This window comes from Juglans regia, chromosome 5 (assembly GCF_001411555.2).
Source record: "Juglans regia cultivar Chandler chromosome 5, Walnut 2.0, whole genome shotgun sequence".
NCBI lineage: Eukaryota > Viridiplantae > Streptophyta > Magnoliopsida > Fagales > Juglandaceae > Juglans > Juglans regia.
The window spans coordinates 1,979,105-2,099,329 of NC_049905.1; the positions used below are offsets into that span (position 1 = coordinate 1,979,105).

At 35.9% G+C, this 120,225-nt stretch overlaps 15 protein-coding genes and 1 long non-coding RNA gene across 26 annotated transcripts in view; 9 read left to right on the top strand and 7 right to left on the bottom strand.

Moving 5' to 3' along the window:
* LOC108990098 (serine/threonine-protein kinase D6PK-like) overlaps positions 1–3,683 on the top strand; it is a 5,307-nt gene extending 1,624 nt beyond the window's left edge. The window contains exons 2-3 of one of the 2 annotated variants that reach the window (XM_018963951.2): positions 1–1,225; positions 2,593–3,683. The exon at positions 1–1,225 is cut by the window's left edge and continues 268 nt beyond it. In XM_018963951.2, coding sequence (XP_018819496.1) covers positions 1–1,225; positions 2,593–3,472 — 2,105 coding nt within the window. In that variant the 3' untranslated portion in view covers positions 3,473–3,683. The remainder of the gene's footprint in view (positions 1,226–2,592) is intronic. The other variant, XM_018963958.2, reaches the window with a different exon arrangement.
* Positions 3,684–6,585: 2,902 nt separating this feature from the next.
* On the bottom strand, positions 6,586–11,987 carry LOC108990108 (nitrate regulatory gene2 protein). Its single transcript, XM_018963972.2, has 4 exons — positions 10,537–11,987; positions 10,155–10,339; positions 8,820–9,043; positions 6,586–7,626 (listed from the first exon to the last, which is right to left on the bottom strand). Exons 1-4 carry the CDS (start codon positions 11,705–11,707, stop codon positions 6,840–6,842), a joined length of 2,367 nt encoding a protein of 788 aa, XP_018819517.1. The 5' UTR covers positions 11,708–11,987; the 3' UTR covers positions 6,586–6,839.
* Positions 11,988–18,647: 6,660 nt separating this feature from the next.
* On the bottom strand, positions 18,648–23,555 carry LOC108990115. Of its 3 annotated transcripts, XR_004801502.1 has the most exons (6): positions 23,425–23,555; positions 22,722–22,838; positions 22,455–22,615; positions 22,124–22,205; positions 21,881–21,989; positions 18,648–20,230 (listed from the first exon to the last, which is right to left on the bottom strand). It is a non-coding gene; the product is annotated as an uncharacterized LOC108990115 (long non-coding RNA). The 3 variants fall into 3 exon arrangements; XR_004801500.1 differs by lacking the exon at positions 21,881–21,989; XR_004801501.1 differs by lacking the exon at positions 18,648–20,230 and having other exon boundaries at positions 21,611–21,989.
* A 4,054-nt stretch (positions 23,556–27,609) lies between these two features.
* On the top strand, positions 27,610–34,374 carry LOC108990134 (COP9 signalosome complex subunit 7-like). Of its 3 annotated transcripts, none has more exons than XM_018964011.2 (9): positions 27,610–28,052; positions 28,936–29,011; positions 30,476–30,564; positions 31,430–31,519; positions 32,299–32,343; positions 32,445–32,515; positions 32,669–32,807; positions 33,473–33,561; positions 33,966–34,353. In XM_018964011.2, the coding sequence occupies exons 1-9, from the start codon at positions 27,894–27,896 to the stop codon at positions 33,985–33,987; spliced, it is 780 nt and encodes a 259-aa protein (XP_018819556.1). In that variant the 5' UTR covers positions 27,610–27,893; the 3' UTR covers positions 33,988–34,353. The 3 variants fall into 3 exon arrangements, with proteins under 3 accessions (XP_018819556.1, XP_018819563.1, XP_018819568.1); XM_018964018.2 differs by having other exon boundaries at positions 27,633–28,052; positions 33,453–33,561; positions 33,966–34,374; XM_018964023.2 differs by having other exon boundaries at positions 27,633–28,052; positions 33,456–33,561; positions 33,966–34,077.
* Positions 34,375–36,654: 2,280 nt separating this feature from the next.
* LOC108987508 (ethylene-responsive transcription factor 13-like) lies at positions 36,655–37,776 on the bottom strand. Its single transcript, XM_018960433.2, has one exon. It carries the CDS (start codon positions 37,577–37,579, stop codon positions 36,818–36,820), a length of 762 nt encoding a protein of 253 aa, XP_018815978.1. The 5' UTR covers positions 37,580–37,776; the 3' UTR covers positions 36,655–36,817.
* Positions 37,777–45,020: 7,244 nt separating this feature from the next.
* Positions 45,021–51,691, top strand: LOC108990161 (ranBP2-type zinc finger protein At1g67325-like). Of its 2 annotated transcripts, none has more exons than XM_018964038.2 (7): positions 45,021–45,231; positions 45,407–45,455; positions 46,560–46,672; positions 48,252–48,450; positions 49,564–49,677; positions 50,139–50,251; positions 51,281–51,691. In XM_018964038.2, exons 1-7 carry the CDS (start codon positions 45,217–45,219, stop codon positions 51,416–51,418), a joined length of 741 nt encoding a protein of 246 aa, XP_018819583.1. In that variant the 5' UTR covers positions 45,021–45,216; the 3' UTR covers positions 51,419–51,691. The 2 variants fall into 2 exon arrangements, with proteins under 2 accessions (XP_018819583.1, XP_018819593.1); XM_018964048.2 differs by having other exon boundaries at positions 45,024–45,231; positions 51,284–51,691.
* Positions 51,692–55,329: 3,638 nt separating this feature from the next.
* On the top strand, positions 55,330–62,997 carry LOC108987764 (ATPase 11, plasma membrane-type-like). 2 transcript variants are annotated; one of them, XM_035690281.1, is made up of 21 exons: positions 55,330–55,383; positions 55,847–55,966; positions 56,082–56,180; positions 56,434–56,598; positions 56,738–56,872; positions 56,997–57,176; positions 57,326–57,532; positions 57,653–57,772; positions 58,209–58,328; positions 58,820–58,942; positions 59,032–59,136; positions 59,228–59,372; positions 59,863–60,027; positions 60,109–60,347; positions 60,455–60,487; positions 60,587–60,668; positions 60,808–60,968; positions 61,116–61,286; positions 62,118–62,300; positions 62,510–62,688; positions 62,901–62,997. In XM_035690281.1, the coding sequence occupies exons 1-21, from the start codon at positions 55,330–55,332 to the stop codon at positions 62,995–62,997; spliced, it is 2,883 nt and encodes a 960-aa protein (XP_035546174.1). The 2 variants fall into 2 exon arrangements, with proteins under 2 accessions (XP_035546174.1, XP_018816318.2); XM_018960773.2 differs by having other exon boundaries at positions 56,461–56,598.
* A 1,071-nt stretch (positions 62,998–64,068) lies between these two features.
* Positions 64,069–65,299, top strand: LOC108987772. Its single transcript, XM_018960784.2, has 4 exons — positions 64,069–64,135; positions 64,478–64,595; positions 64,777–64,837; positions 64,912–65,299. Exons 1-4 carry the CDS (start codon positions 64,084–64,086, stop codon positions 65,194–65,196), a joined length of 516 nt encoding a protein of 171 aa, XP_018816329.1. The 5' UTR covers positions 64,069–64,083; the 3' UTR covers positions 65,197–65,299.
* A 658-nt stretch (positions 65,300–65,957) lies between these two features.
* Positions 65,958–82,115, bottom strand: LOC108990172 (protein ARABIDILLO 1-like). Its single transcript, XM_018964058.2, has 13 exons — positions 81,608–82,115; positions 79,936–81,456; positions 79,545–79,703; positions 79,382–79,462; positions 79,109–79,240; positions 76,788–76,915; positions 76,063–76,150; positions 70,095–70,189; positions 68,447–68,510; positions 68,159–68,334; positions 67,236–67,457; positions 66,632–66,716; positions 65,958–66,514 (listed from the first exon to the last, which is right to left on the bottom strand). Exons 2-13 carry the CDS (start codon positions 81,277–81,279, stop codon positions 66,338–66,340), a joined length of 2,751 nt encoding a protein of 916 aa, XP_018819603.1. The 5' UTR covers positions 81,280–81,456; positions 81,608–82,115; the 3' UTR covers positions 65,958–66,337.
* A 6,764-nt stretch (positions 82,116–88,879) lies between these two features.
* LOC108990190 (cationic amino acid transporter 9, chloroplastic) lies at positions 88,880–94,018 on the top strand. The gene is made up of 8 exons (XM_018964080.2): positions 88,880–89,204; positions 90,144–90,550; positions 90,639–90,815; positions 90,957–91,181; positions 91,272–91,448; positions 91,788–92,015; positions 93,437–93,526; positions 93,643–94,018. The coding sequence occupies exons 1-8, from the start codon at positions 88,943–88,945 to the stop codon at positions 93,781–93,783; spliced, it is 1,707 nt and encodes a 568-aa protein (XP_018819625.1). The 5' UTR covers positions 88,880–88,942; the 3' UTR covers positions 93,784–94,018.
* Positions 94,019–94,112: 94 nt separating this feature from the next.
* On the bottom strand, positions 94,113–97,554 carry LOC108990198 (peptidyl-prolyl cis-trans isomerase FKBP20-2, chloroplastic). Its single transcript, XM_018964089.2, has 7 exons — positions 97,379–97,554; positions 96,636–96,732; positions 96,306–96,520; positions 95,935–96,044; positions 95,715–95,823; positions 95,496–95,572; positions 94,113–94,941 (listed from the first exon to the last, which is right to left on the bottom strand). Exons 1-7 carry the CDS (start codon positions 97,428–97,430, stop codon positions 94,822–94,824), a joined length of 780 nt encoding a protein of 259 aa, XP_018819634.1. The 5' UTR covers positions 97,431–97,554; the 3' UTR covers positions 94,113–94,821.
* A 359-nt stretch (positions 97,555–97,913) lies between these two features.
* LOC108990182 (L-type lectin-domain containing receptor kinase IX.1-like) lies at positions 97,914–100,268 on the bottom strand. Its single transcript, XM_018964068.2, has one exon. It carries the CDS (start codon positions 100,176–100,178, stop codon positions 98,157–98,159), a length of 2,022 nt encoding a protein of 673 aa, XP_018819613.1. The 5' UTR covers positions 100,179–100,268; the 3' UTR covers positions 97,914–98,156.
* A 1,009-nt stretch (positions 100,269–101,277) lies between these two features.
* On the top strand, positions 101,278–105,150 carry LOC118348509. The gene is made up of 2 exons (XM_035690365.1): positions 101,278–103,646; positions 103,847–105,150. The coding sequence occupies exon 1, from the start codon at positions 101,637–101,639 to the stop codon at positions 103,215–103,217; it is 1,581 nt and encodes a 526-aa protein (XP_035546258.1). The 5' UTR covers positions 101,278–101,636; the 3' UTR covers positions 103,218–103,646; positions 103,847–105,150.
* Positions 103,574–107,468, top strand: LOC118348501. Its single transcript, XM_035690336.1, has 4 exons — positions 103,574–105,125; positions 105,204–107,179; positions 107,284–107,356; positions 107,440–107,468. Exons 1-4 carry the CDS (start codon positions 103,574–103,576, stop codon positions 107,466–107,468), a joined length of 3,630 nt encoding a protein of 1,209 aa, XP_035546229.1.
* A 1,745-nt stretch (positions 107,469–109,213) lies between these two features.
* LOC108990234 (homeobox-leucine zipper protein ATHB-4-like) lies at positions 109,214–111,975 on the bottom strand. Its single transcript, XM_018964128.2, has 4 exons — positions 111,574–111,975; positions 110,861–111,168; positions 110,628–110,707; positions 109,214–109,919 (listed from the first exon to the last, which is right to left on the bottom strand). Exons 1-4 carry the CDS (start codon positions 111,773–111,775, stop codon positions 109,619–109,621), a joined length of 891 nt encoding a protein of 296 aa, XP_018819673.1. The 5' UTR covers positions 111,776–111,975; the 3' UTR covers positions 109,214–109,618.
* A 2,323-nt stretch (positions 111,976–114,298) lies between these two features.
* On the top strand, positions 114,299–119,403 carry LOC108990208 (putative uncharacterized protein DDB_G0270496). Of its 4 annotated transcripts, none has more exons than XM_035690211.1 (15): positions 114,299–114,365; positions 114,462–114,693; positions 114,920–115,120; positions 115,226–115,350; positions 115,598–115,670; positions 115,842–115,916; positions 116,007–116,117; positions 116,282–116,324; positions 116,722–116,818; positions 117,396–117,498; positions 117,582–117,677; positions 117,830–117,862; positions 118,436–118,535; positions 118,965–119,049; positions 119,155–119,403. In XM_035690211.1, the coding sequence occupies exons 3-15, from the start codon at positions 115,031–115,033 to the stop codon at positions 119,279–119,281; spliced, it is 1,158 nt and encodes a 385-aa protein (XP_035546104.1). In that variant the 5' UTR covers positions 114,299–114,365; positions 114,462–114,693; positions 114,920–115,030; the 3' UTR covers positions 119,282–119,403. The 4 variants fall into 4 exon arrangements, with proteins under 4 accessions (XP_035546104.1, XP_018819654.1, XP_018819646.1 ...); XM_018964109.2 differs by having other exon boundaries at positions 115,021–115,120; XM_018964101.2 differs by having other exon boundaries at positions 114,340–114,693.
* Positions 119,404–120,225: the final 822 nt, after the last annotated feature.

The window sequence follows — 120,225 nt, forward strand, 5'->3', positions numbered from 1 at the left end:
ATGTACGTATGGTTTCTGTGAAAGACGTGGGTCAGATGCCAAATGTGCGTATGGTTTTGGTAAGGGAAGATGTGGGCAGATCTGATGCAAGAGACTATCAAGATTTAGACTTGCATGCACCAGTAAGAACATGGAAAGGAAAAACATATTTGGCTGAACATGAAGAACTTACGCCTGACGCCATTACGATTAAGGCCAGTGAGAATTCGTTTGAGGAAGGTGGTCCAAGCTCATTTTCTGGTGCTAGTCATCCCCCTGAACCTGTTGATACGGATCTAATGAGAACAGTTTACGTACCAATAGGTCAAAACAAGCATGACGCTGGATGCTTAATGAAGAGCATGTCTATGAAGGGTCCTTTTCTAGAAGACCTTTCAATCCAGGTTCCACCCAAGAAACCAAGCCCATCCGTTCTTTCATCTACTGAAAGTTTGGTTGAAGAACCGAATGACATGGGTGCATTGCCTTCACCATTTTCAGTTCCTCGTCCATCACAAAATACAGGAAACTCTCTCCTTCCTTTTGAGTCAGAGGAGAAGGAATGTGTTTGGGATGCTTCTTTGCCTCCAAGCGGCAATGTAAGCCCGCATAGACGTATTGATAGTACTGGTGTTGTGACGGCTATGAGCGTTGTCAATAGCTGTGCCAGTACATATCGGAGTGATGCAATCACCAGCGATGGAGTGCTTATTGTGGAGAGGAACTGTGAGAGTACAAAAGGGAGTGTTAGAGGGGATTTGCTTGTAAGTGCAAAAACTAGTGTTAGTCGAGCAAGTGATAGCAGTGGCCTTAGTGATGATAGCAATTGGAGCAACATTACTGGGAGTGCTAATAAACCTCACAAAGGAGATGATCCTAGGTGGAAGGCTATTCTTGCCATCCGGGCTAGGGACGGAATTTTGGGCATGAGTCATTTTAAATTGTTTAAGCGACTTGGTTGTGGTGATATTGGCAGTGTGTATCTTTCAGAGCTGAGTGGAACTCGCTGTTATTTTGCAATGAAAGTAATGGACAAGGCATCCCTTGCGAGTAGGAAGAAACTGACTAGGGCTCAAGCAGAAAGGGAGATTTTACAGCTGCTGGACCATCCATTTCTTCCAACTTTATATACACATTTTGAGACTGACAGATTCTCCTGTTTAGTCATGGAATACTGTCCTGGGGGTGATCTGCACACTTTGAGGCAACGGCAACCGGGGAAACATTTCTCCGAGTATGCTGCACGGTATGTCTTATAATGCAGACACTTTTTCCCATCGATCTGTTTAGCATTTATTTCTTATTTGTTGTTGCCATGGGGCCTGCCTTCTCATATTTATTTCTTTATGCAGTGTCATATTACTCTATTTTGGTTTAGCTTTCCTTTATTTTCAGGGAAAAAAAGTTTTAAGGTTGCATAATTTATGCTTTGCTTCATTTGAAGTTTGCATCTGAGGAGGTTATCTGTCTTGCTCACTTTTCATGCTTTTTCGTATCAAGAGGTATCTCTGTTATTTGTCATGCCTTTATATGTCATGCATAAGTGGGTGGGCTATTAGCCAGTGGAAAATCTTGCTCAACAAAGCGGTATCTCTGTTAGACGGTGGAAGCATACTTATTGCTACTTCAGTCCATTGTGTTTCACTGGAAGGTTAATTCTTTCATGTCAACGTGTCCGATTATTGTGTGTAACTTGTTCAGTAAATTGTCTCTCATCCTAATGAAGTTTCACTTTAAGGAAATGAAATACAAGAATCGTCATGTAAATTATGCTAGTAGGTTTGAGTTTACTTACCATGTATAATCATTATGTTTTCCCTCCTTTCTGAGTTCTGAAACTTGTACGGAGTGTGGGTACATTTCTGCTGCAATCTAATACTTGCCATGGCCAAATGGCAGCTTAATTTTGTTTGGTGGTAATCAGTTCTGTACCATACTCCTATTCCAGGAGGATGGGTTGTGTACCATGACTGCACTTGAGAAACTAGTTTGATCCTCTTCAACTGAAAACATAAGATGTGAAAGTTTTGAATGGCACAAAACAGGCAAGGGGCTGAACAAAAATAAATTGATGAGGCTCATCATGGTTGGTTAGTCATCTTGGATTGGAGGCCTTTATGCAATGATTATCTTCTCCATTTAATTGCGTCTTCTTTTAGAATGGTCCTAGAATTGAAGTATATGTAGCATAGCCCTAAATAAAACAAAATGGTAAAAAAGGATTTGACTGGCCCTAAGTATCCAGTATATATGTTTTTGTAAAGTTAATATTTATCGGTCCTATGCTTCCGTTTGGCGGGATGAAAGTTTTGTGAAAATTATCTTTTTCCTTATACAGGCATTGATGTTGTTGCTGCCATTATGATATTTATAGGATGCTCTGTTGTACTTGATTAATTTTGTTGTAATGCTATTAGAAAAATGCTGGATGATTATTATCAAATGTTGAAAATACTAACCGCACTATCATCGAGGGGTGCTCATTTGAGCTTCTGTTAGTTGTAACACAATAGTGGTGTTCTTATTATGCCTGACCTAAGCATGTGCATTTCAGTTACACAAGTATTTTCCAGTTGACAGAAGTATCAACATTTTCTTTCTTGGCATTTGCAGATTTTATGCTGCTGAGGTTCTCTTGGCCCTCGAGTATCTTCACATGCTTGGAGTTGTCTATAGGGACTTAAAACCTGAAAATGTGCTGGTTCGTGATGATGGCCATATAATGCTTTCAGACTTTGACCTTTCCCTAAGATGTGCCGTCTCACCAACCCTGATAAAAACTTCATTTGATTCTGACCCTTCAAAACGGACTGCTGGCAGTGCATTCTGTGTCCAGCCTGCCTGTGTTGAGCCTTCTTCAGTATGCATACAGCCTTCCTGTTTTATTCCACGAATCTTCCCTCAAAAAAGCAAGAAGAAGACCAGAAGACCTCGAGCTGAGCCTGGGTTGCCAGCCAGAACACTTCCAGAGCTTGTTGCTGAGCCTACTGCAGCACGATCTATGTCTTTCGTTGGAACCCATGAATACCTAGCCCCAGAAATTATCAAGGCAGAAGGCCATGGCAGTGCAGTTGATTGGTGGACATTTGGCATTTTCTTGCATGAATTATTGTATGGTAAAACCCCATTCAAAGGATCAGGAAACCGTGCCACACTGTTTAATGTGGTAGGGCAGCAGCTCAAATTCCCAGACTCACCATCAACCAGTTATGCAAGCCGGGATCTCATCCGGGGCTTGCTGGTTAAGGAGCCACAGCACCGGCTTGGGGTGAAGAGGGGTGCGACTGAGATCAAGCAGCACCCCTTCTTTGAAGGTGTTAATTGGGCTCTGATACGATGTAGCACACCGCCAGAAGTGCCAAGACCAGTGGAAACCGAACTTCCTGAGAAGTTCGGAGCTGTAGATAGAGTTGGGGTTGGTGGCAGCAGTAAAAGGATGGTAGGCACAGACATGAAATCTGGGGGTAAGTATCTGGACTTCGAGTTCTTCTAGTTTTAAAATACAGGATTGACACTGTTGTATTAGTATCATCAGTTAATCCAAAATGAAGTGTTGGAATAAAGGTTTACACGCAGAGTTGAGAGTTTGAAACTGCTGCCATTGACTATGCCAAAATGAGGAAAATGTGAGCAAGTTAATGCCAGTTAGTACAAATACTGCTTATACAAATAATGATTATGAGTACTTCCATTACCTTGCTAAACAACTAATATAATGACTTGTAAACCAAAAAAAAAAAAAAACAACTAATATCAAGACTAATTAGGAAAAAAAAAATTAATACCAACCCCTACGATATACTTTGCAGGAGACCATAGATAGGCAATGGACCCAGAGCAAATTTACTCATCACAATAAAGATATATGTATATGTTCTTGACAGTGAAATTAGAGGCTCATGGGCATGCAGGGAGTGAGAGAAAGAATCCACGTTGTATTGATATAAAGTTTATTTCTCTGATTTTATTTTTTAAAAGGTAGAATAGGGTTCTGCATTAATAGAAACAACGAAGCAGCCCTGACATAGAATTATAAGGATGAGGCATCAGACATAAGCGCCATAAATCGGGCACCCAAACTGGCCAGCTATTGCTCTTGAAACCTCGTGAGTCGTGACCTCAAAATCACGATATAGGCCCCCAGCCCTGCCTTTTCTTTGTTCCCAAGCAAGGAACCTAGACTATTTTTTTTTTCCTAAGAATAAACTTGTGCACAAGCACTTGGCTTAATGGATTACATTAAGCAACCACGTCTGATTTATGAATGTGTGAGGGGTGTTATCCCTTGGGCTAGACCAGGAGAAGGGCCCTGGTCAGAACCCAAATGTGAGGTCTGGGCCGACTTGAGCACACTAAAAGGGCCTGGGCCCTGGCCCAGATATGAGGTATGGGCTAGGCCGAGCATACTTCAAAGGCCCAACTAAAGAATATGGGTGGATAGGAAACCATGACAAACATATGGTGGGGAAGATAGTTTGACACCCCATTGGCCGGTGGATAGGGACACTCACCGACTCTAAATATCGGTGTCCAGACATGACAAGAGGGTAGGAATATCTGAGTGAGACCATGCCGCATTAATGAAATATAAGAAACTTAGAGAAGAAGGTATGCCGCATTCAATGCGTCTAGGGGCTCGGTACGCTTAACATGAGGCCCTGTGTCAGGAGCAGTCACTATTAGAGCTGAATGTCTTGTAGCACGACAAGCAGGCAACATGAGTATCCAATCTCATTCAGTGCGATACCCCACTACCATGAAGTATAGACCGTTGGGTATAAATAGGCATCACTTGCAATCAATAAAAAGGTCAAATTCAACATACTTTCTTACTACAACTTTTATTAAGATATTCTCTTTCCCTCATCAACACCAAAACTAACTTGAGCGTTGGAGGTACCACAGACCCTGAGCTCACCATTCATCATTTCTGCAGAACCAGTCGCATAACATCAATAACATGGAGTTATCCAGACCGCGAAACACGACATCAACATAATGAGTTTTGTATACCAACTTCTACATTTTAATGACCAAATGCTAAAATATAGAGCAACTTAGAAACCATAGAGTGCAAGATGGAAAACATATCCAAATGAAAAATGATATTTGCAGTCCTAACGTGTGTAAATCTCGTGCATTATTTTTAAAAAAGTAGATAAATTTGTGAGATTTACATAAAAAGAAATCATTTTTTTAATGATAGATTCTTTTTTTATTTATATATAAAAAAAAAAAAAAAAAAGAGGGAGACCAACAAACCCGAGATGATAACCCTTTAATTGATACTCCAAATAAAAAAGCTGTTAGCTTGAACAGAGGCCCACAAATATTGAGTTTTCTTTTGCTTTCTTTTCATCATTTCAGTCGGTCCCCTATTACACAAATGTTTACATGCATGCGGAACCTGCACCTAATTATGTGTAGTCTTTTCAGCCTTGTTACAACAATTTACTCATCATGAAACCATCTATTCTTTCTTCAACATAAAATGGTTTCTGAAAGCTACTACCTTTCAGTGATGACAGTGACAGTCAGGCCAAACCATAGCATCAATAGATGAGATAAAAATCTGTAAATAATAATAAAATGGTATGTTAATACAAGTGAAATGGTTTGAGTTGCCTAAAAAAAAAAAAATAGTTTGAGTTAATATGTTTTATGGAGTTTTGGAAAATGAGAGAAAATTTTGAATAAAAAAAATTATAAAGTTCAAATATTGTTAGAATATAGTTTTTTAATATTATTTTTATTTTTAAATTTGAAAATATTAAATTATTTTTTATTTTATTTAAAAATTTGAAAAAATTATATTGATTATGTAATGATACCTAAGGATCTAGTGCATTCGGCCAGAAGATCATTGGCCACCTCATGCTCAGTTGACTAGTAAGCTTATCATGACCAATCCAAAGAGATAAAGGCCCAAGTAGTTGCTACTCTAGTCATAACCTTGTCATAACTATATCAGAAGCTAAGGGCTATGAGATAGAGGCCCAAAGTGATAAAGGCCTAAGTAAGCTTAGGAACACGAGATATTTGAAATATCTCAAATTATATAAATAATAATAAAATAGTTTAAATTAAGATGTTTTATTAGATTTTGAAAAAATTAAAAATTAATTTTTAATAATTTTTATTAAAGTTTATAAAGTTGTATTTTAAAGTTTGAAAAAGTTGTATCCGTTTTTGTGTTTTATTTTGAAGTTTGTATAAGTGGTAATGATTAAATGAAAAAATTGAGTATTTGAAATTGAAAAATATTTTATATTTAAGAGATTTTTAGAAAAGAAGTTAGAGAAGTTTTGATAAGTTTTTAAGAATTTTTCATCTCATTTCATTATTACCAAAACGGAAATACTTTAGTGTGCTTTTTCACAATCCGACACATCACGTCCCAAAGTACTACCATATCTAATGCTTTCCAAGTAGACAAAAACCAACTACATACCTCTAAATTAATTCCGATTCGAGAAAATAGTTCCTATAATCTCAAATTGGAAACTCACGTTCTAATGGTATGAGGTTTGATTGGCATAACTTCCAGCTTTCAAAATGGAGGTCTGTAGTTCGAAATCCATACAATATTTGCTGTATATGAGAGAGAGAGAGAGAAGGCGTATATTTATTCATTTGCAGTATTTGTCAAATCCTGACATAACTAACAATCCCAGCAATTTCCTATACAGAGAAATTCTCATTTCCAGGAAAACGAGATTCCTCCCTCATATTTACAAAGTCAAAAGAACCCCCAAAACTAATAACAGTTACAATAACAAGAGACTGCCAACCTAAACTACCAGAGCCCCTTGTAGAATCCAAATTACCTCAGAAACCCAAGCAGCATAATTGTATGTAACCTATTTGATTGCATAGGAACGGGTGCATACAGAGTGGAGTGCCTCTGTGAATAAGGCAGAAAAACTGGTTAATGCCTGAAAAACGCCTGGCAAGCCCGTCTGAAGATTGTTTAGTGTCATCGCTCTCGTCACCTCTACCGCCTTGGAATGCCTCACCATCTCTTCTTCCACCCGTCTTTTGCTGGCTGCAAGCTCGGATTTCTTCTCGGCAAGTGGGTCTCGGGCATCCAATACTTGCCCATTGTCAGGCCCAGGATCAGGAACACCAATACCTACCATGGAGTATGAATGGTAGAACTTCTTTTCTATGTTTCTAAGAGATGATGCCTTTTTCTCAAGCTCCTTTGATGCAGTTTCAGTACGTTTTTTTATCTTGAGCTCTTCAGTTTGTTTTACGGTTATCACATGAACGACGTTGATAAAGCTCTTGATAGCTTCAGAAGCAACTGTGTCCGGAACACGATCAAGGGCAAGTTTCCACTCATCACAGAAGGCATATACATCAGAGGTGTCCCTGTTGCCATTGAAGTTGTCATTGTTGACCGGTAAAAGGGTGAGCTTGAACCAACCATGGAGGGATCGAATAAAGTCCCTTTGAAACCTTATAAGGCTGCAGAAACTGGAGTGCCAGGCAGAGACAGCCGATTCAAGGTCACGAGTTGCCTGACGGTGTAATTCAGAGGTTGAATCACCCTTGGTTGACTGGTTCACGAGGCCCCGGACTTGTTGCACAATGTTGTTCTGAACTTCATGGTACTGGTTCATTGATCTCCACATGTACATGAACCTGCACACAGTATAACACGAGCATCACATTCATTCTTTTCCTTTCGGTGTCCCAACCAGCATGACCTGAGACTCTTCAGTCATTTGCACCAAAGATAGTTCTAAAAGAAATACAAAATTAATAGCCAAACAACATTGCTCCAACCAAAAATTATCTCGCAATCATCATGCTATTTACAGCGGTCCTATGCTTTATCTTAGTGCCACCATCTCAGCCAACTAAACAGTTTGGAGTAATGATGAGAATTTTTTATTATAAGTACTTGAAGATTTTATTTAAAAAACTAAAAGGCATAGCCTAAGTACACAATTAGTATAAGGGGAATGCTTGAACAGAAATGGGAAAGGAGACAAGAAAATCATAGAAACTGAGCCCATTATAATTTATAGAAGCTACCCAAAGGAACAAAGTACTAAAAAAGAAAGTTTCAACCATTAATCAATGTCGACCAACCAGTCCATTCATCTAGAAACAGATAAATGTGTGCCATATGAGATGAAGTCTGACATACCTACTTCCACTCATCAATTACGTTTGGCCCCAAAAGGGCTTACAGCTGAAAGAAAACAAAATTGTTGAAAAGGTGGAGTTGGGGCCACCGTCAAATTTTAAGAGGCAGCCCAGCAATTGAATGGTCCAGTACAATAAAGCAAAAGTAGTCACAGAGGAGATGAAGCAAGTGGCACAGGGGAGCAGTGGTTCATAATGCCTCAACTACCAAGTACCAAAGTCAAGATTCAGACCCTCGATATGGAAGGTGCACTCTCTATCATCATAGACCATGAACAATAGCAAAATGCGAAACTAAGCCATGCTTCCTTGACATTGTCAATGCAAACTTGACATGATTTTAGACTACACTATATAGGTATACAGTGGCCAAAAATTTGTCAGTTTGAGAAACTGAAAAACCGCAGGTTCAATTTTGTATCTCAGATTACACTAAATATTTTGGATTCGATATTTTGAAAGTCCAACACTTTTATTTGGCTAAATTTTACACTCAGAAACCCAATTGCGCCACATAATCCATATTTAGAACTAATTAAACCTTTGTTAACAAAAATACTCTTTTACTTCAGAACTTGAACATCATTCTCAAACAATTTTATGAACAGGCTTAAGAAAAAAAAAAAAGATCAGTCTACGAACAGAAATAAACCCACTAAAACAAACGAAAAGAAAAGACTCACCCGTGACAGAGTTCAACAAGCTGGGGAACAAGATCAGAGTCTCTAAGACCGATGATGGCACTTGAGGTGGTAGAGACAGCCTGAGATGTGACAATAATCAGTGACTGCAGCCTCTTTATTGAAGTCTTGGTCTTGTCTAGCTTGGTTTCAGCCTCCCCTTTGTATTCCTGACTCTGCAGAGCGGACAACTTCTTTTCATGTTCAATTTTCGCGCCTTCTCTAGCCTAAGAATCCACAGATAGAATTGTTGCCTCCATCAGCACTCAATAATTTCGAAAACCACATGTTTTCAATATAAATAGATTGCAACAGAAAAAATAGTCATCCATCCTTCAACTAGCCTCCCCCTTTGAATGCAACATGTAACACCTTGTTCAAATTTTGACCCCCCATGCTCCCAGCTTTTGCTCATTTAGAAACTACTAGCTATTCATTGAGAGTTGCTACATATATAAAGAGATTATACAAAAATAAACTCACAAACTAATATAGCTTCAAGTGATGTATTAGATCTACTTTACATTAAAAGTAACTTTACAATCAGACGCACTGCATCAAACCACGTCAGTTTATGAATTACTTTTGTGTAATCCTTTTGTGGCTAAAGTATTTTTCTAAGTTTTTTGTAGAAGATAAAAATGTAATACACAACAAAGTCTGAGAAATTTTTATTACAAAACCCCATTGTGCAACTTTTTTGTGACTAGACGGTCTTTGGCTAACAAGTGTTTGTCCAAAAATAAAAATAAAACTCATCCATGCAGTCTAGTAGCACCTAAAGTTTATCAGGTGACTCATGAGCAGATTTCGATTCTGTTCATCGTCTTTATACTATTATTCTCTCAATATTTTTTGATGTGATATTAAATGATTAGTAGATAAAATGAAACATAACAAATAGATTCTAATTATTTAATACTATATCATACAATGTATGGGTGAGAGGATGATAGTAAAAAAATGATTAGGGGCAGTATTACCGAGTAAAAAAAAAAATAGGGACATGATGGTGAAGGGCATTACTGTCATTAAGAGCAAAAAGAAAAGGGTGAATAATTTAGAGAATTCCCACCTAATAAGGGTATTATTGTCAATTTACATATCATACTCACGAAAAAGAAAATTAAAAAAAAAATCCCATAAAAAACTACACATTTTTATTTTCTTTAATTTTTTTAATTTTTTTTGTTTAATTTTTTTTAAATTAATTGAATTTTTCCATTTATTATTTATTCACAATACATTTAATAGGAGAAAAAAAGGAAAAAAATAAAAATTATATATGATGTATAATGTGAGAATGATTAGTGAAATTATTTGAAAAAATTTATTTACCTTAACTTCTTCGTACAGCTTCTTCTCCCAAGCCAAGAGCCGCTCTAAAGTGGAACAGAGGCTCTTTGAACCGCCCGGTTCATCGATCGACTCGGCGTCAAGCCGGTACTTAACCGCCAGTGGCGGTTTTGAGGTCCAGGTCGAGCTCAGGTTACTCAACACACCATTTGAATGGTACACTGTCTCTGCAAATTTATTTGTCAAAATCCGTTAATTTTGGAATCTTAATTTCCTGTTTGGGTGCTACTGAGAAAATGCAGGCAAATGATTTTCCTTAATTTGTGATTACTCTCCAATTATCCCAAAATTCGGTCGATGATCCACCAAACAACTACTTCAAAAGAATATGAGTAAGAATTAAATATAAGGGAAAATCTCTCACTCTTGAGCTGCCTGAAGCTCCGATCGAATTGAGCCCTGCCAATCTCGAGCACCACCGAGACCTGCTCGCCGGCCGTGGCGGCCTTTTCGAAATTCTCCTTTATGGCCTCCACAATCTCCTTTAAATCCTTGTGCCTCACCACTATCTTCATGTTGTCCGACGAGATCTCCCCGGTCCGATAGCTTCCTGCCGACGATCCCGCATCCTCCGACTTCGTCTTCGTCGAGTAGTTCCGCGGTGGCTCAGGAGCCGCCACCGATGATGCCCCGCCGAAGTTCGAGCGAGTGCCGATCTCGGATCTCGAATACCCGTCGCCTTCACCCGCCAGTTCTTCTTCTTCCGACGAGCTGGTGGTGCTGTAACGATCTTCCCATTCGCTACATTGCACCTCCTCTCGCTCTCGCATCCGCTCCGCCTCTGTGGCCGTCTCTGTCTCCTCCTCCTCCCTATATTTTTTGTCGAAGAAGTCGTACTCCGATTTCTCTGTTCCTTCTTCTTCGTCGTCGTCGACGTCCAAATGGTGTTGCTGCGGATGGTCGATTCTTCCATTGTGGAACTGGGTACTCCGTTGGTTGAAGAATTCGGAGTCGGGAGGGGAAGGAGGGTAGAAGTTCTCCCAGTTCCAGACAGAGGAGGAAGCTTGGGACGGGGTTCTGGAGTAGGTGGAATTGTCCTGGTAACCGGTGGGGAAGAAATCGCTTCGTGGGGAGGAACTAGAAAAGCTCGACTCGGAGAGGATGTGAGGGAGTCTCGGTTTTGGTTTGGGTTTGGGTTTTGGATTTGTCAACGACGTCGTTCGGCGAGGAGTGGTGGTGGAGTGAGAGAGAGTGTGAGGGGGAAGCTTGGAGCTGGGGATACTGGGAGACAATGGAGGAGGTTGCGGTGGTGGTACTTGATGGAAAGCAGGTGGAGGGGCAGGGGAAGGGACAACTGGAGGGATGGGGTTTGGTGGGTGGAGGAAGACGGCGGGGGTTTGGTCAGAGACGGAGAGGGGTTCACCTTCGGCGAAGGAGTATAGGGCGGAGCCGGTGAGTCGTAGGGAGCGGACGTAGTCGGCGTGGGCTGAGGCCAGGTAGTGTCGAGCGTAAACAGCCTCTTTCATGAGGCGTCGACGCTCCTTGCACCGCCGCACCGTGTCCTCGTTGTCCAGCTTCGACGTCGCGCAACCCATTCTATATATAAATATCTCTCCCTCACTCTCTCTTTCTCGCTATATATATAGTATTAGTATTGACATGTCCAATACAAAAAACGAACTACAGGTCTGAGCGCTGAAAGTGGTGGTATTCAGTTAACGAGTGACGAGAGAGAGCCAGGAAGGAAGGTGTTATGGTTGGACTCTCTGGTCTACTGTGATAGTGGACTAGTGGAGACCTTTTTCTTTTCTTTTTTTGGAGACTTCCATTTTCTTTTTCAGATTTTACTGTGTGTGAACTCACCGAATGCATCATATGGGAACAGTGGGAAATTAGCTGTATTTTATTTTAATTAAGTTGATAAAATATTATTTTTTTAATATTATTATTATTTTAAAATTAAAAAAATTAAATTATTTATTATATTTATATTAAAATTTTAAAAAAATTATAATAATGAATTAAAATAAATTTAATAATCAAACCTCTAGTCTAATCTAATGATGGATTGTTTAATGGGTAAATTTTTATTTATTTTAAAGTTGGAACGAGGGTGATAAGATGCGTTTGATTAGATTAATTTTTTAAAAATTGGGGTTTTATTTATTTGATATATATTTTGGTTTTTCTTGTGCTTTGTTTTGGGTTTGAAGGGTTAGATGATGGAGATGATGATGTTCCTACCAAATTGTGTGCGTGGGCCTATTGATTTGATTATTGAGTAAAGTGCACAATGGAATGTAATTTTGTTTTGGCATCATGTTGGGTTTTTTTTTTTTCATCGGTGTAAGTTGTCAATCCTGATGGCCTAGGAATCAGATCTCAAAGTTGTTTTTGTATATAGTTTATGGGTTGCCTTCTAAAATAGTTTGTTGTATAAATTTTGTGCAAATATTTTAAAAAAAATTGAGATTCAATTATTTTTATATTTAATATTACTCGTTAAATAGTGAAAGAATTGAGTTTTTTTTTTCTTTTTACGTCCGGGTAATGAGATATTTTAAGATATTCTATGAATAATAATAAAAATAAAATAAAATATTAAATAATAATAAAAAATATATAAATAATAATAAATAATAATGAGTTATTATCAGAATACCTAAGAAAGCACTTATCAACAAACTATTTTGGCAAATTAGTGGAGTCAAGAACCAACTTCAAATCAAACCTATATGCAGTATAAAATGGTCATTCTTGAGGTCTTAACACCTTCTGCAATCTTAATATAATGGGTTTTTTATTTTTTTAACATTTTACTTATAAAAAATATTAATATATTTATTTTAGTTCTTTTTCTTAGAGTAAATAAGGATTACAGAATATAAAAAAAAAAAAAAAACACATAATATCAAACCAACCCTGAACGCTCTTTTCATGTCTAATAAATGGTAGCCATTGTAAAAAGGGGAAGCGAAAAGCATAGAAAGGCAAGATGCCCAACAGATATTCCCTCAATAAGTGGATCCTTTTGAGAAAGAAAAAAAAAAAAAAAAAGGAGTGTGGGAGGGAGGGGAAAGGCATAGATTGAAATCGGTGAAAGGGGTATATATTTTATTTTCCTTTTGGCTCCTAGCTTTCCATTCCAAACCTCTCTCTCTCTCTCTCTCTCTGTGGATTTGTGCCGTTAAAATCGACAGGAAACTTAACGGTGTGAAAGGACCTTTGCTGCTCCTGGCTTTTTCGCATTTTCATGTTAGTCTTGAAAGCAGCCATTGTGGGGGTGCCCTCCACCCAGTCCTGTTCTCTTTGGAGAGTATCCGATTCTTTGATAATTTCACAAAATTGATCTATCTATAAGTGAAATTCTTCAACTTTTATATTTTTCTCGAACACTTCTAAGACTCGCATCTCTGTCCATTTGGGATGAGGATTAATTCACGCCAATGACATTTGAACACATTGATCTTGAGTCTCTAATCTCAAAATAAGATTCGGGACTCAAGTTGTTGGGATTAACTGGTTATCAACAGTTAAATTAAAGTGAATTAGCGGAAGTAAATCAAAAGAAAAGTTGACGATTATACAAAGAATACCAAAATTTAAGTAGTTCGGCTCAATATGAGCCTACGTCCATTGATAGAGTTGGTTTTAATGAATTCACTATTAACAAATGTGGAGAGTATAAGAGATCAATTACAAAATTTTCAATCCCAGAGCCCCAATACACCTAATAGACTCTCGTGATTCTCACAAAATGACCTCACTTTCACTTTCTGTGTATTCGGTTGCTCAAAAGTGGTTTACAATGAAATATAACATGTATTATATTGAAACGGCGCGAAGCCATTGAATCTAAACATTCACTTGAGTAGCGTGTTGGTGTCCCACTGACTATTGAGCAACTATCGATCTAACAATCTGTCTGAAGTTTCACTCGAGAGACACCGTTCAAGTGAACAATCTATAGATATATTTTTTCAACAGAAATAAAGTCACCTTTCAACACGACTCGCTCCCTTTATGTAGCAAACGAAAAAACCATCAATACATTCTTGGAGGTGATTGTTCTTCACAAAAAATGACCAATTAAGTAGTTCAAGCGATGTGTTAAACAAAGCATAGCATCAATTCAGCTCGTTCCATGGAAAACCAAAAGAGGGCAGATGCATTATCCTAGTGCGGCTAGCCGTAACACCCCCACCCCACCCCAAACAAAATCCCTTAAACAAAATAATAGAGCAATGCGACAAACATACCTCAGAGGGCACCATGAACAAGTACAATTCACTCTCACAAGGTTTTCCAATACTTGAAGAGGAATATAAAAGTGGCAGAGCCAAACATCGATCTGCCACTCTGAACTCTGAATACAGTAATCAAAAGCTTCGATTCCCTGAAAGCTGCAAGAAATAAGTTATTACTTTTTCCTTAAAATTTGGGTTTTATAAGCATCCAATCCAAGCAGGTTGAGAGATAAACAGTGATGTATGTAACTGAGCGGCGGTAATCCAAAGAAAATGATGGAATGGAACTGTTATTTTCTGAAAAGTTGGCACCACAGTGGGCAATTTTCATGGGTATAGTACTAACAAATCTAGGTTGGTCCATTATTTCACATTAGACTATGAAATCGTCCAATTATTTTGTGATGAACTTTTCATTTGCAGTGGGTCCAATTTACCTCGGGATACATTGGAGGCTGCGCCATTGTTAAAGTTATGGTTTGTTACGTAAATTCAAACTATTTTATCTCATCTCATCTCATCTCATTATTATAATATTTTTAAATTTTTATATAAAATATAAAAATAATTTAATTTTTTTAAATTTTAAAATAAAAATAATATTAAAAAATAAAATTATAATAATATTTTATTAAAATTTTAATAAAATATCTCATATTATCTCATCTTATCTAAATTGTATAACCAAATAAGACATTAATATATCAAGAATCACGGCTAATTTGGCATTAGAAATGGAATTGATTGGTTGAGAATCTTGAGATAATTGTCAATTTGGACTTCTTTTGAAACTTTTTTTTAAACATAATTTAAATATAAAATTTTTAAACTAATCATTATAATTTTTTCAAACTATAAAATAAAAAATAATTCAATTTTTTAAATCTTCAAATAAAAATAATATTATAAAAAATATTCTAAAAATATTTTAATTAAATAATATTTTTTATTCAATTTTTTTTTTAATTTAAAAAATAATTAATTTAAATTATTTTACTACTATTTATAAAATATTTTATTATTATTGATAAAATTTTAATCTCCTCCCACTCTCAAAACGAGACTATCCTTAAAAGTAACAAATGGCTATTTTTTTCCCTTTTCAGGGAAGAGCGCAACCTTTCATGTCAAGAAGGGAAAAAGAAACCATATTCCCGAAGGAAGTACAGAGGTAAAAAACTATAAACTCCCAACCTTTGTGTGCTTATTACCCCAATCTGAACAGTCAATTTTTTCTTACCCTATCCTATGCACTTTCTACACCTACGACAACACACCTAGTGGACTCTGGCTTCGTTTGGATCTCAAAATAATCTCAACTCATCTCAACTCATCATTACAACTTTTTCAAATCTCAATACAAAATATAATAAACAATTCAACTTTTTCAAATTTTAAAATAATAATAATATTAAAAAATAATATTCTAACAATATTTTATCATCTCAACTCAACTCAACTCAACTCACTTCAACATCCAAATACAACTGAGTCTTCTTTACTCAGGATAGTACGATTTTGGTCACTATGCTACCCTATGATTTTGGTCCAATTGGCGTTTAAGGTCTTTTTAAGATTTAAAAATTATTTCATTTTATTTAATTTTTATAATTTTTTTAAATTTTTAAATAAAATAAAATAAATAATTTAATTTTTTTAATTTTAAAATAATAATAATAATAATAATATATATTTTATAAATATTTTATTAATTTTAAAATTTTTATTTCATCTCAACTCGACTTAACTTGGAGTCTCTGTTCAAAGAAAAAAGCTCCAAAAACGGAAATAGCGAGTAAACTGATAAGATGAAAAGTGACTATCAAGTTGCAAAGAAACAACATGTAAGTTATATTTCTACTTCTCCACATGGCCCAGAGTCCAGACCCCACTAAGCCAATAAATTGAGGGTGCTGTGTGGAGCCCACCACGTTTTCTCTGCAAAACAGCTAGCACAGAAGACTTCAAAAAACAGAAGAAAAGAAGCACAAACAGGATATAGCATGGCAAAAAAAATGGATCTCTTTTTCGTTCGTTTGAACGTTTAAACGCAGATCTCTTTTTAAAAAAGTGTTAAATTAAAAAAAATTATAAATGTTATGTATAAAAAAATTTTAAATTTAAATAAATTTAATAATTTAAAAATTAAATATTTGATTAGACTCAATTTAAAATTAGATTAAATTGAATCAAATCTAAATTTGGCCAAACGGGGCCTAAGTCAAACAAAACAAAAACGCATTGACCGTCTTTCTGGAGCAGCTCTAGTGTTCAGACCAACTACCAGTTGAGAGAGATCCTTCTTTACCTGACAAACTCTAACTTGGTGGACTGGCACGTGCCAATCGCAAGTGCTTCATTGAGGGCTTAGATTCATTAAGCACGTTCGCAAGCCCTCACGCCAGCTCCCCCGTGAGGGCCTGGTGGGGCTTAAGCACGTGCTGCTGTTCTTTTGGAAATCCAAAATCTCCAAAAAATCCTGAAATTTAAAAGGAAAATCTGAGAGAAAAAGTGTCGCCACACTCTTATCGCCCAGCGTTTTTTTTTTTTATATATATTTTTAATATATTTAAATATTTTTAAAAAATAAAAAAATATACTAATAAAAATTATTTCTTTAATCATTAAATAAAAAAAAATAACCAGCGATCAAATGAGAGTAAAGTAGCTTTTCTCACCAACGTATACCTTCCGGCATCATACCCTAATGCCCAAAAAGAACAGAAAAGGACAGAGAAAAGCGATAATATATCTTGCCATGTACGAGAAAAACATAATGATCTAGCTACATCACCATCACAAAACAATCAGGACCGTCCTCTAGCAATCAGGGTGTTCACTAAAATCAGAGATCGATCCTTGATTGAACGTTTCTGATAATACATTACATGAAGTAATATGGTTCAAAAACTATCATGGACATTTAATAATAAACTGGACAATTTTTTCCACCAATATTTTTTTTTTATAAAAGTATATATTTATTATAAATTAACAAATATCATATTTCAGAATGCATGACCGTGAGAGCAAATATACATGGAGTTGAAGGAAAATGACATCACTGAAGATGAAAAGCGTTAAGATATAAAATAAATAATAAAATTTATCTATTCTTTTAAATTTTTTAGACATATTTAGTTCATATAATATCAGGGCTGTATAGCTCACAACTCTTATCTGATCCTACTATAGCCTCATCTTCCACTTTCTTGCCATGTGCAGCTCATTTTTTAATTCCAAACCTTACTCTTGTGATCTCTATCAAGCTTGACAGCTCAAATTATCTTATTACGAATTCTCAATTTCTTCTGATTTTTCGTAGCCTTGATCTGATCGACATTGTTGATGGTACCGATCCTTGCCTTCAGAAATATTAACTTGATTCTAAAGGAAATGCCACTACTACTAAGTCCTGATTTTGTTCTCTGGCAAAATATATATTAGTATCTCTTGTATAGTTGTATTGCTTAATTGCTACACTTTCTAATGCAGTTATCTCCTCCGTGCATAATCTAAATACCACCCAATACTAATATCATATCCCGAGCTTATCAATAGTCTCAGGTCTAATAATCTGCGAAAAAAATGAATTGTCGCTACTAAACCCAAGACCCGATGTGTTAGGAGAAGATTATTGAAGTTATCCCACATTAGTTGTGGAAGGGGCTGGTGGTCATTTTATAAGTGTGAGGAAAAACCTCATCTCTTGAGCTAGTTTTTGGAATTGAGAAAGGCACATAACCACCCAACACAATTATTGAGGTTGTCTCACATCGGTTTTGGAAGGGGTTGGTGGTCAGTTTATAAGTATGAGGAAAAACCTTACCTCTTGATCAAGCTTTTAGGGTCGAGAGAGGCACACAACCACCGAACACAATTATTGGGATTGGCCCACATTGGTTATGGAATAGGCTGGTCGTCAGTTTATAAGTGTGAGAAAAAGTCTCACCTCTTGAGCTAACTTTTGAGGTTGAGAAAGGCACATGACCACCCAAGATTGGTACGAGAGTAAAATTCTTGAGTTCGAATTTTGACTCTATACTCTACTATATTTAATTAAATATTCTACGTGTTGAGTTCATTTATTGAGTAAAAGTCTGACTGGCTCACTCGTAAAGAAAAATATTAAAATATAAAATAAATAATAAAATTTATATTTTTTCGTTAATTTAAATTTTAGAATAAGTGATAATTTTATAGAAAGCGAGATTGGAAAAAATGCCCAATCAGGTTTTAGAGTCTGTTAAAGCCGTACGATGCCACTGTTGATTGCGTAAGCAAGACAGTAGTGCTCCTGAGAATCAGAAATTGAAACAAAAATTAATAACAGAAAATAACAAAACTAAGGCCTCGTTTGTAGGCAGCATGGGTCTCTCAGCCAACTGTATTAAAGCATTGTGCAAACCTCCCCACAGCAGTGAGCTAGCGCTCCACAACAACTGAACTGTTGGGTACTAGTACTACCAATTACCAAGCCTATACATCTGGACCACAGGAGAGAGGGAGGACCAATTCTATTTGGCCCAGGCCTACCCACTTCATTCTGTTGCTAAAGACAAAGAAAATTAGGTTGACTTGCCTGATCATATGCCACTCCTCAAATTCATCTTACAAATCCAGCCGTTCAATCCAAATCAACAAACGTCTCAGATGAGCCTCTTTCAAGGAAGTTTTAGAAAGTGTAGAAAAAAGAATACAGAGAAAGAAAGAGGGAAACCTTTACATCCTACTAGAAACAAAAAACTTTAGAACCTCACAAAGAAGATGTGATTCAATTATCTCAAAACCATAGGATATTGGTACAACAATAAAAAATTTTAAGATCAAAGGAATCAGGGTACAGGTAAAATCAGGGAAAAAAAAGTTCCTAACAGCATGAGGCAGAGATTCTCCTTTTCAAAAAGTTCCTAAGGGCAGGAAGCATAGATACTTCTTTCAGCCCTACCTTTCAGAGAGAAAAAGATAAAACATATAATATGAGGTTGTTACATGTGAAAAAAACATATAATACAAGACTCTTGCATGTGTTGATGATCTTCGAATATTGGCACAAAACTGGAACATTGGCATGCACAAATTTCATTGTTAAGAGACACATGACAAAGAATTAACATCAGGTTGGTTAGTTGAAGTAGGATAAGTTGGATTGCAACAACAAAGGAAGATCCGCAGAAGTGAAATTTCTGTAAAACTCTCACTTGCAAAACTCTATCATGTCGAAAACCAGTTACAAAACAAGTAACAGGACAAATACTGAGGTGCAAAGATGGAAAATATAATACTTGGATGTTTACATATGAAGTCTGTATGAGATGTTGGGGGAAAAAAATGAGAAACTGTATGTGAACATATTTTTCATAATATTTTAAGCAACCATATAATACTATGATCATGGATGGCAATCAGAAGAAGCCAGGAGTGCCAAGAAAAAATTGGCAACCTAAAGTCAAAGAAAAGAAATGAGTAGAAAATGTTTTTGCAGTCCAGACAACTATAGCCTGGGTTGAATCTGGATCTAGGTTTATTAAAACGCATTCTTACTAAATTTTTACTGTGTTTTATATGCTTCTGAAAAATTGGGCAGTTCATGTCTACTAGCATTTTTCTATTATCTTCTTCTGTTTTGCTCATGTAATGATCAAAGCTCCATCATTATTTACCAATGGTGAGAACCATCGTGCCATGGAGGTTTATGTTATATTCTCTATTCTGTCTTTGAGGGTTCCTCCACACTATGGGGCTTGATGAAATCAGCTTATCTACATCATACCTGGGATCCATATAAGCCACAGCTATGATATCAACTAATTTTTGTATATCATGCAGATCAATGGGGAGTAGCTTGTAGACTAAGCCCTTCTCCTTTCTCTGCAAAGCAAGATATGAACACTAGTTTTAGCCGAACAATTTAAATGCCCAATTGTACATGTGGCCAACAAACTTTAAAGAGCTTAAGTTACAGATGCATTTGTAGGCGTAACTATAGAAGAAAATCATAAAATAGAATCGGCAATTCATTTCCAACAAGTGCATGATTGATTGAAAAGCCACTGCAGTTCACTGCAGAGCCGCTTGTATCGCACAAAGCCAAGAAGGTGATGACCTTTTAAAAATGGCACAATCTGTGCCTTCCAAAGTAAATAATTATCAATTGTAAGTTTGACTGATAAATTGAGAATGAATGATAGAAGTAGTGACAGTGGGAGGGGAATCGTGAGTTGCCATGGGAAGAAGATGAGAGAAAAACTGGGAGAGAAAAAAAAAAATGGACGTGGGTCCTTCTAACCTGGCTATGATACCATACTGAAGAGAGAAATGATGCAGAGCATCATTTGTTTGTAAAAAGGCCTTAGAGAGAAAGTGACAGTGAATGTAATGACTCTGCATATTTTCAAATCTCTCAATGTACTGCAGATTACAATATATAGGCATTTCAGCCATAACAGAATTCCTACAAATACAATGCCAGCACACACTTTCAGTTACAACAATAAATTTCTAGATGATTCAATTTTGTTCTCTTGAAATATTCTCTCATTCTTCTAGAGTATTCTCTGAAGTCTGTAACCGCACGGCAGGTATTGCTGCTGCCTTAACAGGCACCCATACATAACAAACCAAATGGGAAGTCCAATGGCATACGCAGATTTGGTCAGCTAATATGGGAAAAGTGCAAAATGAGTGAACACAAATCTAGTTTCCAGCAGATCAAACGAACTCATGACCACCGTTTTGGGGTCTTTGGTAGCTAATGTATCACAAAGAGGTAAATTAAATTTCCATCGCTGAATTTCAGTCATATTTATGATTTTGTGAGAGGCTAGAGGCCCAGAAGTCAATCTGTTTCCGGTACAAACTCAGTTTCACAGTCGCAATTAATGAGTGGCAGATGACTTTATTTGATAATATCTTTAGTAATCTTGTGGAAAACTGCTACTCTGAAATTCATTTACAGTAGCTGGCCATAGCTTACTATTGTATTGAAGACTGAAGTTTTAAGTAATCTTTCCATCTTGCTTTAATGTTATAAGACCAAAAACAATATATGGCAATCAAACAAATACTTCCGAAAATAGAATATAGACTTGTTTTCACGTTTTCCTTGTCACTTTTTATATTTATATTTGGGTGTTCTCTGGTATACGTCCTGTTTACATGGCCTATTCCTTTTGCCCTTTTCAATAAAATCTTCCATTACTCATAAAAAAAAAGTATGTACACTGTGCACCATAATTTAGTACAGAAGAGTATATTAGAGGTTAGTTGACTGTCAGATGACCAGAATGGCACAAGCACTCCTAAAGTACAGAGGCCAGTGACAAATTTTCTTCAATAACTATTCTTGCAATAATCAAGATAACTTTTTTGATAAGTAACAATAACGAAGATAATAATAACTATATAGTCCATAGTAACCACATTTTCAGGTAAATATATTGCAATCTACCACGAACATCAGCAAACATTTCTCGTAATTACTCGACTCAATTCCTGAAATCACAATAAACCATATCTTACACTTAATTGACACATTTGCCTCCCCACCCCACCTCTTCTTTTTCTCTTCTTGAAAGGAAAACGATCTATATGGCAATATGTTAAGCACAGATGTTAATGTGCCATTTTCCTGCAATTTTCTCCCCATTTTTACCATGTCATTACCATATGTTATACATAACAATAAAAGAAATGAGCAATTATGAGATTTAAAAACAGTAAAACACATTAAGCGAAAATTCAATCAAGAGTCCACAGGGCTACCTCTTGAGAGTGATGCTGCTCCACTAACTTTGTCTCTCAACTGACTATAACTTTCAATAAGTTTCACCCTTTTACTGGTTACCTAACAATCAAAGATCACAGAACCACTTATCCAAAGAGGACCATGCAACTTTCTTGCATGAAAGTATCACTTGCCTGAAACTAACTTACAGCACAACAATTTACAAAATGTCATTAGATTTCACATCTATTTAAAGCATATAGCAAACAAATCGTAAGAGATAAAACATGTGGGATGCTGGGAATGAATGCAGCCCTTAATTTCATAATGTGCAAAACTTATCATGAGATCACAAAGAAACTCAGGAACCTGCAACTGAAAAAAATGTCGTATCAAAGCCAGCTCCAAGTGACAATATCTGTTTCATTGTGCGAGCTTTTCCATCCGTATTTCTTTCACAATCAAGAAACTGATAGAGAAGCTTCCGGAGAGCAGCCCAACGGGCAAAGTAACCTTAATACATGCAAAACCTAAATAACAAATATTCACTGAATTACTAACAATGGCAAAAGAACGACCATCATGCCAAAATTGTATACTGCATGCTGTTGCAGGCTTGCAGCTAATAAATCATACCACGGTTAATAAACGGAGATCTCCTCACAGGCCTTCTTACAAATAAATGGATGTTGTCATCTTTCATGCACCCTTTTTGACACTTTTAGCAATATGGTTAACCGTTGGTAGTATTCTCTAGAGCAACATCATAGAACAATTCCGATTTATTAAAAATTCTAAAATCATAAAATTCGATATATACTCCAACAACACGCATGTACTATGTAGACACGTACGTATCAAATCGAGATTCGTTAGATCTTCCAGAGTAACCAATTCTTAAATCCTTGCCATTATTTTCAACTAAAATGCTAAGATCTTGTAACACACAACATAATGAGTCAATAGAATCAAAATTCAAAGCCATTTCATAATAGAACAGTGCTCGAGTCTAAAGTCATTGTTACTAATTTCCAGCATATTTCAAGCCCAAGCAAGCTATAAATCAGAATAGTACTAAGTAACACGTGCAACTAATGCGCCGTTTGGTTGGTGAACAATTTAAGAAAGACAAAAAGGAAACATATCAAAATTCTGTTTTCCTCTAGATTTTCCCATTTGTCCTCACGTTTTCTCGGGAAACAATCAGAAAGTGTAGGAAAAAAATCAAATAAACAGTATCACTAGAACAAATACTTTGGAGGTGAACATGAACATGTTCAGAAATAAATGAGAGGAAAAAACGCGATTGTGAGATAATAAGGTGTGAAATGAAGCTTACAATTCGAGAGAACTAGTAGATAGAATAGGGAGGAGAAGATGAAGGTTACAGGCTGTCGCTTCGTTGTTTGTGGCCTGAACTGGTGCTCTGTTGCTGTGGCCAGAATCACTACTGCTTCGCCATTTCTCCGTTTTCTTTATTTTCTCATATATATTATATAGTCCGTTTTCTGTTTTGACTAATCCTATTTATTGTGTATCAATTTTCTATATGAATTGATATTGGGTGATGCTACAGCCCCCGCTGGGGGCTCCCGCTGGGGTGTTGTGTTATTTTACATGTATTTTGTTTAAGTAATTTTTTATATAGATTTTTTATTATTTTAAAATATTTTAAAAAAATAAAATAAATTTAAAACATCATTCAGAAAATATTTTCTTAATGAGAAAGTAAAAAAATATATATTAAAAAATACTTTCTTAATCATGAAGTAAAATAAAAAATTATAAAAAATATTTTTAAAAAAATAAAATAAATTTAGAACATCATTAAAAATACTTCCTTAATTAGAAAGTAAAAAAAAATTCATTAAAATATACTTTCTTAATCACGAAGTAAAATAAAAAAATATTTTTTTATGATTTTTTATTTTACTTCGTGATTAAGAAAGTATTTTTTAATAATATTTTAAATTTTTTTATTTTTTTAAATATTTAAAATTATTAAAAAAATCTATATAAAAAATAATTTAAAAAAAAAACACATAAAAAATACACTAATCTCCAGCGAGAGCTCCAAGCGGGAGATATAGCATTTCCCATTGATATTAAGCCATGCCGAGAAAAAACCACGATGATTAAAATAATAGTAAATAGTATTTTTTTTTTAATTCAACTCGATTAATTTTTTAAACGAGTTTCTGTAGAATATAAAATTATAATTAATTATTAAATAATACAATTCGTATAAAATTTAATTCAACTGATATAAATTTATATAAATTCAAATATTTATTATTTTATATAACATCTAATTTACATACCGCCTCTAAATATAAACTATTAATGTAAACTCATTCAATTATATTTAAAAAAAATTTAAAATTATAATAATATCATTTTTAAAATAATATTTTTTCTCCTTTTATGTTCATTCATTAATGAGACTGCACTCACAGTTCTCCACTCAAAACTACAAATAAAATTTCTCTTGATTTTATGATGAGACTATTTTAAATATGTAAAGTAATAATAGGAAGTCATGTCTTTGATGTCATGCGTGTTTTTTTAATCTTGTGAATATTGTCATATCTAATAGCTATCTAATTATGAATAGTAATTTTTTTTTGTTATTTTTGTTATTTTTTCGTTAAGTCCGTTAAATCCTGTTTTACTAAAAGGTCCTTAAATTTTTTGATAATTTGAAGTGTAGCTCCCTTATAGAATTTAATAAAGGATTACGTTTTATCAAAAAGTCTTTAAGATCTTTGACCATTTGACGTGTAGCTCTCTTGTAGAATTTAATAAAAAATCATGTTTTACCAAAAGACCATTAATAGAATATAATTATTCTTAATATTAATATTAAATATTATTAATTTGATTAGAATATAATTATTATTAATATTTTAATTAGTAGAACTATAAAATGTGATCAAATTAAAAAATTAAAAAAATTAATAATATTTTATTATTATATAGAGAGTAAATAGATAATCAAATATGGGTGCAAACTAATGCTCATACTTTGTTGAAGTTTATATATTTTTTTAATCTTGATTTTTTGTCTTTCTTTAATTTTATATTTTCTTTTTTCAGATAAATAAGTTATTGACATTTTTATTTTTTTTATTTAAATCATTATATCAGGTGCACCCCGGGTGCGTTACCATTCCCTAGTGTGTATATATATATGTATGTACGGTATATTTTTTTTTTTGTGTTAATGTGACGGTATACATAAATATTTACAAAAATTCAAACTTTATTTGTTAAATTTTTTAAATGATGTTACGAGATATAATATAAATATTATATTTTGTTAAAGAAAAGTGTTAGGTCTACATATAAATTTACAAACCAAAATTTTTAAACTGACATAGTTTTATGTGATATATCAAATTTATTTTACAATAAAAATAATTTTACAATCTGATATGTCACGATAAGTTTTGACCATTCACTATTCATTTGAACTTATTCGTTTACATCCCAATTAGATCTAGAGGGAAATTAAAAAAATTTATCGCAATATATTTTTTTAATTATTTTTTGGACTAAGTATTTCTTAAAAGTAAAGCCAATTGGTCCCAATAACTATATAACTATGAACTTAAGCACCTTAAAAAGTTACGGCTTATGCCTTACAATTAACTATTGCTTTGTGTTTGGATGAAAAAATCCACCCCCCCCACTTTCTATATCATATCTTTGACAAAAAGCATAAACAAAGAAGATTGAGAAGTGGCCTAGCTCAAATTACCCAAGAAATGGCCACCAAGACCACCCATTTTGGTGGCCAACATGTGCCGGGTTTTTTCAATCAAAAAAAAAAAAAAAAAAAATACACATAATTTAAGTTATACAATTTTTTTTTTTTAGTAATAATACTCTTCATCTCAATCATTTTTACTCCCATCGTACTTGAAACAATGTCTTCTATCAACTATTTAGCCTCGTTTGAGTTCAAAATTTATCTAAATTCATTTCATCTCATTATTATAATTTTTTTAAATTTTTATATAAAATATAATAAATAATTTAAAATTTTCAAATTTTAAAATAACTTTTCCAAATTCGTACACAAAATATAATAAATAATTTAACTTTTATTCTACTATTCATAAATTATCTCAACTTATTTCTAAATCCAAACGACTCTTGAAACCGTACTAACTTAAAATAGATTATATCACAAAATGCGATCGAAGATGATAATAATTAGAAAAAAAAATATTACTCATATTCTTTAGAATGTTTATTTATTTTTGTGAATTTCTTTTAGTTCTTGACATTTTTTGGATTTAAAATTTAATATTATTATTATTAAAAAAATTATATATACCACAATATTTATTTAAATTTATTTCAAAATTATATGGAAAATGCTATGCATCAGCCTCACACCAGCACACACTTCACATCACTTTTTTTTTTTTTTTTAATTTTTTACACTCAATAGGTTGAGTGTGTGCTGGTGTGGGGCTGATGCAAATATTTTTCCAAATTATATATACCATAATATTCATCCTTTTTTTAATATTTTTTGTTTTGATATTAAATGATTAGTTTCAAAGTGAAATATATTAAATAATTTTTAAGAGTTTTGATACAATCATAGGAGAAGTTCCCGAGATGCGGCAAAAATCTTTGTATTGTTTATTGAGCGGTGCTACTTTGCAGCTCAGAGTGCATCGTTCTATCTTTATGCTAGCTTAATTTTTTTTTATTTTAAAATATTTTTAAAAAATATAAAAATATAAAAATATATCAATATACTAATAATTACTTTCTTAATTATTAAGTAAAAAAATAAAAAATAAATAAAATATATGAGGTGTCAAAACGAGGGGGCAAATAGAGTAGACAAAGTATATATTTTTTTGTTTCATTAGGCCCTATTTGGATACGGAGATAATTTCATTTTATCTTATCTTTTTTTATCATTACAATTTTTATATAAGATATAATAAAAAGTTTAATTTTTTTAAATCTTAAAACAATAATAATATTAAAAAAATATTTTAATAATATTTTATTCAATTTATTTAAAATTACCTTATCTTATTTTATCTTACTCATATTTGTTTCTTTCACCGTCAATAAGTATTAATCTATAAAATTGGATCACTCTCCTTAAAAAAAATTCTTTACTTTAAAAAAAAATTAGTTAATTAAAGGATAATGCTAGAGCTCCCGTTGGGGGCTCCTAGAGCTCTAATGTATTTTATCATGTGTATTTTTTAATTCTTTTTTTATATAGATATTTTTAATGATTTTAAATATTTTTAAAAAATAAAAAAATTTATAATATTATTAAATAATACTTGCTTAATCACGAAGTAAAATATAAAATATTTTTTTATAATTTTTTATTTTACTTCGTGATTAAAGAAGTATTTTTTAATAATTTTTTTTACTTCTTAATTAAAAAAGTATTTTTAATAATGTTATAAATTTATTTTATTTTTTAAAAAATATTAAAAAATATTATAGAAAAACAGCTTCAAAAAAAAAAACATTTAATATATGCCTACAGCCCCAGCGTCGTGATTCGTCCCTCACACTCTCCGAACGCAAACTCTGCGCAGCAGAGTAGTACGGTACACAGTCTGCACAATTAACAGATCCTTCAAACCCAAAATCCTCATCCACCTCACAAACTTCGAACCCTGATAAACCCTAATATCTCGCTCACCTTTCTCACAGACACGCTTTTCATCGCTGTGTGATCTGTGTGATTTCAGTTTTGTAGAATTTAATCTCTCTCTCTCTTTTTTTTTGTTTGCGGGAAACGAAAAGCAAAAAAACATGGACATAGAGGAAAAGCAAGCGGACCTCATAGACCACTTTGTTAAGCAAGCGTCGGCTCTCCAGGGCTCGGCCCTTGGGCCTCTCGTTGCCGAGGCCACCTCGCACCCTTCCCTCTTTGCCTTCTCCGAGATTCTCACCGTTCCCTCGGTACTCCAGGTTCGTGTTCCGCTCTCTGCTCTGTTTGGTTGCCGAGAAAACTATGGAAAGAGATTAATAATCGTTTTTAGTTAATTGATTTTTGAAAAAAAAAAGGTGCTCTTCATTTTTCTTTAATTGATACCGATATTTATTCTTCGTGGATCGATACATAGCAATGACCTGTTATTTGTTGATTTAATCTTCTTTTAGCTTGTATTTTCCTTTTGTTATGATGGAGTTTTTCCCGGGTAGGTTTCCGTGAGAATTGGTGCCGAGGCAAAAACTAGAAAAAAAAGGTTCATTTGATGCCGATTAATGTTTGACTACCTTTTGTTGCGTCACCTTTTTTCCTTTTTCCATTTTTTTTTTAAGACTTTGTTTATGTTAGATCTGGCATTCTCTTTTGATTATTGCTCTCGGGTTCGTTAGCGGTATAATTGATGAACTTATGTGAATTTGATAGCTTTGTTCTTATTTTTATTCGAGGGTTCCAAGTATTGTTGAAGTTATTCCTTTGCTAAAAAAAACAATAAAACAGGGGATTCTGAAATGTTATGATGGTAAATCACATTTCTGCTACATATTTCGTTCTATCTAATGAAACATTGTCAAGAAGTTTGTAAGTAGATAGTGTAGATTAATAATGGTCTTACTGATCTGTTCTCGTTGGATTTTTTTTTGGTAACGTGTTGCATGATGGGATTCTTCCTTTGTTGTTTTTTGGATGTTCCATTTGATTTCATTTCATCACCTTGTGTTGTTGGAAAGGTTTTATTCTTTTTTATTGCTTGTGATTGTAGTTTTCCCTTTTCTTGATATTGTTGGGTCGAGGGCCTTGAGGCATCAGGTTATTCAGTATGAAGTAAATTCATTTCTGGATTTTAACTATAAATGTGTATAGGTTGAAGGAACGACAAATTCTGTATACCTTGACATGCTTCGTTTGTTTGCTCATGGCACCTGGAGTGATTACAAACGTAAGCATATTAAATCTTGCTTGATTTTAGTATTTGCGTTCCTTTTTGTTGCTCCCTAACTGTTGGTTTGACTCATAACAACTTTCATTAAATTATGATAAGATTGTAAGAGTGAGGTAACCTTCTAACGATAACTGTGATAAGTTATTTTTTCTTTCTGTACAAAGAGACAGCATTAAATGACTATCTCTTTAAAAGATGAGTTTACAGAGATGGACAAGTAATATGGGGTGTAGGGGGGCATTAGGCAGGTTTATTGGTACTTGTATTGATGGGGACAGGGTGTTATATGTACATGTAGAATTCATTAGTTGAACATTGTCATTGTGGGTGGGGTCACATGCCGCATACATGGTCTTCTTGAAAGTCATGGTATGTGATAACTTTAGGGAGTGTGTAAGATACAGGGGCATTAAAAGAAAGAAAAAGAGAAGAAAACAAGCTCTCCTTTTTTTTCCCTGTCAGATTTCTTGAAGGAAAGGTGAATAAAGTGCCTCACTTCCTGGTTTTGAGAAGTGGCCTGTAAAATGTTAAAAAAATGTCCTTACTTTTGTTGCTTTTCAGTTTTCTTTTTTATGTTGCAACTATAACAATTTCAGTGAGTTTTTGCCCTTAGTTAACCCCTAGGGGTTGGCTCAAGTGGTAAAGGCCTTGGGTTTGGGGGTATACTCCCCCAGATCTAAGGTTCAAATCCCCTTGGATGCAAACAATTTCTAGGGGCCATCGATTTCCCCTTGAATTACCCCGAGGTGCACTTGCAGGAAACTCCTTGTCGAGGGCTTGTGTGCCCCGTGTGCCCCTGGGATTAGTTGGGTCGCTGTTCCCGGACACTTGGTGCCAATAAAAAGAACTTTTTTGCTCTTAGTTGGGACATTTGGTCTATTGTTTTTTTTTTTTCCTCGGAGTTTCTGGAAAAAAGAGGTCCGAATGTTCATTTTTGGGTCAAATCTATATTTTGCATATCCATATTTTTGAAAATACGTGATAAATGTGAAGATTTATTACTGATGTTAGTCTCCCAATAATTTTATATAATTAATAAATAGCTGATGTAAGAACCCAAGAGGATGATATGTAATCTCAAGAAAGAAAGTTGATATGTTTGATGGTGTGTGCCAGCCCTCGTGATCTATTAGTTTTTGTTCCTACCTTTTTCCCCACATACCAGCCAGATGCTGGCTAGAATGTTTAAACTACAAGATACTGCCTTCCACCTTAAGCTATATGAACTCTCAAAACATTGAGGAGTATGTAAAATGTCTTGTGAAATCATTGGGTCTACAACTGTTTACCTTAACAAAGGGAAACAACATAGTGAATGATATGGCAATAAACTAACGAAAGCTCATTGGACATTATCATGGTAATATTTGTTCTATTAATGTTTTAATAATTTTGTGCCCTTAAGCTTTACCTCTGAGCTGTGCTTCTGCAAGACATAATTTGTTGAAATTTTTGTTGTAGGTATCTCTGGCCATCTTCCGCAATTGGTCCCTGAACAAATCCTCAAACTGAAACAACTTACTGTACTAACACTGGCTGAGACAAACAAGGTATTCATCCTTAACTTCCAAATTCTTTTAATTTATTAAAAATTTATATTTTTGAAAAGCTAATTTACCTGCCTGATTGAGTGATAATGGTTACTGTGCCATGTTTTTTTATTTCCAACAATCTTAGGCCTCGTTTGTTTACATAGATGAGATGTGATGAAAGTTGAAAGTTAAATAAAATATTGTTAGAATATAAATTTTTAATATTATTTTGTTTTGGGATTTGAAAAAGTTGAATTATTTCTTGTATTTTGTGTGGGAGTTTGGGAAAGTTGTAATGATGAGATGAGATAAGATGAAATGAAATGGTTTGTGTAAACAAACGAGACCTTAGTCATCTTAAATATTTCCTGAAACGGAAGTCAACTTGCAACCTAGTTCAGACAGGTTGCTTGGCTAGGATTCCTGTAATATATAGGGATAGTTTTCGATCCAAGGTCCTTTTTGCAAGAAAAATGAATTCTGGTTAAATGCTGGAATGGTATTAAATCAAAGTTAAGGTGAGAGTTTTGAGTTGCAGCACCCTTTCTTATTCCTTTCTTATTAAGTAAGAAATTCATGTCACTTAAGGCTTCATTGCCCTGAATCCTGGGCAGATTTGGCTACGTATTCCCAGATTAGATATTGAGATATTTCTGATTTACTTGTTCTTTTTTATTATTCTGGAATCTTTATTTTCAACCTTCCTCCTGTTTAACTTCTTCCGGATGCATTGCACATGTTTTCTGCGTGCCTCTTGCGTAGGTATATTATGGGGAAGACCCATATAGGTAATAGTAATTCAGATGTTCCCTTCTTGTTGTATTAGGTGTCTTCTTTCTCTCATGCCTTTTCATCTGAGTCTAGGTGTTTATTTCTTTCTCAGGTTCTACCCTACGATCAACTAATGAAGGAGTTAGATGTCACAAATGTACGTGAACTTGAAGATTTCCTGATCAATGAGTGCATGTATGCGGTAGGTATTCTTCCTTCCTATTTCCATGCCACTGTTCCATTATAATGACCTACTATATTGGGACATGATCTTAACTGCTGCGCAAACACGGTCGTTGGTGGGGAAACAGGGTTCTCATTTCTATAGTGGTTTGTATATTCAGTGGGATGATAATCACTACAGTAGTTAGTTAATATCACCAAAATTGCAGTTTATAGTTTGCTCTTTGCACCTAGTGCCTTTCTAAAGCTAGTTTGCTCTTTACATCAATTGTTTTACTAAAATAATTGATAAATCAAATAACAGTACCTTTTGTCATATATATTAACATGATTTTGAATAATTTTTTTTTTAATAAGTAAGCAATTGTATTAATAGAAAAGGCATAGCCCATGTTCAAGGCATAATTCTTTTGAATATGCACAAGGCATAACTTTTTTTTGAAAAGTAATATGCAGAAAGCGTAATAAATTGGTAGGTCCAATTTTTTTTAATGAGTTCACCAATTAAGGAATTTTTACCAAACACAAACTTCTTGTGATCCCATTTCATTTAAATAAATCTTCTTCTTTTGGATGATCCCATCTCACTTGAGTAAACTATAATGCCCCTAATTAGAACTCCAATTCCCACACAGCATTGAGGATATTCTGGTCGTTCAATTCTTGGCATCAATTTCATTCGTAATTTTACAGATGATATCTTAAAGTAGTTCAGACATAATAACTATAACTGGGTAAGATGGAGAGAAGGCATGATGAGAATGTGCTGATTGTTGCATTGATATTTATTGCTATTAGGGCATAGTCAGAGGGAAGCTGGATCAGTTGCGAAGATGCTTTGAGGTTTGAGCTCATTGCCATTGTCTCTCTTTAAGTTGCTATTTTTTTCCTTTTTTGTTTTTTCTTTATTTGTTTTTAAATTTGTTTATATTTGTGTATTGCAGGTTCAATTTGCAGCAGGGAGGGATCTGAGACCTGGCCAACTTGGGAGCATGATACAGACACTGTCAAACTGGTATGTTTCTGGTTCAAACAGCATTTGCCCATCTTTATTATTTACTAAGTTTTTATTTAAGATAATTGTTCTCATATTTGTCAGTATTATGTCTAATATTACTACTAATCATAAAAAGTATTTGGTCTAAAATTTATTTATACACGTTGATAGGTTGGCTACATCGGATAATTTACTCCTGTCAATTCAAGAGAAGATTAAATGGGCTGATAGTATGGGTGAGTTGGACAAGAAGCACCGGAAGGAGGTTGAAGATAGGGTGGAAGAAGTAAAGAAGTCCCTTTCACTCAAGGTCAGTTAAATCTAGTTTCATATTTTGAGTCGTTTTTTTCCATAATTTAACATTACATCTGAATGCTAAAGATAGGATATCCCATGGAATGAAACTGTCTTATTTCTCCATTTAATTCTTTTAGAAATATCATTTAACTTGCCTATCAAAAAAGAATATATTCATTTAACTTACAGCTCTATGCTCATTTAATGTGCAATCGATCTGTGATTAAAACACTGGCCATAAATCACTTGGCCAAGTGGGTTTTTTTTTTTTTAGAGAGAGAGAGAGAGAGAGAGAGTTGATTGGATATTGAAACTGAATTGGAATAAAATCGTAACGTTCCATAATAACTGAGGGATACAATTGTAGTTATGTTATGTTTTTATTTTTGTTTATTTTTAGATCCTCTTCTAAGCCCAAGGGGGCGTCACAAATCAAAACATCAGGGAGTCCCATGGTTTTAGGGTTATGAACGAGGTATAAATTTGCCTTGAAAATATCATTAGGCGATCAAAGTTGGAACCCTCTGGTTTGTACAACTGCCTGTGTTTTATGATATGCTTCTTTTTATCTCCCGTAGCCACAATGTTATTAGATTAGAGTGCCTATTTGATTGTTGGGGATATGTTTGGTCGATGTGTCTTACTTACGTTGTGGCAGAAGTTACACACTGTAAGCAGGCCGACGTTGACTTCCGAGGGCATGAGGAGATCTACTCTGAACCTGGTGGAGTGATGGACTATGAGGAAGACCGAAGTCGTCCAAAGAGGTAATTTAATACATCGTCACTTCGGTGATTCTGCATCAATGAATTCATGGTCAAAGATTTGATATGACGGTGTGTTTTCATTATTATTTCAACTATTGATTTATTTACCGCCAGTCTTGAATCGATTGGTTATGTCAATGTTCTCCTTTTTCCAATTGCTTCCAATGCAATAACTCTTATCGGTAATATGGGCTCCTAAATTAATTGTCATAGTACAGCACTCAAAAGTTACATTTGAACTTCTCAGCTTCCTTGTTTGTTTCAATTTTAATTCAATGTGAAGAAGTATGGCTTAATCAACGAATGGTGAAGCGACTTAATTATAGTTTCATTCTATTTATTAGTTTATAAAATTAATTATACCAAAAAGTCTATACTGTTTGATCAACAACATGAAAACGCAGGAGGCGGCATCCGATACCTTGAACACATGGATAGAGGGAGCTCATGGGATTGTCATTTAGGCAACCCGCCTGATTTATTCAGTTCATGGAATTCCAGCAGGGGATATGATCCCATGTTTGGGAGCAATGCTTATTTGGCGAACTTGTCATTGATGCTTTAAACTTCCTGTTTTTAAATTCACTAGCTTGTATTCCTGAGTTGGCAAGAACTAGATCAGGTTTTGGTGGTGCGGCTCTTTTTCTTTTTTGTTTTTTCCATGTAGTTTGGTAACTTGTGCCATTTGATGCTGTTATTAAATCCATATGTATTGCGTTGAAAATAGCTGGCATATACTATACACTACATTCAGATTCTCTCTGGCTTCCTAGTTTCATGTTTACCTTCTTAGCTACCATTTTTTAACAGTTATCTAGTTTGCAGATCTAATTTGTTGTTTTTCCATCTTAAATCTTTTAACATTGCCAACTCCATTTTGAAATTGATACCCCGTGTTTTTAATATTTATGCTTATCATCCCACATGTGGGTAGTCAAGTGGTAAGGGCGAATTTGTGTGCATGAGCTCCATGTCACAGGTTCAATTTTCCGTTCGAATCAAAATGGCGATTTAAGTGGGAGGTCATAATAATGAGTTTCTGTGCTAGTCTTCCCATAGGTTTAGGTTCTATGAGCGAGTCTTAAGGGTTCTGTCGTGGGCCGTGGCCATATTTGTTTATATTTATGCTTCTAATCTAATCTTACTTAGTTTATATTTGAAAGTCATAATCGTTCTCGCTATTACATCATGAGGGATGATGATATTGATCCAACAGAACCAATTCGACGTCAATAGCATACCTTAAAACAAAGGAAAAAAAATGAGGAAGGTAGAAAAAGCCACGTGGTCCGTGTCTTACCCACTTTTAACGGTGAGTCATCCCATATATAATTATTTTTAATGCGTCATGTTACAATTCTGTTATATATAATTATTTTTGTATATTCATTATGCATTTTGCTAATGCGGCAGAATTTAATATTTATTTTATATTAAAAAATAATATAATTAATTACATCAACAAAATAAAAATATGTAAAAAAATATGCACAAAAGTTATTCTCGTGAACTTTTTTATTTGAAAAAACGATGTAAGAAGCATTCTTTAATTAGTCACGTGTTTTTCATGTCTGGATTATTATGATTATTACCTAGTTAATTTAATAGGATGGTCGAATATTATATAGATGACGGTTTTCAAAGGTACGGCCCCCCACTATGGATTGGTAGTGGCGACTGGCGAGGACGATTTTTGACAATTTTCTCTTTTGAGTCTTGACACGTGTGAAACAATTTATAATACGCGGAAAAGTAGGTGAAATCAAATCATTATTCAAAGGAGTACTTGATTTCCCTCCTCCCACCGTTCTTTCTATATTCCACGTATCACCCACTCATCAATCTTCTCATGACCTTTTTTTTTTAATAATAATTATAGGCAGATTTGAGGGGAGATCAATCTAATCTCATCGTTATTATATATTTTTTAAATTTTTATATAAAATATAAAAAATAATTTAATTTTTTTAAATCTTAAAATATAATATTTTAAACTTTAAAACAAAATATAAAATTCTCATCTCACTTTTCAAATCTACCTGTCAATACTTATTAACCTGGGCTCCTGTGGGATATGCAGATCAGAGTGCTAGCATATATACGTGATGTTTGTGTAGTTGTTTAACACGATAAAACAAGAAAAATTCATGTCATTAGTCATTATTTATTATTTTATATTTTATAAAAAAAATTATATGTATAAAGTGTAGGAATGAATAGTGATTAATATATAGTATTACTTAAAAAAAGAAATGATTGCTTAGGAGAAAAAAAGAAGAAGAAAACATTTTTGTTTAGTCGACAATGATCCCATAATTCTCCTATTTCTTGAAGAAAAGTCGGCAATCCATAATTTTTATAAATGCTTATGTAGTAGTGAAATGGAAAAGATTTTATTATTCTTATTAATAAATTAATTTAAATATGATGAATTCCCTTTTCTTTTAGGTGAAGAAATAAATTCGTTATATCTAAATTTCTTAAGTTTATATGTTGGTTAGTATGTCACCGCAGTACTTAGATCTACACTTTTAATTATAAATTATATAGACTTTAATCTCTAAGAGTTGGCTAAAATGGTAAAGATTTTGGTCTTGATGGTATATTCGTGCCATTGATCTAAGATTTAAATTCTCTTGAATACAAATAATTTATAAGAATTATCGGATTGGAGGAGTTTTTCATTGAATTATCTGAATTGTACTTGCAAGAAACTTATTACTAAATATTAGGTTTGTGCACCCTCAAAATTAGTCAGGATTTTATTCTCAAACACTCAATACTAATAAAAAATAAATCAATTATCCAGAACATGACATTATATATGAATAAATCTTCTTCACATACTACTGTGTGAAGAAGTCCCAGCACACCTAATGTGTTGGGGTGAAAAAAAAAAAAAAATTATGAAGGATGTGCTGCGGCTTCCGCTTGATGCGCAGCACAGCCCATTATATATAGCTGCAAGAGAAGAAGCATTAATCCCTTTAAACAATCTAATCAAATAAGATATTGGCGCATTTAATTTTCCTTAGACATGCACAATTAGAGCTCAAAACATGAAATTGACAACTTTTTTTTTGGGGACAAATTTCAAGTTCTTCTCTTGAAAATTTCGCATTATGAACTGCTCGTTTCTTTTGTTGCTTGAATCGTCTCATACAATGATCAAATTGATTACTTAATGATAATTGACCAATTTCATTTTTTTTTTTTTTACAGATTGAGACAAATGTTGATAATATTGGGGAGCTAATTAAAAAAACGTATTTGAGATGTCACTTTTCAAGTGATCTACAGGCCACAATGCAACCGATCCATCGACCAATGAGCACCAAGTGTCTTTAGGCTCGCATGAAATCTCTATTGCAGCCGCTGAGCCACCACTGCTCTTTCTCCTCTTCGGCTGCGGAGACCCTCTATCCGATGAGGGTGATGACGGCGCCGGCGAGCGGCGTTTGTGAGTCACTCTAATGGGTTGGGCTTCATTCGAGCCTAGCAAGTGGGGGAAGTTGAGCTTAGCCTTGGAGCCGCGCATCTCGAAAGCCGCTCGGTCATAAGCCAGCCCGGCATCCTCCGGTGTTTCGTAAGTTCCGAGCCACACCCTGGTGCCTTTCTTCCTCGGATCCCTTATCTCCGCCGCGTACTTCCCCCACGGCCTCCTCCTTACTCCCCTGTAATGCACGCTCGCCGCCGCCACTGCCACTTCTCTCGTCTCCGGTTGCTCTGATTTCACCGTTGCTTCCTTTGCAAGATCAACCTCATCAGATGAAACCCATCCAAAGTTAACGGCACCGGAAAATGCAGCGTTCCCGGCGTCCTCCACTTTCGACGGGAATGCACCATCCCAATTACTCTGGTCAAGAAAAACACCGGTAAAAGCCGTGCTCCGAGAAACGTCCACCTTGTTAGCATCATAATCTAAACCCATCGCCGCATAAAAACTAATCCCAGTGGTCTCCGAATCGCCGAGGAGATACTGCCGAATGGATTCGAGGACAGCCAAGTCCGACTCCATGATATCCTACCCAGCCCTGTCCGGAACTTACTATATTTGGAAATTAGGTACCTGTTTCTTTAGATCTTAAGTAGTAATTCCTGATCGTGAATGAGATTGTTTGAAGGCGTGTCGGTAACTGTGTGAAATATATAGCTTTACCGGGGGGGTTTCACACTGCAGCACTGCTTGCTTCCATGAAAGTTCTCGCAAGTGGGGTGGCGTGGCGATCGATTTTAGTCGCATGGAAAACACTTGCTCATGTTCTGATTAAATAATTATTTTATTTTATTCATTATTTTATTGGTTAGATTCTTTCTGTTTTTGGAAGTTTGATTATACATAAGCGGATTTTGTGCGACGTAAAAAGTGTTTGACGACAATTAGTACTCCATATCGGCTGTCATTACCACGTGCATGGGTTTACTAATTTATGCCTTCGTTTGTCAAATAAGACGAGATAGAAATTTTTAATTTTTTTTTTTAATTTTTACAAACTTTAAAATAAAACTCAAAAATGAATATAATTTTTTTAAAATTAAAAAAAAAATATTTTATTTGCATAATAATTTTGGCAAGAGGATGCAACATTAATTTTGTTCTTGAAATATATATAACACGAGTCTAAATTAATGTTTGTTTTAGAATTTTTGTAATCATCAAGCTTTCAGGTATTAATTTCTGTTAACAGTAAAGGGTAGCATGCAAATTGCAAATATGTAGGAGAAACCAACAAGAAAATATATAATAAATAAACTGTATTTCCAGAAGCAAAATTTCAAAGTAATCTAAAAAAATAACCACGAAAAAAGCACATTCCGAGTCTCCGACCGCAAAAGGAAGCACGAAAAGAAAGAAAAACTCGGATATTGATTCTAAAATTAAAGCATTTTTTCCTTAAAAGTGGCCCATTATATAATTAAGAATATAATTAAATGGAAAAACAATATAAAACCTCAAATATTATATTGCAAGTTGAGCATTTCGGAGGGTGCGGTGTGCAAGACCGAGTTTATTTTGCTGGAGTGGATTCGAATAGCCCTACTTTAAAGAGGTTTTCGGACATCAAAAAAAAAAAAATATTACTTTCATTATTTAAGATGTAATGACCATTTTGATCGTCTATCTAATTTTTTTATAATTATTTTAATTATAAAATTTAATTTTTTTTAATTTCAAATTAGATTATGTTATATAATTATTTTATTCAAATTAGTTTAAAAATATGATTTACTTTTTATGATAGTGTGAAAATAAATAATTAAAAACAGATGTGCGCTTTAACATGTTTTCTTCAGTTTTTTATTCCCACGTGAAAATCGTTGTGTTTCTTTTAAGACTATTATTTTCTTCGATCGTTCTTTGAGTTTACTCGTTTTTTGTTTTAAATTTCCGATGACATGGATCAACAACAACAACAACTCCCTTAAAGAGTCGACGAACCTTTCCACGTACGAAAGACTGAGTTCACTTTTTTTTCTTCTTTATTTTTTTTAATTGTACCTTTGTTGACGTAGACTGAGCATTATTAACCACTTAAAAAGCTTATATTGTATATATTGTGACGTGGAATGCTAATTTAATTTCCTCCTGAATTTATCATTTTAATTTAAGTTCTATTCATTAACCAAAACTGCAAAGCAACAAAATCTTGTTAGTTATACAAGATTGGTGGGTGGGTCTTTCCCATTGTGGAAAGTTAATAGACATTAAGGAATGCTAATAAGGGGTATGCTACCATATAGAAGCATGAAAGCTGTCCATTGCGCAATATTGTGCGCGTATCGATTTTGAGATCGATGTATTTTCTTTATTTGTCATTCTTTAAAGATTCTTAGCAGATACTTGATGTCTCTAATAATGGAATGTATTGTCCAGTCTGTTGGCTGCTTTGCTTTGGTAATTGCCTGCACAACTTGCTTTGAGTCTCCTTGAACGTAGATCTTGTTCAGGCCTATGTTTTGGGCTTATTGGATTGCAAGTAGCACTGTTGTGGCTTCTCCAATGTTGGGATTGGTGTTGTGCATAAATGTGGTATTTACAAAGACAGGAGCTCTATTTTCAGATTTACATACTGCTGCTGCAACACTGCCATGGTTTTAGACCGTTACATCAAAGGTTAATAGATGAAAGCCTACGGGTAGGAGTGATCTTAAGGACTCTTCCAGTTGGTTTTTTCTTTCCAGGCTTTGATGTGTGCATTGAAAACTTTGGAAATAAACAGGTCAATGGTTGGGATGATTGAGTTGTGAATAACTTGATTTCTTAGGAACCAAAGATTGTCTATGGCTAGGGTGGCGAAGAGTTGGAAAGCTTGAGTTTCATCTTCAAATAGGGTCAACTCTGAAACTGGGTTAAGAATGATCTTGATCCAATTTGAGATTGGTTGAAATGCAAATTGAGCAATATTAATGGGTCATTTTGATTGTCTCCATATGATCCTTGAGAAGAAACAACTTAGAAACAAATGGGTAAGACTTTCCTCTTTAATTTTACATAATGGGCAGTGTATTTGATCATTTTCAACAGGAATAACCCTTTTTAAAAGAGATATGGTGGGAATAACATTGTGTTGAATTTTCCAGAGGAAGAGTTTTAGCCTGTCTTGCATTTTCAGTCTCCAAAGTTTCTTCCAGGTCTTAGCTAAGTGAGGGTGATATGGACCTGCGAGAATGGAATCTCTTGAACTCACAATCAATTTGAAAACTCCCCATGAAAGTCAAAATCGAGGGGTTGGGTTAGTTTGCTGGGTGTTTATCATGGCTGCATATGCTGATTTGACTGAAAAATTTCCAAATCATTCTTTCTTTTTCAAATCATTTGACTATATATTTGCAAATGACCAAGAGAATATCCTGATGATTTTGCTCAACTCAGAATGTCTTTGCTCTTTTTCATATGTTTTTGAAACCCACAAAATCACTATCACTATCACGTATTCAATTATCAAAATACATCACAAACCCACACAAATCACTATCACATAACATATTCACAAACCCACAAAAATTAACACACATCAGTCATCAATCATCAAAACACATGCACAATCGAGTCTCCACAGTAAAAAATTCACAAATACAATCACATCCTTCATCTCCGATTAAACCTCATCATTCCTCTAATCTTCATTCCACAACTCAACAAAAAATAAAAACTGTGAAATCGGATACTGAAAGCAGATTCTTACCTTCGGCGACAGAGATGCAGACGGACGGCGACGACATAGTGGGAACGACGACAACAACAGTTGGAGTCTTGGATGATGACAGAGATGAGTGAGTGAGAGAGAGTCTCAGAGAGAGAGAGAGAGAGAGAGAGAGAGAGAGAGAATGGGCTAAGGGTAAGGGAGAGGGAGTAAGTTGCGGGTTTCTTAACAGATGACCAAATGACGTCGTTTTTTCATAAACAAAACGACATCATTTGGTCATTTGTAATTAAGTAAAAAAAAACCTAATTCATGAAACGACATCGTTTCATGTCTAGGAACATTTTATTATATATAAATACATATATATATATATATATATAATAAAAGCGCGGGTGGGGCGGGGTGTTTGTCATGGAGGAGGTGCCCCCCATCCCCCCCCGCCCCTGCTGTGGGTGCCAGATGAGGGTTGGGCTACCCGCGCCCCACATCTGTCGGACAGGGGGATCTGCCCTGCCCCTGTTGCCCACCTCTAGCAGGCTTTACCTGAAAGGCTCACTAAGAGCACTCTCATTGGATTAGCTAAAAGCTAAATCCATTGAGTATTTAGCTATTAAAGAGTAAAATATGTTCACATTGGATTAGTCAAGTTCCAAATATTTGGAATTTAGCTACAGTGACTTTCAAAAGTTTTTCCAAATTTAAAGGTTACTATACATACATCAAATACATATTTTATTAATTATTTCTCTCTCCCTTTCTTTCTATCACATATTTTATCACAATTAATATATTAATTTGACTTAGTGATATATTAATTTAATAAGAACATGATTAATAATTAACATATAATAAGTAGAATAATAAAATATGATAAAATTAAATAAATTATGAATTAAAAAAATTAAATATTTTTGAAATTATTAATTATTCATTACCATATAATGAATAAATATATAATCTAATGTGGAGATTTAATGTGAATAACTAAAATCAAATTTATCTTATATTATTTTATTATTATATAATGAAAAAATAGCTATTCCAATGTGGAGATTTATGTGAATGTAATAGTCAAAAGTCAAATTTCTCTTATATTCATCAAAACTATCATTTAATTTTAGCTAATCCAATGAGAGTGCTCTAAGAGAGATATTTTTTAATTTTGGGTTAAACTAATGTATGGGCTGTGAACAATTTTGAACTGGGAAATAATTTGCTGGAAAACTTACAGTTTTGAGTTAAAGTTGCCTTTTCCTTCTAGATCTGTGTTTTGGTTCAGGAGCTTAGAGAGATGAATTAAAGGCAAAGACATGTGTTGCGAGTTTGGTTGTGGTGTAGTAGTTCAAGGATGTATTGTGTGAGTTTCAGCTGAGGCCACATGGTTGGACTGATTTGTTGTTTTCTCTAGAAAAGCCTGGATGAGGTGACCGATCGTGTGAGAGACATTTTGGCTGGCTGCTGCAAGGGACTGGAAATGTGCCTCGTTTTTGTGGCTTTCATTTAAGCCTTTTGAATGACTTGCCAGCTGGTCCGGATGTATGCCACGTGTATGGGTTGATCTGCATGGGTGTTTTAAGGTACTGCATGGCTGGATTCCAGGTAGAAGAAGCATAGTACCAAAGTTGAAAAATGCACTGCTACCCCCTTTGAATTGCATGCTTTGTTGAATCTTTGTGATTTGTCCACTTGTTTCTCTCTTCCTTTCTGGTAATAATTTACCTTTTTCTTTGGTCGTTGACTGGTTCTGGAATTGTTTGAGAACAAGTTGGTTGTTTGCTGAGATATTGATGTAGTTTATGGGCTCATTGATTCTGATTGGAGGCATTGAAGTTAGTTTTTTTAGGATTGTGGGTTTGGAAATAATTGGCTCTTTCTTTGGCTTCTCAACTCTATTGGATCTCCTTTGTTCTTGTCCCTCAGCAAGCATCCATTGTCCACATTGTGGTTCAAAATCACGTTTATGAACTTGAGGGCATGACTAAGGGTGTAACGGGTCCGGTCCGGTCCGGTTTTGGATAAAATCTAAGACTAAACCAGTATATACCGATTTTATATTTTTCAAAACCGATTACGCACCGGTTACCCTCCTAAATCGGTACTTCCAGTTTTACCGATTTCCGGTCTGGTCCGGTCTAATTTTTATTTTTTTTTTAAAATGTAAGTTTCACAATTTGTAATTAAAAATTTGTTTATAAAAAAAAAAAACTGATTTAAAAAAAATTGTTTTATACTTTTATCAATATATTAGACTATATAATAATATTAATATTAGACTATATAATAATATTAATATTAGACTATTAGTATAGTTATAAGTTATATATTAGTATTAGTTATAAACTTTTAGTTATTTAGTATTAATATTTTATGTAATAATTTATAAATTACAATAAGAAATTATTTCATATATGAATATATATAATTACATATATTATATATAAAAATTTCACATAAAAATTTATAATTATACATTATATATAAAACTTATATATATTAATATTTAATATATAAAAAATATTTTGTATAAAACTTATATATAAAAATATTATTTTTTATTTTTTTTAATCAACTAGTCCAATCTGATTCAAAAAATCCCGAAATCGAAACCGGAACCAGACCTGAACCGACTGGTTTTTACATTTTAAAAATCGGTTTCGGACCGGACCCATTCAAAACTGGTAAAATCGGTCCGGTCTGGACCGCTTTTCTGGTTTGAGTTTACACCCCTAGGCATGACTAGTGAACATGGCCTAGTCTTCAACATAAGTTACAAAACTTAGAATCTTTCATACTTGAATGTGATTTTTGCAGGATGTCTATTGAGTCTAAGGAGAATGAACCCATCAGGTAGGGGCTTCAAAGTGTCTATTTCAACCCTTATTCTAAGAAACCTTTAAATAGAAACTGCAGTGTGGTCAAATTCCAGCAAATTACCCATTATTCTGCCAATCTTCTCTGCATTATCTCGTGTCATAATTTTCAAAGCAAGTCCTTGTATTTGTGTCCAGAAAGGTGAGTATATGAGATCCACTTCTTATAGACTTTGACCTGGGAGCCACTCTTTAAGGATCATGTGATAACAACCTTTGAAGTTTCTAGGCCTTTGGTTGAAAATTATGTTTTTGTCCTGTGAGGTTTGGAACGTAAAAATGAATGTGTTCTGATTAAGATCTTCTATATCGAGTCCTGTGATGAAACTCCATATAACTTTTATGGTAGTGTGGAAGGTGTATTTATTTAAAGGTTTTGTAGATACCAGCTTGCCAATAAGAACATGGTTAGTTACTATTTCTGCTACTTCCGTTTCTAGTTCAAGGATAAGGTCGTCCTAAGATAAAGTTTCAGTTTGGGAGATGAGGTGGTCTATGTCAGGTTGTGTTTCTTTCATGGTTGAATGTTTGGTGTAGAGAGGTTGGTGTTAACGTGCTTTATGATGTAATAATAATTAGGTCAGGTTTGGATAGTGAGTTAAGATGAGAAGAGATAAAATTTAAAAGTTTGAATAAAATATTGTTAGAATATAAATTTTTAATATAATTTTTATTTTGAGATTTAAAAAAGTTGAATTGTTTATTGTATTTTCTTTAAAAATTTAAAAAAATTGTAATGATTAAATGAGATAAGATGATTTTACTAAACAAACGAGACCTTAATGAAGATGTAGTATTCAATAGGAAACACTAATTATGTGCAGTATTTCCCCATTTTGAAACTTTTCTTGGGTTTTATACTTGAAATATTCTATTCTTAAACCTCATACACCACACACCATCATTTTTATGATTTTTTTAATTTTATTCTCTTATTAAATGTGTGGTATATGGATTATGAGTATAATAATTCAATTATTTTAAGAATAATAAAATAAAAAAACTTAAAAAAAAAATTAAAAAAATAAAAAAAATTTGGTGTGTGGTGTATGGGCTTATGAATAGCAAGACTCTTTATACTTTATGTTTCAATTTGTTTTGTGATAATAAACAAGTTTAGGACATGTGGGCCATGCTATATAACACCTGCAATTATATGATTTTGGGTAGACACGTATGCATAATATTATATATATTGAGTGAGAGTCTTATTTTATCAATATTTATTTTTTTTAATTTAAAATTTAAAATTTAAATTTAATTAATATATCAGCACATATAATTATGTAAATAAAACTTTAAATATAGATAATATTACTTCCTCTTTCAAATCACCTCAATGGGTTACCATGGATAGCAATTTGAAGTGATCCAAATTGACATAAGTTGGGCTCGGTTCTGGGTCGAATTTTCTGGACCCAAGGTCAGGGGGTATATTCGACGGCCATTCCTCGGGGAAAGTTGCATTTTACCCTAAAGAGACTGGTTTTCCCTGAAACCGAACAGAAATTAACGAAGCAAGTACCTCCCTTTTTCGCATAAGAATTAAACAACGGAGAGTTCACAGTCACTGATTTAGCTTGCTGCTTCTCTGCCCACCACTCTCTCCCTGTCAAGATATTTTTCAAATTCCGTCAATGGCTTCTACGAAGGTGGGCAATTTTCTTTATGAGGTTGAGTATATATACGTGTTTGTGGGTATATATGGCTGAATATATTCGGTCAGACCGACCGTTTGAGTGTGTTTTTCATTTTCTTGTTCACTCCATCGCTGTTTCTTACATTTTAATTTATATATTTTTTATCCACCGTGTTTCTCTTGTGTAGGTTGATAATAATCGGGGCCCATTTGGGTCAAAGAGATCTCGTAATGATGGTAAGTTAAACTCAGTGGGGTTTCCGTTTATTTCATGTGGTATAAATTTCAAGTATATATTTATCTGTTAGTTTCGCCATGCCATGATGATTTCAATAATCACATAAGTTAGATGGTTAATAGGGAAATTAGCCTGTATATGACATTTTGATCAGCTGTAGTTTTTGATTTTCTATCTGCCTATGTGGGCAGTATTTGTTGAAATATGGTATAGTATATAAGTTCTGTTGTTAAAAGTCTCTATAAATTTCTCATGTTACTTTTATAAATGTGGTATGTTGAATTCTCTCCTCTCTTATTCTTTTTCCCCGGAAAAATACATTCTATTTGCTTGTAGTGGCAAGCTCGGATTCTCCATCTTTGGGTAGCTCTCTTTCCTGGTTTCGTTCTCAATATTTCACTCTGTAATAAAGAATGCAACCTGTTGGCGAGCTTTTCACTGATGTGAGGTCATTATGTCATTCGCCAGAGTGATGTACCCAAAGTCTTTCACCTATCATCAGGTTTAAAAATAATTGATACGTGTTACTTCACTTTCACTCTGATATAATTGTGTTCCTCAAAAGAAAATCATTTTTGAGGGATGATTTTGAGGATACTTACCAAAGAGAGAGATGATTCTGAGGAAGTAATTATACAATAGCTTGACCACAGGTTCAATTTTGATTTAGATGATGTGTTGATCATGGTTCGACTAAATATATTAGACTGACCTTATCTTTGAGAATAATTAAAGCTTACCAGAAGTAGTATACATGATTCTTCTCATTTTGTAATGAGCTTTGACCAATTATAAGTTCATAACACTAATAGCTTTATTCATATTTCATAGTTATCTTTTCTTCTTTATAGACTCAAAAATCACATTGAGGTTCCTTTTTAAGAAATGGTTCGAGATAAACTTACTGGTTTCAAGTTAGGACCAGTATACTACAGTAAACTCGGCAAATTCATTGGTTATAGCTTCTTTTAAGGGCTACTAGAGATTTTCACGTATCTAACCTCTAACAATTGTCTTTAGTTTATGTAATCTGTTTCTGCCTTTAATTTTATTTTTTGTTACACTTTCAATTTTTTGTAATTATCATACTCAATATGTGTCAGCTTCACGGAGTGATGGAGATTGGACATGTCCTCAGTGTGGAAACGTGAACTTCGGGTTTAGAATTGTTTGCAATCGTGAAAACTGTAGTGCTCCTCGACCGACTATTAATCCAGTAAGTTTCCAGATTCTATATAAATATATTTAAATAAACTTCCTTCTGAAGCAACATATATGCGGAATTGGTTTGTTGGGGCCAAGTGAAGAACCAAAGTCCGGAAATTGTTATGGGTTTGGTAGTGTGGAAATTACAGATTTGAGATTGTCATATGGTGGTTGAAGGTGCTAGGGTTTGTGTTGCTGGCTGTCTAATCTGTAAGTAAAGAACAACAAAGGGACCATAATATTCTTATTCTAGTAGATTAATATGAAAATCCACCATGATACTCAACCGAAGTGATGCTTGGAGATGAGGTAGATATCTAAAACAGTTATGAGATGGATGTGTGTTTGGCAGGGCAACCTCAAAAAAGGAAAGAAGTTTAGCACATTTACAAAAAATGTGCTTTAAGCCCACTTTTTGGCCCCTTTTTGTGTGAGCTTAAAGTGCAGAAAAGTATGATTTTGTAATTTTTTGGAAGAAAATATAAAAATATCGGTTCAAGATGCAGAAGATGATGTCAACAAATATTCTTAAATATTAAGTTGGTATTGAAGATCGTTTACCTACAATGGCAGCATATTGTCTCATGTGATGTATGTGCTTTGAACCAGCTATAATAGTCCAAATAGCTTTTTGTAATCAAGAAGTTTTATTCATAAGATAATAGGCACAGCCCAAATACACATAATATGCAAGATAATAGTCCAATTTGCTTTTTTGATGGGTAATCAAGAAGTTTTATTCATAAGATAATAGGCACATCCCAAATACACAGAATATGCAAGATTAAAGTCCAACTTGCCTTTTTAGATGGATTGATATATGATTGCTCGAGTTAAAATAGGATTAATACTTACAATTCTTGAGCTTTTTTGGTCATGGCGTTTTTGGTATGTATTGATTCAAACCATGTACTTTAGTTTGATTATAGCTATCAAGTATCATAATGTACGTGTTCCTCATATATACTTTCTATGTACTTGGGCTATGCTTTTTGCATTTTTTAATAAAATATTCGATTACTTATTAAAAAAAAAAATTGTCATGTTGCATAATACTCTAATAAATTTGAGTTAAAAGGCTAAATATATTACCCTTTGACTTTTTAAACCTTCTTATTATTGTATTTTATGAACTTTTTGCTATTAGCATCTTTTTTTTTTTTTTAAAAAAAATGTGCACTTTACTTCAATCAGGCTTGCGCCTGTGCTTTGCACTTTGCACCTAGGCTGTAGATGGTGTTTGCGCTTAAGTGCGCCTACCACTTTCATCAACACGAGGCTCTGCATCAATCATTTGCTCTTGTATCTGAGGCTGCTGCCCTTGCCTTCAGAACCACCTTTGGCAAGATCCTTGCACCATCCTTGCCTTCAGTGCAAACAATTAATGTCAAGAACTTGTCCTTTCTGCTATTGTTATAACTGACAAAAATGGGGCCCTTAGTGGCCTACCTTATTTACTAAAATGTTAGTGTTCATCTTATAATCTGAAATTTTACTTTAAGAAACTTTTATATCTGAGAATTTTATTTTGTATTACTTCTATTTTGACATATTACTCTTGCGTGTGTATATATATTTTTTTGGTGCAGCCTGCTCCATTTAGCCCTTATAACACTCCTCCCCCATTTTATTTCGGAGGTGTTGGGGCTCCGCCTTTGCCTTATGGGTTGTCTAGCAGGTATGGATCTCCTGTAACACATTCTGGGATGCGTTACGACTATGGTTTCGCTTCAAGTGCTCATGGACCATATGGTCCTATGCCTGCATTTCCACCTGGAGGTTATGGAGGTACTTTTTCTTTTACAATTTGTAAATTCTTTTTCAAAAATGTCTTTTCAAAATAAAGAAACATTTTGTTGTGCATAGAGACATAACAGTGGTAGAGTGTTTATGCTACCTTTGGAAGCATAAAGAAATGGATGAAAACTTTTAACATAGATGACCTTAATAGCATATAAAAGATTTGACAGTATGGAATGAAATTAATTTGTAAAGAAATAGGTGTATGAAGAATTTTTTTGTTTATGAATGAAACTCCCAAGTTACCAAGGGCATATTTGGCAACATGAAACTTCTAAAACAATTTCACTTTTTTTTTTAATAAAAAAACTCACCTTCAGTCCAAACATCTTGTGCACACCATAACAATGTTTTTCTCGAAAATAATTTTCATCCAATCATTTGCATTGGTTTTTGTGATTTAAAAAAACCAAAAAAAAAAAAAAAACGTTTTTCATAAAAAAGCACTTGCAAAAATTCTCTCGCCAAATATCATTGCAATGGACGGTTATGGGCCTCACCATTTTTTCAAACTTCAATAAAAATGTATCCCTTAAAACTTTCTCAATCCAAACAAATTTTCTATGGGCTCCACCCCTTTCATAAAACCCCACCAAAACCTACATCTAAAAAGTATCTAAGAATTTTAAGAATTTGTTTCATCTTGATTTAAGATTTTTTTTTAATTTTATTATTATATATATTTGTTTATATTTAAAAAAAAAAAACTGTATCTTGTACTCAAGGTTGGGGCTGTAAACGAGTTCGTCTTCTTTTTTCTAGCTTTAGAATGTAACTAGGTATTTCTTTTGTATATTTCCTGTGTACTTGGGCTTCGCCTATTACATTGTGCTTAATAAAATTTTTAACTTATCAAAAAAAAAAAAAAAAAAAAAACTGTATCTAAAATTTTAAGTCATCATGAAGAAATGATGGAAGTGCAAGTTCAATTATGCTGGTACATAAACACGTCTAATGGCTCTTTATACAATAATATTATCAATGGCTCTTTATCCAAACAAATGTTCTGCATTCAATGGCATCCAGTGTAGGTTTGGTGCAAGCATGTCCAACACTCTGTTTTGTCTGTGTGCATAACTGGTTATTATTTTAATGATTCAGGCATGGCTTATGGTTCAGGGCCAGCTGCCCATGGATATGGATTTGGCTTTCAAGGACCTCCATGGTCAGGAGGAGTATTACCTGACAATCCTGCTTCTCGTAAACGTCGTGGAGGTATTTCACCATTCTATCTTTTAATATTGTTTGGGAGATTTTCTCATTCCTATAAACGATCATGATTCTTTTGTTAAACTGGAATGCTTATATGGAACTTTTTTCTGTCAGATTCTAGATTTTAACATTTTTCTTTATGATTTATTGGAAATCATATTCAGAATTCTTAGCTTTCTTTTAGTTTGTGTTAATGTTTCTGGTTTTGCAATAAATCGTAGTGGGTGAGACTTGGTATTTATAGGGCCTATATGATGCTAGATTGCATATTATAATTCCAAGTGGGCCCTGATTTAGTCCTATTTTCTTAAACTTTAGATTTTTCTGAAGCTTGATACCCAGGATTCAATACAGCCCTTTTTGAGTCTCTCTGCAGTGCCACATGCTAATTATTTATGGCAAGCTACATATGTTTGCTACATGCAGTTTATTTTACTTATAAAAAAAATTGTTTGTACATGCAGGGCCAGATGGTTTTCATGAGGGAGATTGGATTTGTCCCAAATGTGAGAATGTTAACTTTGCCTTTAGAACCACTTGCAACATCAAGAAATGTGGGGCTCCCAGACCTTCTCTTGTAAGTGATTTCTCCGAGAACATATTCGTTGTTTGATATTCTGATGGTTGCCAGTGAGATTTATATCATTGCACAAAATTTTTTCATTGCAGTTCTTAATGTTGACTTCCTTTTACTTATTAAAAAGAATGTTAATGGAAAGACTGTCTGGGAAGTTGGCCCTAAACCAACTTAGCTATAGTTTGCATAGGTGGTATAGCACTCTGTTGTCCATGGATTGAAACCATTGAGATCCAACTCACAATTGCCTATCACGAAATTGCCCACCACAGTAGAAACTTTCACCAACCTACCTTTCAAACTAGGACCACCCATCTTTTTCCAAATGTCATAAAATCTGTAGATTCTCTCTCTCTCCCTCCAAGAACTCGCCAAACCATATTTTTTTAATAATGCATACTGTGCAATCTGGAGCAATAGGTGCTTCCTGGGATTGATCCCAGGGCTGGTTGTGCCAACTGTCTGGATATCAGCCTAACAATTGCCACTGCAAAAGGCTGTGATATTGAGAGAGAGAAGGGGTGGGGGGAAGCATGGGGATGGAATTTCCAAGGTTTCTTGCTTGACATTTGGCTGCTGAGAAAATTTGGTATATAAGTGGAAAAAATATTTAAATGAACAAACTAGAAGGGGAGGGTAGAATGGCTGTAATACCAGGACATAGATATGATCTTTTGTGTTAAAATTAGATTGAACGAGTACATTTCTACATCACCCAATACCCCCGATTCAGAATCCTAGTTGGTATAGAATAACCCATACGGTCGGTGAGGAGTGATAGAATAACCCTATCCATAGACTTAAGTGCATGATTTTGTAGCACTTTTTGTCGTTTTGATAAGTTACACTGAGCCAGTAATTTTCATTTGCAAAAGTGATGCCATCTTTGAAGACATTTACAAATTTTGCTTTGATGATATTTTTCAGTTTTAGCGTGCAAGTTTGCATTACATACCATGCACGTGATGGTGTTTTCAGGTTTAATAGCTCATTTCCTTATAGTTAGTTTGTTTGCTCACCATTCCTTAGCAGGGTCCAAACCCCACAAACACCGGTGCCCCTGAAGGCAGTTGGACTTGTGACAAATGCGGCAATCTTAATTATCCCTTTCGAACTGTTTGCAACCGCAAGGATTGTGGAAACGAGAAGCCAGCCTCTGGCAAGTAGAAAATTTCCTTATTGTGCATGGATAGCTTAAATCCCCCAGTCCTGTGTGTATTAGGGAATCATTTGTTAGCATTAGACTCTTAGAGAATGAGAAAAGAACAAACATGTTCATAGAAGATATAATAGAATCATATTCATATGTATATTTATTTTATTTTTTTTACCACTTTTTGTGCTGTTAGCCAGTATAACATCTTGTTACTTTGTTTTTCTGGGGAATTTTAGTGATCAATGTGTGGAAATCTGGACCATCCGTCGTTTGGTTATTGAGTACTACTTGTTTAGGTAGTCAATTGATTAGAGCTTTTGCCTGAGGCGATAATCTGTCAAAACTATTTATACTTTAGAGTTCTTTTCTTCATGACTGTTGATGCATATGAGGCTGATACCAAAAGATTTTGTAGTTTGGCATAAAGTAATGACATTAATAGTTTGGTGATCATATTTTAGAGTGAGTCATAATCTTGAGAGGAATTTCTGAAAACTGAAGTGACGCGAAAGATAATGTAATCTTTACCCTTTGATCTATTAAAAATTAAACTTGAACTCATCTCTCTCTCTCTCTCTCTCTCTCTCTATGTATTTGTTTATTAAAAAGTAAAGAGGCATGCTACGTACAAGCCGGTGTATTAACACCTATTTATAGTGGGAATTATTGCAATTTTAAAAAAGTAAAAATACTAATTATTTCTTAACAAAGCTGATGTGGAAGGTTTTACATCAGACTGTGTAAAAAATGAGGCTTATAAATAGATTTTTTCAAAAGAACAATACTAGTATGCTCTCTTATTTTGTCTCTTTATTTTGATTGTTTATGTATTTAACTTTTTTATTTACTAATTAAGAAAGTGATTATTAGTATATTGATATATATATTTTTTAATTTTTAAAAATATTTAAAGATGTTAAAATGTGAAAAAACTGAAAAATATAAAAAAAAATTGAATTTTGTCTAGACGGCACGGCACGAGCAACTGTGGGCGTTAACCAAAGAGTGCTTACACCTACAATTATTTTGTTAACTCCTTGATAACACACTTTACGATCAATTAATGCAAAAATATTACTACATTAAAAATAAATTTAATTTTATAAAGAGAAATTCTATTTGCAGTCCTGAAGTGGGGACTGTATGTGCAGACACATGCTTAAATGAGAGAAAACATTATTTTAGGAGGGATAATTTTGTAACTTTACAAAATTTTAAAGTTAAAATAGCCTAGGCCTGCACATGCAGTCCCCAAGTGGGGACTGTACCTAGCATTGCTCTTTTATAAAATATATAGAGTTGAAAGAGAGTTGTAGGCTAATAATTTTCCTTTATTAAAATAGTTATTATACATAATATATGTGCTCTGCCGGGTATTGCCTTTTCGCGAGGGACTTGAGTCAACGAGGCCAAATGCATTGGTGGATTCACAAACGGTCTCTGCCGAGACGGCTTGGTACAGCACGATCGTCCCTCTTGGCGTCGTATAGTGCAAAGCAGTGACAGGAGAAACCCGAAATAAATGAGAGATCAATCCCTTCACTATATTCATATCATTTTGTAAAGATCATCAGGTTGAAACTAATGATGAATCGCTTATTATAAATAAAGATGGAAGAAATCCCCAATGGGCCACCGCTTTCACAAAAAAAAAAAAAAAAAGAAAAAAAAAAGAGAAATACTTTAACTATATAGAGGTTATACAAAATAAACATACAAACTCATGTGACTTGATGTGATATATTATATTATAAAATTAATTTTATCGTAAAATAAATTCAACAGAATCATACGAAATTACGTCAATTTATAAGTTTACTCAATGACAACTGAGCATTGGTTTAATTCTTCTGAATGATTCCTGCATTTTTTTTAAGATATTGTACTATAATGGTTTGTAGGTGACGGATCCAATGGTTTGTTATGTAGTTCATTTGAAAGCACGAAATTTTCTAGGTTCAATTCCAGCTCATGTATAGATGATATGCTTCTCCCTGCATGCCTAGAGGTCATTTTATCAAAAGAATAGCAATCCAACAAGCCGGCTGTACGTACTATCCAAGAATGTTTGTGTTTTCGAAAGGTACAACTTCAGAGCCACCACCCATTGCTGCCTGTAGTCTGCATCGATCATGACTAAGCTTCGTCAGATGTCTCCGAAGTGACAATGAACCAGATCCATATGAGACACCCAACAACGCATTAAAAACTCCCCTTTTTGTTTCATTTTTTCATAAAACTACAAAAAAAGTACTTCGATGAGGTAGCCTTTCCCACGTTATAAAGTATCTTCTAATCCTGTGTATTGCAGACCTTCATCTCAATATATTTTCAAGTGAAATTAAGGAATCATATTCATCATTTCACATCACATATTTTATATATTTTAAAATTATTTATTATTTTATTTTATTCTTGTTAAATTAATTGAGTTATTCTACTTATCATCCATACACCAAATACTTGTTATAGAAAAAAAAAAATGAAATAAATATAGTGTGTGGTGTGTGAGGATGATAAGTATAATTATTCTATAATATATAGAGCAAAGATTTAGCCTCTAAAGTATATTTACAAAATCTCTCATTTTTTTTTTCTAAAAAAAAAAAACCAAAATATGTTGTTTTTAAACCCTACCATTTATTATTGGTATATCCTCCCTGAATTAATTCCTTTTATATATATACAAATACATGAAAAAAAATATGGAGATTTGTTTTATTTTATTCCAATTGGAATATTGACCAGATTAATTATTAATTTTGATACCATCATTTGTTATACTTTAGATTATGAAATAGAATTGTCTATAGTATGTATTTTCTTATAACTTGACAACAAAACATATGACAGAGAAATGCTTTATCTACAAAGGAATTTTATAAAACTAAACTCACAAATTAACCTGTTTTGATGTGGTACGTCAAATTATAAAATTACTTTTATTCTAAAGTAAATCTGACATATCATATTAAACTACGTCAATTTATATATTAACTTTTATGAAATCTCTTTATGATTATAACATTTATATATATATACACACACTCTTACATATACATAATTGTAAGTTATGGTACGGACGAAGTACGTTGGGTCCAAAGAGGATATATTCAATGCATGGCGGCAAATTTAACAGCCATTTGTAAAGTCCAACTGTATAAGATGAGTGAGCTTCGGATGCAGACGCTAGCCGGAGATGTTCACAAGCCAATGGCATCGTTTTCAAGCACTGCGGATCTTTTTCATTTCTTCTGTCTTGATTCTCAGTTTTAGACTTTTCCTAGTTGGCACTAATGTCGATTGGTCGTACATGCAAGTACAGCTATATATACTGTTCCTTTAGTCCCATTCTTGGAGTAATCTGTCCAGCTTTTAGCGCCCTAGGCTCGTTGCAGCTTCAAGGACATGAAGGCTTGATGCGTGAGAAAGAGATTTGAAGGCATCTTTTAGTTTGAAGAATTGGGATCGTTACGTTTTATAGGTGCCAAAATTTGCTGTTTTATTTTTTGAATTCGTGTTGCTAATGGGATTTCTGGGTTTATTTGTTGCTACTGAGATTGGTGGATATTGAATACCGGATGTATGGTTAATGTTCTATATCCGAGGCCTCATACTTACAGTTATGCAAGAAGTGCATTTTTGAGGATGTCTGCTTTGACAGAGAGAAAAGAGGACAAGGCAATGGGTTTTGATTTTTCTTTTTCCACATATAAAAACAATAGATTGAATTAAGAAGAGGTGGACTCAAATGACTTAACATTCTAGTCGAAATTAAATAAGAAGTACTAACATCAACCTATTTGTTTTATGGATTAGCAAACTCAATGTAAAGGATTGCATGCGTAATGGACTATCTGATCATGCAGATAATCTGGTGAAGACTTTCTTGGTGGAGGGTTGAAGCTAAAGGAAATCCAAAATGGTTGAAATATCGCATTCCCTTGATGCTGTTAACCAGGAAGCTGTTGATCTGGTATGTGTTTTTTCTTTTAAAAAACTCATAACATGACAAAAGAGATATTAGTGATGAAGGTGCCTGACAGGTTGACATTGTTTGTTTGTTTTTTTTTTATTTGTTTGTTTTCATTTTGAAGATTCATAACTGCAAACCTAGGAATAATAGAACCAAATGCAATCTCCATAGTCAGATGTAAAATTAATGAGAAAATTTGATTCCTTGGTAGAATAAAGTCTGGTTCTGCATTAAAGATCCTCTTTTTTCTTATTCATTTTCTTTGTTGAAGTACAGTAAGATTGGAAAAATAAACTGAAGTTGGTTCTTTTGTGTTTGGTTAATGGTGTATCATGGTGATCATTTGATTTGACCAAAAAATGGAAGTAAAAGAGAAGGATGGGAATGCAAAGAATTTTTCCATACTTCAATCTTATTTGTTTGGCACAAAACGATATTCTAAATTGGAAGTTGCTTCTTGTAGGAGAATATACCCCTTAAAGAAGTTTTTGAGCATCTTACTTGTACAAGGGAAGGTTTGACTTCTGATGAAGTTCAAAAGCGACTGGTTTTGTTTGGTTACAACAAACTTGAGGAGAAAAAGGTTGGAGAAGCAGTGTTCAATTGAATCTCTCTGTTTCCTTGCTTTCTATTTCCCCATTATTGCTTCCTCAGTCTCCCTCATTGTATGGGTTCTCTGCTTTTCTACCCTGCTCTAGGAAAACAAAATACTGAAGTTTTTAGGCTTTATGTGGAATCCTTTATCATGGGTTATGGAAGCTGCAGCTATCATGGCCATTGCTCTTACACAGGGAGGGGTAAGTCTATATGAATCTTCGAGTTTTCTCTTTATCTACTCCTGTTTTTCTAATATGGTCGGCTACATGACATTGACCCTGTGAGTTGAAAAAAATTAGTACTAATATTAGTCATCATTGAAGACTTCATTGAACCACAGTGAAATCAAGAAGTCCTGAATTCTTTCTGTTCATTAGTTTTCCCTACTAGAAGTTGAAATGACATGTTGAAATTTAGTCAAATTGGAGTCTTTTGTCAATTATTTTGGGGGAGAATGTTGACAAAACCTTATCTGTGCAGCATAAAGATGCAGATTATCATGACTTTGCTGGCATCCTGGTCTTACTAATCATTAATTCTACTATCAGTTTCATAGAGGAAAACAATGCTGGCAATGCAGCTGCTGCTCTTATGGCACGTTTGGCCCCAAAAGCAAAGGTTCTTCTCTTTGCATATTGATATCCTAAGTTCATGACAGCTAAACCTTGCCATCAAGAACTAGTTCCACCTTGTTACTGATTTTCCACTCTGTCAGAGACATCTTATCTTGTTTTCACTTCTAATTATCCTTGATCAGGTACTACGTGATGGAAAATGGGGTGAAGAAGATGCTTCAGTGCTGGTTCCTGGAGACATAATTAGTATCAAACTTGGTGACATTATTCCTGCTGATGCACGTCTTCTTGAAGGAGATCCTTTGAAAATTGATCAGGTAAATATTGTTATTGATCCTTTGAAACTACGTCCTAGTGCCATTATGGCCGAAATATGCATCCCATATTGTTACCTACTAGTCTAACCTCCTGAATTTAACATATTTTCTTTGTCACTTGCAGTCTGCACTTACTGGGGAATCTCTTCCAGTAACAAAGAACCCTGGTGATGGGGTTTATTCAGGCTCAACATGCAAGCAAGGGGAAATTGAAGCAGTTGTTATTGCAACTGGTGTTCACACTTTCTTTGGAAAGGCAGCTCATCTTGTGGAAAACACTACACATGTTGGGCATTTCCAGCAGGTAATTTACAGAAATTTCATATCCATACTGCCAATCCAAAACACGTTTTAAGCACTCTAGTCAAGAATTTCTCGAAATCATAACAATAAATATTTTCATATTCATGCTTAATATTATCTAACTGTTGAATTTAAATAATTTTTTTTCAGGTTTTAACATCAATTGGAAACTTCTGCATTTGTTCTATTGCTGTCGGGATGTTTATAGAAATCATTGTGATATATGTGATTCACCGCAGGGGATATCGTGTTGGCATTGATAATCTACTTGTCCTACTAATTGGGGGCATCCCAATTGCAATGCCAACTGTTCTTTCTGTTACAATGGCCATTGGTTCACATCGTTTATCACAGCAGGTTTGTGAAGCCACAGCCACTGTCTAGATTGATTTGGAAAATTAATGGCAGTGAATAAGAATGAATTAATGGTTCTCAATTGTGAATATTATTGGATGTTGGGCATTATGTCTTGTGCAGGGTGCCATAACAAAGAGAATGACAGCTATTGAGGAAATGGCTGGAATGGATGTGCTATGCAGTGACAAAACAGGCACACTGACACTAAACAAGCTTACGGTTGATAAAAATATGATTGAGGTAATACTCTTGGTCGCTCTATTTTGCTTTTAGTCTTCATGACATAGCAATGGGCATATTGGATAGCTTCATGGTAGAAACCAAAATGTTAAAAGTTTGATCACATTTTGCCTTGCACATGTGTGCATTTCATGTTACTTTGTCGTTTCCATTCCAAGAGACTCTCTGGTGTACGTCCTGTGTACGTGTGCTATGTCTATTATCTTAATTGATAAAATTCTTTATTACTTAGAAAAGAAAAAGTTTTATTATTCCAAGAGACACATCTAAAGAAACAAGATATCGTCTCTACCACTACTAACCCCAACCCAAACAAAAGTGACAATGGAATTCTTGTCTCGTTCTATTGGTTGTCTAGTATACTTGTTTTTTTAAACTTGTGAAATGCTATTTGTGCTTGCTTCATGGGACTTTTCAACCATCCATACCGTTACAGGTTTTTGACAAAGGTGTTGAGAAGGATACGGTTGTACTTATGGCGGCAAGAGCATCAAGGTTGGAGAATCAAGATGCCATTGATGCTGCAATTGTTTCAATGTTAGGCGACCCTAAGGAGGTATTGGACTAGAAAAATATTTATATAGGTCATTTTCACAGAAAATGGTTCCATTAATGTGTGTGTATGTTCTTTTAAAGAGGATTATACTCAATTTTATTTAATTTATGTGTGTGGTGGGTGTGATCAACCGAAGGGTATAAAGATGCTTCTTGTCCGTCTTCCATTGTCATCACCAGCATTTGGTTGTTGCTATTGTCTGCAAAGGGTTATGGGAGTCTTACATTTCTTTTTCTTACAAATCACAACATGTTGAAGACACTCTTTAGAACTGATAGATGTTTGGTTCTGAAACCCAGTTCTAGGAGTTTCTGCAAAATTTATCTTCTCATGATTGCTTATTACCTTGAATTAAGCTTTTTTCTTTTCGCCAAAAAAGGGCTACTTTCATGTAACTCCTCAGTACTCACATTAAGGAGTAAGCCACGGTACAACTACATCAAAGAAAGAGAAAAACAACTCATTTACTATAATTTTATTATTTTTGTAAGGCACGAGCTGGAATCCAAGAAGTTCACTTCCTACCATTCAATCCAACTGACAAAAGGACTGCACTTACATACATCGATGGAGCTGGTAAAATGCAGAGAGTCAGCAAAGGTGCACCAGAGCAGGTAGAAACTATAACTTAACTTTCAGTTGTGTTATTAACCTAAAATGTACACCCGCAAGTTCTGAACTCTTTTGCACCTATGCTATCTAGATTCTTAATCTGGCACATAACAAAACGGAACTTGAACGGAAAGTACATGCAATGATTGACAAGTTTGCAGAACGTGGACTACGTTCCCTTGCAGTTGCCCGCCAGGTACCAGTACTCTCTCAAGGTTTCTTCATTGTATCATACACACGTTCCTATCTGTAGTTTCTTGAGAAAAATCTGGTTTCTTTTTCTCTAGGAAGTACCTGCTGGTACCAAAGACCATCCTGGTGGCCCCTGGCAGTTTGTTGGCCTTCTCCCTCTTTTTGACCCTCCTCGCCATGATAGTGCCGAAACAATCAGAAGAGCTTTGGACCTCGGTGTGAGTGTTAAAATGATCACAGGTGAGTGCTAAACTATCATACGGCTCAAATTCATTTACAATGCAAATAAGAGAGCTCTATCCTCTCCAGTCTCCACCACCAGGCATCCTTTCACTTAATTGTCACATTTGTTTCTCAAAGTAATCTCATGACTACAATGCACACAACGAGAGACATCTAATCAATGCAGTACTGATTGCGAGTCAGACTCCAAATCAACAGTAAACTAGTTCGGTTTCAAGCAAAGTCTTAATCCATCCAAACCGCCCTTACCTGAGTATGAGTTCTTGTTCCCCTCCCATAATTAGAAGAGAAGCCTGCAAGGAAAAAACCAGCTGCTCCTATCTACATTTATCTTTAACTCTTCCTAACTTTGGCTTGTACCATTACAAAACTTGTATCGCAGTTCATTCCACACCACCACAATGGGTTCCTACAGAGCTTGCTATGTAACAACAACGAAACCTTAATGCATCTGCTCGGTGATTTCACCTTTTTATAACCCCTGCAGGTGACCAACTTGCAATTGCAAAGGAAACAGGGAGACGACTTGGTATGGGCACGAATATGTACCCCTCTTCATCTCTGCTTGGTAATAGTAAGGATGCGGCAGTTGCTGGTCTCCAAATTGATGAACTCATAGAGAAAGCTGATGGTTTTGCTGGCGTCTTTCCAGGTCAGTGAGGCGGTAATGATAGAGTGAGTCCTTAAATCTTGATTTTCAGAAAATTTCTAATAATACGTTTTTCTCCTTCAGAACATAAGTATGAGATTGTGAAGAAATTGCAAGCTAGAAAGCACATTTGTGGAATGACCGGGGATGGAGTAAATGACGCACCTGCCTTGAAGATAGCTGACATAGGAATTGCTGTGGCAGATTCCACAGATGCTGCTCGTAGTGCTTCAGATATTGTTCTAACAGAACCTGGGTTGAGTGTAATCATTAGTGCTGTTTTAACAAGCCGGGCAATCTTCCAGAGAATGAAAAACTACACGGTAATCTAACAATTACTAGATATATTGAAGAAATTATCAGTCTTGGTTTACGCCTTACTTGTGAGATTAAATGTTGAGACTCTTTATCTTTGCTCCCCTTCATACAGATATATGCTGTTTCTATCACTATACGTATTGTGGTAGGTTCCATTCTAAACTAAGTTCTTGTATATGAAATTGTTTATAATTGCAGCCCACAACAAAGCTTGTCTCATTTGCAGCTGATTTTTGTATAACAGCTAGGTTTCTTGGTGCTGAATATCATCTGGAAATTTGATTTCCCTCCTTTCATGGTTCTTGTCATCGCCGTTCTTAATGATGGTTAGCTTGCTACTTTCTTAAACCATCGTCCTATGTTTAATGGACTAATAACTTTGTTTCCTTCCTTCCTACTTTTCATCCTTCTGTCAACATTATCTCCTTCCTTTCGCTTGTTATGTGACTGTTAGTCTGCTTGCAGGTACCATCATGACCATATCCAAAGACAGGGTCAAGCCTTCTCCACTTCCTGACAGTTGGAAACTCAGTGAGATTTTTGCAACTGGGATTGTCCTTGGCAGTTACCTTGCCCTAATGACTATCGTATTCTTTGGGGTAGCTTTTAAAACAGATTTCTTTAAGGTAACTTCCCTCCTTTGGCAGTTGCTTTATGTCTTGCATAGCCTTCTGTGTTTGATCCTGAATTGCATAAATGTGCTCTTACAGAGGATTTGAGTAGGAGATTTTCATTTAACTTAATGAACTTATTTTATACCATTCTTCTTGCAGGAAAAGTTTAATGTGAAGGACATCAGTGCAAAAGAGACAATGGCATCTGCTGTGTATCTTCAAGTCAGCATCATCAGCCAGGCATTAATATTTGTGACACGCTCCCGGGGCTGGTCTTTCATGGAACGACCTGGGTTTTTGCTCGTTACAGCCTTTGTTCTTGCTCAGCTGGTACAGAATTTTAACTTCTTCTTGTTCTTCAAAATGGATTTAGTTGGTAGAAACATACTTGGATTGCAACATACTGAAGAAAGATGTGGCTTCTATTGCATATGTTGTAGACCATAGAGTAGAAATAATCCATTACCTTTATCTAGTGAAAACCATATTTAAAAATTCATACCGTCCATGAAACACATTCATGATCAAGTTATACCTTACTTGAGAAGGACATATAACCTGATCCTTTGTATACGATTAATAGTTCTGGTTACTTCTGCAAGTTTATGAATTTCTTACAGCTAAAGGATGGGAAAAGCTCATCAATTCTTCCTTCCCCTCAATATCTCAACTTTCAATTACATATACATTATTATCAAGATATTGTATGGATCATATATATTGAATCCAAATGTCTCCATTTTTTTGAGCTCTTGGATAATAGGAGCCTAAAGATGCTTTTGCTGCTGACAATATAGGAGCATCCTCATCAAGTCCCACGAGTTCAAAGAAGCTTTTCGATTCTGATACATGCATACATACATTCATACACATACCACACACAAACACTTGTATTTAGAGTATTCTCGGAGTCCTGCTTTAAAGTCTTCGTTTTGGTACTATAATTGATTAGTATCCAAATTCAAAAAGGGGGAAGTATGGAAATGGAATCATCTCATGGCACTAAAAGATTTCATTTACACTCAATTGAAACCCTGATTACTTTAAAATTATATTGATGTCTAGCAATATCATTGCTGTCTCAAAATTAAACGTCTTATTTGCTTCATAAGCTTTTCCATCCTTTTCAAATTGTCCGTCGCTTAAGACTCATCATTGCAGGTTGCTACAGTAATATCTGCCACTGCAAATTGGACATTCGCTGGAATAAAAAGCATTGGTTGGGGTTGGACAGGCATCATTTGGTTATACAGTATTGTGACTTATTTCTTGCTCGATCCCTTAAAATTTGCAGTCCGATATGCGATAAGTGGACGCGCCTGGGATCTCGTGGTAGACCGAAGAGTAAGTGAAACTGAAGTTACCCAATGATGGATGACTTGATAATGTCTAGAACTTTCTAAATATCATGAACTTCTTACTTGAGGAAACTATGCAGAATTTCTTTTCATTTCATATCATCGATCATGTCCTAAGATCCTGACTTCCTCATGATTGCTAGTGCTTCATAAATAATACTACTAATATGGCCACCTGTTTGTCTATTAAAACAGACTGCTTTTACCAACAAAAAAGACTTTGGTAGGGAAGCTCGTGAGGCTGCATGGGCATCCGAGCAGCGAACACTACATGGCCTCCAGTCTGTTGAAGCAAAAAAGTTTTCTGAAAGGAGCACTTTTAGGGACATCAGTCTCATGGCAGAGGAAGCTAAAAGGCGTGCAGAGATTGCAAGGTTTGTCTTTCAACTGAAATTCACAATACTCTCCAACTATTTCATAGTATGATGCATATCTATCTCAAGATTTCAGTTGGGTTACTCATTTTTGCATTTTTTCATCCATTGTCCTCTTTCTTGAAGGACCCTTACCATTATTATTATTATTGTATTAATGCATCAGTCCCATGCGATTTTATTTCTTAATTCCTTTCATTTTCTTTTTTCAGGATGAGGGAGCTTCACACCCTGAAAGGCAAGGTTGAGTCATTTGCCAAGCTGAGGGGTCTTGACATTGATGCCATGAACCAGCACTACACTCTCTGAAGTCTTTATTCCTTTCTTTGTTTCCATTAGAAGAGGAAAAAGAAAATTAGTAAAGAAAAATCCAAAGAAGGCTGTTGTGGTACACCACAGATTCAACAATTTTCCAATACTCAATCAATAAAACGCCTAGATTCTTATGTGATGACATACCAAACATCACATACCTGAGTATAAGCTGTGTTGTACTAAATTTATCAAAAAATTTAATATTGCCCGAACACTGATGAACAAGTAGTGTATCCATGCATGTTCGACATGCCATTTTATAATGTTTATAGTTAGAAATATAGGTCAGACATCCTGTTGAACAGATGGAGATAAAAGTTTGAATTATTTATGAGAATGTGTCAAGTCAGTGCGTTGAAATTTTTTATTCCTGTTACATTATGGATGAAAGCCAAGAGTTTATCCTTTCTGAGGAGCATTGTTAAAGGCTTTGAGAAGTTTGAGTTGAAGTTCTGGGAGAGATCCAGGGTATCCTCTTCATTAAACCAAAAAGATGGAATCTTCATTTTCTTCTGAACTAAGTATGAAAGTGAACGCTGAAACCAAATATAGGGCATAAAAATATGGTCTCTATCAAATTAATGTAGCAACTAGATTGTGTTATGGCAGTAGCCACATACCGAACTCCTAAATTTTTAGGTAGTACAGATAAAATTGTTTATTCTCAAGATAATTAGGGCATCTAATTCAAGAATTTTAACATTTTTTTTTTCCTTCTGGTGCCACAGAAGAATTTGCATTTCAGTTGTCTCTTAAACATATGCTACTCGAAATCATCAAAGCGGTAAGTTTGCAACTTTTGCAATGCAAGATGTATGGAAGCATGGTAAGAAAAATGGGCGAAAACCATAGAAAATACAAGGTAGGATGCCTAGGACCCCAAACCCACGAGCTGCTCCTTCAAGGAACAGGCTAGTTCCAAGCCAAGAATCCTATTTTACAAGGGAAAAGAGATCAAAACATAAAAAATACCTTGCTTGAACTGATTAAGCATACTGACAAGCCATCCCTGCTGTTTATACCTTCCCCTCTCTCTCTCTCTCTCTCTCTCATATATAGATACACGCATCATTGTTCGACATGATTACATCTTCACAAAAAATGGGTGTAGCTTCGAGTTTTATGGGAAAAGGTTTGTCATCTCATTTCTCATTTCATGTAATTTTATGAATGAATTGTATCAACGTACTTCTTTTGCTTTTGCTATTCAATTTTCTTTTCGTTTTGATATATATGATTGCTGTATGTTGTCTTTTTGTTTCCGCACGTTTTCATGTTCTTGTTCCATAGATGTTGTCCTGTTGCAAATAAGCTCGATCTTATTAGATAAAATGGAAGAATCTGCACCCTTCTTGATGCGAATATGCGATTATCAATGACATTACTGCTCTCTCTCTCTCTCTCTCTCTCTCTCTCTCTCTCTCTATAACACCATAATGTTTCTGAGCTGCAAATTTGCATAAAATAAATGTAGGAATGTTCCAGTCAAAACAGGCGTCGGATTTTATATCTGGGACACTCTACGATCAGTTCATTAAGAAAGATATCAAGAACTTTGATGACTTCCATATTGCAGTTCTTGATATCTTCAAGTAAGTATATATCTATAATTAATCATTGTTGTCTTGATTATCATCCTGGGAAAAAAAAAAAGAGAGAAAAGGAAAAAGTAGCACAGACAAAGAACATTGGGAGAAGGGAATTAACAAACGGAAATAAATATTGCATCAGCTCGAATTAAGCTAATTACCCTCTATAATTTATCTTATGCAGCTCTCTCAACTCAGCATTGCCTAGTAAGCACTATGATGTGCCATCACGCAAGGATATAGAGGTCAGTTTAGACTGCTTGCACATTCATAGTATGCTCTCATTCTTATATATACATATATATCACACCATGAGCAGGAAATTTTTACAAAATGGACAAAATTAGCCAAAGATCAGAAGAAGGATGAGTTCATCGATTTTATGATGAAGTACGTCAATCAGAACAAACCAGACGGCGCAATGATTATCGCTGGAATAGTAGCACCTCCAGGAGCCATGGTAGCTAAGAGAGCCGGAGAGAGTGTGGGCCAGCTAAATATGATAAAGGCCATTCCTGACGTTGTCTTTGTTCCCTCGGCAACGATGTTGGTTCTCGTAGCTGTCAAGTTCTACAAAAGGATTTTCATGGGCGTATCATCCTGAAATGTGTATAATACGCCAAAGAAAATACATTGTGTTTGTGATTATGGATAATCCTATTCTTATTTACACTTGTATGAATAAAAGGAGAACTCTCATTAATTGATGATTTGGTCACCGACTTTTCTCTCTTTTTTATTTGAGCACTGATGCTAGATATTTAGATATTTAAGAATGGATATTCATTTTTAAAAAAAAGTAGGATTTGATATAAAAAAGTTGATTTTTAAATTTAGATTTCAAATTTCTCATACTTTTTTTTTCAATAAAAGTATGCTGGACTTCACACTATAAATCATTCCCCTTTTTATTTTTACAAAACCTTGTCCTTCCTTTCCTAAAATGGTAAAAGATAAAGAAAATATGCACTGTTTAGCTCGTTCAACTTTACCGCTCAAGTATTTTATTTTATTTTTGTTTTTTATTTTACTTAATGATTAAGAAAATAATTATTATTAAAGTTGTAGATATATATTTGATAAAAGAAAAAAATAATAAAAATTAAAAATAATGTGGAGTGCGGAGTTTGAAGATTATTCCTTTCTTTTTCCAAAGTCCTTTGAGAATCTGAGATCAAAGCTTAAAGCTTGAAGGAATTATGAGAGGAAGCATGACCGAAATCTTGCAAAAACATACAGGCAAAGGTGTAGGGTCATCTTGAGAAGGATACACCAAAAAAAAAAAAAAAAAAAAAAAAAAAACATGTAAACGTGATGGAAACAAGATTAAGGGGCTTTATTTTCACCAAACTGATATGCCAAATGAGCAAAAGCCTCAACAAGCCTCAAACTGCTTTTATATATGGTTTTGTCACAACGAATTAGGACATCAAAGAAAAATTAGAAGGAAATGACTCTTGGATCAATCCCCCCACCTAAAGTACCTTTAACATGTAAAGATTTGTTACAAAAAGGAGAAAATATTACTGAAGCCTAAAAAACCCAGCTTGATCCTAAGAATGGGGGGAAAAGGGGGAAAAAGATTAGACATGGTTCTAGGGGACAATTGGTAATTTCACATAGAGCTTAGAGAGCAGAATGTGTTCTTATGTTGCATTATGCTGCTTTCCTGCTTTCTAGTAATGGAACTTCCATAGCTTGTTATGAAATTGGCAGCAGACAGATTGTGACAGCTGTAGTAGTCTTCAAAGCGATGGTTCCATGTGGTGGTGCTCGAGGTTGCGAAGTACAATTCTGGCAAATATTTTGGCTTCAAGAGGGGCAGTTGCTGCTGCACCTGCAGCACGCAGAATGCGTGCAGCTCCTGCATTCTGCATAAGGCTTGCATGGTGCATGGCATGCCGACCGCCAGGAATGGTAAACTGCAATTAAAATATGACAACTATGTAGTTTCCAACAATTCAAAAGGCGTTGAATGTGAACATTTATATAAGCCACACACATTGAGAGGGAGGGAGAGTCTAAAATTATACAATTACCTGGAGAAGAGCAAATGCAGCACATGCCTTGAGTATAGATGATGGATTTCGTAGCATGGCAACAAATCTCCCAATTTCAGCCCCACTAAGAAATATGAAAATTGTCCAAAAATAAGAAAAAGAAAGGAAGAAATATAAAGTTGAATAATAAGAACAACTATATGCCAGTTGTTTTTTTTTTTTGGGGGGGGGATTCCGCACAGCAGTATCAACAAAATGGTCCATATGCCAGCATCAACGGGTCAAATCTTTAAAAATGATTTCAAAAAGAAATACGAAGGACCTACACACTAAAGAAATTAAGGGTCAATCTCTAAAATAATGTAGTATTTTCAATTATCTTACTCATAGTTCCCTAAAAGATACTGAAAAATAATTATTGCAGCATGGAGAACAATAACTAATCGATTTTATTTTATCTGAAGAAAATGAATCGATTTTATTTTATCTGAACAAAATGAAAAAGATGCATTTCATTAATGAATAACAATTTCAAGAAAAGGTCAAAAGAAAATGGCTGCAGGTATGAGAAAATGTTAAGAGCACAATGAATCGGGTCAGAGTTATATTCATAAAAAGTATATGCGTAGCCATGAAGGTAAACCTGCATCTCAGATGCCCTGCTTCTTGAATACGAGCTCCTTCGGTCACTTGTGACAGTGCTGCAGGGGCTGATGACGCAGCAGCAGCAGCAAATGCTTGCGGATCGGAAAATGTGAGGACAAAGGCTTCAATGTGTTTCAAAGCCATCCTTCTAGCCCCATCTAAACTCACACTCTTCGAACTACTTTCTGAGGAAGTCCCTATCAAAGCAAATTCATCCATTCTGCAGAAAGTACAACAGAAGTTGTATACATAAGCAAATTTCCAAAACAAGTGCAGATAACTCACACGAAGATTATACAACAAAATATTTTAGCAAAGAGTGCCTCGTTTTTAGGGGAATTACGATAGGTTTTTAAATTGTTAGTTGTAGGAGAATTGTCTAATTCTAATAACATAAGATTTCATATAATTTGATCAACTATTATATGAAGTAACAGTGTCTCATGGTTCTCCCAGTCCAAAAGAAAATTTCCCGATTAATGCCACAATACTCCAAGAGCCTGGGCTTCTTCTATACATAATATAAAGATTAACAATTAGTTTAGTTTCTGTCCACACCTTTTGTTCTCCAATATCCATCCAAAAAGCAAATGAAAAGATATAACAATGATACAGAAGGCCAAAAACACAAATGAATTGGTCCCAAAACATCCATGGTAGTCTTATCTGCATTGGTGGTGTAAATTAGCCTTATATTGGTAATTCCATTTCTGTAGCCAAAGCTTATTTCTAATCAGGCCATAGACCATAATACACAAAGGATACCTTATGAATAGAGAAAAAAAGAAGAAGTAAAAAACCCAAAAAGAAGAGGACACAACTAAATATAGAAACAAAACATCAGACGTGTGAACCAGACAAAGAAAGGATGAGTAATATGAAAACATGTTATATCTCTACGTCACAGAGAAAAAGTGATACCTCCCATCAAACATGTAGGCCAATGCTAATGCAGCCATGAAGCGTGCCATTTTTGATACTGATGAAGAACAAAGATGAACTAAGGCAGGAACTCCCCCTTCTTCCACTATATGGAGTGCATTACCAGGATTAAAAGCAAGGTTCCACAGAGCTCCTGCAGCTGTTTCATGGACATCCTGGAAGGAAAATATCAATTAAGCCAAATTTATGCCATTCTAGTTCTTAAAGAAGAGGTTAAAAATAAAATTTTTGCAGGGACATGGATTATTAAGAAGAGGAAATGCTTGCCTCAGCTTCAGAGCGTGCCAATGCAATTAGAGGTGTTACACCTCCTTCACGTCCAATGGCAACACTAACAAAGACCAAAGAAGATATGGGGCATTAGTATCAATGTGGCATAGAATGAAGAATAAATATCCTCCTAAACTAAAAGGAATTCAGGATTACTCTGCATATGAGTACCAAAATATGCCCAACAATATAACATTGGTGAGAGGAGTATAACAGAAGTTTTCATAAGCAGCATCATCTTATTTGTATATTAGAGAAAAAAGTGAATCGTTTTGGATATCTAGGCACAGTAAATAGCATCCTGCCAATGGAAAATACGAAAATAATTCAAACGGAGAACACCGTAGAAAATAATTCAAAAGTGAAAATAAAAATGACAAGAGTATGTCATTAATAAAGAAAGCCGAGATCAAGTGACCACTCAACATGCAAGCCTCAATGACTAAAATTACTAAATTAACAAAGCCTATGAACCGCTTATAATACTCTTTTTTTATAAGTAAAACCACTTATAATACCACAGAGACTTGTTATTTATTCAGATGCCAATTACTCCACTAGCCCCACACAGATTACACAGCAATCCCTTATTGAAAAGCTGCCCGTGGGATTGGAACAAATAAACAAAAAGAAGAGAATCATCTTTAACTTTCTCAGCATAAGCCCATACATTAACACTACTCCATACCAACCTAACCTTTCAGTCAGTATTGCCGGCTTAAAAATCAGAGCCCAATGCATAAAAATAAAAATAAAAACTCCATGAGCTGTGACTTGATGTGCTTTCCATATACAAGCTATGATATGCACAACCAAGGAAATTCATGCAATGAATCAGAAAAAAACTGTCTGAATGATAAACTACAATGCAGTTTGTGCATACCTAGTTTCCAATCCAGTTATGTCTACATAGGGCCATTAAGAGATCACACACGATACAGAATTGGCAATATAGATGCTGTTAACTATGATTCCAATTGCAGGCCGAATTTGGTTTTAAAATATATATATTTTTCCTAATATAAGGATCTGCCACTGTCTTTCATTAGTATTGTAAACACATTCTTGGACACAATGAAAAACAAGCAAAACATTTTTTTGATTACTTGCCACATAAATATATGATATACAATATCCAAGCTGGATTGATATAAGAATTTGAACACACTATCAAAGCTCTACCACCTTTAATCCAATTAAATAGTGTGATTCACTTGTATCTAAACCACTGACAGCTGCAGGTTGCATCAAATTTTCTAGCAGAGGTAATGAGATATGAAGAAAATCTTCATAACAGTTAAAGTTCATTCAAGAAAGGCATATCGCTTCTCTTCAAGCCAGAAAGGAGGGAAAGAAAAGAGATTCAGACACTGGGCAGGATCAGTTTTTTTAATTTGTTTCAGACATATAAACTTGTGTGTCGGTACATAAATTCCACAGCAAGGCTATTGCAAACAAGACTTTTCACGTTGGTTAAAAATCTTTCCTCTGCAGTTTTGAGGCTCTACCTCCCTGATAGATTGTAGATAGTCAGGCAAGAAATTATACGTAATTGCGAGATGCATCCACAGATTGTATGGGAATTATATATGTATGAAACAAATGAGAACAATTATAGGAAAAATCTCTGAACTCAAGCACATACCTATTGGCTTCTGACACAGACAAACCCCAGAGAGCACCAGCAGCCCTCTCCTGAAGACCCGGGGAGGCATTTGAACATGATTGTGCAAGAGCAACCTAAATTACCAAGGACAAAACTTCAAGGTCAAGTAAGACTTTATACAAGACAATGGCTAGCAACCATTTTGCAAATTTGATGATTTAAATTCAAAAAAATTAACCAAGGCATGAGCAGGCTATAACCATTACAGCATAGCTGCCAGACTGTCTAGCAAAGCATTCAATCAAATTGTTCCCAAACATTTTTTTTGATAGGTAAAAAGAAGTTTAATAAACAATGTAATTAGGCATAGCCCAAGTACAAAGAATTGTTTCCAAACATTATATAGGTAAAAGAGATCTTCAACATGAAATCAATATTTCTCACAACTTGAAAGAAGCATATGAATTATCAGGTCCTTATCAAGAAAGCATATTAATTAAAAGGGTGATGGGTTCATATGTGCATGCAGGTGTGCGTGTGTTCTTCAATGTGTATTTGATGCGTGTGAATATGGTAAAGAATAAATTGGTTATAGAATTAAAAGGATAATGAAATTGAAGCTTTCAATTAGAGTAATAAAAAAATCTTATCGAACAAAAAATATACTTTAGACATAAATTTTAATGATTTATGAAAAAGGGCACTAACAAAATATAAAACAAATACTCGCTATAAAATTTATATATTAGATGGGTTTTCCGGTTTCCCATTATTATATCTAATGATTTTGTAAGCAGGCCACAAAAGAGTGCCTATTATTTTTTTTGATAAGTAATCAAAGATATATTCATAAAGATAGGCAAAGCCCAAGTACACAAGATGGTATACAAGAGATAAAACCTATCTAGGTCGACGTAAGGGAAACTAGAAAGTCATGAAAATTCAAGCCATTAAAATCTAAAGCAATGGCCCATAGAAATAAAGTACGGAAAAATAGCATTCTAAGTTCCTCCAGAGAAGGCTCTTTGTTTTCGAAAGTCCAATCGTTGCGCTCTTGACATATACACCACATAATACAGATCGGGATCATATTCCACACCGCCTTGATTTATTGCGCTCCTCTCGGAATTGTCCAGCTGACCAATAGATCTACCACCATTGCAGGCATAACAAAGGCTAACTCTATCCAACTGAAGACTTCAACCCACAAGGCTCTAGTAGTCTCGCAATGTAGCAAAAGGTGTTCCACTATCTCGCTAGATCTCTTGCACATGCAACACCAGTCTAGCATAACTAATCGCCGCTTCCTCAGATTGTCGGCAGTCAAAATCTTCCCCAAAACTGCTGTCCAAGTAAAGAAAATTGCTTTCGGAGGCGCCTTATTTCTCCAGATTCTCCTCCATTGGAATGGGGTGTTGGCAACTTGGGAAATGGACTTATAAAATGATCGAACTGAGAAAATGCCCTTACCCGTGGGAGTCCACCGCAACCTATCGACTTGCTGACTATTCGGCTTCACAAAATAAAGAAAGCTGAAAAAAGCTTCAAAGATGTCCACTTCCCAGTTTTACTAAATGTGACGTTCCACTGCACTCGGTCCCCTGTTAGAAGCATAAGGCCCTCTATCGAAGCTTCCTGATTGCATGCCAACTGAAAAATAGCTGAAAATGTATCCTTTAGGGCCTCATTCCCACACCATATGTCCTTCCAAAACTTAATGCGAGAACCCCTTCCCAACACCAATTTAGTATGGCTACTAAACTCCCCCCACCCCTTCCTAATGTGTTTCCAAACTCCCACACCTCTAGCCCTGTACACCTCTTCAGACACCACATGCTTCCATATTTACAGTCAATCACTAGCTTCCATAAGGCTTCTATCTTGTTATTGTATCTCCATAACTACTTCCCAAGTAGGGCCCGATTGAAAATTTACAGATTTTTTATACCCAAACCCCCAGATGAGAGTGATGTACACACCTTATCCCAGCTGACCAGATGAAATTTGAATTCGTCCCCTATCCCACCCCATAGGAAATCACGGTACAACTTATAAATCCGAGCCACTACCATGGCAGACAATTAAAACAAAGATAGAAAATAGGTAGGTAAGTTAGCAAGGGTACTCTTGATAAGAGTCAAACGGCCACCTTTCAACAAATACAATATTTTCCACCCTGCCAATTTCCTTCCTATCTTCTCTATGACTGAGTCCCATATGGATGAGGCCCTTGCTGCAACCCCCAACGGCAATCCCGAATAAGTAATAGGAAGAGAGGCTACCTTGCACCCAAGAATACTAGCTAGTTGTCTAGAATTACTCACGTTCCCCACTGGCACTAACTCTGACTTGTCAAAATCCACTTTTAAGCCTGACGCTGCTTCAAAGCATAGTAACAAAGCCTTCAATGCCCTCAACTGGTTTTGATCTGCCTCACAGAATATGAGTGTATCATCTGCAAAAAGTAAATGAGACAAAGTAATAATACCCCTATTGGGGTCACCAATCGGAAATCCAGTCACAAGCCCATGCGTAACCGCCGTTGATGTCATCCTACTCAAAGCCTCCATAATGATAACAAAGAGAAGTGGGAACAAAGGATCTTATTGCCTTAGACCTCGAGAGCTGTTGAAGAAACTGGTAGGGCAACCATTAATCAATATTGAGAATCTAACTGTAGAAATGCACCAACTAATCCACTAATGCCACCTAGGCCCAAAACCACATCTCCCCAACAAATACAAGAGGAAATCCCAATAGACATGGTCGTATGCCTTCTCCATATCTAACTTGCAAATAATACATGTGGAGGCAGCCTTTAATCTGCTATTCAGGCCCTCGTTCACTATAAGGACTGAATCCAAAATTTGTCGCCCCTTAACAAACGCATTTTGTGGTTTCGAAATGATCTTGCCCAAAACCGCACCTAGTCTGTTAGCAAGAACCTTGGATATAATTTTATACACCCAATTCACAAGCCTAATGGGTTGAAAATCCTTAACCTCCACCGCTCCAGTCTTCTTTGAAAACAACGTGATAAAAGTAGCATTTAGGCTTTTCTCAAACTTTCCAACCAAGGATACTTCCTGAAACACCTTCATAATGTCTACTTTCACCACCTCCTAGCAAGATTGGAAGAAACCCATCGAGAAACCATCTAGGCCTAGAGCTTTATCTTTACTCATGCGTCTAACTACATCATACACTTCCTCCTCCTCAAAAAGCCTCTCCAACCAAGAGACTTCCTGAGGAGCAATAGTATAAAAAACAAGACCATCCAGCTTTGGCCTCCATCCCGCACGTTCTGTTAACAGTTGTTCATAAAAATCTACCACATGGTCACGAATCAAAGAGGCCTCCTTACATACCATACCATTAATGTTCAGCATTTCAATGGTATTAATTCTTCTACAAGAGTTAGCAACTCTATGGAAGAACTTAGTACTCCGGTCCCCTTCTTTTAGCCACAAAGCTCTCGACTTTTGATGCCAAGAAATCTCCTCTAGGGATAGTATTCTTTCTAATTCTGCAACCAACTCTGACTTGCGCAATAGCTCATCCGGTAAAAGGGCTCTAGCCTCCAATATCTATTCAAACTATTGTAACTCCACCATGAATTTTTTTGCTCCCCAATATCTCCAAAGGATTGTGAATTCCAAAGCTTAAGATCATTTTTCAAAGCTTTTAACTTACAAGCTAGAATGTATGAGGGGTTACCATGGAACTGATAAGAAGACCACCATTGCCTAATCTTATCCACAAAGCCTTCACTTTTCAATCACATGTTTTCAAACTTAAAGTATTGACGCCCGCTTCGAATGCCACCACAATCCAACAATATAGGAAAATGGTCCGAGCAAAGACGTGGTAGCCTCTTCTGGCACACTTTTGGATAGTGCACCTCCCACTCCGGTGAAATTAGGAATCTGTTTAGTCGTGACCATGTCTGATTATTCGATCAAGTGAATGAACCCCCTAGTAGAGAAATATCCAGCAAGTTTAAATCAAAGATACAATCTGAGAACTCTGTCATTGCTGGGCGCAGCCTACTTTCTCCCGATCGTTCACTAGGAAATCTGATTACATTAAAATCCTCTCCTATACACCAAGGAAGCTCCCACCAGCTATGTAACCCAGCAAGTTCCTCCTATAGGAAACATCTATCGTTGTTTACATTTGGACCGTATAAACCAGAAAAACCCGCACAAAATTATCTGTCACGCTCTTAAAAGAGCAAGCCACTGTATACTCCCTCACAAACTCCTCAATTTTCTCAATAACTCTTTTATCCCACATCATTAGGATTCCACCCAAAGCCTAGGGGTGATAAATGGTCCGGTCGAGACTTAGACCGGTCTGGTTTGGTCCACATTTTAGAGGACCGAAAAGTTTCGGTCCGGTCCACGGTCCAGGATTTTTTGGGACTGGACCGGACAGAATGAAAAATAAAAAAAAAAATATTTTATATATAATAATTGTACAATTAACAATATAAAATTTTAAATATATTATTAATACTTGTTAATATTCTATAAATTAACAATATTTTATATATATCTTTATCTAACCTATCACTATTAACAATATAAAATTTTAAATATGTTATTAACACTTGTTAATATTCTATGAATTAACTAATATATAATATCAATTAGTTAATTATATAGTAATTATATAAATTAATAATATAATTTTCATCTAATTATTACCATTGACCATATAAAATATTTTTTTATTGAGTTTGTTACATAATCCACATTAGTAAGTCACTTAATTTAATTTAGTATTTTAAATAAATTTTTATTTATTAATTATTTAAAAAAATAAAAAAAATTAGGCAGGACCGACTGGACCGGTCCGGTCCGATCCGGTCCCTTTGGGTGTTTGGTCCAGTCCGGAAAAATGATGGACCGAAAATATTCGGTCCATTGCTGGACCGGACCGGACCGGACCATTTGCACCCCTACCAAAGCCCCATTCAAAGCTAGATAAACCAAATCCGCATAAGTGCAACTCCAAATGTTTTGAATTAATCTTCTAGAAATACTTTTCAGTTTAGTGCCTATTATGCAAATATAATGATGCCTTTGCGAATGGGAAATGCTCGATTCATAAAATGTATTTATCAAATTCAAGATATTTTCTTGATTTCATCAGACTATAATAGGGGTTCAAGAGAAGAGTTGTAGATGATTGAAGCATTTAATGAAATGAAACTAATCACTAATCCTTTAACAAAATTCAGGAGATAAAATGGTGTTTATAAAGGGACTGAAATAAAAAAATTGCATGAAAATAATTTTCCAGCCCATCCGCCAAAGTAAGCATATTGGTGTACGATTATACATGCTTAGAGTTTAAGGCTGAGCCCCCTCATTAAAGAAAATTCTATTCAGCAGCCCTACACCACACACCAGCTTTTATTTTATTTATTTTATTTTTATTTTTTTCTCTCAACAAGTGTGTGATACAAGGCTGCTGAGTAACTCACTAAAAATAACAATATACTACTTAAATATAGCTTCAATTTGGCTGCTACTTTTTAAACAGGAGAAACAATGTATTCCCATGCAAAGCAACTTTCTATTGAAGTTCAAAAGGAGTACACCCAACAATTCCTAACTTCTTAAATTTCAACTTCAGCAAACTGGAACCTGTAGATCATGGACCTTTTATTATGCTCTATTCTCACAGAAATTCTACTTCTAGTTAAAAGGAAACAATTTCATTAGTCAATTAGAGACAATTTTTTCAGGTGAAGGGCTTCAACTTTTTCCCCATTGCTACTGGCAGCACTAGTTAATTTTTTTTTTTTTTTGATTGGTAACTGGCAGCACTTTAATAAAGAAGCACATTCTAAATAGGCATAAAAAAACTCTCCTCGTTTATAGCATTTTGCATCGAGTACTTCCTCTTGAAGCACTTCTTATCATAGGAAGTTATGCAAAAGACCAAGTATGATTATGACAACTACAACGATTAGGACTTAGCAAGGCAAATACCATACCAAGGCCTCAACGCCGCCAGCTGCTGCAATCGCTTCTCGATTTCTGTCATCAAATGATAAATTCCACAATGCACCAGCTGCTTCTTGCCTATTTGACCGGTAGGCAAAGTGATCAGATTAAAGTAATAAGGAAACAATACATAGCAAATAAGTTGATATAATGGTATAAAAAGCAGTCATTGTCATACAAAACCAATAAGGGAATATTATTATCTCATGGATAGACAAATTGGAACTTGTGTACTTACAACGACCAATGTTGTTTAAACAGTCATGAAACCCAACATTCCTTTTGGGGGGAGGGGGCCCTTTTCCTTACCATAAATGTATATATATAATCCTTCTCCTCCTCACAGTCCCAAAGTCAATGAGAGCCCTAAAATCAAACCATAAATTTTCAAAGACACAAATTTGATAGTCGGGGCCCAAGACAAACCATACTCATCTTTAACAATAAGGTTCCGTTTGTGTTAGAAATTATTTCCATATTTAGAATATAACATTTAGCAGTTTCAGATTGTACTTCATTTCCCCTTTTCCTTTGGGGGTGCTCCACCAGAGGAAGGAGGGGGGCTGGCATTCAGTGCTCAGAAAAAAGTGCACTCGTCCGAAAGAATGAAAATACTCAGAAGGCTAATTAAAATGACAACATTACATAGGTTAGAAGCCATGAATTAATGGGAGATTAAATGAGAGATACAGATGCAGAAGAAATTGTAAATTACCTGACACCTTCATAAGGAGAACGTGTGAGCTGAACAAGTGCTTCAAGAGCACCTGCCTCTTGTCCAATGGCAGCATTGTTACTGTTGCTATCTCCATGAGCAGCCAAATTAGCCAAGGCACGAGCAGCCTGTTATTTACAAGGAGTATACTTAACAAAGTTGCACAAAGGCACAAGCAGAGACAAATGGGGATGGGTGGGTGTTTTTCCCCCCGGGAGGGGGGGGGGGGGAGCAACAGGAACACACTGTAGGACAAACATTGTGCCAGAAAATATTGCATAACCATTTGAAATATGAAATCAGAACCACAATGATTGGAAACGTTAAAAATGTTATCATCACACCATTTGAGCAAAGCAAATCATAAGTCAATAACCAAGTCCTAAAAGAAAGTACATATGTATAATAAGGTAGTCACCCCTAAAGAAGATGGATTTCACTTGCTCAAGTGGGATAAGATTTGTTCTCTTTTACTTGGGAGGTTTGGGGATTGGAAAGCTGAAAACTTCAGTAAGGCACTCTTAGGGAAATGGTTGTGGCAGTATCATCAAGACGGGGATAATCTTTGGAGGATTGTTATTGATGCCAAATATGGGAGTATTTGGGGAGGTTGGTGCTCAAATGAAGTTAGAGGGGCATATGGAGTGGGGTTATGGAAATTCATTCATAATGGATTGGGGAGTTCTCCAAGAATTTCAGATTTGAAGTGGGTAGGGGTGTAACCGGATCAGTTTTTGGCATGATTTATGGTGTGGAGACATGGTCTTGAAAATTGCTTTCCCTTCCCTCTTTAGAATCACTTTGGATAAAGGCGCTTCTGTGGCTGATTGCATGGACAGCACTGCTGGTTTTATTCAGTGGTCAGTAAGTTTTATTATAGATGCTCGTGATTGGGAGGTGGGGGCCATCACTGATTTCTACAGCTTGCTCTATGCTCTAAACTTATAAGCTGGAGGGGAGGATAGATTAATATGGAATCAGCTTGGTAATAAGAAATTTTCGGTTAGATCTTTGTACAAGGTTTTGGTGTCACATCCTTCTACGGATTTTTTCCCTTGGAAAAATATTTGGAGATGCAAAGTGCCTCTAAAGGTCCGATTCTTTGGGTGGTTGGCTTCTCATGGGAAAATCCTTACTATTGATAAGCTGAGAAAGCGCGGTATCGTAGTAATAAATTGGTTCTTTATGTGCAAAAGGTGTGGAGAATCGGCAGATCATCTTCTTCATCATTGTGAAGTGTCGAGGGCTTTGTGGGATGAAGTCTTTGCCAAGCTTGGCATTGCTTGGGTGATGCCTAAGGGTGTAGTGAATCTTTTGGGCTGTTGGAGAGGGATTCAAGGAAATCTTCAAATAGCGGCTGTTTGGAAGATGGTTCCTCATTACCTTATGTGGTGTATTTGGTATGAGAGGAATGGTTGCTGTTTCGACAATAGAGAACGCTCGGTGGATGGGATTAGGGCTTTCTTTTTTCATTCTTTGTTGTTTTGGGCTTCTGTTCTTGTAATGGATGGGTTTAGTCCCAAAGACTTTCATGCTTTTTTTCAGCTTTAGTTTGTAATTAAGTGTTTTCTCTTGTATACTTCCTGTGTACTTGGGTTATGCCTAATTACATGGTTTCAATAAATTTCTTACTTATCAAAAAAAAAAAAAAAAAGAAGAAGAAGAAGAAGAAGATGGATTTCAAAACAGAAGTGGAGAAAGTAAGACAACAGCATATATTAGATATTGGGAAAAAAACAATCAAAAGAAACCTACATATTGCATCATTTGTAACCGTGCCCAGCATAAATGCATACCATACATTGACATTTTGACATAGAAATGCACATGAACCTTAGACCGAACATTCAAGCACCATAACAAAACATGTGGCACATTCTTCATATGTAAGAGGAGACCAGTCACTTCAAGAAATTATGAGACTATGGAGCGAGATTCATAAACCAAGATCCACCATAATCATGAATCCTGACCATAAACGAAGGCCTATTTCTTTTCTAAAGACTCCAACCATTCAGAACAATATCATAGAGAGTTGATAAGTTATCATCTCAAGTAAAGAACAAAATAAACTCAATGCATCCAACAAAAATGCTATCCTAATCATTCTACAACCAAAATTGAAAATTAAACTAATCTATTATGCCGAAAATCAATGTTCAAAGGCTACCAAATTTCATATGCTAATATTTGATAACAAGCCCATAGATATCTTGAAAGCATGCCACCTTGAATCAATTTACAAGTTACATATACTAGACAAGCTAATGGAAATGTCAATATGCTTGTTTGGGATGCTTAATACCAACAATGATAAGTACCTGCTCTTGCACTCCCTCAAATTTACAATTACGAGCAAGCATGACCAAAGCATGTACACCGCCTGCCACTGCAACCTCCGTGCTACACTTGTCATCGGCTGCCAAATTTGCTAATGCACCAGCTGCACGTTCCTGAAAACACATAAAAGTGAACAAAGCCACTACTGAATTAAGGTGCAACAGCAACTTCTAACTATATGCAAGTGAAAATCAAGAATGACATAAAAGACTTGAGCCTAAGAAAAAAGAATGCATGACAATACAGAAACATACCAGGACTCCGTCTCCACCAGTGGACCATTTGAATATAAGATCAACTAAGGCCTTTACTCCTCCAGCTTCAGCGATGGCACCCTAACCGGGAATCCTCACATACTCAGCATTAGAAATTAATAGTATATCCCTTACCAAGAGAATAAGTTCCAAAACATCAAACCTTGTGCTCTTCTCCGACAGAAAGATTCCACAATCCTCCAGCAGCTTCTTCAGCAACCAGCCTATTCATAGATCTTGCCAAACCAGCAAGAATATTGATTCCTCCTTCTTCAGCAACAGCTTTTGCAACATTGGTATTCACAGACAAGTTTGCTATAGCCTATGGTAAAAATATTGAGGAAGGAAGGAAAATAATTAACCAAATCCCACAATTAAACCTATGTGCTCAAACTATACTAAAATCGTGATGATAATCTCCGTATATTATGAATGCATGACACGCATTGTATCCAGGGCATATCATTAGAATCTACCCAATCTATCTATTTAGATCAGAACTAATTTAAACTCATTAAAAAGCAGATGGCTCATAATTGCATCAATAAATTTACCTTTGCAGCCTCTGATTGAAGACCTTCCCGCCATGATTTTGCTAGGTCCAGAAGGAGGCGTATGCCTCCATCTCGCATAACTGCTTCAGCCCGTCCACGATCTACATTGGCACTTTCATCGTCAATGACAACAAACGTTGCAAGTCCTGTAGCTGCCCTTTCTTGAACATCCTCTTGTGAACTCTGCATTAAACTGAGAAGCAGTGCTGCACCCTGCTTGAGCCAGAAATTATCCAAACCCTGTTGATTGCTCTCAGCAATGCGCAAAAGTGTATGGGAAAGGATCCACTCAACCCAAATCATGATTTCATCCAAGTTTTTGTCCTTATTCTTTAAATTCCTCCAATCCAAAAACACATTTTTCCCTTTGTTTGTAGCATCGAGAAATAACAAATCTATTCCTTTGAAAATATCAGTAAAAAGGGCAAGTATCAACTTACCTTTATTTTTATTAATAGGAAAACTAGCAGATTCTTCAAGAACAGGACAATTCAAGGCACACAAAACCCTCAAGCTCCCCGATGAGGATAACAATCTTGAAACAGCATTTGGACCAATGTCAGTTCTTGAAACATCTAACCCAGCCAAGTTAGGCAACTTATGCCAGAAATCAGAAACCACACCCCACTTCATATTTGAGGTCCCAGAAACTGACAGGAAACGAACTGACTCTACATTTCCCAAAGCCATCTCATCTACATTGAGACAGTCAATGAACCCAACATCAGTCAAATTTTGACAATGCTTTGCCAAGGCATTAATGGCATCACCATGAACATCCCTAATTCCTGAGAGTCGAAGTTTTTTCAACTTAGGACAACAAAAAGCTATTGCTTTTACAGCATCGCTACTGATCCTTTCACAGAAATCTGGCCCAAGCTGGAGGCTTTCAAGTGCCGCATGTCGGGCCACAATCACAGAAAGAGTAGCATCAGTTATTTTCCTGCAATAGTCACCACTTATTTCACGTAGATTCCTAGCTTGAAGATGAATTACCGCATCAGCAGACTCTGCACCACGAAACCTAAGCTTCTGAAGATTTATGCATCTGGGAGAAAGTGAAGACGCCATGGCAGCATCGCATTTGTGTGCACGCAGATCCAAAGAGTTCCACAAACAAGGAGAAATTCCTAGAAACATCCATGTCCTACAGGTTGATGATAAGCTTGCCCGGTCACGATAATTCAGACATGAAAACAGCTGAATCACTGTGTCATCAGGCAAGCTAGTCCAATCTACATCCCCTTCTCGCTTCAAACCCAAAACTTCGTCCTCTGTTTCAGTATAAGTTGGTGAAACAACCTTCCCCTTCCTCGCCAGCTTCCGCCGCACCCTACGACTCATGTCTCAATCAATTCACAAAGACACAGATGCCAATGCTGCTCAATCTCAAATGCCGAAATCATATAATCATGGACACAGACCAAGAAGTATATACCATTAACCTCAGCTACCCAAGTCCTAAAATCACTTAAGGAATACAAACAACCCAGAAAGCAATACTCTTTCACCTCAAATACCCTGAAACTCAGACAATTCACAAAATTGCAAACATAATTTAGAAAACTAACGATTCATAGTATACTAGAATGCAAGGCCATATCCAATACCCCGGAAAATTATGGAATCATAAATCATTACATAAGGCAAAATCAACGATTACTTTTCCCACCTGAGAGCTGCGGTTGCGTGGGTTTGTGGGTAACTCTTAAAATATTCAAGCTTGTCGAAGCAATTAAATGCCTCTTATGGAATTACATGGAAGAAGTTCCAATGGAGCTTCAATGAATGAAAGAGGGATAGAAAGAGAGAGAGGGAGGGAGAGAAAGAAGACAGAGTTGAGGAAGGCTCGGAGAGAATTCAGATGGGTATCAACTATCAAGACAGATGGAGAACAAAGCCAAACCCTCAAAGCAGGTGTCTACTCCTCTCCCCTTTGGTTCTTTCTTGGTTGTTGTCCTCGTCGTCGCTGTTGTCGTGCACCGAGAAAGATGATTGTATCGGTGGGGATATGGGAAGAACGGAATTGAGAAGACAATTGCAGCATTGAGGTTTGAAACTACAGCTCATCTAAGGACTATCAATTCATTCTAACCTCCGATGTACAATATTGACGGTATTTGAAGATTGTATATATGGTCTTTTAGCAATTTTGAGCCTCCAAACTCCTTTTCAACTCTCTTTTTTTTCATTTTTCTTTTTTCTACCTAAGTCGGCAGTAATATGGTGTGTGTGTATATATATATATATATATATATATATATATATATGACGTTCTCTAAAAAAATATGTATATATATATATATATATATATATGATGTGAATATAAAATAAGAGAGGAGATCATGGGATGGCTTACTATATACAAATTCATTGAAACTGAGCATTAAAAAGCTCAAACTTAATTGGTTTGACAACTTATTTGGTATGAGAGTTCAAATATTGTATACTCAAGTGAGAGTTCAAGTTGGTTTGGAATCTGATTTGATTATATAAACCAATTTGTTGTAACTTTTAAGCTAAAAAAAAAATATTCTAACCTTTAATAATATTCATTTTGATGAACTTTATTCAAATTAGTCTCCAACAAAAATAAAATGATCCATTCTTCATTATGTACTAGAAGCAAGCCCTCACATTTCTATTTTCTTTTAATATAGGATGTAAATTTTCTTTCCCCTTACCACACCCCACAGCAATTATCACTATCGATAGAAAAGACTTAAGAATTTGTTTTCTTCAATCTTGTAACACCATTTATATGCTTAAATTGTATTTTTGCATGACATTAACATGTGAATTATTGAATATGAGAATACTAATGAATTATATCAAATTGGCACGTATCTTTAAACTTTAAAGTCCACGTACTAGTCTTCAAGTCTTGGTTATTGTAATTTAAAAAAATAATAATGCTATTTGGCCATCTGAAATTTACCACTCAGATTTTTCTCTTCATGTTGCACCACCATGTGGTGTCATGTAGTTTATTAAACAAAAAAAGAAAAACTCAAACACAAAAGTGGTAGAGGAAATCTATGATTTCAATTTTTCTCTTTTTATGTTTTTGGACTGTTTTGAATATATATGTTTTTATTTTTTTAATAAATCACGTGGCATTATCCTGTCAAGAGAGTCATCTGAGCAGTAAGATTCAGATAGCCCAATAGCAGTATTCTTGCAAAAAAAGAAGAAGTGGTAGACTAGTAGAAAAAGTCATTTGAGAATAATAATATATGGGTAGTGGGTGTAGCATTTTGTTGGCTAACTCCCCCCTTAGCAAAGACAGATTATGAACTACATAAGATGTATTTGGCCAACTTGGGAACAAAAATAAATAAATAAATGCCATGTTTAATTCTATTTTAATGGATGGTAAGCCAGGCCCAGTAGCCCAAAAACAACCAGTAGTTGGAGTCCCAGCCTAATATGGGCCCAATCTGATATGAACCCTAAAATAGCCAGCTCAGGCCTCGCTTAGAGAATAATATACATTTTTTTCTGAATTAAGTAAAAACTAATTCATTGAACCAAATTGTCGAGTACAGATGATTCTAAAATAATTTCAAATCGAGTATTTGAATCATATAAATGAATTTTAAAAAATTATTGACTACGTCCAACGAAACAATGATAGCAATATAAACATATAATTTTATAAAGGACAAAACAAAAAATAAAAAACCCATAAAATATTAAACTGAAAAGTCTCATTTCAAAACATAAATATAAAGCGATAAAAATGTGTAGAAAAGATATTTATAATCGTAAATTGTATAATTGTCGTGTAATAATTTTTAAAAAATAAAATAAAATATAAGATTTATATGAAAAAAATTAATTTTTTAATAGTAAATTTTTATCTATTTTCAAATAATTATACGATATTTATACACTTCATAATTATATGTAAAATTATTCAAAAGTATCATGTTATAAAGATATTTATAAAAATAAATTTATAAATTAATACGGATTTATCTGCTTAAAATAAAAAGAGTAATTCTACATACAATCGTGAAGTGCTTAACCGCCGCGTAATCGCTTTAAAAAAGAGTGGGATCCACTATTAAAAAATTAATTTTTTTCATATGGGTCTCATGTTTTATTCATTTTTTTCAAAGCGATTACGCGGCAATTACGCAATTCACAGTTGTAAGTATATTTTCTCTTTGCGAAAACACCCATTCTGGACACTATAAATACTATTTCTCCCAACCAATTGAGAGAGAGAGAGAGTTTTTTCTTCTTTCTTGTCCGCCTGACCCTGATGATCTGCGCAGCGGAAGCCATGGGAGGCGGCAAGTAGCAGAAACCCACCATAGGACCAGCTTCCTCTGTTCAAGACTCAAATCTTTCCGTCCAAAGATGAGGAACTGATCCTTTAATTTCTTGGTACTCTGGAAAAAAAAAAAAAACATGAGAACAAACAAATTTATTCGCTCTCTTTCCCGATTCTTTTCTGCTTTTTTGTGTTCTGTTATGGATATTTGTTGGATGTGTCACCCCCTCATTTTATTCCTTTCTCGTTAGCATTAAAAGGGAAGAACGAAAAGAAAAAATAAATAAAAAGGAACCTAACACCATCGTAGTTAGATCCATTTTGTTACAAATTACAAGTAATGCTTGACTGACAGACAGTAGTTCATACGAAAAACAAAAACAAGGGCCGTTGCATTTGAGAGGGGCATCTGGAAAAATTTTCAGCTTTTAAACGCATAACTTGGAGAGCAGAATGTGTTGATCTTATGTTGCATTACAGTGCTGTATATGCATGAAACAACCATAACTTGAGATGAATTTGGTAGCAGACAGACTTTTGACAGCTGCAATAGTCTTTTACATCGATAGTTTCATGTGGTGGTGATTGGGGTTGCGAAGTACAATTCTAGCAAATATTTTGGCATCAAGATTAGGAGCAGCAGCTGCTGCAGCGACAGCCTGCATGCGTTCTGCATAGGCCTTGCATGTTGCATGGCAAACAGACCACCAGGAATGGTAAACCGAAATTAAAATACGACAAATATGGAGTTTCTGTTAAGAATATACAACCAAATGATTAGAATCTACTACGATTTAGGACAACAAAAGGCTATTTCTTTTATAGCATCACTACTGATTCTTTCGCAGATATCTGGCCGAAGCTGGAGGCTTTCAACTTTCAAGTGCCTCATCATGACGAGCCGCGATCAAAGAAAGAGTCGCATCTGTTATTTTCCTGCAATAGTCGCCACTTATTTCACACAGATTCCTAGCTTGAAGATGAAGTACTGCATTAGCAGACTTTGCAGAACCTAAGCTTCTGAAGATTCACACACCTGCGAGAGAGTGAAGATGCCGTGGCGGCATCTAATCTGTGTACTGCACGAAGATCCAAAGACATCCACAAACAAGGGGAAGTTCCTTAGGGCCGGCTACATCCCCGGGAACCAGTGGCAAATTATGGCTTCTATCTTGCTTTTTGAACCGATTACGAGAAATCACGTGTTTTAAATTAGAGAAATACTCAGATTGGATCTTGCAAAAGAAAAATCAGTATTCTTCTTCTCCGTTCCGTTTCTTTCTTTGTTATCGGGGTGTAGTGAAGGAGAGAGACAGGACTCCCTATATCCTAAATTCCTAATGGCTGATTTGAATACACAGATAAAACACAAACCACCTCATTTGAGTTGTGCAGTTTGTTTTATTTGTATATCCAAATGTCCCAATATAAAGTTTTTAACTCATCTGTATATCTCTATACTGTACATTGATTTCAAACAAATCCTAAACCCTAAACCATAAAACCTAAACTTAAACCCTAAACCATAAAATATAAACCATAAACCATAAAATCTAAACCCTAAAACCCAAAACTCAAAACCTTAAAGCCTAAAACCCAAAACGCAAAACCCAAAGACCAAAACCTGAAACCTAAAACCACAAACCACAAACCCTAAAACCTAAAACCCTACAACCAAAACCCCAAATCCTAAAATCCTAAACTTTAAAACCCAAAACCCTAAAATCCTAAACCCTAAAACCCTATACCCCTAAACCCCATAAACCCTAAACCCTAAACGCTAAAACCCTAAAACCTAAAACCTAAAACCTAAATCCTAACACCCTAAACCTTAAAACTTAAATCCTAAACCATAAAACCTAAACCCTAAACCTAAAATCCTAAAATCCTAAACCCTAAAACCTAAACCCTAAAGCCTAAAATCTCAAAACCTAAAACCCTAAACTCTAAATCATGAGGATAGCCTATCCGAGTTGACCCGGGTGGAGGTCATAACCCGGATTAATCCAAGTAAGAACCTAGTCTGGGTTTGAATTCCGATTTTGGGCTCGATTATACCCAGATACCCAAACTGGAACCCGGGTGACCACCAGACTATACATATGGTCATTTTGCAATTTCAAGCATCCAAACTCCTTTTCTGCTTCAAGCAACCAAAATTGTTAAGGAAAAATATTTTTGTCATCACAAAATTAAATTTACAAATTGACGTGACTTGATATGATATATTAACTTGTAAATTTATAAATTTAACGTATCATATGAAACATATCAATTTATAAATTTAATTTTGTAAGATCGTTTTATGACTATAGTAGCTCTAAAAAATAATCACTAGCAATAATTTGAACATTGGTAAGTACATTCATTTATGGCCGACAATTTAAGAAGCTATTGTAAAAAGGACAATGCTAGGGTGACTACTCAATGGGGTGATGCTACAGCCCCCGCTGGGGGCTCCCGCTGGGAGCTCCCGCTGGGGGCTGTAGATTATTTTATATATTTTTTATTTAAATAATTTTTTATATAGATTTTTTAATATTTTTTAATATTTTAAAAAAATAATAAATTTAAAATATTATTAAGAAAATATTTTTTTAATCAGAAAGTAAAAAAATATATATTTTCTTAATTACGAAGTAAAATAAAAAATATTTTTTTATAATTTTTTATTTTACTTCATGATTAAGAAAGTATTTTTAATAATATTATGATTTTTTTAAATATTTAAAATGGACATGCTACAGCTTCGTTGGGGTTTCTGTTGGGCTTAATATGTACTCTTTTATGTGTATTTTTTTAATTTATTTTTTATATAAATTTTTTTTTACACTTTTAAAAAATAAAATAAATTTAAAATATCATTAAAAAACACATTCTTAATTAGAAAGTAAAAAAAAATTATTAAAAAATACTTTCTTAATCACGAAGTAAAATAAATATTATTTTTTATTCTATTTCTTGATTAAAAAAATATTTTTTAATAATATTATAATTTTTATTTTATTTTTTAAAATATTTAAAATTATTAATAATATTTATATTAAAAAAATTAAAATAAATAGATAAAAAAATGTTACATGCCCAGCGGGAGCTCCCAGCGAGAGCCCCCAACGGGGCATGTAGCATTTTCCCTACTCAATGTGTCCACCAAATGTGCATATTAGTACAAATGATTTTTTATTTTTGTTTAATCATTTCTTAAACATCCTTAACCAATAAGAAAAATATAAATATAAATATAAATATAAATTCACTAATAGTCATTTTCTTAATTATTAAAAAATAAAAACATATATAAAAATAAAAATATATGAATAAACACATTTGATAAATATATTTAATAGTCACATTGTCATTTTTCTATTAAGGCTCCAAAAATTATAATCGGGTGGAAAATAAAGCATGAACCGATTTCCTGAATAAGAGTGAAAACATAAAGACAAGGATGTTGCTACTAGGGGTGTAAACTCAAACTAGAAAACCGGAAAACCAGACCGGACCGGACGGAACCGGACCGGTTCAAAACCGGTCCGGTCTGGAACCGATTTTTAAAACGTAAAAACCGGCCGGTTCCGGTCCGGTTCCGGTTCCGGGATTTTTTGAACCGGATCGGACCGGTTGATTAAAAAAAATAAAAAATAAAATTTTTATATATAAGTTTTATACAAAATATTTTTTATATATATTAAATATTAATATATATAAGTTTTATATATAATGTATAATTATAAATTTTTATGTTAAATTTTATATATAACATATATATTCATATATGAAATAATTTCTTATTATAATTTATAAATTATTACATAAAATGTTAATACTAAATCACTAAAAGTTTATAACTAATACTAATATATAACTTATAACTACACCAATAGTCTAATATTAATACTATTATATAGTCTAATATATTAATAAAAATATAAAACAATTTTTTTTAAATCAATTTTTTTTTTATAAACAAATTTTTAATGACAAATTGTGAAATTTACATTTTAAAAAAATCGAAAAACCGGACCGGACCGGACCGGAAACCGGTAAAACCGAAAGTACCGGTTTAGGAGGGTAACCGGTGCGTAATCGGTTTTGAAAAATACAAAACCGGTACATATCGGTTCGGTCCTAGATTTTATCCAAAACCGGACCGGACCGGATCGGTTACACCCCTAGTTGCTACGTCCATAGGAAATTTTTATCGAAATTTTCTACCGAACACTGATCAAACACTTTTTTTTTTCTATTTTTTTTTTTACTTTTTCTTTCACCATTTTTAAAACTATTTAGATATTTTTTAAAAATAAAAATAAAATCACATATTCATTTAAAAACTCTTACTTAATTATTAAGTAAAAAAAATGGGTAGAAGATTTCGGTAGAGAATAGTGTTTTCCTAAAGACAATAGATTCGTACGTGGATTTTTCACGTGCATATATAACATCAGAAGATAACAATACCACATGGGACATTCCGGCCAGAAGAGAATCCCGGCCAGGCGTGAATTTTGTTCGAGAAGCAGTCCACGTACTCCCGACACCACAATACTCTCTGTCCAATAAAATCCATTTGGTGGGTCCCACTTTAATAACAAAATCGAATTTACTAAAACATCCTTTCTGAACATCATAAATAACATGTCTTCCAACGAATGGAAGAAGGTTGAGAGAGAAAGAGGGTCTTCTTTCTTGTCGGTCTGAGACTCTGATCTCACAGCTCAAGCCATGGGAGGTAAGGAGAGTAGCAGAAACTCTTCTTCTAATTCTTATTCGTCTTCGTCTTCGTCTTGGCTGTCTCATTTCTGGTCCTCGGCGCGTAGAACCAAGCCCCTGGTTTATCCGTCGGAAGCCTCCATCCGTGCAAGCTCTATCGATGGACTCATCCGCCGCCTCGGCTTGTTCGAGCTCATACTCATCGGCGTCGGCGCTTCCATCGGTGCCGGAATCTTCGTTGTCACCGGAACCGTCGCTCGAGACACCGGACCCGGTCTGTCTGATTTTCATCCCATAAAAATCTTTCTGTTTTCGCTAATCGATCGGTTGATTCAATCATTCACAGCATTCATATGTAAATGACATACTGTAATAATTGGGTGAGTATGCTCTAGATCTTTTTTGGTGGTATTCTCATATTTTACTAATTTAGCTTATAAATTATAACTACCATACTCAAAACTTTTCTACCTAGGAAGATACTGAGGCGAGAATTTATAAACTTCTAATTCGAAATTACGAGTAGAAACTTAATAATTTTACGGGGGAATTACTCTAAAAAAAATCCAGAGCATTTCGGACTCTAGGAGTCGACTTGTTTTGTTTTTACCCCATAGCTTGAATAAAATTTGGTAGAAGTTGACACTATGGAGTAGGTTTGCAATTTGGTTTCAATGTTTACACTACTTGAAAGCGTGCTATGAGTTATCTTGATTTTTTGTCATGCTTTCCATGCTTCAAATAGGATTTGCTAGAAATTGAGTCTATGAACTTAAATAGGTTTCCAAAGTGCAACTTAGCGTTATCTTCTACACTAAACTTTTTCTATACAAGGAGAATCGAAAAGAATGCAAGACTAAGGTAGTTGTGAACACGGCATCAATACTTGGATTGTAGTTATCTGCTCTTGTCAGGAGATCAATGACTGAGAACTCTCAAAGTGAAACCTTCATTTAAAATGTGGGACGCCATCTTAAAAGAAAAAACTTAAGCCTATGACTTTGGGTCCAATAACGTTATTTTAACTACCACTTTGGTTGTTATTCTTGACGATATATTTCTCGCAAACTCCAAGAATTATGCATCAGAACATAATTTCTATTTGTTAGTAAAATTGCAATACTTGTTCTAATATACTTGCTTGCAATTGTGCTTTTTGGTGCGTGATTGGTCCTGTCAGTGATCTTATACCTTATTTGTCTCTGCAATGCAGGAGTCACAATAAGTTTTGTCCTTGCTGGAGCATCGTGTGTGTTAAATGCGCTCTGTTATGCCGAGCTAGCTTCTCGATTCCCCGCTCTTGTTGGGGGAGCATACTTGTATACATACACAGCCTTCAATGAACTTACTGCTTTTCTCGTATTTGCACAATTAATGCTCGATTATCATATAGGGGCAGCTAGCATAGCACGAAGTCTAGCAAGCTATGTAGTTACTATTCTAGAGCTCTTTCCCTTTTTCAAAGGCATTCCAAGCTGGATTGGCAGTGGTGAAGAGATTCTTGGAGGAACTCTGTCTATCAATGTATTAGCTCCAATTCTCCTTACGCTCTTGACTATAGTGCTTTGTCGGGGTGTTGGAGAATCCTCTGCTTTAAACTCATTCATGACTGTGCTAAAGGTTCTTTTCCCATCCTACCATTATCTGAAATCAAGCATATATTTGTAATCAAATCACGAATACTTATTCTACCCAAACTTTACTCCAGGTCGTCATTGTTATTATTGTCATATCTGTCGGTGCATTTGAGATTGATGTTTCAAATTGGTCCCCTTTTGCTCCAAATGGTGTTGAAGCAATACTGACTGGAGCTACTGTAGTTTTCTTTGCTTATGTTGGATTTGATGCAGTTGCTAATTCTGCTGAAGAAGCCAAAAGACCTCAGGTATGCCACATTGCGATTGATTTGATGCCTCCCAGAATGTAATATCGTAGTAATTTGATTTTGTCTTTTGTCGTCAGTGGAAATATTAGAACATCTTATTGTCCAACATTTTTCTCATTTTCTCTGGCTGTGGTCTTTCAGCGGGATTTGCCAATAGGCATCATGGCAAGCCTTCTTATATGTATTACATTGTACATTGGTGTCTGTTTAGTGATCACTGGAATGGTACCTTACAAGTTCCTTGGGGAAGATGCTCCTTTGGCAGAAGCTTTTGCATCCAAGGGCTTGAAATATGTTTCTGTTTTGATTAGTATTGGTGCCGTTGCTGGACTTACAACAACCCTTCTAGTTGGGCTTTATGTTCAGGTGAATCACTCTAGGACTTATGACATAATTGACATTCCCTCATCATGTAGCATGTATGAATTTAAATGACCGGATGTTTGTCATGAACAGTCTCGGTTATACCTTGGGCTTGGAAGGGATGGTTTACTACCTTCAATATTTGCTAAAGTACACCCAAAGCTCCACACACCTATTCATTCTCAGGTCTGGGTTGGTATTGTTGCTGGCGTTTTGGCAGGGCTATTTAATGTGCATGTGCTCTCACACATACTTTCGGTGGGCACATTGGTAAGTACTTTTAGATTTTTTATTTCCTTTATTTTATACAACATGTTAAGGCTGTTTTCTTTTACCCATACCTGTTTTTGTTTGAATCTAGGATTTTATCTTCCCAAGTTAGCACGCAGTACCGGCAATTACCAATCACATCATCAGTCATCACAATACCTTCAATTCATGCATAAGATGGATCTCTCAAAACTAATTAAATAAATGGCATGTTGTGATGGGCATTGTATTTTTCTATGAAACAAGATGTGATTATTTCAAGAATTATACGCCTGTATATATCCTTCCATTAGAAAATTTGATTTATACACCTCATATTATAGCTTGGGCTTGTTTCAGACAGGCTATTCTGTTGTCTCGGCATGTGTGGTAGCGCTTCGCTGGAAAGATAAGACAGAGAGTCAAGTGTCATCTTCATCCTGGCGGGAAGGTCTCTTATGCCTAATTACGGTCGCCTTCTGTGGTTTTGGTGCTGGACTACTCTACCGAGTCAATGCTTCATTTATCTTTCTGATTCTAGCTGTCATTGTGGGAATTATTGCCCTTCTTGCTCTTTATTTCCGCCAAGTGAGTACATTGTTTAATTTAAATAGGATGTTCCATTTTGCTAAATGGATGCTACCTGCACTATCTTTTTTATAGAAGTTCTTAATGGTAAAATGTAAGCCTGACACAGTGACGGGATGTTTTTAGAGATTTGATTCTACAACATTGCAAAAATGCCAATTAAAATGACATAACCTTTTTGAATGTCATTTGAGAATAAATATAAAATCTATATTTTCCCCTGCTTCGATTAATCATACATACAAGGTTTACACCCTTGTCAACAAACACTTTGTTCATAGTGACATTAAAGATTGGCCTTACTTGAAGTTGGAATGAAAATAGAAGTATTGCTCATTGGCTTTAACTTTTTTCTTCGAGAAACATGACGAGGAAATTGTTAAAATAAAGATGGAAGCAACATGAGAAGTCCAGAATTTACAAAATTGTGTCTCAAAGCTCTCCTTGTGTCCTATTATTATCTTCTTCTCCTTTTTTTGGTGTGAGAAATACATGTTAGAATGAAGATCGCAGGGATTATGGTGACATAGATGCAGGAATGGCGTCACCACCGTGAGTGCACTTTTAAGTATTTACTACTTGTCGACCTGCGCATTGCGCAGTAGTGATTAAAATAGAATAGTTAAGAGGTGAGGAAGCCAAAAGAGTTAATGAAAAGTCAATAATAACAATAAGATGAATAATCTTTTTTCTTTATAGACTTAAGTGGTGGGAAAGTTAAAAGAGAGAAGTAATTGGAAATTAATCATCAGTATGAAAAGTATTTTTTTTCCCTCTACTGAATTAGTAGTCATAAATGATAGCAAACCTTTCATCTTCAAAGCTCTTTTTTTTAATCTTAAGGGGATGTTTGGGGAATGAAATGAGATGAGAGTTTTGTGAATAGTAGTAAGATAGTTTATGAATAATAGTGAGATGGTTTGAGTTAAGTATTTAATAGGTTTTGGGAAAGGAGAGAGAAAAAGTTGAATTGTTTTTTGTTTGAAATTTTGGAAAAGTTGTAATGATTAATTTGATAGTATTTGTGTTTGAATGATGTTTGTGAAGAAAATGAGATGAGATGAGATGAGATGGGATGGGATGAGATGAAAATTGTTTCCAAACATCCACTTAATGTCAATAAAATGAGTGGATTTATTGTAGTAATAAAGACAATGCAATAAAAGGTTTTTAGCATGTGAAGGGTTGGAATAGGTTAATAAAATAAAATGAAATGATGAGGTGGCTCAATAAAATACAAAGAGAGGCTTCAGAAATCATATAGGTAGTAGATTCCATACCTTGGAAGAAGTGGGGTGGATGGATCTGATAGCTTTCCAGTGGGTGATGCTGTCACTAAAAGAATCTCAAGCTTATCTTCCATCTTGGTTTATCATTGTTCATTTTCTGTCTAACCTCTTTCAATTCATTCTTTCTCTCAGGTCTATGCAGAGCCACCGGGGTTTTCTTGTCCTTGGGTTCCCATTTTGCCGGTTGTTTGCATCTTCTTCAACTTGTTCCTATTTGCTCAGGTACACTTAGAAATACACCCTTTAGCACTGCGACGGAAGATATTGATGAACTGAATATCAAAAGACTTTTTATGTCTAAGGTGATATGTCTGAACTTTTCTTTTTGTTTTGGCCAGTTACACCATGAAGCATGGGTGAGATTTGTCATCCTTAGCATTATTACGGTTGGAGTTTATGCATTTTATGGGCAGTATCATGCTGATCCGAGTTCAGAAGAGACTGTTATTTATCATAGGGCACCTCGAGAAGATGCTTGATAATCAGTTTGAACCTGATGTTGCATTAGTTGTTGTATATTAACCTAAATTGTATCATTACAGCACAAATATCATTCTTCTATGTAGTCATCATTTGCAGTGAAAATGTGTTCCTGGATTTTTATATTCAGAACTTCCTGTAAATTATCTAGCTCAAGCTGCAGAAAATCCCCATCAGATCAAGGGTTAAGTTTTCCATATCCAATGCAAGTTTCCATATCCAGTTTAAGTTCTCCATTTGTCTGGTTTTCCATTTACTTTATTCATATCTAGGATTCAAGAAATAGCATATTTTGCTTGCTAGCAGTGAAATAAATCTAAAAGATTGATTTGCAAATAAATTCTATAAAACCACTCTGTAAATGTCTTTTAAGAGGGACCTCCAGCAATTATTTTGTATTTATCCTTTGTTGTGGAGTATGCGGATGGGTGGTGTCTCCTGTATTTCTTCTTTGTTCTGGAATGAACAAGGGCATCTGGGCGTTCGACTGTTCCAAGACTTGACTACCCATGCTAAGTATCTCTTTGGAGCCGAATCTTAGCTTTGGAAAGCAAGTGGAGTCCTTCCATAGTGCTAAGCGTTAACCAAACAACGCGTCTAGATGGGGCTTTGGAGCCTGATGCTGCCTGCTGACGACGACAACAAATTGGGTAGTGTTGTCAGCAATCTCCAACACAGCCACTGAGCCAACATGGTTGGTTCTACAGGTGTAGCAGCCGCAACTTTGCCACATGGAGCTAGCTGCTTTCTTGAACCCTCTCCCGAGCTTAGCAAACAGATTCTGACTCTAACCTAACAGATATATCAAATATCTTTTATTCTACAAATCATTGGGGTGGCAGCTCCAAATCTTTGTTCAATACATGATTAATACTTCACTTCCAGACAAATTAATCTATTTTTGTTCCAAGTGAGAATTAAGAAATCTACCTTACAATGAAGATGCCATTTCTTCTTTCAAATGCCTTACAATGAAGATGACCTATCTATTTTAGAAAATAAAGAGATACTTATATAGTCCCATCACTTAATTTCACTTAATTGCACACAACATCGGAGTAAAAACCGATGGTCCTCCTTTGACAGTCCTGAACGCTAAGCAGCTCCACATCAAAAACTTCAAACTGTTTTGAGCTGAAGAAGGTGGAAGGCCCAACCTGAAGAAATTAAATATTCTTATCAACAGAGTTAGTTCAATAACACATACTGGATATGAGGCTGGAAAAAGTTGCATACGGTGATCGTGAATTTTGATTGTTAGGTATTTATTCCCCCAAAGTTTAGTATCGATAACATACATGGACATTTCATCCTCAACCAAGAAGGAGTAGTAAGCATTTATTTTATCTAGGTATCAACTTCAGGATGAATGTCAAAAATCTTGGAGGAGCATTGTATAAAAATTTAATTACAAAGCTGGGCAATAAGAAAACTTGAGAAATCAGTTCTTGCTCAGGCAATATGATCATGTTATGCCTCTAGGCTCTATTGCATGTCCTGACCCAAGCTGGAACCATAACACTGATAATCCTATTGTGCCAAAACACAAATTTTCTCTGCACTACAAAGTTTCTTAGAAATTTGATTGAAAGATTTGACTCTTCTTCAGTTTCTACCTGTTGGAATTATTCGGGCAACGGCTAATTCTGATTGAACAAGGCTAATTCACATTAAAAAAAGGGAAAGGAAACCGGGGGTTTAAGAAACTGACAGGTGGTCCAAGTTCTGGTGGAATGATTATTCTTCTCTTTCCCCCAGGTCTCATTTCTCGAATCCCTTGCTCAAATCCTGCATAAATTTCTGTTTCTTAGCCACTCCCACAAATTTTCAACTTAGTAGACAGTCGTAATGAAGATACCTTATGCCTCACCATAGAGTTACAAAGAAAGCAGGTAAGTTAAGTATGATCTCCAGAAAAACTTCTTCTCACCTGGGACCAATGCATTATTGCCCAAGCGGATTTTCGCCGGGGAACCCTGTAGGTATGTGCTGTCAATACGGCGACCTGACTCATTATAGCCAACATAGTGAAAAGTCACCTGCAAAGGACCTCACACTAGTTCAGTCTAAGATCGGAAGAGAAGTTTTCAAGAAATATATGAATCCTGAAAAACACATAGCTTTATAGCTATAGACAATGAAAGGAAAACCTGTTGACCATCCTTTGGGCAATCACCTTTACCAACTTCAAAATCCCGGTATATAAGCCCCGAGTCACTCTTAATGTAGTTCTCTGGTGTCACTACATTAACCTGAAATCCTGAAACATTTATTCAAAATAAATGTTGATTCCATGAATTATTAAGATAATAATTACAAAAGGTTGTGACATAGCAGGCAGAGAGAGAGGCGGAACGGGCAATTAAACTTGAAACTTTGTCATGATCACAGAATATTGATCAGAGAGTTTGGACTCATTATTGGGTCTGAAAAAGGTAGTTTTTTAATAAATGAATGACTAGCTTACAGCATAGAATATTTTAAGAGCAATTTCATTTACAACAAAAGCCATGACACAAACCTTCTCTAATAAAAGCTGGAAAGTCTTCAGGTGCATTGTTTTCTTTCTGTACCCGCTTATTTTGTTCTAGCAAGCGTTTTTCATCATAGGGATTCTTACTCTTTGTCTTTCCAGAAGAAGATAAAGCTGGAAACAAGGCTGTTGTGACCGAAACGAATAGGAGAAGCCTCCGCCTCAAGTTCTCATCACAGTATGATAAATAACTAGTTTTTGCGCTGGATGCTTAAAAATCAAAGTGTTATAAGCAACTTCTATTTTTTCTGTTGAAAGGGAAAAAAATAAGTAACAAAGACTGGTAAATACCCAGCATTCAATTCAGCGAAGTCTAACCTTTGATCTTTCAACCTGTGAATTGAGAAGCAATGCACTATTTGCTTTTTCTGAGTATGGAAAGTTCCAAGCACGTTACCTGCTGAAAGCGTTCTGTCTGCACAGTGTAGATAGATATTGACAAAGGAAGAGGTTAGGGTTCCCGGATCTTTAGTTTGATAGATAAAAACGGAAGAGGTAAAACATATTTACACTCTTGCTCCCTTTGGTTACTCAGGACGAGATAGGAACTTCCAGAATTTCCTTACATAGACCGTTCTAAACCCAAACAATGAAAGAATCCAATCATTTTCTTACTTTCCTCCATTCGTTCTGTTTTTGAATGAATTAGTAATGATTTTCTGGAGACAGAATATGCAAATGGAGACTCTGGTTTCTCAATTCTCAAGTAATTTCAAGCACAAAGATAAGTCGATCTATATAAACAAGTTGCTGGCACAAAAATGGTGAATTCAGCACTTGGCAATTCGGTGACCCATGCATCGTTTTGCAACGAAACAAAGTCCCTTGAACGCCAATTTCTCCATTAGGAATAATAAAAAAAAAATAGCTAGCAAAAAAGGTGCTGACTTTTATTTGCTGCGAACGAGATGGATAATGGATTTTTCCGGAACCATTTCCTGTGTCATATTTTCACAAACATCAAAGCTACAATACCCACAAAATGCTGATAACCCCCACTCTACACACCCCAAATTCTAGAGAGCATATGTAGAGAGAGAGAGAGAGAGAGAGAGAGTTACGAGGAAAAGTAGGCTTGGACATGAAAGAGGGAGCAGAGCAAGTAAGCAGCATGGCTTCTATGCGGGGGTCTAAGCTGAAGCGTCCTGCATATATGTAAACCAGAAGACGAGAGACCCAACAGGCAACAACGATTGGCCGTTTCCTGTGACCCTGTCTTGTTATCCTCAGTTCGCTTCAAAATGAGAAATATCATTCGACTTCCCGTTATTTCTTTTATTATCATTTATCCCCCTACGGGATTGTCTAATACTGCTACCATCCCCTGGGCCTAAAAATATTTCCTTTTTATCTTTTCTTATTTTCACTTCACTGAAAGATACAACTCCAACTTTGCCGATTCACCGCAAAGGAGAATTTATTTTGCAGTTGAGGGAAATCATGTAGCTTTCCATGGTCTAAGGTCAAACTCGTGATAGGTTGGGAAGAAAGAAGTTCATCCCCAAATATCACGCTAGGAATAGCTAAGAAATTCAGAAGAAGATGCCATTGGAGGTGTGAATCCCGTCTTTTTTTAACAGCAAGGAAATGGGCTTGGCCAAACCCGACAATAAGAGCGAGAATGATTTAAGCAATGAGTATATGAAAACAAAATGGAAAGCTACATTGAAGAGATCGAATGCCTCCCAAAACAAAAAAACCGAATCAAAGATATGAACAAGGGAAATTCATCAAAATCAGAAGCTTTTACTACTTAATAAACTGTCCAATCGCTCAAATCAAGAAAGTATTTTCAACACAAAGGAAAATATGCAATTATCGTCTTTGCTCGATCTAGCTTCAGGTCGTTAATGGTGTAGCAGTTTTGCCAGTAGCCCCGCCTGTCCAAGTAAACAAGGATTCATTGGAAGCCATTGCTGCAGATGGATAATAGGAGGGCAGAGGCATTTGGGATGGAAGGCTAGGCAATGGTGCTTCAAAATTAAGAACCTGAATAGCCTGCCTTATAGAAGGTCTTGAATTGTGATCTGGATGAGCACACCATAATCCAACAGTAATCAAACATTTCATCTCCTCCTTCTCATACTCCCCATTTAGTGTTGCATCTGCTACTTCCAGAATCCTTTCCCTTCCATACATTTTCCACCCCCAATTGACTAAACTAACTTCTTCCTCTTCTGCCCGAGGCTCCACTGCTTTTCTCCCAGAAGCCATCTCCAATGCCACCACCCCAAAGCTAAACACATCTGATTCCTTGCTAGCCCTGCTTGTGATGAGACACTCCGGAGCCATGTAGCCCAGTGTCCCCGCCAGAACCGTTGTCTGAGAGCCCAGTCCATGGTCAACAAACCTCGCTAGGCCAAAGTCCCCTAGTTTGGCGTTGAAGTTCAAATCCAACATCACATTGCTTGATTTGATATCTCTATGAACCACGCATTGCTCCCATTCCTCGTGGAGATAGAGCAATCCGGAGGCTAAACCCTGAATGATCTTGTATCTCACGGGCCATGAAAGATGACTTTTCCTGCGAAATAAATGATGATCTAGGCTTCCATTGTGCATGTACTCGTATACTAGGAGGAAGCTTTCCCGCTTGTGGCTCCAACCAACCAGTTGAACCAAATTCCGGTGTCTCAAACGGCTTATGGTCTTCACCTCAGAAATATACTCCTTTTTTCCCTGGCTAGAGCTGCTTGATATCTTCTTGACTGCAATTTCTATGTTTAGTTCTGCCAAGAAACCCTTGTATACGCCTCCAAAACCTCCTTGACCAAGCTTCCCCTCCTCCGAAAAGTTATCAGTTGCCATGGCTAAGTCCTTGTAGGCAAACCGTTTTGGTCCTGTCCCTTCTATTAGATCGTCATCCATGGGGTCTATAATGTATTTTTCGTCGTCGTCGTCGTCATCATCTGCTACCTCCTTTCTCTTTGTATTCCTTCGCAAAATCCAAAAGACAAAACTCATCCCAGCAACCAAAAGTACCACTCCTATTATTAATCCTGCCAACCACACCTTAGAATTCCCTCCATCTGGGATGGCAATTGTGTCAAGATCCAAAGTCGAACTAAAGTTCCAACTCCGGAGCACTTGAATTGGAATTGCTTGTCCGGTTGATGCAGAGAAGCCCACGATCACTTTTTCCGGAAGAAGATCCCTCAAATTTACATTTAAAGTGAGATTTAAGGATGCGTTAGCCATCATAGGAACATCTGGATCATTCAACACTACTTTGAGATTCTTGGACGTTCCATCATATGAGACTGTTGCACCCAAAATGTCCCCAGAGACCATAGTATTGCTCCAGGTAAGGTTAGTCCTGGAGACGATGGAGTTCACGTTAATACCGACATGGTTGTTACTAGGATCCCATGGATCTTGGTATGTATCGAACTCCACAGCTACCATATGATTGGATGGATTTCCGTCAGTTGTCTCGTTGAAGAGGCCCATCCAACCTCCAAAAGAATTTTCAGGAATATCCAAAGAATCTTCTGAAGTCAGAAAGAACGCAATCCCACCGGAGCTCAAGTTGCTTGAAGAAGAATCAATAAAATTGATTACGAACTCAAAGTAAGTAGTGAAATTTGTGGTTATATTTGTAATGGGATTCCACAGTTGGATGGGTTGGCGGTAGTAAGCTCGGCTTGTGTCATTAAATACGTCCCCACGAATCTGATTATCAGTGAGTCGTATTGATGAGTGCCCATCAACGACAGCTCTTGTAGCTGATGGAAGAACAGTGATGTTGTTGTCATTGGGTGGGAAGGACGGGAAGGAGAAGTTTACCATGGAGGCCGTGAAAGAGAAGCAAGAAAATAAGACACAAAGAAGGAGAAGAGAACATAAAGATCGGTAATCCATAGAGGTGGATCAACAGGCGAAACCCTCCTGGTTAAAATAATTGCCATCAAGATAGCTTATATAATGTAAAAGGCTTCATACTTTCTTTTGATCATATCATTTCATTTATTTTGGCCCTGCGCTGGCGTGTTTTGTTCTTGGAACGAGTCTACACGGTTAGCTGCAAATAACTTCAAAATACAGACATGGTATGAGAATAGATAGCTGTAGAATTTGGACTTTGGAGCTTCTAGGTAAAGGTATACATGGTTGGATGCAAAGAACAGAAGTACTGACCTGGTCCTGGTCCTGGTCTAGTAGCGATTGCGAAGTCTAAATTTTGGCCGCTAGAATTTCAAAGTTTTGGCTATATTAGACTAGTAATTTTAAAGTTAAAATAATAATATAATATTATATATTTTAATAATATTTTACAAATAAAAATTTTTGTAATATTTTACAAATATATTTTATATATTAATTAATAATTTATTTTTTACTTAAAATTATTATTTTCCAACTACCTGAACCATAATTTGTCCCTCTACTACCTGAGCCAAATTGTTCATATATAACCAACCTGTTGAGAATTTCTTTATAACGACGTTAGCTGATGTAAGTTGGTTGCAAATTTGATCATAACGACACGATTGCAAATAGACCATGCAAAACATAAAGTTGATTGCAAATTTCTTGCCTTTAATCACAAGGACAATTATGAAGGAGTGAAGCAGACGCGGGAGAAGAGAGAGAAAATATGAATAAAAAAATCTTTTGGTTAGTGAGCAGTAACTCACCAAACTTAACTTTTTCAATACAGCAAATTTTGAAAAAACTTAATCAAAATTTAGACTTGGCTAGCATTTAAGGAGTCCAATGGGGCTGTTAATTTGGACTTTGGATGTATGCTTCCTATGGCCTAAACGTGTTCCTGCAGTAGTGCTTTGATTCCTTTGAATAATATATCTAGGAGAGAGGATCCGTTGAGGAGAGAGACTCCCGATCGCCGCCCCTGTCCGGCGAGTGGCGGCTCACCGCCGGCACAGAAAGACTCGCCCGGCTCAGGCGACCCCTCCGTGGGTCTTCCGGCGCTTTGATCAGCCTCCCCCCAGTACGTTACGCCCGTTGAGGAGAGAGGAACCGTTGAGGAGAGAGTATCCCGATCGCCGCCCCTGTCCGGCGAGTGGCGGCTCACCGCCGACACAGAAAGACTCGCCCGGCTTAGGCGACCCCGCCGTGGGTCTTCCGGCGCGTTGACCACCCCCCCAATCCGATCACAGTTCTCCCTCACCGATCTCTGTCCGGCGCGTGGCTGCGCACCGCCGCTTCAGACCGCCTCGCCGGGCTCAGGCGCCCTCGCCGAGGGTCCTCTGGCACGCTGATCGGCTCTAAACTCCGGGCTATGGCCAGTGACTGAACAGCAAGCCACTGCTCGTGCAAGGAACTGCTCGTGCTGGAACCGTTCGTGGGAGGGGCTACATGGCGGACGTAGAGCCACCGGTGGCAGGTCGCCGCACCTTTGCTGATGTCTTCGCAGCACCTCAACCATTGCCTGAAGTGGAGGTTGTGCTTAGGCCACCGAAGATAATAGAAGGGGAAATATGCTTTATTTTCTCTGCAGAGGAAACAGAGGCCACTGCAAGGCCATTTCGATTTTCCATTGTTCTGAAGTTCCTCCGTCAGAGACCCTCACTTGACTCTATAAGGTCTTTCATCCGTAGTCGATGGGGTTTATCCTGCTGTCCTGTAGTCTCGGCAATGCAAAATTCTAGAAATGTGTTCATCAGGATGTCGAAAGAAGAGGATTTTAACAAAGCTCTGTCCAGAGAGTCATGTGAGATCAATGGCGTCTGCTATAGGCCTTTTGCATGGTCTCCAGATTACACAGAGGAATATGAGTCACCATGCGTGCCTGTGTGGGTTTTCTTGCCTGGACTCCCCCCGCACTTTTACCATGCTTCGGTATTAAAAATGATAACGGCGCCGATTGGAAAGTTCATTCGGAGAGACAACCCGACCACATGCGCTACAAGAACTGATGGAGCAAGGATTTGTTTAGAGGTCGATGCCTCCCGAGATCCAATTACTCACTTCTGGCTTGGATGTCCAGGACTACCTCACAGCAGGAGACAAGAAGTGGTCTATGAAACATTACCTGCTTACTGCTGCAATTGCCACCAACAGGGCCATAATTCTAAGACATGCCGCATTGGTAAAGACCATACCAAGAAAGGGACTGGGAACCAAGTCTGGGTCAAGAAAGGATCTTCAGCAGAATCCAAGACAGAACTAGAAGTTGGGAAAAATCAGATGGATGAGAATGAAGCAGGAGGGTCTTCGAAAAATGAGAATAATACAGACAATGGAACAGGGGGCCAACTAGTTTTTCAGGAGAAGGGAGGCGAACAAGAAAAAGTGCAGCATGCCACACACAACCTGCATGAAGTAGAAGAAGAAGAAGAAGAAGAAAGTAGCGAGCTTAAAGGGGCGAATAGAGTTAATAACCAGGAGTGTAGTGGAACAACAGGGCACACTGTAGCTACAGATCAAGGTCAGGACAGCGTTGTGGTCCAATTGAATGATGATCTACCAGAGAAGTTTCCTGCCCCCTCCACACAATCAATAGAAGAGCAAGTTGTTGAGGACATAGGGAAAGTTTTAATTGAGCAAGAGAGCCTGCAAATCGTTAAATCTACATATCCCCTACCAGACCCACAAGAGGTTAGCACAGAAGCCATTAATCCAGTTGTGAGCGAAGTCACTGAGTCGGGCGAAGAATGGGAGAATCCTCTGATAAGCCTAAAGAGGAAATCGAAGAAGAAAAAGGCAAGATCCTTAGCAGTCAGTGTTAATGAGACGTTTATGGTTGCGCATGAAGAGGAAAGAAGGGATGAGATACTATTTTCCCATTCTGATCACGAGAGTGAGAGAGACAAAATCAAGGATGATATGCGCAAGGAATACTGCACAGACTCTGAGGGCTCCAACAACCCCAGAAAAACAGGCCAGAAAAGGGGCGCTACCAGAGTGGTAATTCGTCCTTCCAAATTTAAATTATGATCAGTCCTATTATTTTTTGGAATATTAGAGGAGTAGGCACTTCTTATAGGAGGTTGAGGAAAATTATTAAGCAATTTAGCCCTAATATCATAGCTTTAGCTGAGCCCTTTTTGTTAGAGGATAGAATCCCGTCATTCTTAGGAAGATTTAGTTGCAATTGTTTTGTCACAAATGAGGTGCATGGTGGTAAAATTTGGTTGATGTGGAATTCACTGGTTTCGATACAGTGGGTGGCGGGGTCTAATCAGTTTATTACTGTGAAAGTAGAGGAGAATGGTCATACGTTTCTACTATCTATTATATATGCAAAGTGCAACCGTAATGATAGAAGAGAGCTTTGGGCGGATTTGGAAAATATGGGGACTGCCAGAATTCCTTGGGTTCTCTGTGGGGACTTTAATATCATTAAGGACGAATCAGAAAGAAGAGGTGGGCGTCCTCGTCCTTTTGTAGCCATGGAAGAATTCAACCAGTGCATTCAAACCTGTGGTCTTTTAGAGATGTGCTCCAAAGGCCCGAATATGACCTGGTGCAATGGTCAAGGGGGTCAAGCGCGCAGTTGGGCCAGGTTAGACAGATGTTTTATTGATACTAATTTTCTTAATTCTTTTCCTAATGTGTCTTACCAGGTTTTGGCGCGCTCTACTTCGGATCACTCCCCGTTGGTTATTCAAATGGGGGAGAACTTATTCAGGTATGGTCCTAGTCCTTTCCGCTTTCAATATATGTGGACTGATCATTTGGATTTCTATAGTTTTGTGGATGGAGTGTGGAAACGTGAGGGCCTAGGGCACGGTTTAATCAACCTTTCCTCTAAATTAAAAAGGGTTAAGGTGGCTTTAAAAGAGTGGAATAAGAGTGTTTTTGGTAGGACTAACATCATAATCAAGGGTCTAGAGGCTCGTATTGATTATCTGGAAAGCCGTCTTCAAGTCTCTTTTAATGCCGAGGACGACTCTGACCTATTAGCATCCAAGTTGGAACTTTCAACTTGGTTGGGTAGAGAGGACACTAGGCTTGCTCATATGGCAAAGAAAAACTGGTTGAAAGATGGGGACCAGAACTCTAAATTCTTTCATGCTTTCTTAAAGGCCAAACTGCATAAAAGAGTTCAGGAGATGAGTATGTCAGATGGTAGGGTCTTACAGTCCCCTCTTGACATTCATACAGCTGCTGTTGATCATTTTCAGGAATTTCTGGGTCAGAGTAGTTCTCGTGTTCTTCCGAATTTGAGTGACTTGATCTCTCCCATTATTACTAATGAGGATAACTTGACTATTGGTAGAGATCCTTCCATAGAGGAAGTAAAGGATGCTCTATTCTCTATTCCCATTGATAGTAGCCCAGGGCCAGATGGTTTTGGATCAGGTTTTTTCAGAGTTTGTTGGGACTTGGTTAAAGATGATCTCCTTTCAGCCATTGTTGAATTTTTTCATAGCCATATGCTCCCAAAAAATTTCACTGCATCTTATATTGTGCTAATTCCGAAGGTGGATAAGCCCTCTGGCTTTGATAAATTTCGGCCCATTAGCCTTTGCTCCGTGGTCTACAAAATTTGTTCAAAAATCATTGTGGCTCGTATGACTAGTTTGCTCCCTAGAATGATATCGAAGGAGCAAGGGGCTTTTATTCCAGGCCGCAGTATCTTTGAGAATATCAGCTTAACTCAGGAAATGGTCCACTCTATTCATAGGAAATCCATTGGGGGCAATGTTCTGGTTAAGCTTGACATGTCTAAGGCTTATGATCGAGTAGACTGGAATTTTTTATTACATGTTCTGTTTAGCTTTGGGTTCTCTCCTAATGTTTGTGACCTGATTAACTCTTGTATATCCTCACCGTGGTACTCTGTCATGATGAATGGGACCCCCATGGGTTTCTTTAAGGGAAAGCGAGGCCTAAGGCAAGGTGACCCCTTATCGCCTTACCTTTTCATAATAATGTAAGAGGTGTTCTCTCGTCTCCTTAAGAATTCCTTTGAGACAGGTAAAATTGGTCAATTTGTTCAAGCTAGAGGGACCCCGATTATCTCTCACCTTATGTATGCAGATGATATAGTTATCTTTGCAAATGGTGGAAAAAGAAGTATGAGAGCTTTGATGGAAGTTTTGAACAAATATGAGGAGTGGACTGGTCAAGTGCTCAGTAAAGAGAAGAGTGCTATTTTTTTCTCTAAGAAAATTTCTGTCTCTAGGAAACATGCTCTTCTCTGCTCTACTGGGTTTACCGAGGGTTCTTTTCCTTTTAAGTACCTGGGGGTGCCTATTGTGGATGGTAGGCTAAAGGCTTGCGATTTTGGCGACTTACTGGGCAAAGTGAACAAGAAGATTGCAGGATGGAAGATGAAGATTCTCTCTGCTGGTGGTAGAACTATTCTGCTGCGTCATGTTTTATCTAGCATGGCCACCCACCTGCTGGCGGTTTTAGATGTCCCTAAAGTGGTGATACGTAGCCTGAATAAACTCATAAGCTCTTTCTTTTGGGTTGAATCGGGAGGCAAGAGTAGGAGGAAATGGATTTCTTGGAAACACATATGTACGCCTACGGACGAAGGTGGTTTGGGTATTAGGGACTTTGGGGATGTTCAGAGAGCCTTACACATGAAACTTGCCTGGAATCTTATTAAGGGCAACTCTCTTTGGGCGGAATTTTTTAGAGGTAAATATGTTAAAGGAAATCACTTATCCCTCCTTGAGCCTACTAAAGGGACCCGCTTTTGGAAATCTATTGCCCGTAGTATTCCGGAGGTGATGAATAGCTCCAAATGGATTGTGAAGGAAGGTAATATCTCCTTTTGGTATGACAATTGGGACAACGAAGGCCCTCTCTATGCTCAATTTCCTGTGACTGAACAACCTTTGATTAAGATAAATGAGTGCCGTATTGAGAATGAGTGGGATATTTCTCTTCTGAACAGATTAGTGGGCCATCAGAAAGCCAATGATCTGTATGAGTTTTTTGCTAGACAGAAGGAGGGTGAAGATGTGCTTGTTTGGTTGAAGGATAATGAAGGCAATTTTACTACTAAGAGTGCCTGGGACTGTATAAGGGTTCGGGCGCCCCCTTTACCCTGGGCTCAGTGGATATGGCATACTAATCTTCCCAAGAAGATTTCTATCATGATGTGGAAGGCTACTAATAACTGCCTCAGTGTTGACAAGAATATTAGTATGGTGGGTGTTTCAATGGCCTCTAAATGTAATTGCTGTCAAAAGGGTCATACTGAGGACCTGAACCATGTGCTCTGCACGGGAGATTTCGCTAGACACATTTGGCGTCTAGCGGCCACTCATCTAGGGGTTCATATGGCCCCTTTCTACACTTGGAAGGATCAAACTAATTTTTGGTTTCGTCGTGCGGGTAAGTCTTCACAGGTTAGAACCATATTTGGCCTTCTGCCCTCCATTATTTCCTGGAAACTTTGGGAGAGGCGCTGTAAAGCCCGATATGAAGATAAGGCTCACTCAAAAGAGTCGGTTTGGCACGCTATTAAAATTTGGCTCCAGCGCATCATGGACCAGATCATGAAAGTGAGTTCTCTTTCCGCCCAGGACATGAATATTTTGCATAGACTGGAAATTCCAGTCTTGTTCCCTAAGCCCAAGAGGGTCCGGGTGGTAAAATGGCACCGGCCCCCTCGGGGCTGGGTAAAACTCAATACCGATGGAAGTAGTTTCGGGAACCCTGGAACCTCTGGTGCTGGGGGTGTTATTCGGGATGAGGATGGTAGATTACTTCTGGCTTACTCTGTTCCATTGGGTTTAGGTACCAATAATTTTGCAGAACTCAGCAGCTTATTGGAAGGTGTTCGCAGATGTCACGCGCTTGGATTTTATCGTGTTCAAATAGAGACTGACTCCCAACTGGTGGTCAATTGGATTGTTAAGAATAAGTGCCCCATTTGGTATTTAGAAGACTTTTGGGAAGATTTACAAGGACATCTTAATAGCCTGGAGTATACAGTAACACACATTTTTCGTGAAGGCAATGTCGTGGCTGACTTTCTAGCTAAGTGTGGGGCTGAAGGTTTGAACTCTGATTGGTCTGATATTCACATGTTGCCTAGCCTGTTAAGGGGTCTTCTCCGCATGGACAAATTGGGTATGCCCTACCTGAGGATATCATGAGCCTCTTGCCAGGTTTGTTTTGTGTTTTTTGCTTGTCTAATTTTGATATCTTGGTATTTGCGTCTCTTTGTTCTTGTTTTCTTGGTTTTTTGCAGGTTTCCCTCTTTGGCTTTCTCGGAAGTAGGTTATATATATTTCTTTAGGCTTGTACCCTATATAGTTACACTTGTTTTGATGCTTGGGTACTCTTTTTCTAGATTTAGGTTTTTGTACCTCCCAGGTGTCGTGATTATAACCACGGTTTTCCTCCGCCAAAAGTAAGGGCAATCAATAAAATTGGGGCTCCGTCCTCTTTTTAAAAAAAAAAAAAAAAAAAAAAAAAAAAAAAAAAAAAAAAAAAAAAAAAAAGAATAGCATTTAATTATAAACTTCTGTTAGACTTCTTGATTATATTTTATTTTTTATTTGCTCTCCATTATACATATATATATATATATATATATATAATATATGCAGCATAATGAGAAAATGAAGAGTATGGAGGACAGAAAAGGCATAAATGGATCAGAGCCGGGATGAAATGAAGATATATGCGATGAATCGTGAACTTCAAATCCCTCTTGTTGGAAATCAATATAGAATTGATGCGGTTTTCTGAAGCATAATCTGCTCTCTAAACTTGGCATGAATAAGTTCATCGGCTTTCTTGTCAACCTCATCAGAATATGGTCCAGCATCACTGAGAGAGGCAGTCACATCACATTCATCTGAGCTTGCATGAAAGTTTTCACCCTCACTCAACGATCGATCAAACGTGCGCGCTCCATTGGTTGCTTTGCAATGTTCAATTGCCTCTATTCACAGAGCTTCACCTATGCTCGGTGTATGGAGATTGGGAAATATCAATGATACCAAAAGTAGAAGTTGGTAGATCTGTGATGACAACGAGTAGACCTCAAAATTATGTTCAGAACTCAGAAGTTGAATGCAGCTTATCATTGCATAGCAGTTGATGATCAAGGGCTTGTGTTGTGAGAGTAGCTGCTGGTGCAATTAATTCTTTGTAGAGGCACACCTAGAGAAAGTGGAATTGTTCTTCCCACGGGAAGATCAGTGACTAATTTACAAGCACCGACTCATCTGTAATCTTCCCCACTGCCCGCACCCAAAGCAGTAGATAAATGATTTTTAATATATGAAAAGGAATGTAGCCGCCAACTGAAATAAATTCTAATATTGGTTGTTGATTTGAATTGATTAGCCTTGAAGTTGTGATACAGGAGTTGTTAATGGTATGCAGACATGAGAAATATGAACAGTTATTAGATTGAAGATATAGATCAGAGTTCTAAATACCGTACCGGCCGGTATTTACCGTGCCGGGATAGTGACCAGTATAAGGAAGGTATGTGTTTCATACCGAGTCAAATACTGATCGTACCGATTACGTTCTAATAAATGTAAGCACAAGTGTTGGAAGAAAAAAAATCTGTATGCTGTACAGATTACATTCTGGTTTGTGAGGGAATAAAAAGGAAGCTCCCATTCTATGATAGAGTCCATTATAAACATGACCGATCAACTTTTATCCCTGTTAGAGAAGTTGCCACTTATGGTGGAAACCAGAACAGTTAGATTCTGATGCTCTCAAATCAATGCTTAAGGAATTAGCTAGAGTGGTAAATGCCCCATTTTTCTTTTCTTCTCAATGTCCCATATTATTCTATACTTCTATGTAGATAATCATCTCATTGAGATTAGATTATCTCACCACGATAGATGATATGATCTAATTTAAATGACATAATTTAATTTGAAATATAAATTTTAAAAATATGAATCTTACGAATCAAATCTTACCATTTAAGTGATGTAAATGATACACTCTAATAATTGGCTTGAGAATATAATAACTCCACAAAACAAATAATTAATTTTTTAGTGACATTTCTAAAAACATTTGAGAGAGAATTATATTATCCTCGTATAAATCTTCATATATAATCAAGTGACAATAATAATTAAAAAGAAAAGAAAAAATAACGTTTCAGAATCTCATTGTTGCCACTAAAATCATTCTAGCACCTTGATCATCTTCCATGGGGTGGGAGTTGTCATCCCACTTGACACATGCATGACCAAAAATTTCTCTTATCTTATCTTTGCCCACCTTTTGGAATCTTTTCTTTTTGCTCTATATCTTGACTTGACAAAATTGGATATGTTCACATGCCCAATTCTTGATGAGTTGACCAGATCATATCCTAATAGTAATTCACTGCCCTTGCATCGATTCCTTAGCTTCACCACAATGCCCTTTACTCAAGTAAGGAATCACGATCGTGAAGCGGGTGCATCATACGGTAATGTTGGCCACGGGGGCCGTTGGACGTCATTGGGAACCACCAGGCGACGGGTCCGGCCAATCGGGGCAGCCGTGGAGGGGGCCACACGCTCACATGAAGGGCACATGGTGAGGGTGGTGGGAGGGTTCATGTGCATGTAAAACTGCGGGGAGAGTTTCAGTGCTCTAAGCTCCTGCACCTCCTTCTGAAGCCGCCTGTTCTCCTCCGTTAGATTCTCACAACACCTCTTCAAGTACTCGTAATCCATCTCTGTTTGCTTCAATTTGGTCCTGCATGCAAATGAATTGCACCCAACAAAATAAAACAAAAAACATGTGAGACATCAGCCAAATCCACCATTAATTCTACCCAAGTTACATTCATTGCTGCTACCAACGGTAAAATTTGGACAAAAAGTTCGGAAAAATCCAAATTGTATAAAATATATAAATTAAAGAAATGCTATGCATCGGCCACTATTCACTCCCACACTCCACACTGATAGTTTCTTTTTTCATAGGGTGAGGTGTGGGTTAGTGAATAATGGGAGAAGAATTTTTCATATAAATTATTTTAAATTCTTTCATCTCTATCATATATATATATATATATTTAAAGAACAGTACTACCCATAAGCCTCACCTCCTACACAACCACTTAAAAACATGTCATTTACCTTTTTATCTTATTTTACTTACAAGCATATTTGGAATCATTTTTATTACGTAGTTAAAAAAGTAAAATGACATATTTTTAAGTTGGTGTGCAGAGTGTGAGGCTTATATTTAGAATTTTTCATATTTAAAACTTTTCAAACTTTTAATTATGCCTTGGCAGCTATCCACGTTGTCTTTGAAAGCAGCAAAAATGTTGATGTAAAATTGTAAATCATAGAAGCAGGAGATAGTAATGTTACAACATCATTACGTGAAAAGACCATTCCACCCTTATATATGAAACGACAAAAATACCCCTACTTCAGGGGAGAAATATCTCACCTTGCCCTCCTGTTCTGAAACCACACCTCCACTTGTCTGGGGCTCAGATTCAGCTGCTTTGCCAAACCCAGCTTTTGCTTCTGAAACCACGTCAGATCCACACCAAGAAAATCCATGTTCAGAATTTCCCCCTCGTATCACCAAAAATTTACCAAATTGCAACCCCCTCTCATTCTTTGCACACAATTAAAAAAAAAAAAAAAGAAAAAAAAAAAAGAGTATTGGCCACTAACCGGATTCAAGGTATTGTGCTCTTTGAAGGTCTCCTCCAGAACCAAAGACTGCTCCTTTGACAGCCTGAGTTTCTTTCTTGACGGGTCGCCGCCGCCATCTTCCTCGTCGCTCTCGCGAGAGCACGAATCCCTCTCAGCCTCGTTTTCTTCTCCGTTTGGCTCTGATCTCTCGCTCCTCTTTCCGCTGATGCTCGATATCGTACTGTTCGGTGAAGAAACCCCATTTTCATCCTCACAGTCCGCCATCGATGGCAACTGGTTCACGTCCACTCCACCCAGGAACGTCGACCTCGCATCTGGGTTTCGATCTGCGAACGAGTTTCTACGTGAATTTCGAAGAAATATTTTCGATAAAATTTTCTAATAATTACTTCTAAAAATCCTCGTACAAAAAATAAAGGCATGTTCTGTAATGGCTAGCAAATATTGCGGATCTGAGGTTGAAAGCTTCTATCTTTATTGGGATATACTATCGCGGCTGCTAAATAAAAACGACCAAAAGCCCAGAAAAAGCAAAAATGCAACAGTTATTGGGAAAAAAATTGTATTATTCTTCTAACAAATGAATACATTCAGAAGAAGATAAAAGACAATCTATTAATACCAACATTAGTCTTGAAATCTATCAGATTCTTAAGTTCAAAAATGAGGAAAAAAAAAAGATCATATAAACTAAAATAGAGAGAAAAATAAAATGAAATTCCATAGCTTACCAGGTAACTGAAACATCTCATTCCAAGAACCCTTGTGTTTCTGCACGAACTGTGAAGGATTGTGCATGGGACTCACTTTCACAGAACTCCGATTCCCATCACACCCTAAGAAGCCCAAACCCAAACTCAAACCTAATCCCAACCCCAAACCTAACCCCAACCCATCGTCTTTCTCACCCGTTTTCTCTCTAATTTCTCCCATCAAAACAACGTCCAACTCTCTCTCTCTCTAACAAAACCCACCAAGCTGCTCTGTTTTCTTCCAGTAAATAACAGGCGTAGCGTTTGGATTCTGAGAAAGCAAAACCGAAAAGAAGGGTAGGAAAATTATGAAACTTTGGCAGGGTGGTGTGATGTCTACAGCCTCTCTCTCCCCCCTTCTGCTGTTGCAGTGGGAATAATGGATGGGACTATATATATATATATAGGGGGACAGAGAGACGCATAAAGGGCATAGATTTAATGATGATTCGTGTCAGATAGGCCATTGGCACAACGAAAATATAATTGGCTTTGCCAAAAGTAATGAGTTAGTAATTGGCTTTGCTATTAGCCATAGCCTGCTGGATTTAATCATGGTTGATGCTAAATTTAACTGTGGTTAAAAATATAGAGAGATAGAGAGTTCTGCGAAGTGTCGTTGTCTCAGCTTTTATTACCACTATCTGTTAGAAAGCGGCTTTGTCGCTCGTTGACCATTGACTACAAACTTCAAATGGGTCTCCGCTCTCGTAGCTTCACGCGCTTTCTATCATCTAGATGATTAAACCCTGAAAGCTCGAAAATATTCCAAAATCTCAATTAAAAATAAATAAATCTTATATAATATTTACTTTTATTTGTATAAATATTTTAAGTAGTATTAATTAAATAATGTTAAGAATAATAATAAAATATAATACAAATAATTAAAAATTAGATTAAAATTTGAGGTAATCTCGTATATTTTCAAATATTTTATTCTCAAGTATTATTCTATATAAAATATTTTTCAGTTTTAAATTTTAAATTATTTCATTTAATAATTAATTAATCATTATCCAAATATAAAAAATAATATAAATTTTTTAAATTTTAAAATAAAAATTATATTCAAATAATTTTTTAACTTTATAATATTTTTATTCAACTTATTCTCTCATTTTTTAAAATCTAATAAAACATTTTAACTCAAACTATTTCACTACTATTTATAAACTATTTTATTAACATCTACAGACATTATGATATATTATAAATGTCTAAACGAGTCATATATATATTTTTTCTCTTCAGCCTAAATTTTTGAAATGAGTAGTGATTTCACATAATATTTTAACATAAATCTTCAATTCGAACCATAAATATGTTTTCTTTCTAAAAGAAAAAAAAAGTGAGATCAGCAAAAATAAGTAGATTTTTTTTTAGGTCTCCTTTTATATTAGATTGACTTCGAAGCTCAATTATTTATTATCCACTTAAAATTTTCTGAGGATGAAATTATTTACGTTGAAAGAAACAAAGATGCAATTTAATTGGTAATCAAGTAGTAATTAGACGTAATTTGGTTCAATTAGCCGAAATAAAATTAATTATTTGTTTAATTTTGAGTTGGATGGGAAGAGATTTGTGGGGACAAGGAAGAGTGGAGGTCACGTGGGGAACATGCAAGGGTTCACGTGCACTAGCATGTTTACTTTTGGCCACGTGGTCCCATGATTGTATTCGTGCGTGTCACATTGTTTCGGCTCGACCGACCACGCACTTCTCTACAATCATTGGATACTCTCTCCATCTCACACAAACTTTCGGGATTCCATGCTTCAATCAAGATTGAGCTTCCGTCCTTCTCAAGTGCTCATATTTGAGCTTGCAAGTTGCAACACGCGCTCATTACGTTCATGGTAATAAAATATAAGCAAAATGCTCTAACGACATCAGAAATTTATATAAATAAAGAAAAATGTTAAATCCGTTTGATTTATTTGATTATTTTTTAAAATTTTTTAATTTAGTAATTAAAAAAAATATTATTTAATAATATTATGATTTTTTTATTTTTTTAAATATTTAAAAAATAGTGTGAAAAGAAACAAAAAATCACTATTTATTAAATATTTTTAATAAACAATATTTTTAAACATTTTTTAAAAAATTACAAATTTACAATATTATTAAATAATATTTTCTTAACTAAGTAAAAAAAAAACCTAGAAATAAAATAATTGGGCAAATCAAACGAGAGTCCAAAACGAGCTCCTTAGTATTTCTCATAAATAAATTTATAAATTGACTTGTAATATGATATGTTAAATTATAAAATTATTTATATTATAATATAGGCTTAATATATCATAAAAAGTCATATTAATTTATGCAATACTTATCAAAATATAAATATACAGGAAGTTCCTATAAAAATAGGTCATGAAGCACTTATATTTCAAGAGTTGGGATATATAATTTAATTTATATAATTTTTATTTATATCTTATTACCATGCGTCTCAATAGTCGGAGAATTGATTTTTTTTTTTTTAAATAAAAAGTCAAATTAATGTTTTAAAATTATTTTTCAATAATATATGAAATATTTAACAGAGATTTTAACCCCAAAGCATTCATATTTTAATGGGCAATGGATTGGGAAGGACCGAGTTGGGCTATATATTTTCTTTCGTCTTTCGTATCATGGATGAGATGACAATGAGCCCAAACTATGATCAAGCCCAGCCCAAACTACTATCCTCAACTTCGTCATACAGAAAGAGAGCTAGGGTTTTTCTCCAAATGCCCTAGTCTGAGCTAAACGAGGTTTACTTTCATCTTCTTCTTCTTACAAGGTTACTTTTTTTTTTTTTTTTTTAGTTTGGTTTTGATATTCAAATTAGGGAAAACTTCCTTTTGCAGTCGAATTACGGAACATTGTCTGAGAGGAAGTGTTTTGATCTATACATATATTGTTACACGGCTGTATATGGAAGAAATGCCAGGCTCACTTCGAGGGTGAGTACCTCCAGAAAGGGAGAGAAGAGAGAGAGAGGAGAGAAATTGGTTATTGTATTGATTTTGCATAAGGGAGAACACCTCTCTCTGTGAAGCCCGAACAGTCTCTGCCTTTCGCACAAGTGAAGCCCGAACGGTAAACTCTCCTCTCCTCTCCTTTCCTCGCTTCGCATCTCTCTCTCTCTCTCTCTCTCTCTCTCTCTCTGTGTAGAATTTCCAATACACTCGAAACCGAATCCCGAATCCCTCAGAGTTTGGACCCCTCGCATCGCGAGTTTTGGTTTTTCTTTGACTTTCCCCTTTCTCTGGAGATTTTGCCATCAAAACCCTAGCTTTACATCGGGATTCGTCTTCGAGTGCAGGAATTGGAATTTGTTCAAAGCCATCTCTGGCAGTGCCCTGGTAACCCCCTTCGACGGTGGTCTTGGAGTGTAACATATATTTGGATCTTTGAATTTGTTAGAGTCTTCAAGATGGGACCTTCGAAGCGGTTGAAGAAAGTTCAAGACAGCGACAGTGATTTCGAAGATTACGATGATGGCATGGATAGCGAGGACTCAACTGTGAGCAAATATTTTTTAACAATGGCTGGGCCTTTGTTATGTTTTTATTTTTTTTGGGGGGCGGGGGGGTTATGCTCTATTTATGGGTCTTGTTACTCCTTTTAGCATGAAGAAGAAGAAGACGACGACGACGACGAAGATGGAGAGGAAGATGGAGGGGAAGGTATTGGTAGAGATGCGGAGATGGAAGAGCTTGACAAAGAGTACAAGGCTCTTCAGCGCCAGGAGCTGTAAGACTCTTTTTTGTTTTCCGTATGGGGTTGTGCACTTGATTTCTTTACCAGCGTAGAAACATTGTTCTGGGCTGCTGAATGCGAGTTTGATTTATTCTTTGATTTATCGGACAACTTTTCCAGAATATTGGTGACGCGGAGAGGATCAATTTCACACAAATTATAAGTACATAGGCACTTGAGGACATACCTGTCCTTGCATATATGCTATTGTATCATTTTTTAAGTTTTGATTTTCATTCAGAGATATTCTAAAGGATATGAAGCGTCACAAGGATGAAGATCTTCTCAAGGGTCAGGCAGTGAAGAACCAAAAGGTGTGGGTGCTGTTTTTATACTCGGAATTCTATTGCTAAAGCCATAAAATAGGTTATACGGATTCTATGGATTCAGCAAATGATATTTATTCCCTTGCCATGTAATTTTTTTCGTACATGTGCATGTTCTTCACTGCATTGACAATCTCTCCTTTCCCCTTTTCCCTGAAGGTTCTCTGGGACAAAACTCTGGAATTCAGATTCTTACTTCAGAAAGCGTTCTCAAGTTCAAATAGATTACCCCAGGTCTTTTTTGGAACTTAACTCTTGTTTACCTTGACTCTGGCTCTTTGTTATATCCAAACATACTGGCTAAACATGATGTGCTGGCTACAGGAGCCAGTTAGGTCTTCATTCTGTGATTCAGATGAGGATGTCAATGTAGCATATTCAAACCTGATTACCTCATCTAAGAAGACTTTAGATTCTCTATTGGGGTTACAAGAGGTATGAATGTTCTGGAAAGTCATTATGCCTACTGTGTCTCTTGATACCCTGTTCAATTACCTTCAAAGAATATTTTCAACAGTGAATGTTTTGTTTTCGCTATATAAATTAGGCATTGACACTCAATTTTCTCTATTCATCTTGTTGTATTTCTGTTGCGACAGGCTTTGCTTGAGAAAAATCCTTCTATTGTTCAACCCACAGATGGTATGGACAAGTTTTGCCTCTATTTTACTATTCCATGATCTATACACCTCCCATTGTTTATTCAATTTGTTGCCATTTTCCAGATTCTTTATCATCTACCAAGTGTTAGTTGTTATAATTTCAACCTTTCTCAAGTTAGGCATCTTGAATTAACGTTTTACCTAAACCTATTTTAGGGTTCTGATATTTCTAGTACTCTTGTGCAATTTTCTTCAACTTAAAGCTAATGATAAATGATGACCTGATTGTAGAAACACCAATAGATTGTGTTACTAAACTAGTGTAATGTTATTGGAGTTTTTAGTGTTGAAGATAAATCTGTGGTTCATTGTTTGATAATCTATATGCAATAAAAATATTGTTTTGGCTTGCTTATCATAAAACTCTTCTCTTAAAGGTAATTTTGGAAGATCATCCAAGATCTCAGAAGCTGCTATGAACTCTAGTGTTGAAGGGGATGAAGATTGGTCAAGGGTTTCTCAGCTGCAGATGAGGTACTTTGATCATCTCCTACTCTTGCCAACCCTCACATGTTAAATACTGTGTTTTGAATATCCCATCTAATTTAGTCAATGCTATGGAGGTTCTTCAAACTTCCTTACGTGAATCTTGGTAATGTAATACTCATATGCTTTGGTAATACTAATATTCCACCTTAAGTACACATCTTTCTTGCTTTGACAACTTGCCTTGCATGCTTTATTGCATTTCAGTTTTGCATATATATTAAATTGTAGTTTATGATATGATTTATGCTATATGCTACGCTCTCGTCCTACTCCCATTACATTTTGCTGATGTGTCATTACCCATCAACCATTTGTTTGGCTATTTTTTTAAACATTAATTTAAAGGTTGATGAATAATGTCACATCAATGTGGTAGGATAGGATTTGGGTGAGGGTGTAGTATATAGCACTTTTCCCTATTGAGCTAGGTATTTTTATATACCATTACTTATAAAAAAATATCAAATGTCAGCTTTGCATGTATTAAACCTTTCTCGTGGGTTTAATTTCTTAACTTGGGTGTTTCAAGTTACTTGAGTGTATTCATGCTTGTATCTTGTAGGATAGCTTCCTTCAGAGACAAATCAATAGACAAATGGCAGAGGAAGACACAAGTGACAACTGGTGCTGCTGCCATGAAAGCCAAATTGCATGCTTTTAACCAGGTTAGGCCCCGTGAGTGGACTGGCAGCCATACTGCCCCCTGTTAGATGAACAATTTTCTAACTCAATCCTTCTCTTGCAACAGAATATTAGTGAGCAAGTTGCTGCCTATATGAGAGATCCAAGTAGAATGATCAAGCAGATGCAACTGAGGAAATCAACAGTCGGCATATTTGGGAGTGTAAGATAATCTTCTCTTTTTCATATGACTTGAGAGGTGATGTATGTTTACACGCACCCACATTTTGGCTCACACGTACATGTAGACTAAATGAACAAGGTATTCATATACTTCTTCTGCTCATATTCTAATACCTGACATGTTGATGGCAGGGTCTTGGAAGGGAGGATAATTCTGAGAGAGAGGTAACCTAATTTTCACGTAGTTGAGTTAATTCTAGGACCTCATCTGAAAGTGGAAGTTTAAGTGCCAAATACTGTTGACATAAATCTCTCTGGTGTGCTTGTATATTTAACAAATTGCAAATGGCCCATTCTCAAATTACATTCATTGCCTGGAATGGCCCATCGTGGACCATAATCATATTTATTTTTTTGGACGTACTGAGACCACCTCCTCCAACCTCATCACACAAATCCGTTTTACATTTTTCTACTTTGATCAAGAAGCACTGGCTGATGGACATCCTGTATCCTGGATGGCTGAAAATTTTGCCAGCATTAGTGAATGATGACCCCAATATTAGATATGCTGCATTCTTATTCATGCATGACAGAAATAAAAGAGAAACAAAGTTCTCATTCTGTATTTTGTATGACTTAAATACATCACATCAGTCGGTGTGGCAGAGAATGACAAATCCAAGAAAAAAATAGCATTGCTCTAAATAAAATGACATCTTTTTAATAAGAGGAATACCGAAGTTCTGTTTTCCTAGTGACAATTTGATGTTTATTAAATCCTTTTACTTTGATTAGGAAGTACAGCCCGATGGTGACGCTGAACTTCTAGACGACACCGAATTTTACCAGCAATTATTGAAGGAATTCTTTGAGATGATTGACCCAACATCATCTGGTAAGATATTGTGGCATCTTGTAGTTTGCATATCCACGTTTTTGTACTTGGACCCAGTTTATGACTTTTTATGCTATGAACATACCATGGAAGTTTGATTGCTTATTTGCATTGTGATATCCGTTTCTTCTGTTTTGTTTTGTTTTTTTTAATCCAAAAAAGAAAGAAAAAATTATTTCTATATTCCATGTTTCATGCTAGACATTCCAGTTACAGCACTGCTTTGGATAAGAAAGTGGACTTGCAACCGACAATTTATGGATACCTCCTCTTTTTGTTAAAAAGTTGCTTTGTACTTTTTCAAATTGAACTTGCTTCTTGGAGAGCATCGGTTCCATACCTGTCTCATAGTTAGTTATTTAAAGGACAATTACTTGCTAGATAATCAGTGATTGACTCCTGATTTTGACTCTTCAATATTACATGCAGACTCAGCCTTTTATGCTTTGAAAAGGTCGCAAACTAAGAAGAGAAAGATGGTTGATCGGAAGGCCTCGAAGAGTCGTAAAATAAGGTAACTTATCCATAGACGATACTACTTTGAGTTGCTGCCATGTAATTCCCAAAATTAATGCATATCCGAACATAATTGTTGTTCAAATGCACTATAATTTTGCAGGTACCATGTTCATGAAAAGATTGTCAATTTTATGGCTCCTCAGTCCATGGATCTTCCTCCTATGGCACCTAAATTATTTGAGAATTTGTTTGGGTTGAAAACCCAAAAACCAGCTTCTGTAGTCTAGTGTACTCATGCACAAGTGAGGCAGCCTTAAAGTGGCTTGCCAATTTATAATATCAGTTAAAACGAATATCAGTTAAACGAATATCAGATAAACCTTTATATCTGGAGTATGGTTTCCATTTTTTTCTTTGGTGCAAACAAATGAAAAAAAATGTTATATAGATGCTTTTCAAAACTAAAAGAGAATTATTCCATTTGAGCAAAAAAAAAAAAAAAAATTTAACAAAAGATAAGTTATATGTTGATTTAGCAAGTTTTAGCTCAACCAAAAATTATCTCGAAAATTCAATTCAAAAGAAAACTGACCAAAACATTAGCTTGTAAAATCACTTTTGTAGAATTCACATGTAGACGGGTTAATTCTCAAAAAAAGATGTTTCTGTTTTGATAAATGATATTTGTAATTGTGAAATGGATAAATGCTGTGTAATTATTTTAAAAAAATTGAGTAAATGCATGATTTACATTAAAAAAATTAATTTTTTAATAATAAATTTTCCTCTTTTTAAATGATTGTATACACTTGCACACTCCATTTCTAAGCATTACTCCTCTCTATGTACCATATGATGTATCTATTAACAGAGCATCCTACTATTTATGTTTTATATTATAACGATTCAAATACTGTCACAGAAATTCTACCAGTACCAGCCTATCCCCATGGCTCTTCCATTTAAATTGTGTTACATTTACGCTATCGACGTTGAAGTCTCGAAGCAAAATAGATCAAGAGAGCTGTGCTTGAAAAAATCTTCAAATTTCCTTTCCCCTCCCCATTATAAGCAAAAAAAGGAAAAGAAATCCCCCCGGGCGCCTATTTTTCTTCCCTGTATTTTTATTTGGCTCTGTCAAGTTGATTCCCTGAAATGTCCACAACTACACCTTGTACATCGAACAGTTTTTTTTAATGAATTTGTACATCAAACATTTAAGAGCAATGCT

Excerpts from the sequence above, each read along its gene's own strand:
- LOC108990108 (XM_018963972.2), bottom strand. The coding sequence starts at position 11,707 with ATGGGTTGCGCGACGTCGAAGCTGGACAACGAGGACACGGTGCGGCGG. Across the intron at positions 9,044-10,154 it reads AGCTGTACGAAGAAGTTAAG|GCTAGAGAAGGCGCGAAAAT; the intron begins GTAAATAAATTT and ends GTGGATTCTTAG. Across the intron at positions 7,627-8,819 it reads CTTGTTGAACTCTGTCACGG|GTTCATGTACATGTGGAGAT; the intron begins GTGAGTCTTTTC and ends TACTGTGTGCAG.
- LOC108990134 (XM_018964011.2), top strand. The coding sequence starts at position 27,894 with ATGGACATAGAGGAAAAGCAAGCGGACCTCATAGACCACTTTGTTAAG. Across the intron at positions 28,053-28,935 it reads CCGTTCCCTCGGTACTCCAG|GTTGAAGGAACGACAAATTC; the intron begins GTTCGTGTTCCG and ends AAATGTGTATAG. Across the intron at positions 30,565-31,429 it reads CACTGGCTGAGACAAACAAG|GTTCTACCCTACGATCAACT; the intron begins GTATTCATCCTT and ends TTTCTTTCTCAG.
- LOC108987508 (XM_018960433.2), bottom strand. The coding sequence starts at position 37,579 with ATGGAGTCGGACTTGGCTGTCCTCGAATCCATTCGGCAGTATCTCCTC.
- LOC108990161 (XM_018964038.2), top strand. Across the intron at positions 46,673-48,251 it reads CTCGACCGACTATTAATCCA|CCTGCTCCATTTAGCCCTTA; the intron begins GTAAGTTTCCAG and ends TTTTTGGTGCAG. Across the intron at positions 50,252-51,280 it reads GGGCTCCCAGACCTTCTCTT|CAGGGTCCAAACCCCACAAA; the intron begins GTAAGTGATTTC and ends ACCATTCCTTAG.
- LOC108987764 (XM_035690281.1), top strand. The coding sequence starts at position 55,330 with ATGGTTGAAATATCGCATTCCCTTGATGCTGTTAACCAGGAAGCTGTT. Across the intron at positions 56,873-56,996 it reads ATCCTTTGAAAATTGATCAG|TCTGCACTTACTGGGGAATC; the intron begins GTAAATATTGTT and ends TGTCACTTGCAG. Across the intron at positions 62,689-62,900 it reads AGGCGTGCAGAGATTGCAAG|GATGAGGGAGCTTCACACCC; the intron begins GTTTGTCTTTCA and ends TTCTTTTTTCAG.
- LOC108987772 (XM_018960784.2), top strand. The coding sequence starts at position 64,084 with ATGATTACATCTTCACAAAAAATGGGTGTAGCTTCGAGTTTTATGGGA. Across the intron at positions 64,136-64,477 it reads TTCGAGTTTTATGGGAAAAG|GAATGTTCCAGTCAAAACAG; the intron begins GTTTGTCATCTC and ends AAATAAATGTAG. Across the intron at positions 64,838-64,911 it reads CATCACGCAAGGATATAGAG|GAAATTTTTACAAAATGGAC; the intron begins GTCAGTTTAGAC and ends CACCATGAGCAG.
- LOC108990172 (XM_018964058.2), bottom strand. The coding sequence starts at position 81,279 with ATGAGTCGTAGGGTGCGGCGGAAGCTGGCGAGGAAGGGGAAGGTTGTT. Across the intron at positions 70,190-76,062 it reads CTGGCGGCGTTGAGGCCTTG|GTTGCTCTTGCACAATCATG; the intron begins GTATGGTATTTG and ends TTGGTAATTTAG. Across the intron at positions 66,515-66,631 it reads CTGCATTTGCTCTTCTCCAG|TTTACCATTCCTGGCGGTCG; the intron begins GTAATTGTATAA and ends TTTTAATTGCAG.
- LOC108990190 (XM_018964080.2), top strand. The coding sequence starts at position 88,943 with ATGGGAGGTAAGGAGAGTAGCAGAAACTCTTCTTCTAATTCTTATTCG. Across the intron at positions 90,551-90,638 it reads CATTCATGACTGTGCTAAAG|GTCGTCATTGTTATTATTGT; the intron begins GTTCTTTTCCCA and ends ACTTTACTCCAG. Across the intron at positions 93,527-93,642 it reads ACTTGTTCCTATTTGCTCAG|TTACACCATGAAGCATGGGT; the intron begins GTACACTTAGAA and ends TGTTTTGGCCAG.
- LOC108990198 (XM_018964089.2), bottom strand. The coding sequence starts at position 97,430 with ATGCTGCTTACTTGCTCTGCTCCCTCTTTCATGTCCAAGCCTACTTTT. Across the intron at positions 96,733-97,378 it reads GTCCAAGCCTACTTTTCCTC|ACAGAACGCTTTCAGCAGGT; the intron begins GTAACTCTCTCT and ends TACACTGTGCAG. Across the intron at positions 95,824-95,934 it reads GCCCAAAGGATGGTCAACAG|GTGACTTTTCACTATGTTGG; the intron begins GTTTTCCTTTCA and ends GGTCCTTTGCAG.
- LOC108990182 (XM_018964068.2), bottom strand. The coding sequence starts at position 100,178 with ATGGATTACCGATCTTTATGTTCTCTTCTCCTTCTTTGTGTCTTATTT.
- LOC118348509 (XM_035690365.1), top strand. The coding sequence starts at position 101,637 with ATGGCGGACGTAGAGCCACCGGTGGCAGGTCGCCGCACCTTTGCTGAT.
- LOC118348501 (XM_035690336.1), top strand. The coding sequence starts at position 103,574 with ATGGGGACTGCCAGAATTCCTTGGGTTCTCTGTGGGGACTTTAATATC. Across the intron at positions 105,126-105,203 it reads AAAGCGAGGCCTAAGGCAAG|GTAAAATTGGTCAATTTGTT; the intron begins GTGACCCCTTAT and ends CCTTTGAGACAG. Across the intron at positions 107,357-107,439 it reads TATCATGAGCCTCTTGCCAG|GTTTCCCTCTTTGGCTTTCT; the intron begins GTTTGTTTTGTG and ends GGTTTTTTGCAG.
- LOC108990234 (XM_018964128.2), bottom strand. The coding sequence starts at position 111,775 with ATGGGAGAAATTAGAGAGAAAACGGGTGAGAAAGACGATGGGTTGGGG. Across the intron at positions 111,169-111,573 it reads TGAGATGTTTCAGTTACCTG|ATCGAAACCCAGATGCGAGG; the intron begins GTAAGCTATGGA and ends ACTCGTTCGCAG. Across the intron at positions 110,708-110,860 it reads AGCACAATACCTTGAATCCG|AAGCAAAAGCTGGGTTTGGC; the intron begins GTTAGTGGCCAA and ends ACGTGGTTTCAG.
- LOC108990208 (XM_035690211.1), top strand. The coding sequence starts at position 115,031 with ATGGGACCTTCGAAGCGGTTGAAGAAAGTTCAAGACAGCGACAGTGAT. Across the intron at positions 115,671-115,841 it reads AGGCAGTGAAGAACCAAAAG|GTTCTCTGGGACAAAACTCT; the intron begins GTGTGGGTGCTG and ends TTTTCCCTGAAG. Across the intron at positions 116,819-117,395 it reads GTTTCTCAGCTGCAGATGAG|GATAGCTTCCTTCAGAGACA; the intron begins GTACTTTGATCA and ends TGTATCTTGTAG.